Source organism: Uloborus diversus, chromosome 4 (assembly GCF_026930045.1).
Source record: "Uloborus diversus isolate 005 chromosome 4, Udiv.v.3.1, whole genome shotgun sequence".
Classification (NCBI taxonomy): domain Eukaryota; kingdom Metazoa; phylum Arthropoda; class Arachnida; order Araneae; family Uloboridae; genus Uloborus; species Uloborus diversus.
In genome coordinates, this window is record NC_072734.1 from 17,853,303 (window position 1) to 17,997,481 (window position 144,179).

The window sequence follows — 144,179 nt, forward strand, 5'->3', positions numbered from 1 at the left end:
TATTGGGAAAGAAAACAAATAGTAGCAGAACCACCATGACAAATAGCGCTCTTTTCGTCGTGCATTTTCCCCCTTTTACCTGGGCCCGGTACATGGTTGGGTGACATCACGCTAGGGGTTTCCAACTTGTGGGCCTGGACCCCCAAGCATTTCTCATGGGTTTGCAACATGGGTTCCTTACATTTAAAAATATATGACTGCATAGTTAAAAATTAAAATACATAGGACAAAATAACATTTTAGAGTAGTATCAATAGGGAGTGGTGGCGAATCCAGAACAGCTATAGGACTGCAGCACCCCGCCCCTTCCCCTTATACCAGAGTACCTGATCCCACAACATCCTCTAAGTTTAGGTTTCATTTGGTTTTCAGCGACTTCCAAGTCAACGAATTTCCACGAAAGAGTTCCGAATTCACCTCCCTTTAACATCATCTAAAATTGTCTAAAATTCCGTTTTTGGAATTTTAATTTTGAATAATTTCTGTGAGAGATTCCCTAGTTCCCAGCCTTTATCCTGAAAGATGTCCTGTAATTGCATTTTTAGGACTTAATTTTGGGACTATTCCAGAAAGAGTCCTGAACCCCATTCCATCTCCTAACTTGATTGAAAATAGCCAAGAAATGGGTTTTTAGGATTTTAAAGTCAAAAAACAATTTCAAAGGAGGGTCAACTAAGAAATTCTGGATGAAGGTTCTCTGAACATTTCTCCTTGTCATCAAAGATAATTTACTACTCTGTTATTGGGACTTAAATTTCCAAAAAAATCCTTGAGAGTACCACAATCCTCTGTCCCTCCACATCACAAAAACTTGTCTACAATTTTGTTTTTGGTTTTTCAATTCCGAAATTGTTCCGGCAGAGTCGAAGAGGCTCCGAATCCAAACCTTTTCCCTACCGTTTACAAAGAGGGCTTATAATTGCATTTTTAGGACCTCAAATTCAAAACTTTTCCGGGGAAAGGTTGCCCGAACCGAACCTCTTCTGTTTCCAAAATTTAACAAAGACGGTTCATAACTTAGCATTTTTAGTATATTAGAGAGCATCCCCGATTCTCCTCTCCCCCTCCCCCTCGTTAAAAATCGTCAAAACTTCTTTTTTAGAACTTCAATTTTGAGAAATTTCAAAAGCAGAGTCTACGAGCTTTAACCCTTCAGAACAGTCAATGAACCTCTGCTTTTCCCAAAATTACTGGTGTTCATGTAAAATGCAATTTTAGAACTATAGTTTCGAGTATTTTCCGGGTGAGGGGGGACCTTTGCGAATGTTTACACTTATGACTGTAGGTTCATATGGTTATTTCTCTTCCCTCGCTTGATGCAATTCTTAAAATTTGATTGTGAGATACTAGTGATGATAGTCCCCCCCTCCTCCAAACAAAAATCTATACCCTCTCTTATTATATATACGTTTGAAAAAAATTGAATGACTTCAATAATTTTGAAAATGTAGAGCAGGATTTCCGCTACGGTCGCATTTTTCGCAAAATGTAAAAATATTCTGTTTAATGTTGCTCTATTTAACGACTTTCTCTGCTTAAAGACCGCTTTTCATGGTCCCAGATGGTGTACTATAGTTTTAAAAGCATTCTATTTAAGGATGATTTCTACTTAAGGACGATTTTTTGTGGTCCCTTGAAAGTTGTTAAACAGAGAGCCAACTGTACTATCTCAACTAAGTAAATAACGCAATGCATTTTTGCTTTTTAGCTAAAATAAAAATATTTAATTCTGTATGTATTTCTTTAAAGATATCATAAAAGAAATTTGAATTGAAATTTTAACTGGAGATGAAGGCCTTTTGAAAGATGAGAACGTGTAACATTTCAGCATTTTGCTAAACTTTTTTCCTCAGTTTTATCTGTTATGCTATAGAACTTTTGAACTTAGCTTGAATCCTGGTGTCGAGATGTTTGTTTAACATTAGATTGGTTAGCTTTTTTTTAATATTCTACCAGATTTTTTTAAATATTTTTTAGAAAGAAAATTACGAAATATGATTTTGTTTCAACACTGTATTCTGACTCATGGTATGACGCTTAGGATTACTATGAAGCAGATGTCGCAGTATAGAAGGCGAACTTGAGATTACTGAAATATAAATAAGAGGTGAGGGCAGTCAACAGGATTTTTTTTTTTTTTTGTTTTAGTAATTGGAGGGGGGAATGCAAGTCAGTATTTTGCCCCCTTGCCTGGTTGAGCTCTTGGTGGCCGTAGTCACATCAGTTAACTTTAGTAACAGCTCCTGTGTGATAAAAATATGTAGGACACCTAAGGTGACCATTTATTTTTTTCCTTGAATTGGGACATTTGGCAGTTTCAGATATCTGCTACATGTGCAAAAAGAAAAGAAATTATGTAATTTTTTTGATGTAGATTTGCTTGAGTACATTTAGTGCTGATTTTAAATAAGAATGGAATTTTTGGTGGAATATCATACAACAAGGCTTAGCATGCAGCTCTCTTTAAATATAGTAAGCGGATGCTTTTGCATGAAATCTGAAAATGAAAAAAACTACAATTTTGAAAATTGTAAGTCAGAGAGCGGTTAAACCCCTCCCCCTAATATCACTGAACATTGCTTAAAAAGGACACTTCATTCTTTAGGACAATTTCGAAAAATTGGGGGTAGGGGTGATCAATTATGCTCTATTTTTCCAAAAAAAAAAAAAAAAAAATTCAATCGGGGCCAGCCCTTTAGTCCTATCCCTTACCTTAATGTCAACAAATATCCCCTATAATCGCATTTTTAGGACGTTCAGAGGAAGAACCCCGGACCCTCTATCAAATGGGGAAAACTTGACGGGTGCCCCCTTAAAACTATTATCTGGTTGCACCACTGAAACACGCTCACTTACCTGTCAAAGAAACAATTTTTCAAAGCCTGAGGGGGGGGGGGGAGAATAAACTCCCAGCCCTAAGGGTGCCCATGTGCAAAATTTAAAGGGGGGGGGGGGAGGCTCAAAATTTTTTCTCATGGTTTAGTAGGATATTTTCCCCATGGAAACTGATTTTAGAACAGATTAGAGATATTAAAATTTGACATTTTTAATAACTTATTCGTTAATGACTGGAAATTTTTTTTATGCATTTTTGCAAAGAAAAAAGCACTAAAAGCAAGGAAGTTCTCATTTCTAAGGGGGGGGGGGGGGTTGAGCCCCCACTTGCTCCCCTATATGGGCGCCCTTGCCCTCCCCCTCTCTACATTATGGGTCTTGGGGATGACTTTTAGGGTTTTAAACAGTAGACTATAAAGACTTAGTTGTCCCCCTAGCCCCCTGTAGCCCTTTTTAGTACTACAGCAAACATCAATTGAAAAACGCGACCTTTCACACACGTTAGTTTAGCATGGTGCTAACGATAAGGTAAGATAAATTACTCAGGTTTTTGAGTACTTAAAATTCAAATGCACAACCTACCTGCCCAGCAGTATCAACAAGCTTGAGAAAATACTCTTGGCCACCAACTTTAGTATTCTTTGTGAAAGCTGTAAAATGAAAAGATAAATGTAATAACATTCTTTCACCAACCATAAAAAATAAAATAAATAAAAAAACTTTCAAAACAAAACTTACTGTTTTCAATGGTTGGTTCATAAGAATCAACAAATCGTGCTTCCACATATTGTATAGTTAATGATGACTTTCCTAAGAAAATTTACTTATCAATCTATACTGCTTCATGATTAATGTACAAAAATATTGAAAATTGTGGTGATAAGACATAACTTTTTGAAATACAAATAGCATATTTGACAATGATCCAATATCAATGGTGGTGACTTATAAGGGGGGTTTATTGACACAACACTTAAAACTTTGAATAAGTCTTCATGCAACAATTTTAAAATCAAGTTTTTGTTCTAATACAAATGTTTCTTAATTAGCTTGTTAAGGTGAGAAATAGTATTCCATTTACTACACACTCAAAAACTAAAATTAAAACTTCAAACCAGTCTAGTTTAATAAAATATGTTGAAAACTCAGCAAATTTGCATTCATATTCAAATCATTTTATCAATTTGAAAATTGATCCTTGCTTGATAAACTAGTAAATGTTATGTTGAAAAATTGAATATGCAAAAATGAAAATAATTGTGAAGAATTTGAAACACATTTTCAAATCAGAAATTTATTTTCAATATTTTATGGAATTTCAATTATTGGGCATGGGAAATGAAAAAGTTACGTTAAAATATCAAACTAGTGTGATTTTTTTACCTTTCAGTAAAAAATAAAAAAAAAATTGTTTTTGTAAAAAAGTGCTGTTTGAACTTCAAAGGGGTAAGTTGTTTTTTTCCCCTTTTTACAACTGGAAGTTTTATAAAAAGTGGGAGGGGTCGGAAAACCGAAACTTGAACTAGAAAAGTTAAACAACTGTAACACAGGCAATTAAAGGTAATTATACATCATGAGCTAAAATAAAGTCACTTACGAACTGAATTTTCTTATTTTTTTTAATACCAAGATACATACCAGTTCATTGAAGTTATCGTTAAATACTTAATCAAACATATAACAAATTTGAAAAAGTGAGATGCGTTTTTATATAAATGAATTCCTATAGTATAACAAAAATCTTTCGCTCCTTCCTTATTCTAATTTCTAAACGATGGATTCAAAGTCGTGCTTTTATAACTTACCTACGGAGCGGTAGCCCATAATCGCTATTTTCCTCTGTTTTGGAGGCATTGTTGACTAAATTACGCAAAACACTCCCTTATGATGCACCGAACATTTCTCGTTGAAGTAAGATGATATATTCTCGGAACTATATAAGCCTGTTAAAATATTTCAAGTTAATACGCATGAAAAAACAAACAAACAAATTAAGTATGTAAACAACATGGCGTTATCGATTATTTAAATGCTGGAGCGTAGAATACACGGAGGTAAACAACTGGGAAATTGTTGATGTTTGCATTGTAGCGTTAAAGAAGTTATTGATCATAACTCCACCAAATACAATTTAATCAATCAGTGGCAGTGGTTGGAAAAACTACATTTTTTTTTTGTAGCGAACTACAACTACAACTACTTTAGCACAAATGTAGTTAACTACAACTACAACTACTTTTTTCAAAATGTAGCAACTACAAACTACTTTTGAAATGTAGTCGCTGCTTCGCTACTTTTTAAAAAATAAATAAATAAATAACATACACATACACACCGTTTGAGATTGAATGAAAAAATTAAAAAAAATTGTTCAGATTGATATATTGGCTCATTTGAACATGGAATATTGCTATAAATTATTTATTCTTTCTTTCCTTTAAACGATTCGATTGAAACGATTCGGCAATCCAAACATTTTTTACCATTTGCACGAATATTTCCTGCAAGAAAGAATTTAAACGTGGAAGGAATTCAACCTTCAAATTTTTAATCCTTTCCTGACAGTAAATAGTATTTCATTCAAGAAGTGCAACTCGGCTACTTGAAACTGAGATAAATCCAGTCGTAATTTGATTTAAATTTTACATAGACTACACATACAGATACATAAAATTGATTTAGATGGTGAAATGCATCTTTTAAAACAAAAGAGAAAAACTTAAATTTTCATTATATGAGTTAATTTTAAAGGAACTTATATTTCATAGAAATTGATTGCTTTTGAGCTTCAAGCTAGGGTTCCGGACCTGGACACCATCTCTTTTCTTACGCCCCTGATAAAATGAAATAAAAGCATTTTTCTATTTTACCAAACAACCTTAAAAACTCACAACATTTAATAATTGACTTTTAATTTGTTAATATATCAACACTCAATCAGTAAAAAAGACAAAATAAAGAAATGGGAAAAATATCCCAAATGGTACTACTAATTATCCAAAACATGACTAAAAATACTTACTTTACTTCAATGTGCAATTTTTAACAACAGTGCACTCGGGCTACAAGGCAATTCGACTAACGCGAAATGTCTATAGAGCGAGTTTTACTCGAGAAACGAATTTTGCAGCTGAAGCGAATTCCTTACCCGCTACACGAAAATTTTCAGAGCGGAAGCGCAGGGCTTATATCACATTCTTTCTTGGGTACTAAATATTAGTTCGACTGCACATGCAAATGGCATTGATACCGAAAGCTTTTTGCTTAACGGGCAAAGTTTGCATGAAACGGAAAAAAATCGTTTCTTTCTTTCTAGGCCATGCTCTATTCAAGGCGAATATTAGGAAAACGTGAAAGTTTCTATGCTAAACAAACTAATGGCGTCAAACAGATACAACATATGGCGTCAAAATTATATGTCAGAGGTCAGCTCGTACGAATCTGATTGGTGCAAGTTTTATTCGCGTAAGACTTGCACCAGTCAGATTCATTTGAAAATGCGTTTTTTTTTTTTCTTTTTTTGAAACTTTATTCAAAAGAAGTTTCCAGAAATCGCTACAAACTACTTTTTTTTGTAGCGAACTACTCGCTACTCTACTTCTTTAAAAAAGTAGTGCGCTACACTACAAACTACTAAAAAATGTAGCTACTACAGTAGCGTCGCTACTTGTAGCGCGCTACTTCCAACCACTGATCAGTGGCGTATATATATTTTTATTTTGGAGGGGGCCCATACGACCAAGATTAGCTCCCCCCCTCCACTTTTTTTTGGAATTTCAATTTTTTAGGTGAGTGGGGAGCAACAGTGCCCTAATCTTCTTATTTTGTTCGAGGTGGGGCAAGGACTTCATTCTGTCACCAGTGGCGCATCCAAAATAGTTTTAGGAGAGCACTCTCAAAAAATTCTCGCTTCTGCTGGAGGGTGGGGGTTAGAAGGGATTAGGGGGTTCTCCCCCGGAAATTTTTTGGAATAATAGTCCTAAGAACGCAGTTTTATTAGACGGTCTCTGGTGATGCCGCAGCGGAAATTTTTAGAAATTGAAATCTTAAAAAGGCTATTATTGGCTATATTTGTTAACGTTAATGTAATGATAGGAATGTGACTTTTTGAAGTTGCCCCCGATTAACTTTTTTTTTTTTTTTTTTTTAATAACAAAACCTATCACCCCTATACCCATTTTATCCAAATGGACTAAAAACGCAGTTTTGGACTAACTTCGATGATATTACGGGCAGGGCGGTTCAATGGCTCTCTCCAAAAACTATTTTGCAATTAAAGTCCTAAAAAACGAAGTTTTAAAGAGATATTCATTGATTCTATTGGAGGGATTTAAATGCTCTCCTCCTTTCGAAATTATAGTATTTTCACTTTCATATTTCATACGGGAGCTGTTGGACCCTCGTCCAAAATTTTTTCGTAATTGAAGTCTTAAAAGCGCGACTGTGGACCATATTTGGTAACGTTAGGGGTTCGACCCCCTAAAAATTTATTTTAAGGTTCTTTTCAAAAGCAATTCAGATTTTCCCCAACATAGGCAATTTTTTGAAAGGAAGAGTTCGAGAATCCTCCCCTGAAAGATAAAACGCAATTTCAGGTCATCTTTGGAGACGTTTAGAGTTAAGAGGAGCGGCTTTAGAGATCTTCCCCCTAAACTTTTCAAAATTGAAGTCTTAGTACAATTTCAGACTATTTTTGGTAGGGTGTTGGTTCGGAGACCCAATTTCAGAAATGTTTTGAAATTGATGTCTGAAAAACGCCTAAATAAATGCGTTTTTAGAACATCAATTTCCATTATTACTCCAACCGAATAACTAAAAACTTATTTTAAATTTCTTGCAAGGAACGAGAATTAAGAAAAGAAACATTTGTAACACCCTTCTTCTCAGACAGACTAGGAAAAAAAAGGGAGGAGGAGTGAAAGGAAGAGAGGGGGAACTTAATTTACTAAGCAATAAGCAGCATCTGTTAAAAAAATTTTAATTTAAAGATTTCTTTTTGAAAATAGAGATTTTTTCCCCCAACATTATTTGCTTTTCTTTTTATAAAAATAACTTCGCTTTCCCAAGGCACGTTCTTTTCTTGAGTAAGGGGTACGTATCCCCTGATCCCTTCTGAACGCCATTGCCTGGTGCCCTCAAACACGGCGGGGTTCCCAAACTTTAACGATTCGCGGCACCTTTGAAGAATTACAATGTTTTCACGGCATCCTTGTCTAGTTTTATGTACAAATTATTGTTACTATGGCCACTTCAAGCCACCCCTCGCCTCTTCCTGCAGCACCCAGCACGCAAATCTCTGATCTAAAGCACTATAATAATCATTATGACTATCATATTTATTCTTTTTTTTTGTAGCTAAAAGATAGGAAATTATTTGTGAGTAACTAAAATCAGAAATAACTACTTTTATTTAAATTTTTTCCAGATTTTAGAGAGGGCTCGGGCCCCCTTAGCCCCTCTCTTATATACATCCTTGATTTAAGTATGCACAATAATAGGGTTTATTTAAAGTTGGTGAATAATGCTCACGTACAGGTCTAGGAGTAATGGGCCCCTTTAAGGATTCAAAGGTAGACTAAAGCTATATATTTCAGAATTTGGAAGGAGCACTTTTGACGCTTCTTCCTTGAAATTTCATGAATGATGCCCTGATTTTACAATTATTTAATGGGCTGCTTGAAAACCAATACGATGTTTTACATGAAATAGTTTTTATGCACCAAAACAAATTTATTTGATGATATATGAGTATCATTTTATTGCGTTAAACCACGGCCCCGCATTTTAGGCGCAGTGTTTAAGCAAATGATACAAAATTGCAGAAAAATATATTTAAAATACAGCAGCGAAATATCAATTTCTGGGAGAGCTTGTTTTTCCGAGTTAATTTTTCCAAATTAACACCATCAAAAAGATATCGCTGTTTTTAGCACCAGGCCCTGATTACCGCACTGGCCCATGAGACCTGGGGCCCTTCTGCCAACCCCAAGGGGCCCTAATTACTTTTAAAAAGTGCACAGCATTAAAACTATGAAAAATAGAAACATTAAAAAAAGTTAAAAAATGACATCAATTGAAAAAAAAAGGTTCTTGAAGGGAAATTATTCATTCTGCCAGTAGCGAATTTACTATGTCCTTACCTTAAGAGTGTTCCCATGTCTCATTACCTTGAGAGAGGCTTTAAAGGAGGTTCATAAATGCACGTGATAAATGATTAATATAGTTCTGTGATAAACAAAGGGGGACCCCCAACTAAATCAACCACTGTATTCCGTTATTGAACCTTCATAGGGCCTCCAAATTATTGAGGGCCTAAGGCTTCACTTTTAGTTAGTAGCGGACCCTTCTTTAGTACGGGTTCTAAAAAATTGTAATAAGTGTAAAGAAAATGAGTTATCACCGATTTTCTGAAAATCAAGGAATACTATTCAAAAAGGCGTATTTCAATCCAAATGAACGGTTAATATTTCTTTTGAAAATTTGTTCAGTTAAGAACAGTGACGACCAGGGCTCGATTAAATAAAAGTGAGGCCCTAGGCCCACAATAATTTGGAGGCCCCTGAAGACACTATAGCGGAATTCAGTGGTTGATTTACAGGCTTGGAGTCCTATGGGAATGCTTTTTTGGGGAACCTTTTTGTCTATCACAGAACTATGATAATCATTTACCATGTGCATTTATGAATCCTTTTCGGGGTTCCTCATAATTGCGACATGGTAAATTCGCTACTGGCAGAATTTATAAAAGTTCTCATTTAATGAAGTTTTTTTTCAAAATTAACAGATCATTATTTTAAAAATAACTTGTATTTTTTGTATAGTTGTAATGCTATGCATAACTCTTTAAGTAATTTGGGGCCCCTTAGGGAAATGGGGCCTCAGGCACAGGATTAGTTGGCCTGTGCCATAATCAAGCCCTAGTGACGACATTACATATCGTAGTGGGTGGCACTACGCAAATAAGAGCTGTGCCACCGCCTCACAACTCATTTGAAAAAAAAAAAAAACATTAGGCAGGGGGCCGCCCACAAACTCCTTATGCACAGGCACATAGCATATTCGGTAGTAACGTCCCGGACACCTTCAGCATTCTGAGGTTTTTACCAATTGTTTTGCAGATTGATATTTGGGTTGAAGACTCTTTGGCTACTTTTCTACGGGTTCGTCAGTCTCATGTTGGGTCGTCTTTTTCAAAATATTTTTTCCACTTTGTTCTCCTCCTAGACAGGGTCTGTCAGTGCTTTTAGATCTTGATTGATGCAATGAACCCACCTTAATCTGAACTTGCCTCTGACGCGGGTTTGCATTGGTTTGAAATGAAAAGACTTTGAAATGCTATTATGGAAGAGAGGTTTATTCTGTAGACATGTTCTGCAGTTAGCTTTTATATGGTTGTTTACATTTGCTTCATTATAAAACATAGTATAGTACAGTTCCATAACTAAATCTGTGCCTGCTAATACCACTGCTGTTTACTAGACCCACAATCGTTCTCAAAATTTTTCTCCCCCCCAAGAGATTGCAAGCCTAGTCCTCATGAGACTTGTGATATGTTCTCATAGAACTATCGGTTGCACCAGTTGGTTGGTTGATTTGATGATGTCAGTGGTTAGTGCAGTGAGTGCCCATAGGATAACTTCATTACTTTTCATTAACAGGAAGCTCTATTACAGTGGTTCCCAACCTTTTTTGGCCCATCGCCCCTTTCAGAAGTTAAATTATACCTATCCCCCCCCACGTTCTTCCTTTAAAAACAAATTAGATGGCGCTCATTTTAGTGAAGATTAATGTTATTGAACGCCTAATTTTAGTTTAAAGCTCCAAAAAGTGCATGATAAACCAATAATTAGCTTTAAAACTGAATTTTTTTATTCTTAACCCCTTCCCCTCCCCTCCCCCCACCAAAAAAAGAAAAAACGTAATTTGAAGTGCTTTAATTAACCAACGTCATTTTTATACTTATCAAAATTAAGAATGCTACATTTTTCAGTAACATGCTTTTTTTTTTAAATTGAAAATTTTAACTGCTAAGATTTGTTTCTTTTTTACCTTTTTAATGGCTGCCTTGTGCTTAATGGAACTCCATTAAAGCTTTGATGTCTGGCTTTATATTAGTGAGATTTAATCTGAGGTCCTCTTTGAGGCAGATGTCCAACTTATTTCTTTGCTTAGTGAGAAGCTGCACTACAGAGCTAAAACCTCTTTCAACTAAATATGTTGAGGGGAATGAGATGAGGAGCTGTTCAACCTTTTTCCAAAGTTGTGGGTAAGTACCTATAAGCTTCACCCAGTCAAGTTCGTAACTGTATTGCTTGAAAGTAATTTTTGATTCACAATCAAATTTCAAATCCATAAACTCTGTCTGCAATGATTTTTCCAGTTCATCCATATCTTCAAAACTAAATGGGTCTAAAATCCAGTCAGAAATTTGTAAGTTGATCAAATCTGCAAACCTTGATTTATTATTCTTTTTTAACTGATCAAGTTGATCAATAAAAATTAAATTTTTTTCTTCAGGAAGTTCATCATCCACGATTAAACTTTTTTAGAGTCGGAAACAGAATAAATACTTTACGGCCGAAACATGCACAATTAAACAGAAATTCACTAAATTAAATCAAACAATAGAAACTACGTATGGAGGTTTATGCGGTGATTGCAAGATTCTGAATGACAACTGATAAGTAAATGCAAAATCCATTCCTACACACATCCATCCACTTTTCAGGCGTTAAATATATGCTGGCGCCAACGGTCAGACAGTGCTTACAAGATTTTTTTTCTTCCTCGTGAAAACGGCAAGAAAATAAAGGATATTATTTTTCGCTTTTGGGATTTTTTTTATCCGAACAGATTTGATTGAGCTGTAAATCATACATGCCTTATTTTCTGGGAACGACTTTTTTTGATTTGACGTGCCACATGCTTGGTTCTGTATTACACAACATAGGTATTCTAAAAGGTATTTCTGAATTGTGCACTGATTTGTTTTAATAAATATAGTTTTTGAAAGGTCAAGAATTTTCCATTACCAGGTATCTAAATACCGGTCGCCCCCCTATCGCCCCCGAGAAATTTATCGCCCCCTAGAAGAGTTTGATCGCCCCTTTGGGGGCGATCGCCCCCAGGTTGGGAATCACTGCTCTATTAGAACACACCTGGTCAGTCGCAAGTTACTCTATTCAAACATATCCTTGATCAAAGCCCAAGTTTTCTGTTCCATAAGCGAGCACAGGTCCAATTGTTTTATATGACATGCGTTTGATTTCCTTTATACAAATTTCGCTTGCAGAACATCTGTCCATTAGAACAACAATTAGCAGCAACAGTTCATCATTAAGTAAGAGAATAAATTAGCGTTCTTGGTGTTATCATAAGTACATTTTTTCTTTGTTGTTTTTATGTGCTTTGGTACATAAAATACAAGTAATATTCAGGGGCGAATACAGACAAATCTTTTGGAGGGGGCCCGGGATTGAATTGCCACCCCCCCCCCCCCACATACGATGTTTCATAAGAAAGTTATCATGACTTTATTTTTTAATTTTTTTAGATCCCTTCAGGCCAATGAATATACTTTTCTAAGTATATAAATATTATCCACTAATGGATGTGGACATAAAACATCTTAAATGTTTCAAGCCAATAAAAAACTAAACCCTGTATAATGTCCAAGATGCTATACAATGAGAGGTTTTAATTGGGAATATTGTCATTAGGATTATAGCACGAGGGCAAGGTTATTAAATAATCCCATACCTCATTTGAGTTTTTTTTAATTAATTTACATTTAAATATTATATGATAAAGAAAATCATAGTCAACCAATAATTAACATTTTTAATAAAAATGTTAAGTATTGGTTCCATTATAGAAGAATCAATGGACGAGTCGCAATATTACGTTCCCTTGAATTCGAAAACAACCAGCAAGTTAAATGTATTCTGTCACTCTGGCCTTTGACTCCAGTATTACTGCTTTAGCAAACAAAAATATTTTTATTCAAAATATACTGTGTGTGTGTGTTTTGTGTTCTTTTTAAATAACTATATAAAAAAATCTATCAAGGAGTCATTTAAAAATAGTAACATTAATTCATCCTTTTGGGGGGGGGGGGGGGCACAGCCCCCTAAAACCGCTATTGGTAATATTTAATGTTCAAACTGCATATAATTTCAGTTTGTATGACGTTTTTAGTATAATACAATCCTTTGTAAGCAATTTTTATTATACATTTTAAGTGTTTTTTTGGATTACCCATGATTTTCATTATTCATAGTGACTACCCGATTTGGCGGAAAGTTGGGAGGGTACTGTATGTGTACATACAGTGGCTCCCAAAAGTCTTCGTACACCTACGACTTTCAACGAAATAGGCCTCTATCCATTGGTTAGAATTAATATTTCGGAATAGGTATTTATTTATAAGATCTATGATCAATTGTTAACAAAACTACATGAAAAGTTTTTAAAAAATATTAAAACTTAATTTTTTAAAAATCAAGAACCAAAAAGTGCCGGAAATTTTATCTCACAAAAGTCTTCGTACACTTTACAAAATGTCTATATATTATTGAATAATCTAACTTTTGATTAAGTTATTAATTAGTAGAATATCATACAGTATTCATAACACCTTTTAAACGTCTGGGAATAGATTAAATTCTTTTTCTTTCTTTCTTTTTTTTTTTTTTTTTTTGCGTAATTTCTGAGTAAGTGTTCAACCACACTTCGAGTCTTTTACTGTTTCTAGCTCTATTTTCGTCTTAAAGCCCTATTTTCGTAATCTAGCCTTCAGATATCTCTAAATACGTTACATTAAGTTAAAATCTGGAGATTGAGGGGGTATGTTCTAAACTTAAGGACAATTTTTGAGGCACTAGACGCAAACGTTGAAAACCGTGTGCTTCTTATCGTTATCTTGATAAAAAACAAAGTAGTTCCCAATAACCAAATTTTTGGCTAAGAGTTCAAAATTGGTTTTTTAAAATATTTAAAGGAACAGCATGATTCATTATTTTATCAAAAAATTACAAACTACCAAGTCCTGATGCTGATATGCACCCTCACGCTAGAACACCTCCCCCGTCCTGTTAACTGATCCAAATAAGTTCTTAAGATTAAGTTCCTAATTTTTTCTTCTACTTACAGTTATACAACAATTTAACCAAAAATGTTGAATTAATGTTTATCTGTAAGTAAGACATGATTCTAAAACGATTTTAGCTTATTTATCATTGATTTTGCGACGAAAAGCGTAAGCTTTCTGTTTTACGCACGACCAAGAAAATTTCAGCGGGAAGAAGTCCCATTTATTCCAGCTAATTAGAGAACTTGGCGAACAATTTTAGGTGAAAATTAAATGTAAAATGTTACATTTAACTCTGCAGAAACTTTTACAGCACTCAAATGTGTATCTTTCATAATTTTTTTAACTTTAAATCTCCGATCACGTTTTGTCAACTTTGCCGGTTGACCTTTTCTTACCTTGTTTTCGATCCGATTCCTTTCTTTAAAGCATTTTATCAAGCACTTTACTATACAAACAAATAAATTAACTAATTTAGAGACATTTCAAACCAATTTACCACTATTGTGGGAAAAAAATTCAAATTTTGAATGGTGTTTGCTGTTTTTTACGTATACCAGCCTTTTTACAGTAATAAGCACAATATTAAGGAATAAATAAACAAAAAATTAAAGCCAAATGACTTATAAGGGTCAACACAATGCAAAAATATTAATAAAACGACATATGCTAATTTTAATCATGAATTTATTCGAAAATATATGAGTGTACGATGACTTTTGTGTCGTGTTATTTCTCTGTCTCTTCGTTTTCTGACCCATTTCGAAAAGAAGATCCGTCAATATTTTGAAAAAACCAATGGGTTGTATTTAGAATGACATAGGAATGATGTGAAAAAATATTGGACTTCATATTCGAATTCAATTTCGAGTTATTTTGGTTTTACTATAAAAATTTCAAGTGTACGAACACTTTTGGGAGCCACTGTATGAATTAGCAATCCTTTCTCCTTTACAGTAGCGTCACTAGGGTTTGGCAGGAGTGGCTCTTGCCAGGGGCACAGCAGCCAGGGTGATGGCATTTGGACTGATTAAAAAAAATATTTTGAAGAGTGTTTTTTTTTTTATTATAGAATTTGAAAAATGCTTTAAATTAAAAAAAAAAAAACTTGCAGAGAGCTACAGGGGGTATATATAATCTACTGAGAAGGAACATTGGGCAACATTGAAAACAATTCTAAAAACGAAAATAAGAAAAAAAATTACAATGCTGCATTCTATTTGTCAAAACAATTAATCAAAATGTTCCAAAAAAAAAAAAGTGTAGGAGGTCACAATGACCTCTGATGACTTCCCACGTGGGCGACCTTGGGGGGAGAGGGGCGCAATTTCTTTAGTTCGCCAGGGGCACTACACTCTATAGTTACGCTACTGCTTCTTCACAAAGAAACAGCACGTCCTTCTTGTACTGGAGGTGTTTTTGATTTTTTAAAAGTATAAATTTAACATTTCAACTAAAGACATTTCTTCAATACAAACTTTTATTCAAAATATCATTTAAAATGGAGGACTTTTGTCAAAACAGCAACTAAGTCTGCAATCAATTCATTATCACTCAAAAACAGCTATTTTTCATATGCATATATAAACTTTTTATACATTTCCACAAAGACTAACATATACACAGTGAAATATAACAAAGTAGATTATTTTTTTAGCACATAAAAAACAAAGTTTTGTGGCATTATAAAACTTTGTGTGTTTAAGACTGTCTATAAAAAGAAGTGGAAAGAAACCCAGCAGTTCTGTTGTTTTTTTAAACTAGATAATATACCACGGTAATTCATTAATTTTTCATTAAAAACTCCAAAACAGATTAATGCAAGAAAAATTGTTACTGATTTGACATCTCTTGATACTACTGTTTGACCACGGATTGTTTGTAATTTGCAATCGGCCAAGTTAAGACAATTTCATATGAATGAATCTAGCAGGGGAGAAGGAGAAATATTTATTGTCTTCATTGAGGCGAAAATGAGTGGAAACAAAATGAGTTGCTATGGAAACAATAAACATAAAATAAAATGTTTTCACTGCATTGGGAAATTTAAAAGCAAAATCGTTAGGTCAAAATTATGTTGTAAACAAAATAAATCAATTATAATCGCTTATATCAAAAATAGCGATGGGATTTTGATCTTATTTATTGTCTTCATTGAGGCGAAAATGAGTGGAAACAAAATGAGCTGCTATGGAAACAATAAACATAAAATAAAATGTTTTCACTGCATTGGGAAATTTAAAAACAAAATTGTTAGGTCAAAATAAATCAATTAATTTTTGAGTGAAATGATAGATCAAATATAGTTTTGAGTTAAAAAAAAATTATTGCAATGAATAAATTATCCCTTTTAAAAAACTGAGTCGAAGCAATTAAGAGGTGCACATCTGTCTTAGAAAAACTACTATCCCTGAAAGGTAATTGACACATTCATTTCCGCCTTTAAACCGGATATTAGCCTTTCCATATAATCGGTGGTCAGACAGTACATAGTAAGTTTATGAAGTTTTCAGTTAATTTCCTTATTCAAACAAAGAACAATAATTCAGAACTTTAAACTGGCAGTCATCTTTAAGGTCTCTTTTGTCCTGAATTTTTCATTCATCAAGGGAGGTCCAGTTCCGATCACTTTGTCTATCAAGGTTGACCACATTTTGCAAGTGAAGGTAAATGAAAATAACTCTGACCTTTACAAGGAGAGAATGTTCTTAGCCCATTAAATTTAACAATATGCTTCTAAATTTTACACATTGTAATTTTAAGCAGATAACTTCTAAGAACAACAAAATGACTGGAACAAGAATTAATTGTTTTGAAGTTATTCTAACATAAGCATTTAACTTAGAATATCATCAAAATTGTGAAGCAGAAGCTTTCATTTCAACAGCACGTAACTTTTATGTCTTTGTAGAAACTGGATGTTTGTTTACGTTGTCATTGAATCAGTGATAGAACAAAAGCATTAATATCATTTTCAAAGACCAAATCATTTCCCAATGAAGGAATTAGAACATACTGTTCTGAATATCATCATTGGTCTCTTTAACAATTTTTTTTAACAAGTGTATTTCTTAGGACTAATTTAAAAAATCTTAATTTTTTTAAAGCCAAATTTTTAACAAACAATAACAAATTTTATAAATCATGAACTGCCAGGTTTCCGGCACTTTCACATTTGTAACATCAGTTGTTAAAACACAAATCAAAGTTTTAATTCTTTGTCAGCTGGCAACTGCTGAAAATAGGAATTCACAATATCTTCTGTGACTTCGGTTAATGAAGCTGGTTTCCAAGTAGGTTTATTATCTTTATCAATGAGAACTAAAAAACAAATTAAAATGATCACAGGGTATTATTTTTAAAATGCAATGAACATAAAAGACAATCATAAGCACATATACTACACCATTGTTTCCCAACCGAGGGTTCGCAAAAATAATAATGTAATGGCGGAATTTTAACATGTTTGCTGTTTGAGATGAAGTCTTAAGATCAAGAGTTTTTAATTCATCATTTATTCATTTGTTTCTTACTCTACTCAGCCTTTGACGAAAGGTTTTAAGTAATATAAGATCACCAAAAAAGAACAAGTTGTAATAGCCCGTATTGTTCGTGCCAGATTTTCTCGTAGACATTTGTTTCAGACATCTCTTGTGTCAGAAAAATATTTTTTAAATTTTAATACCCCTTTGGACAACGTCTCCTTGTGAAAAAGGATAAATAGAGAAACAAATTGAAACTAAACTCAATTTTAGAGTAAAACTGACAGATGTTTGAGCTTTTTTGTTCCACAATTATCCCATTAAGAGTTTTTTCAAAGTTAAATGAACCTCAGCAAAGAATAATCACTGGGTTTGTTCTTTGCTGAATTTCTAGTGAATTCCATTTCCTTTTATTATTTTAGTTCGTAGAAATATTTGTGCTTTTATATTTTGCAATTATGTTTTCATTCTTGTTATATTTTTATAACTATTGCAATATTATAAAAAAAAAATCTTTCAAATTTTATTGTGTGCTATTCTTTTTCTTTCCTCCTGACTTATTGCTTACTTCACAAAGGGTTCGCTATAAACCACATAACACTGTAATGTCATTAACTAAACTTGAGATTAGCCAAGCTTTTGACCAAACAACAAAAAGAGTGAGTTGAAGACTAAGTTACAATGAGAAGGAAGGGAGCTTAAGTATACTACTTGTGGTCATCTCTTTTTTTTTTCTCGTTTGTTTGAAATCACTGAAACACTAAAGGGATGCATCAAAAGAGCATCTGATTCCCTGAAAAAGTTTCGCTTTATGAATTAAAAAAACTGTTTCAATCGAACAAGTAACTGAAAAGCAGCAAATATGCATTCTAAAGACAATGAATCTAAAGGACAGAAAAATAGATAAGATTACAAATTAAAAAAAACTTTCACACATTTAAAATTTTATTGAATAAATTAAATAAATAAAAATAAACTAGCACTAACCAGCTCGAACACCTTCATGAAAATCCGACGCTTGCATAAACTTTTGGCTCATTCTATATTCCATTTTCAAGCAATCTTGAAGCGTCATATTGGCACCACGTTTTATTTGTTGGAATGCAACTTTCAACGAAGTTGGAGACTAAAATTTCAAAAAGACAAAAAAATATTAAATTATTCTAGCACAAATTTTGATATCATTAAAAAAAATACAAATAAATTAATTATAATAAGAATTGCAGTATGATTTTCAAATATCTTATCTTACACATATACAATTGGATAATAATTTATGAATTTCAGAAACATAATTTGAGCTTCTACAAAAAATGTATCACAGTGGGAGGGAAATAGCAACCAACATAAGTTTTTTACGGGCTTCAAAACGTACTGATGGGGTCCTTCACAGAAAAAGCACAGATTTGTGTCATCTGATATTTACATCAAACAATAATGTTTTAAAAATTAATATGAATGAATTCTAACCATTATAATAAAACTGAAAAAAAAAACAAAAAAAAAACTGCATTCTTAAAACATGTCCACAGATGGTGTAGTCAAGAGTCACATCTGTGGACTCTCATTCCTCACTCCTTTCTGGCAATAAATATTTTTAAAAAATGTTAAACAACATCAATAAATAGAATTTTTGGTTTAAAATATTGGACTCAAAACAAAAAAACTTTATGATAAACTTAAATGAACTTGTTACTTACACAGTAACTTACTGCACTTTACTTTTACCACATTTGCTTTTAAGTTTTGGAATTTTTTTGTTTTGTGATCAAAAATCATGTCTGTGACACTAACAGAAATTATAAAGAAAATAAATAAAAAATTTCAAAAGTAATCTCACTCGAAAAATATTTGGACCTGGGACTTTCTCGCGATTTGTTCTCACGTCTGTTAAATTGAAAAATAAGATTTTTAACTCTTTCAGGTCTGAGTTATTTCGACCATATCTCCCTCCAAACTGGGTTTTTTTTTTGGCAATTCGCATGATTTTTTAAAAAATACTTAGAAGATGTGTATTTTAGTAATTTTTACTGTATTACATACTTTAAGATGCTTTCTTTTGTAATAGGAACTATTTGAATGACATGAAAATCAATCTTTAGTAAGAAATTTTCGATAAAAGCATGTTTGAAACTAAAAAAAAAAAGTTCTGCATAGGAAAACATCATTTTTAACCATAAAAGCTTACCCAAACTAAATTAAAAACTTATCTAAATCTTGAACAAATACTGAAAATAGGTTTAATTTGTAAATAAACATTATTTAATAAAATTTGCTTTTGTATGGCACATTTCAAAGCACAAAATCGAATTCAAACCCCTGTTCTATTACGTTTCATGTAGTTATTTCTGACTGGTTCTGCCATTTATATATATATTTTTTTGAAAGTAAAGGGTTTGTAGAGAATATCTAAAAAGGCTAGAAATGTATAGAACTCTTACTTTTATAGCTAAGAGTATTTGACCCCAAGAGAATCTCAGGCTAAGTTAACTTCACCAAAAATGGCAACCCGAGTGACACTCTGGCATAGGCCTTAAAGGGTTAAAAAAATCTCTTTCAATATTTAAACATTTCACTTAGAGTGAGACAGAGGGTGAGAATTTCACACCCACATATTTTCCTCCAATGGGAACCCTGCATACACATATGCACAAATACATTAAATTCATAAAACTAAGCAGGTGGGAAGGGGCAGTTACTCTCACCTGATTCCCCAAATGATGGGCTTGTTTTGGGAATGAGAGTCAGGGACCAGCTGGCATTCAAACAAATGCCTTTCTGCTGAGCCACAGCTCAGACTTTTATTCTTAACTAGCTGTGTCATTCGGTTTTGCACGGCCTACCTCAAAAATAAAAGTTATTTCAAGTGCAACAAAACGGCTTGAAAAAAAAAAAAAAAAAAAAAAAATTACCAACAGATTGCGGAAAAATAACCAAAATGGAAGATCTCACTTCTCAATGATTTTATTCATGGTTATTAAAACTGAGCTTGTGACAAGCGATAAATTTCCGATTGATTATTGATGTTTCTTTGCTTAACAAGTAATAAAATTTTTTAGAAAATGTCAACTTTTACTTAGATCAAGTTCGTTTCCGTGTGATGAAACAATATTTATATAGCTTTAAAAGCTAGAGATAATGCTAATCTGAAAGCTTACCTACATTTTAGCTTAAAATTAGTTAAAAACAGTTACAATTTACATTCTAATTACTTTGGAACAAGTTTGATCTGATAGAGAAAAATCAGGGGTTTCTACAGGCATTTTATTCTAATTTTTGCAAGCATTTTTTCGCTTTCATAGTAAAAAAGTGTCATTTCTGGGTCCTAAATTAAAATTTGAATGGTTCTGTACATTTTTGGCGTCCCCCCCCCCCAAGTTCCTTTTCAGGTGCCCAAGTACCTACCTTCCAAATTTGGTCGAGATCTGACATAAACTGTGGATTTGCATAGGGGAACATTATACATACATATATATTCTCTGTTTTATTTATATAGATTTCACAACATTGGAGTTTGAAAGAAATCTCACAAACAAACGGGATTGCATGAACAAGTCTGCAACACAAAATTATCGAGCAAAATTTTATGCAATAAAAACATGCAAATAACAAAAGTTAAGATATAATATGAACTATCGCTATAAAGAAAAATCACCAACCAATTTGCTTAGAACTTCGTGCTGTTTCCGAGACCATTCGGAACCTTCTTTCTGAAGAGCATTCATAATAGTTTCAACACTGTCAGCTTCAAATACAGTATTCATTTTCCCCATGACAGGTTTTAAAGCAAATTCTTTCTTGTAATCTATCTCACACTAAAAACAATAACATTGATTTCTTGAGTACTTCAATAAAATGAACATCTTTTTACAAACACACATAGCATATTTTAAGTAAAAGTACACACTTGGTTTGGTTTTAATAAAAATATGAAGGTCTAAGTGAGTTTGTTTGAAAATTTTTTGCAAATAATGTTTATTCAATTTTAAAATTATGATAATGACGACCATTTTGAACAATTTATCAACAAAATGACTGTAGTACAGTATCAATTTACCAACTATTCAAAACAATTAAGGACTGTTACCATTCTAATAACCAATCTTTGAGATAACCGATCGTTCACAGAAAAAAAAGCTATAAGAAAAATAATTTGTTCCAGACCAATTAAAGTTTTTGCAATGATACTCAACAATTTTTGTCACAGGTGATTGAAAAATTTTATGCATGAAAATTAAAAAAAATAATAAAATAAAAAATCCTTTTTTACATATTAGACAAAACTTTAAGGGCCTGGGGAGTGGACAAAATATATTTTGATTTTAAAAGATTATTTACTTTCTTTAAACATTTGATATCAATACACAACTTTCCCCGACACTTAACAATTTTCATTAAAAGAAGGGGGAAAAAGGAGAAGAATGTTATCATCTAATTCCCCAAAAAGCAGGAGCAGGAGAAATTTGTACGGCTGCAGGATACTAGAGATTAAACAATAAACAAAGAACATTGTGCCTAAAGCAGGAGGGTTGGTATGTCTGTTTTTGAACTACGTAAAAGAGAAATAAATTTATTCCTTAAATGATATAGGAAATAAATAAATTACAGAATTGAAGTAGTGAGCTAAATGTACATACTTGCTCCTGAAATTTCGATAATATTCTATCAATGTCAGCCAGAGATGGGTTCTCTAATCTCATTAAATCAAGCTCTAAATTTTTCAGCTGAAACAGAATAAATAATTTTTACAGAAGTTAGAAATTCATATTTACATAAACATATTTTTAGATTTCCATTGAAATCTCTACGCTCTAATATTAGCGATGTCTCTAAATGATACAGAATACAATAAACATAATAGTACAGCAGGGGTGAGGGTGAGTTCATGAAAAAATAACCAAAATCTCTGAAGAAAAAGCAGGACGGGGGAGTCATTTAATTTTTTTTTTAAACTTAGGTCCGTAATAGTTAAAAATACATAATTTTATGCATATGTACATTAGTTGCTTTTGACAAACATACATTTCTTAAATCAACAAATAAGCCTTAGTTCCTTCATCAAAATATTGTGTTTAATTAAACTTTTATGAGTTATAAAGTTACTTCTGAGCTCCTATTATATTAATTATCCCCCCCCCCTAAAAAATTAAGCAACAGCCTCACAACAGATGTTCTGTTTGTCATGTAATACATAAAGTTCCTAATCAATATATTATGAAGATACAATACAAAGATTTCATACAATTATTAATACATAAGTGAAATACTAAAGAATAACTAACAAGTAAAATGCATAAGCGAAATGTTACGTAAGTATTTAAAAAACTTAACATAATTGAAACAAAAATAAAATTCAGTCAGTGATTCAGCATTTAACTTCATGACATTTGACCAGGGGTAGCCCCCCACCATAAGGGCAAGGGCACACCCCCCTCAATATCGCAGAGGCCCTCCCAAATGAAACCCCCCTCAACCCCCCCCCCAGGTGGGCACCCCTGCATTTGACATTCTTAAAAAGCATGGTATCTTGTTTGTTTCAAAATTTTTAATTTAAAGAGTTTAACAATAAAGAAATATTTGTTTGTCTTTTAATAAGATAAAATAAACATCAAATGTGAGGAAAATGTAATCCCCATAGCAGATGCAGAGGTCCCAATTTTCAAAGTGAAGGTGTTAAAAGTATAAAAACGGCAACGTCGTATAAATTAATTTATTAAAGTAAAAAATTATTTTATAATACATACAATATTAAAGCTCTACAATTAAAATGTCATTCATTATTGACATAATGGAAGTAAAAATAAAATTAAACCAGAGATTCAAATTTTAATGTAACATTTTGGCTCTCGAAAAAAAAAAAAAAAAAAAAAAACCCGAATTATGCCGAAAAGGTTTAATTTACGATTTTAATGAAGAGGAATTTGATTCATTTGTCCCCTAACAAAGAGTAGTAAGCATCAAAAATGAGAAAAATTCAATTCTGAACTCAGAGACTAACAGATCACATTATTAAAAAATGGGCATCAAAAGTATAGCCAAATGGAAAAAAAAAATTATTACAATAAATTAATTTGTGCTTGCCATTTTAACAGGTCTACAGGATGAATAGATTAATTATCGACATCATCGCCAAAAATTAAGAAAAGGAAAAAAAAAAATCAGAAATCAGGAGATAAAAACACGACAAAAAACATAAGAATTCTAGTGTTTAACAAAAGCGCAAACACCACTGCATCACCCTGGGAAAAAAGAACAGATTAATTTGCAATTTCATATTGGAATATCTTAAATTTTAGAAAATTAGGTTTTTCTGAAAATATTCAAGTTCTAGTATTTTGGAAGAAGAAAATTCCCGAAATTCCATAAAATATGGATTACATTCAGTAGTAAAGATTTTAAAATATTGAAGAAGCAAAAAAAAAAAAAAAAAAAAACCCTTTCCTATGAGAAAACTTACGTTAGTTGTATCAACAAAATGAGTGGCAATTCCAGCTTTAAAAACATCACGACCTTGTAAGCGATATCCAGTGAGAGCAAGAAAGATACCCATTTTTCCAGGAAGTCTTGGAAGGAAGTAACTACCACCCACGTCAGGAAAAAAGCCTTTTGCATGCATAAAGAAAAGATCATTTTTTCAACAGCATAAAACACAAAAACAAATAGGAAAATAAAAAAATAATAAACACAACCTTTGTCTCCAAGTTTGACATTTTAACTCAGATCTTTTATGATTAAAATCCCGGTTTCTAAGCATATTTTTAGCAAACAATTCATTTGGAAGCCCACCCCCCCCACAATTGTTTATTTTATACAAAAACTATACATTGATTATGGCTGATGAGAAATCATCTGATAAAGATGACACTACATTTAGCAACACAGCTCATCATCTTTTATACATATAATAAAATAAGATGTTTGTTGGTAGTGTGTGTGTGGCGCGCTTCCCGGGAAAACGGTAAGGCCTAGAAAGATGAAATTGGGTATACAGGTGCAATTTTTGCCAAAGATGTGCAAATCGGGCTTTGATTTTTGATATTTTAATTAGAAAAAAGTTATTTAATGTTATATGTGTTTTTTTCCACTTTTTACCTCACAGACAAACATTTTTTGTACTACAGCGTAGGAAATTTAATTTTAAATATGATGAACAAAAGAAAAATCGTAGATAGAGCAAGTTTTGGATTTTTTATGAATTTTTGAAAAAACCTTTATCTTGCATTTTTTCCTGGGTTTAGTTTTTTTTTGAAACTCATCCTGCAAAATGTACAAAAGCCTCTTTTCTAAAATTTAAAAATGTGATAGTGAGAACAATTGACTCTTTTTAGAAAAAGTTAAAAAAAAAAAAACAATAGTTTTTTCTTTTTTACAATTTTTTAAATGCAGAACTCCCCGCCCATTTTTGCATGCCCGCAGAGGGGTTGAAAAAAATTCTTTCTTTCTGCTGTGACGTCACAACCTGGATTTCGATTCGGTATAGAAGAATCGAATCTCCATCGCTACACTTTTTATTATTTCTTTTTACAATTGCTTACTGCTATATTTTTAACGGTAGCGCTTGCATTTCCTTATACTTTTTTTCACTTAGGGGTTTCATTTCTTTCTTTTTTTCGATCCCTTCTCCTCTCCTGCCGGAAATTGTGCTTAATTATTTTACGTTACATATTTGCGCCCATTTAATTCAATAAAAACAGTGAGATTTTTTTTTTCAGAAACGCTACTTTTTGCACACTACAGGGAACAAAAGATAGAACTTTTTTTTAATTTTGTGGTTTTTAATTAAATAAATAAAATGCAAGGTGCATTTGAGTGATCTTTTTTTTTTTGTTGAGAATAGGCGGTTAGGTAAAATAAATATCGTATAGGTAGATAGAAGCCGCCGAAGGCGGCAATCTTAGCGTGAAACGGTGTATGGTACAAAACACAACTGGAGATAGATACAGAATATATATATGTATATATTTGAATTAAGTTTGATATAGATAGATATAGATTGATAAAAAACGTCGCACAATTTATTTAAACAGCCGCCTAAGGCGGCAATCTTGGGGTAAGAAGGTGAATGGCAAGTAAGCCAAACACCCACCATAGGCAGTTGTTTGCATAAAAAGGCGAATGGCAGAAAAAGGCGAACTAGCTGTTTGCCGCAGACAGGTAGTAAGAAATAAAACAAAAGCATTTAAATGTTTCAGAAATGTTAAACTTAACCATAAAAGATAATCCTAACTGCAGTTTTGCATCAAATAGAGTGCAGGTGCCTCCATCTTGTGAGAAAACTGGGAGTACAGGCAATTGGCATCCACCGATAGTGGTACTACATGAAAGAGTGGATGTAATGCCAGGGAATAGCACTAGGTCTGCAAAAGGCAATGCCTCTACCACAGCTCCATTAGAAAAAAATTAATTAAAGATAATTTGGGATTTTTATTTAAGTGTGGGAGCAAAATTATCTCAAAGATTTAGTTACAATAGCAGTTGTTACTAAATTCGCACATACTCATATAAAATGTAAAAATTAATAAAATATAATTAAAGAATAAATTTATACCAATAGCTGCTTCTGGCATAGCACACACGGTTCTTTCAGTGCATACTCTATATGCACCATGTACTGAAATTCCAATGCCCTGTGAAAATCGTTAAGAAAAAAATCTTAAATTAATTCAAACAACATATTCAGTATAATACAAATTTGTAATATAAACAAAAGATGTAAAATTGAATGATTGGAGAGTCCTGTTGAATACTAACAGCAAAAGAGATAAGACTTCATTAATAATATTGTCGCCTCAGAACCAGGGCTGTGGAGTTGAAGTCGGACTGATTTTGGGGTCAAGGAGTCGGAGTCATTTGAAAACATACCGAGTCCGACTCCGGGTTTTTTTAACTTTCACTGACTCTCCTTGCAATTTTTAAAAACTGACTACCAATTTATTTGATTACGTGTACAAAGGCCTACTTATAAGAAAATAACTCATTGTGGTAACCAGGTGGTTTGATTGTTTATCGAACTTTTTGTAACAGCTACCTACGCCACAGTCTCCTAGTTTGATTATTTTCTAACTTTCTTTAACTGATATCAACTGTCAGCAAACAGTTTTTTCGCCTAACATTTTCTAAGTAATCACTTTCATATAAAAATAATTATATATCTTTTACCTCAATCTCAGCTATAAAATAGTAAAAGGAATGTATCACTTGAGCAAGTCGGGAAACTTCTGACGGTGCTTGGTAAATTCAAATAAGTGTTGGCACGAAAGAAAACGCGGATCCAAAATATTCAATAAAACATAAATGTTTTGTAAATCTAAAGACTTTATCTAAGAAAGCTTGGTTATCACTAAAAATAAAATCAGTATATGATTTATTGGTTATAACACTCAATAATTGCAGTTAATCCTAAAATCTTCATATTAAGGTTAATTTAAAGCTGCCAATTAAATTAAAATTAAGCCAATAAATGTAGGTATAGTAAAAGCTATTCATACAAAGCTGTATACCGCCACATCTTGTGTAAAATTTGCTCCAGACGTACATGTACCCGACCTTTTCCTGCAATACAGTGCAATGTTTTCGTTGAAATTTTTAAGATGAAATCTAAGATTTATAATTGGGGAAATGTTTCAGAATTAATATATTTCAGTTTTTATAGAAACTGAAATTAAATTGAGCTGTCACCCACCAGATGGGAGTCACCTGGGAGGGGGTAGGGGAACACCTTCTCGAAAGAAAAGTTTTTAACAAAGCAAAAAAAGTTTTTTTCTCTCTCAAGTTACAGTTTGAAAAATTAAAAGCACAGGATTTCATTAACATTGATTTGTTAAACATTAAAGGGAAGCAAATTAATCCTTTTCAATTTTTCAAAAATGGGATTTCTAAGTGATCTCACTTTAGAAATTGCAACTATTGGATATTTTGATTTTCAAATTCGACTTCTAACAATGTATGCATATATAAATAAGGGTATTTATATAATCCCCTCCTCCTCCCATTAAAAAAAAAACTAAATTAAAATGTGCATTGCACAATTATGACAAAGTATCCTCATCCCCCCAAAAAGGAAAATGAATTTAATTAAAATATGCATTACAGTTTGAAAAAAAAAAACAAAAAAAAAACATGCATGTGATTTGGGGGGAAAAATGAATAAATTAAAGTCACCCTCTCATTTAAAAAAAAAAAAAAAAAAAAAAAAACGCAATTAATATATGCAATACATAATATTACAAACAAAGTATGCCCCCCCCCTCCAAAAGGAAAATTAATTTAATCCAAATATATTTTAGTTAGAACAAATAAAAAATTCTCCCCCCCCCCTAGAAAAAAAAAGGATTTCATTAAAACATTCTATGGCAAGAAAAGAAAGCAAAAAAGAAATCCCACCCTGCCCTCTCCCTCATGTGAAAAAAAAGGAATTTAAATCAAATACTGGAGCAAAAAGTTCCCTTTCCATACAAAGAAAGAAAATTTAATTATAATATGCACTTAGAAAAAAATCTATAGCTCCCCCAGAAAGAAAAGATTTTCATTCATATAAGCACCCCTATCTGAATAACAATTGGTCAACAGAAAATACCACACAGATTATCAAGTACTCCATCTGTTGCTGCAACCTACGACACCATAAAAAAGCCATTTTTTATGGGCTTAAATTATTTTTCAAACAGAGGTGAAAAAAATCTCGAAAATAAGTCTGCACAAGTCTTTCAAACAAACAAATACAAACACGTGCGTTGGAAACCACTGTTCTTTGATCAACACAAGGTTGCTTAAAAATTGCTCCACGTGGGGAGAAGTTCTCATTAGAACCGGTTTTTATCCATGCCATATCTCCTGATTTCCGATGTTACAGACTACCACGGTCATCAATGATCGCTCGATTTGGAACTCGCCAAAGTTTTTTTGTTGTAAAATAATGTCCCTATAATTTTATTTTTCTCAGAAAATTAGGTCTTTTCCTTAATTTGTAGTTGAGTTACTTTTTACCGCGAAACAGCTACCCTTAGGTATTGTTCTGCAGAATGGTTTTATTGCTGACATTTTTTTTTTCTTTTCACTTTTTTCCCCCCTTAATGCAAAATCTTTCTGCACAAACTCACTCTCATTCTGCGGCAATGTAGTCGTGTCGGAAGCTTTCTGCCACGGGGCTTTCAAGTTGTTCACTCATTCTTCAGGTTATATTCATTCATGTTTCATAATGGAAATATGACTATAACAAAATACTCATTGGGTTCCTTCCACTTTGTCACAAGGCATGACTATTTGTGTCACATAACAACTTAAAAGGCATGGAAATTATCGGATTCAGATTTTGCAAAGATTTTTATTCTTATAAGCCTTAAAATGCACTCCACACAATAAGACAAGAAGAATTAAAAGTTATGAAAAAAAAATTAATTTACTTACCCCTCCCATTGTTATTCCATCAATAAGTGCAACATATGGAATTTGTAATGTGCCTAATGATAGGGAAAAAGAATAAATAAGTATTATATTTACAAAGAAGTGAAAGTTAGATCAAACATTTATAATGGGGTTGTTTCCTACAGTCAAAAGTAGTTAAAAAAAAAAAAAACATGGATCCAGGAAATACTTTCATTTTCCCAACAGTTATTTTTTAATTAATTTTTTAAATGTCCGATTTTTCAAACAAGGCGTGGTCTTGATAACGTTACAAATGATGCACTTTGCCGCATTTTTCTACTACGTTTCCACATTATGATAATCAAGAAGTGAATTAAAATTGTGCTCAATGCTCGCTATCAACCATATCGTTGCCAATACACGTGAGTAAAGATGCAAATTAAATATTTTGTTCTGTGAATGGCAACACTGAATGGCATTTCATCATTTGTGATGTCATCGGCAGAAGTATAAACAATAATAGCATACCGATTTAAGTAATTTTTTAAAAATATTAAACTTAAACAAATTATTTAAAAAATGGTCAGATCCTATGATTTTAAGCATGCTCTTTCAGAAAAAAAATACTTTTAAATTTTTGGAAAAGACCCCATTCTTTCATGAGGAATGTCTTGCTGAATTTATTTTCAGATGCCAGCATTTCCCTAAACTCAGGTGATATTTAATTTTGAAACAAATTTCCCACCAAGTTCATTTTGGCTTTAACTTACTTCATGTCCACATATCAATCTTTTTTGTTGCATTTTTACTTTCTTCTATATCTAATATATAGAAGAAAGTATTGGATTCGTGCAAATTTTCGAATTTCGACGGATTCGAACGTTTTGAGGTGTGCCGAGTCCATTTCGACTATTTTTGGAAAATGTCTGTCTGTCTGTGTGTGTGTATGTATGTGTGTATGTGTGTGTGTGACCAGTTTTTTGTGGCCGCTCTACAGCAAAAACTACCGCATGAAATCGAACGAAATTTGGTACACATATGTGCCCCTATGTGAACTTGTGCCCATTGGTTTTTGGCGCGAATTCCTCCAAGGGGGGTGGAGCAATGGGACGTTTTTTTGAGTTACGCGTGCTTGCTATTCCTCAGGAAGTAATTGGCGGAATCAAACAAAATTTGGTCCATATGTTGCCATTAACAGGAACAGGTGCTGATTCAATTTTGGTGTCAATAACTCAAACGGGGGGTTGAGCTATAGAACGTTTTTTGTCGTCAATTGTGACTGCTGTATCTCAAGAAATAATGAACAGAATGAAAGAAAAATTTATCTTCAAGTAGTCCTTAGTGGGTATAAGAGCTGATTTTATTTTGGTGTCAACAGCTAAAAAGGGGGTAGCGCAATTGCCCGTTCTTTTTTTCCATTGTGAGTGACCTATCTCAAGAAGTAATGCTACGTTCTGGTTGAAATTTGGAATATATGTGAATCCATATGTAAACAGGCTTTGGTTCAATTTTGACGCCAATCGCTCCAAGAGGTGTTTTTTTTTTTTTTTTTTTTGCGAATAAAAATAGCTTTATTAATGCAACAATAACAATAAGAAAGATAAATCGTAATAGATTGTCATCTGCGTATTTCTCGTGATTTTAATTGTATGGAAATGATCGGAAATATTATCTCAATGATTTAAAATTTTTAATTGTTGCCATCTTATGTTTGTTAACAAATAAAATATTTGTAATTAATTCAAGCAAGGCTTTTAAAATAACTTTCAATTTTCGCTCTTTGTTTTGCTTTTGCAATAATTCATACATTGGAATGGTCGTCAAGTTTTTGCATGTGTAATTTTGTTTTTTTTTTGGGGATATTGCTTCCTCATCAAGCATGGTGAGGGATCAGAAAAAAAAATATATAGAAGAAAGTTTCGTGATGGCCACAACATACTAGTTCTATGTATTACCTATATCTCAAATGTCATCAAAAGATGGTGTAGGCAAACTGTTGTCAACTGTTTTGATTTGAAATGGAATGACTCCAGTTTAATGTGGGGGAATTCCCTGCACAAATGAGTCTGCCTGTGGTTGCTTCATTCATGGTAAATAACATTTCTAAAGGTATTAGAGATAATGAACACTTTTAAACAAAAGCCTGCTTGAGCAATCTTAAGAAAAAGTTCATACAATTAAAAAGTGAGGCGAGGATGATTCAACTTATGATAATAAGATACATAGAATAACAGAAGGAACTGAAAGCTGAAACTGATCAAAGAAAGTTCAAAAATTCCTCCTCACCCTGTGGAATTTTATTTTTTGGCACCACATCAAGACCATTTTGACTCCGGGTCATCAGTAGAGTTGGTTTTAAGAAAATGCAAAACAAGAACTTAATAAGCTTAATATCAAGATGCATATACAAACTTTGTATATTCTCCTATATTTTTTTGACTGAGAGAGAAAGCAATACTAAAGTGGTTCCTTATTAAAACAGATTTTCTTCCATTCTCCAGTTTTTCAGTTGGTTATCTTTTGTTCTCTTGTTAATAATATTTTTATTGAAGAAAAAACTACTACTAATATATACCTTTTTTTCTTTAATTTAAAAATTATATTTTTTGTAAGTGATCACAATGTTTTAAAACTCCATATTAGAGAAAAAAAGCCAAAATATTCAAAAATTCTGTAGTTTTTTTTAAATTTTATTATAAGAAGAATTTACTTTGACAGAAAGTAAATAAAAAATGAATTCAAAATAAATGATTGAAAGCAAAATTTAACAAACCTATTAAATTATTCAATTGAAATTCTTCACGAAAGAAATCTTCCCCCAAACTTCGGATTTCCTTCTCTATGTGCTTGAACAAGTGCTGCCAACAGGAGACAGAACATGTTAACCTACGATACAGAGGAAAACACACAAGCTGAAATAGACACTGCGCTGCATTAGGCTTATACAAATAATACCATTTGGCAAAATTATAATATTCTAATAATTTTATACCAGTTAAAGCATTATTGTTAAAATGAGACACATTTTCTGCAAACAGTAAGTAATATGATTCAATTTTCAAAAAACTACTATCAGGTTTTATAAAATTAGCCTTTTTTACAGCAAGCATAGTAATTTAAAAGCTAAATTAGTGTAGTACAAAAGGTCAATTTACTTTTTAGGAGCGTTCTTTGTCCCCCCCCCCCCCCCCCCCCAAGAGTTAAAAATATTAACCTTTTTTTAAAGCTAGAAATCTTCACGGAAATAATTTAGTTTGACTCTTCGACAAATTATAAGAAAGTAATGTGCTACTTAAAACAAAATCTGTTAATATATGTGCTCTACATTTTTTTTTTATTTCATAAAACATTAAACAAAAATATAATTTACATAAAAGACCATAAAATCCTGGCTTTTTACTACACATTTTTTTATAAATTTCAGTGAAAATTACAATTTATATTGACCTTAAGAAATAATTTAAAAAACAATAAAACAAAAAAGACACTATTATACAAAGATAATTAAAAAAAATAATAATAAACTTTCTGTTACAATAGAGAAGTGTAGCTGAGCAAAGATTCAGGGAACTTTCTCACTTTTTAAAAATATTTTACACTAGTGTCTTCTGACTCATATTTTTAACAGAAGCACCCTTCACCTCCACACACTTTTTGATTTCATTAACTTACGCTTTTATCGGAAAATGCCCCTGAACTTTTTATTTTGCCATGGACTATATAACTGGTTCTATGTAACCCTTCTCCCCAAATTGATTTTTTAGATTAAATTTCTCGAATATATTACTTTTCAAAAATAAATTATTATATAAAGAGAAAAGAAAACATTAAGAAGGGGGAGGACATTAATCAAGTATTTTTTAAAAACTTTAAGTCTCAAAATATGTAGTTTGCTTATAACAGTCCAGAAGATACGGTAAAACAAACAAGTTCGAAGTTAACCCCATATGAAAATTTTTGAATTCCTTTCCCAGATAATTTCCGTCTAGATCGAGTAAATATGAATTACCTATTAGAATTTCACTGCATTAAAAAAAATATGGGCTAAATTTCAATTTCCTTTTTTCATTGAAAATTTGTCAAAATGAACACTGACAAAGAAACGGGGGGGGGGGGGGGGGGGGGACGACGACTTTAAATGTCCCTTATAAATTATTTGACCTTTACAGAAATTTTGCAATCTATATTACACCAAGAAAATGGCAATACCTCTCACATCACCTCCAGCACAAAATGCACGATCACCGGAACCTTTAACTATCACCATTTTTATTGCAGGATCTGAATCCCATGCCTAAGAAAGAGAGTGGGACAATGATCATTTAAATTTGTCTAGGGGGCTAAAGTAGATAGTAGATATTACAAAGTTAATTTAACGTAAAGTTTGAAAACTAGTTAATGAATCAGAACATTTTTCTATGTAAAGTAGATATTCAGGAAAGCCACTTAATCTAAGAATATTAATAATTCTGATAGTTTCATCTAAGGTTGGAAAAAAAACTCCAAATAACCTGTTTCTCTTTTTGGTTGAAATAAGGTTTTCTTTTTTTAAAACCAGTTTTTTTTAGGGTTTAAACACTTCTTGTAAGAAGAAATCCATAAATACATACAAATGAACCTTGACGTAAGTAAATAATCAAAGAAATAATTTACCCTGAGAGTTGATGATTAATTATAAATAATATGGAATAACAGCTTGTAATTTAATTTTCTCATAACTATGGCTTTCTAATAAGATAAATAAATACCTTTGTGCTGAATAGTAAAGTCAGAACAGACAACGTAAGTAGAAGCAACAAATTTGTAAATACTTACGTTGTCTGTTCTGACTTTACTATGGCTTTCTAGTTTAAATAAATGAATGAAATAAAGTTAAAACCATGCATTCATAAGCATAGAAAGTATTCTACAGTATCTACAAATGAGTCCAGGATGGCAACAGAAACAATCAAAAAAAGTTCTCTGACTTTTTCCTGATTAGGGGTGCACTCAAAAGGACAAAAAAACTTTTCTGGGTTAGAAAGTACAGTTTAAGTATTTCTGAAATTTTCAAAATTTATAAAATGACACCAGAAACAAAGAAAAGTGTGGCTCAAGTCATGAAGAGAATTTCTTATCATTATCTAGCTTTCAATCATAACTTTGAGTGTAGAAACAAGCTATTTGTAGAAACATATTTTTTGAAAGTGTGGTTTGAAATGACTAAAACTGCACTTTTCTTCGTTTGTCGTGTCATTTTCTTGGAATTTTTGAAAACTACAGGAATACTTAAATGGGGTTGTTTCCTTCAGTCAAAAGTACTACTTTTAGTCACAAAAATTGATACATTAAGCAAAAAAAAAAAAAAAAACATGGACCCAGAAAATACTTTCATATTTCCAACAGTTATTTTTTAAAATGTCCAATTTTTCAAACAAGGCGTGGTCTTTATGACGTCACAAATGATATCCTCTGACCCATCTTTCACCGCATTTCCACGTTATGATAATCAAGAAGCGAATTAAAATTGCTCACTATGCTTGCTATCAACCATATCATTGCCAATACACGTGAGTAAAAATTCGAATTAAATATTTTGCACTGTGAATGGCATTTCATCATTTGTGATGTCATCGGCAGATGCATAAACAATGAAAGCGCACGAATTAAAGTAATTGTTTAAAAATATTAAACTTAAACAAATTATTTAAAAAATGGTCAGATCCTATGTTTTTAAGCATACTCTTTCAGAAAAAATACTTTTAAAATTTTAGAAACGACCCCATTGTCTTTCTGACCCAGAAAAGTTAATTTTGTCCTTTTGAGTGCATTATGAAAAGTGCTAAGTATTTTTCAAAAAATTCTGTTATTTTATTCTTTTTAGTGTAAATGTATTTCAGAAATAGAACAATGGGAACTGATGTGATATACCCCACCCTTGGCGACTTTTTCCTGTTGGCGCCAAGAAAACGATGTATGACGACATATGTCATACATCGTTCTTAGCGATGCTTTTTTAGCGCCAACAGGAAAAAATCAGATAAAAAAACATGATCAAAGCACTTCAGAACACAATATATATAAAAACAACATAAAAGCACAACAAAAAACATCACGAATATATGCTTCAAAAATGTACAGGGCCGGGGTTTTTTGTAAACATATTAAAATACAATGAAATAAATTATTGTATTAATTACAAGTCGAAATTAATGCATTAATTTTTTTTTCATCATTTCTCCGGGATAAGAGCCCTTGGTCTCATAGTACTTTCGTAATGAGACCTTGGCTCGCCGGCCCTGCCTCGGTCTCATTACGAAAGTACTATGAGACCTCTGGCTCGCCAGTTATCCCTCCGACTGTTAATATACATTACAGTCGGAGTATGGTCACAGTTATGTATATTTATGTATATTATGCATATTCATGTGTATGTACACCCAAGGGTGGCTCCTTCCGTTCAGTGTAGAATAATGACACAGTTTTAAGTGTGAAATATGCACCATTATTGTGCAGATTTATTAATAAAATTCAGCATTTTTAAGAGTACAGCCGAAAGAACTTTCAATTGTTAACATAAAATTCAGTACCTAAAGGAGGCACGTTAATGTCTAAATAATTCGTGGCATCAATAAGAATTAACTTTTAGAACAAAATAACCGTACTATTTCTGTAAAATTAATTTACATACAGTAAAAATAAAGTTAAAAACTACAAGAACCCCTCAAGGATTTGTAAAAACAAAGAATTTTGGAAGTGAGAGGTTTTTTTTTGAATTCTAAAATAAAGAACTTACCTTTTTATATGGTATAAATATTCACACTCAGTCTAAAACAATACATCATATGACAATGGCACGTTACAGATACACACCACGTTGGAGTTAACTTTTAATTAACCTTCAAGTTTGAAGAAACTGGCATTTTCTAATGTTTTCACTTCAAAACACAACTACTGAATTTAAACTAACACAAAATAAGCATTCCTGTAAGGTATATTGCACGAAACAACACCACGTATCTCTCCTGCGTGAAACCCAAACAACCCAAGTAAACAAGTTTGAACAGATCTGTAAGAGGTTGCTAAACACAGGTTAGTTTGGCCAGGGATGCCATGCATAAAAAATTATCGCCTCATTGGCGAGAAAAATATTTTAATTTTGTGCAAAAAAATCGAATGTCGCCAAATGGGGGGATATATCACATCTGTACCGATTAATGTTACCATCAACAAACTTTACCTTATTTTTTCGTATAAATGTTTCCTACTAAAAGAAACAAAACTTATATACATGTCTAAAACTTGAAGTAGTTGACCCTAAAAATTAATCCTTGTTCCTCTCTAGGATTTATTTGTTTGCTCATTTAATTAAAATCATTTAAATATTAAAGTTTTCCCAAACTAATTTATGTTTCAAAACATACAAGTTACTTGTGATAAAGATCCTAATATGTCTCTTTAATTAGCCCCATTATCGATTATAGGCATAGCTGAGGCCAAGAGCAATGATAGGGAATACATTTCAAACTTGCTCCAGAGAAGCCATTATTCAAAACTTTCATTATGATTCCCGTTAATATTACTGTTGTAATGCACCAAATATTTCTAACAATAGGTTTTAATCATTTAATGGGGAATTTACATGAAATTTACTGTTTTTCATCTGAACCGAAAAAATAATTTTATTTTAGAATTTTAAGTTTTCAGCCTTTATTTGAACGTTTAAGATTAAGCAAATCATTTAGTGAAATCCCGAAGTCTCTAAGTGGTCTAGTTGCTGAGATATAAGCAAAAGCAGGCCTCAGATTGTTTTTTGACAATCAGGCCAAGTGATAGAACCGAAATGTATTTTGAAGGGGAAGAGAATTGCCAGTGAATGATAATTGTGATGCATGAGAAATCGTCAGAACACTGTGGGTGCAGTATTGCAAAGATATTTTGGCTCTGTAGTTTTAGTGAAATAAATGTCTTTTTTTGAAGAAAAGGAAATACAGGGTGGCGACAAGAACTGGAAAAAAAAGTTCCCTGACTTTTTCCTGATTAAGTTCACAAAAATTTCCCTGATTTATGTTACCAATGATAATGGTTTCCTTTTTTTGCCCTACCTGAAAAGCATTGCATATTAAATAAAATGCAGTGTTTAGAATGGTTTAAGCAGTTAATTAAAAATATATTTTGAAAAGATGCATCTTTTTTTTTTTGGTAAAAATAGTATATTAAATTATCGACCGAGAAATATTGTAGGAAATCTAAAACAAATACTTTATTTCCAGGAACCAGTTAACATAAGAATTCTAAGAAATGTTTAAAATCACTCTTAAAGACATATCTAATTCTGATAAAACTAAAAAATTTAAATGGAAATAATCTTGAACTGAATTTTCAAGCAATGAAATTGTTGCTGCAAGAATAACAAGTGATAGTTAATGTATAGACGTAATGTAGTTTTACTTACGTAAATAATACTGCCGTGTGCAGGTAAACGGCAGTATCTGCAGATATTAGTTTTCCAGATATTTCACGAAATGTGTGGTGGATTCAGTACTAACAATAGTAAAATGTTGGAATTAGACTTTTTTCGCGCCCCTTTTCCAGCGGAACCCAAAAAAGCCAGTATGTACAATAAAGATAATGTATAATAGATGGCAAAAATGCAAAAAAAAAAAAAAAAAAAGTGCAGTTACTGCCCTTTACTTGCACACAGCAGAATAGACATATTTATGTGAAATAAATTGAAATCTTTCAATAACCAGTCATATTGAGTTTTTCTCTTCCCAAGAACTCAGGTTTTAGTGAATGAATACAGCATTTTGTTTATTAAAAAATGATAAAAAATATTTACTTATGTACACAACTCAATTTCAAATGATTTCATTAGTTATCGAAAAAAAATCTTAGATTACTTTAGTAACAAACAATATTTAAATTAAAAAAACAATTATTAATTTCAAAATGTATATATATATATGGTTTTAAAATTAAAAAGTTTTAAAGTCTGAAAAAAAAACATCGTGTAAACTGAAGTGACAGCAAATAACCATGCAAACCGTGGCAAAAAAAAAAAAAAAAGATTTTAAGTCAAAATTCAATTTTAACAATTAAATTAAAAACTCCAAGTGATTTTAAGATGTTTCCAGCATTAATTTAAAAAACAAAGATTTTTTTTCTTGAAATTGTGATAACAGTATGCTAATTACTTCAAGAGTAAAGGCAAGACAGCAAAGTCATTAATGACAGCTTCCTCTTTGCCTGTAGGGTTGTTTATTTTTTGTAGCTTGGAAAGAAAATTCAAGCAAGGTAAAATAAACAACTTTACAGATGCAATCTTAGGAAGCTAATCCTAAGATTGAATACTTTGACCTTGAGGAAAAAAGATGCACTAATATGCGGCACTGTATAATCGCACCTCATTAATTTTACTTTTTTAAAACAAATAATTGGCGGAAAATTCGTAGGGAATTGTATTTTATTTTGCAAGGAAAAAAATTTTTTTTTCTTCATTTAATCAATTTTGAAATTGAATTTTTGCTATTTTTTCAAAATTCCCTGAGTGATAAAGTTCCCTGACTTTTCCCTGATCTGTCACCACCCTGAAATATTATTGATTCTGGCGCCGTGCATTGATTAATGCAATCTTGACAAAGTAATTCATCATTTGAATTATAGTTCGTATTCAACACCCAGTATAATAAAAATTGCTTTAAAAAGTGTCAAACTAAAATAAGAAAGAAAAAGATACAGAACCTTCAGTTGCGGATAAATTTTTCGAATCATGCTCAAATTCAAAGAATTTAGAGCTTTGGGACGATTAAGAGTTATGACGCCTTTATTTCCTGCTGTCTCCAAAATGACATCACTTTCGGTACTCATTGTTCTCTGAAAACATAAAATAAATAATTCAAATTCAAGCACAAAAACATGAAATTTATCTTGACTTAAAACTAGGTAATTCTTTTCGCAGTAGTATTACCCACCTTCGCTGTTTTCACAAGGATTTTGGACACCCGGTGAGAACTGAAACATAAGAATGAAAATTTTGTGTTTTTATTGAATGCAGGCTGGATAAAATTATTGAAATATATTTCATAGAAACCATCATACTTTGAAAATACATCACATTAGATATTATTAAAAGATATAAAATAAAAATGACGTACTTTCGGGTGCAAATGGATAATATCGTGAACATGATCTAAATGACCTTTGAATGTTGAATTTCGTAAAAACGTTCTGTGAATTTGTTTAAATTTTATCGGTAAACTTTGCAGCAAAACAAATAAATTTCAATTGAAGAAAATTTTAAGAAGCTTCAGCCCAGACTTCTTAATTCAATTTTTAATTCTCATGGCACCACGAGAGTTCTTGTTTGTTTTCATGTGGAGAAGTAAGGTGATGCCACTCAGGAAAGAGAAATGTTTATTGGATTAAGAGGGTATTTAAATTTGTCAAAAACGGTCTTGAATTTTATTTCTGTCAAGTGTCAGTCCAAATATCGGACTTCGTGAATGAAAATTTTCAGCATACACTTTTGTTCAAAGAGTTTTGCTTGAATAATTAACTCGTGACTTTTGTTGTGTGCGGATTCAAAAAGCAGTGCTACTGTTTGCAAACTGTACTGCAATCGCTTAAAATAAATTGAAAATCATGGCGAGTTTCATTGCGATTCCGCTTAAGAAAACGTCTGAAATTGACTTAGTTAAACCATTGAAAAGTGCTTTTTCTAGCTTTTGTGTTGCTGCTGACGAACCTGTTAGTTACGATGATGCCTTAAATGAATTAAATAAATTACGAATGAATTCTACATGGAGGACTTTAGACAAGCACGAAAGTTCCTTGGATGTTATGTATAGGTACTTGTCAAATGTCAACAACTTACTTTTTAAAGATATTTTTGATTAGTATTAAAGAAAAATGTACTTTTTCATTGTCCTTAAGATCCTATAAACTTTACTCTTCTGATGTTATAACTTATGAATGCAAAAATATACCTTTTAATTTTATTAATTTGTTTTATCTCTAGATATTACGATCAGCTGAATTTTTTAGACACTAAATGCCCAACTGTTGATTTTCAGGTATGGTACTGATTTTATTAAATTAATTTTGTTTTGCATTTTCAGGTCAAGCTATTTTTTTTTGAAAAACTAAAGAAAATGATGTTAATTACTTTTTTGAAACAGTCATTGTGCTGTAAGCAATCTGCTTGAAAATTCTCAACATTTTTCGTTGTTAAATGATAATTGTGTGAAGAAATCAAATCTACATGAGTTAACCTATTGTTAATGAAAATTTATGAATAGGAGAGTCTTCCATCATGAATAAAACTTCTGTTTTTTTGAAAAAACTTTTGAAGCTGCTTCTCTTATTTCAAAATTGATAAAGAGATTAGAGAGTCTTGGGGATGCTAGCCCCTCCTCCTGAAAGTTGTGCATCAGGTTTTGTGCTGTTCAAGTAAACTTTTAAGCTGGCAATTTTTAAATACTTGAGGATAAGGTCAGAGGAAGTAAGTTTGAAATGTTTAATCCACTTAATTGACTTGCTGTTTTCACCCTTGCACTATAGAGCCTCTGGTTTTATTTGTTGAAATAATTTATTGCTTATAGCGCCAACAGTTTCTGATGCTATGCCAGATAAAGTTTCATCAGGAATTATCATTAAACATTTAATTAATGTTCTAACTTTATGCAACAAACATGATATCTAATTATGTCATCTCCAAACAATATTGTTGATCATATGTTAGATTAATATTTTTCCTTGTTAAAACCATTAACTTTAACTATATTGATAAAGTTCCGTAATGTTATTAGGGGAAATACATGTTGGAAAATACATGAGTGACAGGAAGACTACAAACTTTTAAGCCTAGGACTGATGTTGAATACATTTTGTAGCACAGAAAGGGCCAACAATGATAATAGTTTTTGATGTACTAAAAGTGTAATTTATTGTTAAAGAGGGGTGTTATTGAAATTTCAGCAGGGAGTTGGCAGGACTGATGAGAGGCCATGTCAGCCTAGTCAGAAAGTAGGGGCCCGTTAGAAACCCTTGTGGAGGCCCGCCTCTGTATAGGAGTAGCATTAATGTAACAAGTTTTATGGTGGAGAGGGGGCTGGCGACCAAACTAATAAAGGGCTTGCTCGCCTTGGCTCTTGGTGGTCCCGGGGGGGGGGGGGCTTCCTTTAGGGGCACTTTCCTCTTATTTAGGTTATAGTCTTCAATAGGTCTTTGTGGATCCCTCTTTCTGAGTTGATCTTTGTAGTATTGGCTAGTAGATCCACCCCTAGATAAACTGTTGAGGATGAGCCTAATTGGTTTGTTGTGTTAAGCTAGTTTTGATGGTTTTATTTTGGTAGCTTTGTGCTCATTTTAATTTTTGTGCTATATTTTAGTTATTTTTTGTTATCTATTTTTTTTTTTTTTTTTTTGTTTTATTTGTCTAATGGAAAACTGCTTCAGTTATATTTGGAAATGCCGCATCAGAATATATTTATCAAGGCCAACGCTAAGGATTTCCGATTGTTAGAGCCAGTAAATTAGCCAAATTTTAAAAGTCTTTTGTTCAAAAAAGTAGGCGATTGTAGAACAATTTGTATTTTACTATCACCATGCATTTATGATTTCTTCTTGAAATTAACCTCTTCTTTTATTTTATTAAATTTAAGATTTGAATTACTTACAACTTTATTAATATTTTGCATTTGTTTTTAAGGTTCAGTTTAAGTGGAAAGATGCTTTTGACAAAGGAAGTTTCTTTTTGGGTTCAGCAAGTTTGAGTAAGTAGTTATTTGAAGTGTCAGAAGTATCTTTTCCATAAGTTCCATTTCTCTTCAGCCACTGAATTTTGAATTTATGTTGCAGTAGTTAGACAAATCTGATGAATTTATAGCAGAGGCGGTGATTGGGACTGAAAAGTGGGGAGGGGGGCGCAAAAAAAAAAAAAAAAAAAAGCCATAAAACTTTTAGCGGAAAAAAAGAAAAACAGAAAGAAAAGAAAAAAGAGAGAGTGAGATAAAGTAGTACAAAATTTTGCTAGGGCTAGTTTTGACTGCAGATAAGTGATAATTGATTCAAATCTAGCGACTTAACTAACTTTTTTTATGAAGATTTTGATGAATTTTGTGCACAGTAACTTTCTCTGAACAAACACTTAGACATACAATAAAAAACAATACAAAAGTGACGACCACTAACAGGCTCTGGGCCCAGCTAGGCTGGTCCTAGTCAATTTACAATCCCCAGTGAAGATCAATGACCCTCTTAAAAATATCTACTCCCTTGCTCATTACCACTTCTTCTGGTAAGCTGTTCCAAGATTCTACTACCCTGCTAAAATAATAATTTTTCCTAATATCCATGTTAGCCTGAGATTTTAATAGCTTAAAATAATGACTCCTTGTCCTGTTTTCAGTGCTAAACTGTAGCCCCATAACATCTTTCATTTTAATAAATTTAAACAACTGAATCATGTCTCCTCGGTCTCTTCTTTGCTCAAGACTGTACATTTTTAGCATTCTAAGCCTGGAATCATAGTCTAAATGAGAAAGTTCATTTATTAGCCTTGTAGCTCACCTTTGAACCCTTGTCTATATATTAATATCTTTCTTAAGATAAGAGACCAAAACTGAACAGCATCCTCCAAATGAGGTAAGATTAACATTATTTATCCCAAAGAATTTTGAGGTATCGCAAATATTTGGTAATAATTTTATTTAACAAGTATAACCTTGTTTTTAAGCAAAACTATTGATTTAATAATATCTAAACAATGAATACATGAACTAAAAGTTACTGCTTGTGCTAAATAATGCTTTGTTACTAGATATACAAAGTAAAACAAATAATTATGTTCTAAAAATTTTGACATTCTGCCTTTTTTTTAAAATAATTTCTAGTTTTGGTTTTTAAATTGGATAAAAAAATAAATATTTGCCCCAAAATAGTTAGAGGAGGGCAGTTGCTCCCCCCTCCCCCGATTGCCGCCACTGATTTATAGGTTGTCCCAAAAAATCTAATTATTGATTGAAAATTGATTTTCACTGTCTGTTTTTCATCTTATGAAAGAAAATGTTATGTGGTTGTGTGAATGTAACTAGACTAGTAAGGGGACTTACAGATTTAGATTATGATACCAGACTTAATAGGCTTAATATGTATAGCCTGGAACAAAGGAGAGTCAGGGGGACATGATTCAGTTATTTAAATTTATCAAAATGAAAGATGTTAATGGATTAAATTTTTGCACAGAAAGCAGGACGAGGGGTCATTGTTTTAAGCTATTCAAATCTCAGGCTAACCTGGAAATAAGGATAAACTACTACTTTAGTAGGGTTGTGGGCACTTGGAACAGCTTACCGGAAGAGGTGGTAATGAGCAAGGGGGTGGATAGCTTTAAGAGGGCCATCGATCTTCATTGGGGACTAATAAATTGACTAGGACCAGCATAGCTGGGCCAAGAGCCTGTTGCTGATCGTCGTATTTGTTTTCTGCAGCCACCTATAAATGCATTGCGAACTAAACCTGGAGTCCTGAATAATTAAGACCCTCAAATCAATTACTTTTTCTGTTTTGCTAATGGTGGATCCATGTAAATAATAACTGACATGCTTATTTCTATGACCGAAATGAAGCACTTGATATTTCCGAAAAGAACAAAGATATACTACTTTTTTTCTGCCCATTTTTAAATCTGATCGTAATCCTTTTGAAGCTTTTTTACTAATTGACTTTCTAGTGCATTAACTGAGGCTTTTCAAATTCTGAGACCTAGGAGAAGCATTACCATGGAGTATGGAAAGATGCAGATATATTAATTGTTTTACTTGTTTTTTATTTTTACGCTTTTTAACACAAAGGTTACTAGGTACATTATTTTCACTTTTGTTTGCAGCTCTTACAGCGTTAGCATATGAGAAGGCCTGTATCTTATTCAACATTGCAGCCATGCAAAGTCAAGTAGCTTGCAGTCACATTAGTGATACAAAGAATGATGAAGGTTTGAAATTAGCTGCCAAGTATTTTCAGGTAATGTTTTAATTTGCAAAATATTAAAAAGTATGAAAAAAATCTTTTCATATATAGTAAGGAAAAAAATGAGAAAAAAATCTTTTCATGTACAGTAAGAAATTTTACATACACAACAATTGTTAAGGTTGAGTGAACTTTAAAGATATTTACATCTGTTTGTATTGTATATCTTTTATGAAGTTCTTTAAACTGTTAGTTTAAAATTGACTTGTTTTTTCTTGCATTATGATTCCCTAAAATAAATTTATACTCTTTGGACCTCAATCATATTTTTCTTCACTCTTAATAGAAGCTGCACGAATAAATTTCTACTTTTTTGAATTTCAAGATTCTATTTGTACTTAGAACAAGTTTTATGCTAAATTTCATTAAAAAGTTAATGAATGGTCTCAGCCCTTACAAAATATAGGCAGGCATACTTGTCCTTGCATTACTAGTAAAGAGAATGTGCAATTAAAATGTAAGTGATTTTGATTAAAGGCTTTAATTGCTAAAATGTGGAACAATCTTAAAACTTTAATTTTGTAACTTTTTGAATTTTGTGCTGAGGTCACAATCAGTTCAGCATTTAGGGTTATGTTGCAAATTAAAATTTTTTTTAGATGTCTAGTGGATCTTTCCACCACTTAAAAACCGTTGTTTCCACTCCATCTATTGAAGATCCTACTCCTGACCTTCGGGCAGATACCCTTTCTGCTTTGGCTGCTCTGATGCTTGCTCAAGCCCAGGAAAGTTTTTTCTTCAAAGCTACATCAGGTTTGTTATGTTTATTGGTTTGAGAAAAACTTATTATTTGTCTTTTAAATGATAATTGATGTTTTAACTTTGAAAAGTATTCCTGTACTGAAAAATATACCAACATTATAACCTTATCCTATCATGTACACCATTTTTCTGGTTTTGTCATTATATTTTCACTAGCAATAGCTTCTTCTCAGAAAATAGACTTGAAACATTGATCTCCTGTTGATTATTGCCTCTTGAAATTGATAATTCCTGATGAATTTATGCTGTGTAAACTCTGATTCGGCAAACAGTAACATTTTACGCACTAATGTCTAAGCATACTTTTGGAGCACATTATATACCCTTGGCTCAAACAGTTGAATTTTTGGAAATATTTTACGTCATTGAAAGCATTTAGGTAAGTATTGCAGTGTTACATAAGAACGAGTTTTGAACCTCCCTCTCTATCAAACACATAAAATGTTATTGGATCCTTTTTGAAATCAAAATTTTGTTCTTAAGCTAAAACTGCTTGTAAATAAGAAAGAAGAAGTAAAATTCAAAATATTCCTTGAAATAAGTCTTTGGGTGTTTTTATAATAGAGTGCAATTCATAGCGTGTAAGATAAAATATTCTCACCCTATGTTCCTGTAACAATCAGCCAAGAAAAGTTCAAACTTTCCCATGATAGTTTAAGACTAACTTTGGGACAACTGATTCTTTATGTAGTGCATTGTTCCTCTTTTATTCTAATTCTTTTTTAACTGTCCTACATTTATACCTGAAATGTATCCTTACTTCTTCCTTCCTCCTCTACCCTGATGAAAGCGTCTTGCACTATAGTTTTGATTGTTTTGACACACTTATTTACAGTATTTACCATTGCTATTAATTTTTTTATTTTGTGTTAAAGGGAAAAAATTCTTAGGCACTAATGCTCACTCTCTTAAGCAAAGTGTTTGTTTTATCTTAAAAATTTTGCTTACTGTCTGATTTGCTTCTTATAGATAATATGAAAGACGGTATTATTGCTAAAGTTGCTTCTCGGGCTGAAGAGCTGTATTCAGATGCTTTAAAATTAATGCAGAAAGAATCTGTCCATCATCTGTGGGAGAAGGTATGCACTATATTAAAAATATTAAATTTTTTTTCCTTCCCCAACAATATTACTATATTATGAAAGTTTTAAGAAAGAAAGGTGAATGTAATTTTTGAATGCAACTAATTTCTTAATTACTATGTGTAGAGCGTTTTTGTGCTGTTTTCTTATATTCTTTGAATTAAAATTTACATTCTAATACAGGGCTTGCAAGTACTCGCATTTTATGTGTAAATTAATACTTTTTGAAAAAAAAATGAAACTTTTGTTTTGGAACCTGTGAGTCAAGCTTCGACTCCAAAATATTGGCCAGTTAAATTGTCTACCCAAACTTGTGCTAAAAAACAAAATTAAATAGTTATAAAAATGCATTGAAAGATGAAAACATGTATGGTGTAGTGATCTTAAGATTAATTAAAAACTGCATTGATCTTTTAACAAAAGCATTAAATGTTATAAGGGTGCCCAACTCCCTCAAGAGCAATGGCACTCCTCCCCAAATGCCACAAAAACCTCCTCCTTCCAATAATGAGAGCCCCCCCCCCCCCACCCCAAAAAAGTAAAAAATCTCCATGAAAACAATCTCCCCTCCCCCCAAAATATAGATATATAAATAAAAGAATTACAGCGCTGTCAGTGCCATGATCCCTCCCTTGAATATTTTAAAAATACAGCAGAGAAAGTAGGTAGATGAAGAATAAGTTATTCATATTTTAATTCTATGGTTTTCCTTTTGGTACTGTACATGAATAACTTTATTAAGGAAATTATTTTTAATTTTTTTTCCCATTTCAGGTGATATTTGTATTTGGGAAAAAAAAAAAAAAGTATATAATTTGCGTTATATTATTTTCACATTTTCCCATGTAGAACTTAATATCCAGATGTAAAATATTTTTTTTTAAGTTTTGGGAAAAGTGCTTGAGATTGTAATAAAAAGGAGTGATAACATAAATCTACTATGCATGGTATAGTAGATTCGCATAATTCTGATAACTTTGGCAGATCTACTAGAAATTATTTTGATTATTTTGTGATCAGCACTCCCTAAAACACCCCTGTTTTAGATAGTGTTTTTGACTGCTTTGGTGTTATTTTTTCTTCATTATTTATTTATGTTTTTGCATCTGAGTTTTAATTTTACAGTGAGATAATCTACAACAGGAATATTTTTCATTGAAATTTCAGGATTGGATAACTGTAGTTTCAGGAAAACAAGCTGGGTTCCAAGCTTTAGCTGAATACTATCAATCTCTAGTTTGCAAGTCAAAGAAGGATTTTGGGGAAGAAATAGCTCGTCTGCAGGTAAGAAAACTTGATTTTGGTTATATGTAGTAGGTGCACCGGTACATAGTCGAACCTAAAATTATGCCACTCTTGCTTCTAATAGTATATTTTTAACCAGATTTCACAGTGCATCAAGTAATAATCTCACATTTGTAATCAAAAATTAAATTATATCATTGAGAGGAGAGTTTGACGCAATGTGGGGAAGGGGGCTGGAGGAATGGGACAACGCTACATTTGTGCAGAAATAAAAAAGTGGAAAAATATTTTTAGTTGATCCAGTAGATGTAGCAAGAATCTAAAACTGCTACATCTACTGAACAAGCTAGAAACTTTTTTTTTTCTCATTTATTTTGACAAAACTGCAGCTCTGTCCCATTCCACCCGATTTTCCTCTACTATTATATCAGATTTTATATTTTAATATCTCATTCAACATGAAAATATTTTATGCTTATTTACATTATATTTCTCTAAGTCAAGCCCATTCAAGTAGAATATAGGTTTTGTTCATAGGCAGCTTAAACAAAGGGGGGGGGGGTCTCATTTTCAAAAGTAAAGGTGCTTTCCCCGTCTTTTTCCAAGTTAAAGATTAAAGTTTAATTGAAAAATGATTTTTAGCAGATTTATTTCACGAAAATAAAAATTGAAAATCCTAAATAAATGGATTTTTTTCATGTTATTTCTTAAAAATGGAAATTTTAATTGGCGTGGGGGGGGGGGGGGTCAAGTGTCCCAATTTCTAGGCTACATTCCACATTTTTTAGAAATCACTAAACCAGTATGGTGAAAACTCAATAACATACAGCTCAATTTTACAAAAAGGGAAAAAATAAATTTTCAAAGTTATCAATCCAAAAATTTATCCAAAATTATTTTTTAAAAGAACTATTATGATGTGGAATATACCCCTGTTTTCCCATTGCTGAAATTGCTGCAGCTATTTTTGCTCCTCATACTTTAGTTTCATTATTTAATGAAACTTTTCATATAAATCAGTGATGTGGAATATTTCATACTAATCAATTTGGCAGATTTTTTTTTCTTCAATTTCATGCAACTTTTGTCTTGTTTCACAGATTGTTTTGTTGAAAATTTAACATTAAATTTTGAATTTCGGCAATTGCTCAATCTATTTGAACGAGTGGGATAATTTTATGCATATATCAGCACTTTATTTCCAGAATATAAAATTATGGCTTTTTATTTCCATATATTCCAATATAAGGAACCATTATGTATGATAATACAAAATATTAAGGTTTTCTCTTATTTAAAAAGTAATGATTTGTATGTTTTGCTAGCGTGATTGTAAGTTCATACCCACTGCCTTTCAAATTTTACATGACTGGTAAATTTGCACAAACTCGAGGAGGTGGCTGGTTCTCCATCCCTGAATCCTAGCCAAAATGTTTTTTTTGTTAGTGTTTCTGCTAGTGTTTAGTGTATATGTTTTTTTTTGTAAATAGTTTGGAATATGTATTCATTTCAGAAGCATTTTTCTGTTGAACAGTTTTGTCATGCAATTTAAATGTTAATTTAGTTTGAAAAAGAAAGTTTTTTTTTTTTGAAAATCCTTTACTGAGCTGACTTTGGAATGTTTGTTACCTTAACTAATAATAAAGCTGAAAGTCTGAGTCTCTGGATGTCTAGATTTCTGTATGTCTGTTACACGCATAGTGCCTAGACCATTCGGCTGATTTTCATGAAATTTGGCACAGAATTACTTTGTAGCATAGGGGTGAGCACCTCAAAGCGATTTTTCAAAAATTCGATTTTTGTTCTTTTTCTATTCTAGTCTTTAAAATATTTTACCGAGCAGATTCTCATAACATGGACAAGTAAATTACCAAATTGTCATAATGTGAAACCGTAACATGGGGAAGCAAATTAACATACAAGCATGAGATTTTTCCGGCTTTAGCCGGAATTCCGGCTTTTTCTGTTGGTTTTTAAAACCTTTCCTCCTTTTCCTCCTCTTTTTTGCCTCTTTCCAGGCCTTATTTTTCTCAAAAATCGGAAAAAAAATACGATTTTTAAAAATTTTCGGTCCCCAATTTCTTATTCTTTTCATTTCCCTCCTCGAATCTTCATCCTCCGCGATATCTGCCAAAAACGTATGTTTTGGAATCATGCCAACGACGTTAAATCACGTGCTGCGCCGGAAGTTGCATGCCTCCCTTGAGATTTCCATCTTTTTGCATCCTGCAAGTATTTCAATTATTTTAAAATGTCGGGTGGTTTTTCATTATATGCTACCTCATATCTGCTTATTTTATTCATCATTTCAAAAATATTTTTATTTCTTTAATTTATTTTAGAAAAAATGCAAAAATCAATTAAAAAATCATAGCTTAGCACCCACAGTCTCGAATTTATTGAAACTTGGCATGGTTACTTTTTTTGTGTATTTATGAAAGTGTAAAAATATTTATGGTGAATCTCAAATGGTTCAGGCTTTACAGCCTATTAAAGATTTTGAGATTTCATGATTAAATGAGGCAGCTGCAAGTTGTTCTTTTGATTCCGAAATTGTATTAGTAAGTTTTTAAAAACAAATTTTGGGTTCCAATGCAAGGAAAAAGATAACCAATCGTTTATACGCATATATATTTATTTTCAATTCTTACTATAAAAAGTATGTTGTACCACATAAAGAAATTTTAGATTTTTCTCTCTGTTGTAAATTTTTACTTAACAAACAGACCTAGTTTTAAAATTTATGTTCTCACTCATTTAACACTATGAACTCAAATTTTTTAATGATAAAAATGTATTTTTCTCTAAAAAAAAAATGAAATGTTGACACTATTGTGTGATACAGCCAAGATTGATCTCGGGCTCCCCCAACAATCAATCTCCCAACTCTTTGTTCAAGGACTCATGGGTTAGAAATTGTTGCCTCTTTTTCAAACTGTAGATTTATTTAGGAATCTTACTCTTGCAAGAAATGGTACAATGCAGCAAATTGTACAAAATTATTACTTATACTTAATTAAATACGTATTACCTTTAAAACTGGTAAATTGACCATTTGTTGTTAAAATTTTGAATATCATGGTTTCCAGGTTCTGTTTTGTTGGGGTTTTGGCTATCATCCCTTTCACGAATTTGTTTTAGATATCATCCCTTTTACGAAATTTTTTTGGATTTCCTCCTTTTTGCTCTCTGACCGCTCTCATCCCTGAACATAGCAAATTGGTAAGAAATTCATTATCCATTACATATTTGTAAATATACAGGCAAACCAAATGACCTTTGAATTTTCTACTACGGGCAAAGCCATGCAATTACTGCTAGTAGAAAATAAACTCTGTTTTAAATTTCTCTGCTGAGAATGAAATTCATTTGATTTCCGAAATATACTTTTTGTGTTTGCGAAATGTCAATTGCCTGGTTATGACATCCAGAGACTGCAGTTTTGTCCTTGCTGTGGACCAATCAGTCTGGAATACAGATGGTCTTTGCATGTAATTCTGCCTTAACCCATGCTTTTGGGTGATAACTTACTGCAGACAATCTTTTGTATATTTCAGCATTTAAAATTCACTGGCATGGAAAAAAAAAGTATTCTGTAGCTGTACACTGTCGCATTAACATGCACTGTTGATTACAAAAAGAAAATGTCGTAAGAACTTGTTTTTCCCCCTATATCAAATAAAAATCTGTTGTATTTCTCATGATATGAATGTTTCCTATCATTACCCGTCATTAATTATTTTTACCTTATAAATATTTTGTTTTAAGAAAGCTTCAGACCTGATGAAAACTGCAGAATCCAAGAACATTCTGAATTTGGATTTCAAAGACTACTTGGCCAAAATCAATCATAACTATGAAGAAGCTAAGAAGGACAATGACTTCATTTATCATGCACGCATTCCAGATGCAAAATCATTGCCTCCTATAGGAAAAGCTCCTCTGGCAAAACCAATTTTTCCTTCTGAGAAATTAAATCCTAATTCTCAAGGTATTTTTTTGTTTATTTTTTGGCTTCAGATATTTACAAAAATTCAAGCTATTAGTAACCGTTTAATATACTTTCACTTAGATAAATATCATACCTGCTAACTTATCTACATTATGAATAAAATTCCATATCATTGTTATGCTTTTACGTTCTAGTCCCGATATTATACGGATTTAAATAAAAAATAATGGTCTTATGGATAAAAGGAAAAGGACATCCGACTAAATGCTTTTGTGGCATGTCTTTTTATCAATAAGCTCACTTCATGTACTGAAAAAGAAGTTGGTTTAATTTAGAAACATGTATCTGTGCCAATCTTATTGCTATTTACATATTTTATGTTTTTTTTGTGTGTATATATGTGTGTGTGTGTGTGTGTTTGACTAACAATGATTAAAATCATGGCAGGCTTTGTAAAATGCTCAATAAAACATCAGGAAGAAGTTTTACTGGAGGAAGTATATATTTTAACATATTTTAGTAAAATTTTGTAATATAGGTATAACTAAATGTTTTCCCCCTCTTTTAGATCTATTCAGTGCCTTGCTTCCAATTGCTGTTCAACAAGCAATGTCTGCTTTTGATGTCAGAAAAATAGAGATAATCAATGGAGAAAAGGGGAGGATGCTAAGTGAAACACAAATGCTAAATGGGTAATTTTTTTTTTGAATTTAAGATTATATTTAATTAATACTGATAAAATATTTTCAATTATATTTCTTTCATAATCATGCCATAGACAAAAAAGTATTTCAATTTGCAGGCAGTTAATAATAATTATAATAAATCTATAAATGAGAAACCTAAAATCCTAGTATAATAAATCTATAAATGAGAAACCTAAAATCCTAGTATAATAAATCTATAAATGAGAAACCTAAAATCCTAGTTTAAGTAAATTCAACAGCTTAGAAAAGGGAGAGAAATCATAACTTTGCCAATGATTGCAGGCCAAGGATGGATCCACAAATTTTTCAAGGAGGGGTCGGTTGAATTTTAACTTACCTCTAGCTGCGCATCTGATTTACACATGCTTGGAGTGGGTGGGAGGTGGGGGGAGCTGTCGCATCATTTTTATCTAAATTCTAAAACACCTGAATTATATAAGTCTATCCAAGGAGATCCCCGAACCTATTACTTCCCTTTTCGGTTGAAAGAAGTATTCTTAAATTGCGCTTTATAGCTTCACTTTCATAATAATTCTGGGGGAATGTTTTGAAACTCCCTATCCCTAATATCATCGAAAGTCGTCTAAAATTGCAATTTTTGGAACTTCTTCAGTTCCGAAAAATTACTGGAGGAAAGTCACTGAACTCATCCCCCCCTGATAACTCTCTCTGGGATGTCTACACTCGCATTTTTAAGACTTAAACTTTGCAAAATGCCTTAGAGAAGGCCTCCAGGCTTCTCCTAACATCACCCAAGATTGCCTGAAATTGTCATTCTGAAAAGTCTCTGGGAGGGAGATTCAAACCCCATTCCTTAACGTCATCAAAGATGGCTTGCACTTTTTAAGACCTCAATTCGGAAAAATTACTGATGTAGGGTCTCTCATCACTGGGGGAGGAGAGACGGGAGGAGCGATTGCCCCCATCGTCCCTCCTTGGTATCCGTCCTTGCTGCAGACATCGATTTTGGGGTTGTGGGGAATCACTCTTCAAAAAGATTGACAATAACAAAAGCAATGGGGCAGAAAAATAAAAAAAAGAGGACTAACCAAAGAAGTAGTGAAAAACCTATTAAAGAATCAGTAGGAACACAAATCATGTTTAACAGTGTTCTAACAGGTACACAATAAAGTAAGAATACCTCTAACTGGACAGGATGAACCAATTTGATTGGTAGGAAGACAAAGTGGATAAAGCTGAAACAGAAAGAGACTTTCACTTTCGATAACTAAATAAAAAGTATCTGAAAATCTGTAGGAAAGTGAACAAGAAATGTTCTTTGAATATAAATAATAAATACCTGTAAGAAATGGAATAATAATGACAGATAAAAAGAAATAACAATAATCACAAATAGAAGGAAAAGGTGTCAATTACATAATTTTAAGCACACAAATTCAAAATAAAACTCAGAAAAGCAGTCAACTCTTTCAAATCTTAAAATCTACAATAATCTAAAATCCACACAAGAATTGAAATGTTTGCAGTAAAATTTACAATTAAATGTTAAGTAGTAATTTGAGTTGGAAATAAAATTAAGAATTTTGAGTTTTAAAAGGTAAAATCAATTTTCATTTTAGGGTTTAAATTACTTAAATATGCGTTATATTTAAAGTCTATCATTATTATTTTTATACTATAGTTGGGGCGAATCAAACCTGGCAGCATTTGAAGGCTATGCAGATCCTAATCACAGCATTATGGCGCTACCAGGTTAGGTTTGATCCAACTACAGTTAGTTTTCACTATAGCTGTATGAGAGATTTGGATATTTCGTCTTTTTGGTATGCCCTTCATTCATCTATACTTTTTAAGGCAGAATCTAAACATGTTTGCATCAATAGGTTTGGAACTAAAAATTATATGATGATGCTAAAAAAATAAAAACATGAATTATTAGCAGAAACCTCAAGCAAGCAAGAAGTGCTTAGTAATTGCCAAAATACACAGCAAGCATGAATTAAAATACATGAAAAAACACTCGTTAGAATTGCTTCTTTAGGTATTACTAGCAGTACCCGCACAGCGATGCCCGTGCTAAAAGTTGAATGGAAGTACGTTGAATAAAAAAAAATTGACGCCTCCTCCCCCTCTGATGTGAAATGACCATTTTTCTTTTTATAAAATGCGTACACACCTTTTCAAAAAAAAAAAACTATTAAAGTTTCTGTGGAATTTAAAACTTTTTGTCAAATCATTAAGTTAGATTTGCAGTTGCTTTAAGCCTCTATTTAGCTAGTGAAGCAGTTTTTACTGCAATTTAAAATATTTGCCAAATAAACAAAAAACGACATCAAATAATATCTTTCAAATGTAAAAATAGTTCTGCAACTCTATTGTTTATTGCCAGACTTGAGAGCAACCACGCTATCATAATCCATCCGTCTAGTGAAAAAAAAAAACCATCCAGTGGACCATTTAAAAATCATCGTCAGAAAAAAGGAAAATGTCGTACATTTCACTCGGATAAAAAGAAATTGAAAGTTCCTTTTCTTTCAAAACCAATTGCCAAAGCAATGAATTACATTTACAGTTGCTTTAATACAATAATCCTAGACTGAACTGCTCAGCGCCTAACGCACCAAGCGACCTCGCTACTGGAACCCAGCCCTTTTGCAAGTGAAACGGATGTTTTTTCTTTGGCAATAATAAATGTTTGCCAAGCAAACAAAAAAGTATGAACTCACATTAACAGTAGTTTTCAAATCTTTATATATTAAGAGCTGCTTTGCCCGGTTTACCTTGAGAATAAAATTTGTGTCAAGTAACATATATTCAATAATCAGGCTTAAATAAAAGGGGAAAAAAAAACACCATGCAGAATTACCCTTTCAAACAATGATGACAGATATTAAAATACTTTTAAGAAATTAAAATTCGTAAGATGGATTTTAAAAGCGTAACCATGGAAACATTAAATAAAATAAGTTTTTGAAATTAAATGCAAAGTAAGGAAATAAACAATGGATTCAAAAAGCATAACCATGGAAACACGAAAATAAAATGGTTGACAACCTGAATTAAAATGACATTTTTCGAAATTGATTTAAAAACGCTTGTAACTTTTTTTCCTTTGAAGATGGAAGCTAAGTTTTACGACCATAGGTCGAGAGAGATCTGGAGTAAAAAATGTCGCTTTTTCCAATGGTGTCAAAAAGAAAACTGTGGGACAATTCCTTAAGTTTTTATTGAAGATTTAATGAAGGAAGTAGTGCCTAAATTTCAGCTAAGCCTAAAAAAAGTTCGAGCTAAAAACGCAAATTACTCCAGCCGTAATTAAGTTAGAGCATTGAAACAAATTGTTTAGAATGCGAAAAATTCTACCCTTTTCAATGATATATAATATTAATATGTGCAAGTAATTTTTGACTCCCATATTCGGGACTTTATGTGAAATTTGGGCCTTAATTGGAATAAAAAAAGTACTATTTATTGGATTTTCTCGAATAATAGCCTATGTCGCTCAGTAAGAAAGCACCTTTCATATAGTGAAGGAATTTTTCAAATAGGTGCGGTGGTTCCAGAGATTACCTTGAACATATAAACACACAACAATCCGCCCTCTCTCTTTATAATATTAGTATGATAGTATCTTTTTTTTCTTAAATGTTGAACAGTTTTTTTTGAAAATATTGGTAATTATTTTGCACTGATACATTGCAACATGTGTAAATAAATCAATGCCCTGTAATTGTCAAATTCTGAAATCTTCAAACAGGCCAGCCGAGAGCCACAATGGGCCTCTTGTCAGAATGATCAACCTTCACCCCATTATGCTTATAAAATTTATACTGCTTCAATTCTGAATCGGGCCCTCTCAAGGGCAGGGCCCCTAGTTTCAGATAGGGTGACATGGCCTCATCGGCCCTATCTGCAAACTGCTTGTTTCCAAGTTGTGCAGCTTCAGGAGAGTTGACTGTACACTAGGGTGGTTCAAAAATACATGTAAAAAAAAGTTTCTCCCAGATAACAAGACACCCCTCAATATTTTTAGACTTGTGGATAGTAATATACTGGAAGAATTTCAGCTTCCTATTTTAACTGAAAGAGGGTGCTCAACCCCCTCCTCCAAACTTCATAAGTATGGGGAGGGGGAATAAAAAATACATTGAACTGAAAAAACATTGCTACATATTGTAATATACACAAGTAATATGCATATAAATTGCGATAAAAAAAACACAGCTGGGAAAATTAAATGCTTCTAAATTCAAAAATTTTCTATGCTACGGCTAATGTTAAATTGGGGGGTCATTGAGCACCCTCTTAAAGTTTGAGTAAGAAGCTAAAGTTTTTACAGCATAATACTATTAGTAAGTCTAAAAAAAATAGGGGTGTCCTGGACTCTAGATGAAAAAAAAAATTTTTTTGAACCACCCTACTGTATACATTGAAATAAAAATATCTTCCTTTTTTTTTGTTAGAAAATCAGTTTTCTATTCAGTATTCTAAATTTGTATTCTTTTCTGAATCAGTTTTGTGTTTTGAACATTTTTTACCCTCAACAGATAAATATAGATGGATAGATAAAGATAGATAGATAAATAGAGCTCAAGTTTTAGGGACTTAAATATCTCTAAAAGTTAGTGGTCAATTTTTGAATTCGACGTTAAGTGTATCAAGGTTGGTGAATCATGTTGAGCATACATGAAGTTCAGCAAATTATGTAAATTTCTAGTCAAAAATAAGTATACTAAGTTCAACCTACGTCTGTGCAGCTGAAAATTTAGCGAAAAAAAAAATCAAAACACCTAAATTTAGGAAATTGAATTTATAAATCTTGCCAACACAAAGTGTTTTCTTCCATTCATTGTACTGTGCATAATGCTTTCAATGCAATTGTTTTTTCAGTTTCTTCATTTTTACGTTAAATATTTTTCACTGTTTTTTAATGTCTGTTTGTATAAAAGTATAATTTCTGTAGTTTTATGATTTGTGTGAAACATGAAATAAATGAACAATAATTTCTCTGGATAGTATTCTAGCATCATTAAATTTGCCTGCTGCATTAGAAGATACCACTGGTAATTGTTTACCTCAATCTTTGAAAGAAAAATCCATTGCTGTTCAAGAAAAAGGTGGATTGGAATACATCCAGAGACTTCTTAATGAGCTGCCTTCATTGTTGCAAAGAAATAATGAAATTTTACAAGAGGTATGCAGTTTTGGTTAAGTAATTCTTCTTTCTCATAGGAAAAAGTTGAGCTCCACTGAGATAGCTATCACATTGTTAAAAGTTACTGAATAGAGTTGCGGAAGTTCAACAAAATTAGTAGAAATTTACACAGGTTAATCAAGGCAGATCGACCACAACAAAAAGCCGTTATGTGTTTGTTGTAAGATGTATTATAATACATGTGCTTCAACAGTAATTATACAGTACACTCCCGGTTTTCCAAGGAATTAGGTGACACCGGTCCCCCCCCCCCTTGGATAACATGAAAAAGGCTTAAAATGTCCAGCAAGTAATATAGGGATTATCTTAAGGATAATTGTATAGTACGTAAAATGTTGTTACCAACAATAAAAATATATCCAGTAGTATATACATTAAAATTTTCCTTATATTTTGTGTACCAAAGCATGAAAAATCAGTGAAGAAAAACTGTACTTTCCCGGTGAGTTGATTTATTTGCTAAATTACACCTCACTCTTCAAAAAAGATATAAAGCAAAAGCAACTAATTTTAAATTCAGGACTTTTTGAAAGGGTTAGTTTTTTTTCTTGCTGCAAAAGATTATTTTCTAAATTCTTGACCAGTTTTTTGTATCTGTTTTAATTTGTTATACTGCCACTAAATTAATAATTTTAGTATATCTGCATATTTTCAGGTTATTGATAATTTTTATATTGTTAATTATTTGTTTAAACTGAAAATTTAACTTGCTCTAGTGTGAACGAATGTTGCGTGACGAAGAAGAGTCAGATAATGAATTGCGATCAAAATTTGGAAGCCAGTGGATGCGAACACCATCTGCAAAGCTAAATGAGCCTTTGAAAACAAACCTTCAGAAATACTCTCAAATCATCACCACTGCTATGTCTGCTGATGGTATTGTGAAGGAAAAATATAATAAGCATAAAGACAAGATGGTTTTGCTCTGCCTTCCTGAGGTAAGATTCTTTGTTTCTGAAAACATTGTACATATTTGTTTTGTAAAGAATTGTTATGCAAAATTCCAATCTTTATAAAATCAGAATGTCTAATTTGTTTGTTTGTTTGGATGTATCATAAACGTTAATAGTTTCAACCAAACTTTAGCACTAAAATCAATTTTTATCTAGAAGAAAATGTTGGCAAATTTACAGTAAGAATTAGCTTATTTATTTTGGTTTTGAGTGTTTTTATTCGTAGCATAAATAATAAAATATGCCATTTTTGAGAAAAAGCTGTGTGCTGCTCGTGTTTGTTTAAAAGGTTCGAAAAAAAGAAAAAAAAATCAAACACAATTTTATTAAACTGGAATAAATGTTTAGTTCCAAATGTGCTTAAATAGCTCCCTTGTATTTCTACACCGCAAATGGAAAAACAAATGAGTTATGTCTTTGTGTTACTTGTTTTTTAAATTATGTCAGAAAGAAAGAACTCACATGGTTCTTCTATAAGCAATAAACATATAATTTAAATTTGAACTTTATTATGTATTATGCTTCTGGGCACAATGTAATTTTTGGCCTTGGGTGTTTCAGTTATTCTGTTTTATTTCTCATGCTTTGTGCTGTAATTAGATTGAAAAAAAAATAGTTTTTCTGCATGCATGTGTTTTTCCTCTTGTATCTTGAATGTACTGTAGAGAGTATTATACTGCTATGGGAAGATCAAGCACAGTCTCTGCAAATTTTTAATCTTTTTTTCATCTATTGTTCTTCAACCATATTGTACAAGCTTGTTTATTTGGTTTCTGCTGAAAATAAAGAACAAAAAAAAAAAAAAAAAAAGTCAAACTGCAACATTTTCCTATTGTTAGTATAGACTCCAAAATGCGTTTCTTCGAAATTATCTTAAAAACTCATTTGTGCAGATGATGCGTGTTACCTTCCCATGGCAGTTCAGCTGTTTGCATACTTGAGGGAAAAAAATCTTTTATTTTATTAAACCTTTTACTGAAAGTTAGGGATCTTAACCAAAAAGCTTGAAAACTATATAAATGCAAGTTTTATGACTTTCTAATTCCAGGATCAACTTCTATCCACCATACCAACTGGCAACCCTGTAGCATCATGTCCATCTGTGGATCAGCTGAAGAGTTTGATGCGTGAAGTGGATGGTGTTAAATCCGAGCGTGAACATTTGATGGGGGAACTTGAAAGTGCTGCTACTGATATGAGTGCGTTTGCTCTGCAAATGTTATATTTTTATCTTGAATGTGTCTAACTGGTTAAAATGAATGCTGGTTTGCATGCCTTTTTAATAGTGTGGTTAGTGTATTGTGTGATAAAAGGAGAATGCACATTAGTTTTTTTTTTTCCAAAATGAAACTTAATTTGGGTAACATGCATTGATTGAGGATTAAAAGCTTTCAATATCAGTTATAGAAATTCATTTCTAATGTGTTAGTATTATTGCAGATTTTATATGATTTAAAGGTTTTAAAAATTTTATTAAAAAAATCATATAATGTATGCAAAACTGTATATTAAAAAAAATGTTTTTTTTTTTTTTTTTTTTTTTTTTTAAGTACACATTTTCAAATTAATAATATTGCAATTTTACTGAAAGATAGAAAAAGGGGGGGGGGGGGGTGGATAATTCAGAGATCTTTCAATTCTTTGCTGTTGAGTACCCTGTGTATTGGTTTGAGTTATTCAAATGTAAAGTTCAGTAATTTCTTCAACTATTTTTAACTGATAATTATTATACTTGAACTTTAATTTGATTGATTGTTCAGTGGGTCAAAATTGTACTCCATTTATGTTGGTGTGCAGTGAGTGCATTCTGCTTTTTTCAAAATGATGTTTTTTTGTCAGGTGTATACATGTGCTATTTTTATCTCAGTGCATTATAAAACTATTCAGCTTTTAACCTTGTTGGTTGAAATAATAAAAATAATCAATACCAAATTAGTTTGTATGTAAGGTCTTCATTGCTTTTATATAGAGTGTCAATTTTTCACCAATTCTGTCTTATGCCAAATATTGTTTGTTATTTTGTTTTGAACTTTTTGAGTTAATATTTTTAATGTGTTGAAACTCGGTTTGTTTTAGAAGCTAAATTCTTATCCGCATTGTCAACCGAAGGAGGTGTAAATGAAGCAGCACTCTCTATCGAAAGTTTAGGAGAGATATATGGACCCATTCAAAAGCGCATTAGGGACAACATTTCTAGACAAGAACAATTAGTTCAAAAAATTCAGGTATTTTTATATTATTTTTCCATTCTGTTCAACAGCATGCAAGTACAACATTTAAAAATTCTTCTGATTTTTTTAAAAATTATAAATTAAGTATAAATGAAAGCAACTGTTATAAATGAGATAGTAACGCAATATTTCTCATAGTTTTGAACAACAAAAATGAATTATAACTGTGTTTCTCAACCAATTGTACAGGTATACCATGGGGTACTTGGTAAATTACGAAAAAGTAAACAAAACTAGTTGGTAGAACAAGAAGTTCCGTCTAGAACTAAACAACCCTACTTTCCCGTATACCCATACTACTTTCTAGTACCTGATCAATATATTCTCAAACGTAGCTAAAATTGCAAATTGTTTCAAGCATATTTTTTTAGTATTTTAAGCTGATTTCTAGGAATAAAATATTCCTCACTCATCTAAAAAATTAGACACGTTAATGTAGGTTGAGAATCATTTTAACAACCATGGAAAAAAAAAGACTAAATAAAAATAAATAAGTAAAAAATAAGTAAGTAAATAAATATAAATAAATGAAGTTAAAAAAAAATTTGATTTTTTTTTTTTTTGTTTTGCTTTGTTAAATTTAATTTTATGAAGTAAAATTAGTATCTTATCACTATTAGCTGAATATTTCTATTGTTGAATTTCCTGAGAACAAATATACATTAAACTATTGCATTTTTTAAATTTTCCTTATAGGTTGCAAATAACGAATTTTCAAAAGAGAAGGGAACAGATGGTTCAGCTGGCAGGCGAGATACAATCCTAAGTGAATTGGCTGCTGCACACGATGCATATATGGAATTATTAGGCAACTTAGAGGAAGGATCAAAAGTAGGCACTTTTCTAAAAATGTAGTTCTTGTGACCATTTTTCAAAACCAATAAAAATATTTTTTTTATAAGACCAAATTGGTACAAGGAAAAAAATCATAGTTTCTACTACAGGAAAATCTGTAAAATTGACCACCTTTGTAAGTTATTTTCTTTTGCACCTAATTAGTCCTATACCATGTATATCAACCATTATAACGTGTGTAAGTTGAATACTAAAGTGCTGCACCTCAAGGGATCAACTTACACAGGTTTCCTTGTATAAAGGTTCAAACTAGATTTCAATGAAAGAACGTTTATAAAAGATTCATTCATGAGTTAGCATGTTCTGAATTGAAAAAGTTTTTTTTTTTGGTGCCCAAAACATTTTTATGTTTTTATGCAACATCTTGCTATTTTAAGTTTTGTAATGTTTTTATAAATTTATTCATTCATTAGTTCTAGAGCAGGGCTTCCCGAACTTCATAGCCAACGGACCCATTTCGTAGCCCAATATTTAGTTTAATATCCTTAAAAAAGCTCTTGGGAGGCGTACCTAGATGATGTTACACCTGTTTTGGTCTCCTTATCTTATGAAAGATATTAATGTATTGGAAAGGGTTCAAAGGCGGGCTACAAGGCTAATAAATGGACTTTCTCATTTAGACTATGATTCCAGGCTTAGAAGGCTAAAAATGTACAGTCTTGAGCAAAGAAGAGACCGAGGGGACATGATTCAGTTGCTTAAATTTATTAAAATGAAAGATGTTATGGGGCTGAAGTTTAGCACTGAAAACAGGACAAGGGGTCATTGTTTTAAGCTATTAAAATCTCAAGCTAACATGGATATTAGGAAAAATTATTATTATAGCAGGGTAGTGGAACCTTGGAACAGCTTACCGGAAGAGGTGGTAATGAGCAAAGGAGTAGACAGTTTTAAGAGGGCCATTGATCTTCACTGGGGATTGTAAATTGACTAGGACCAGTCTAGCTGGGCCCAGAGCCTGTTGCTGGTCGTCACTTTTGTATTTGTATCTGTTCCACATGATTGACCCTTTCTCCCCTTCACTGTGTCACAAAGTGACATACTTCACTTTACCAACTCTCCTCGTTACTTGTCATGCTGCTTTTCTTAAGCATTTTGTCACAATAAGATGTGTGATGTCCCTTTTGTTGTTACCCCCTCCTTTCATTTGTCACAAACTAAAACAATTTGCCAAACCCCTCTCCCCTTAAAGCATGACATCATTTGTGGTTACTAGGCCTGACTTTATTCACAAATTTTGAAGTTCAAAAATGAAATTGATTAGACAGAAATCAATTGGTAACAAAACAATGAAAATTAAAAATTAAACATTGAAGTAATAGGGAGAGTGAGGTTGGTTTAGCTGGCAATAAAAACCAATTTTACTGTATTAGGTTTAACTTTTGACTGCTGGAGTCAAATACTAGGTTCAGAATCTAGACAGCTTCGGTATTTAGTTTTGCAAGAGTAAGCTGTGCGTTTTTTTTTTGTAAGCACGTTTTGAACTTGAACACTTGTGCCCTTTTTTAGAACACTTTGAAGCACTTTTTGAAACAGCTTTCAAAACATTTCCAAGAACACTTTTCTTAACACTCATTTTTTGAACACAGACATTTCGCTTCTTTTAAAACACTTTGTAACACGGTTTTGGATCATTTTTTACAGCATCTATGGAGCACTTCTTAGATTATACCAGCAGATTTTGTTGTTAATTTTACAGCCGGGTGCAATTGACATCGAAGGGCAACTGTCAATTGCCGCCTGCAATGCAGTCTTTAATAAAGAAAGGCAATCCTTTTTCCCTTCATTTTTGACACCAACCGACAGCAGTTCATTGCAACCAAATTTCTGGTAGTATCATATTGAGAGATTCTATTGATTGATATTGAAAGAAAGATGTTGAAATAATATTTGTACGAAAGAAAGCAGCGAGTCACATTCGGAATAATTTTAGAGCACATGTCAGTACTTTCTTTTTAACGGAGCAAATTCGGAACACATATTAGCGCACATTCAGGCAACTGGAAAACTTTCTCTGAATCAAAGTGTTCTAAGCGTGTTTTCAATGTGATTAGGGAATTTACAGTGTGGTATCTATATGATAGCATGATCTTTCTTACAGCACTATCTTTTGAGATGTTAGGAAGTAGTGTTCAAAGTACAACTTCATACTTAGAAGGTGAAAATTCTCGTTTACAAATATAAGAGCAGTATTTGAATAGCATTTAACATGTTTAAAAAAAATTTCTCAAAGTTTTTGGCTGACCACCTGCTAAGGCTCGGCGGACCCCCAAGGGGTTCGCGGACCACAGTTTGGGAAACTCTGTTCTAGAGATATCAACAAAATAAGTTAATAAAAAGTAGCTACAGGTAGTTATCAAAATGGAAACACCTGTAAATAAAAGGGGCATTTTTGAATGCACTTCGAAAGCAATAAAGAATAAAACCAGATTCTGTTTTTTTTTAATAAATAGTAATGTTTATATTCTGGTAGTATATGGTGGTTTTAACGGAAATTCTGGAAGTCTTGGATTTTTTTCAAGCTCATGAAATGTTGGACCTCTCAAATTTTTAAAGAGGTCAAACTGTTGGGGCGCGTCTAGTTGGACCAAGTGTAGCTGAAACAACGTAACTTTTTGGCATTTATAGAGGTACAGTATCTAAGGTCATGACAGCATATGCACAGCACGGTAAGACAAGCTCAGCAAACCAAAAAAGTGGGCGGAAAGAGAAGCTCAATGAAAGAGGTCAACTAATATTGAAGCAGACTGTTAAGTCCAAAAAGCAAACAACAGCAGCAAAAGTGACCACAGAACTCAATCACCATCCGAATTCACCAGTGTGAGTGATTACAGGTAGAAGGGCACCTTTATAAACAGAACATTTACGGCAGAATAGTGATTCCCAAAATTTTTTCCAAGTGTTTCCATTATTTGGATAACTACCTGTATGTCTTTCTCCGAATATGTTAGTTTAGTATTAGAATAATGAAATGTTGTGTATTATAGTAAACTGTAAGGAAAAGCAACTTGACGTCTAATTAAAAAATTTTCTATAACTCCTAGTCTCCCTTTATGTAAATATTTTAGCAAACATTTTACTGCTTATAATCATTTAAGTGTGGGTTTATATTGTCCTTTTATTATTAAATATTTTTGTGATGAAATATTTTGAAATGTTGTATAAGTTTTTTGTCTATTTATATTAGTTTTTCTTCCTGATACTGTATTGCATCTCTTTTGCAGTTTTATAATAATTTGACGGAAGTGTTGGTGAACTTTCAAAATAAGATTAGCGACTTTTGTTTTGCTCGACGAACTGAGAAAGAGGAGCTATGTCGGGATATGCAGAAAGATATTGTAACTATAGCAAGTCAACCGTCTCCTCTAGCGCCTCCAGCTAATCATAGTAAGATGTGTTTCTATCAGTAAAATATTAAACTGAATACAGTAGAATACCTTTATAATGCCGACCTATATAATGCAATTCTCTATAAACCGCACAACTTTTCAGAAGTAAACAATAGGTTTAAAGTTTAAACAGTCCATCTGTTTCTTTTTGCAAAACATAAAAATTGTTAGGCAAATTAAATTTTGAAACTGTTTTTCATCTTTCCATTTTATTTCAAAGCTTTTAAATGAAAATCATTATTCACAGTAAACAGAAAATACCAGATGGCTCTCGAAAATGCAGCTGTTATGCAAACCATGAAGCAGAAGTGCAGGATAATTCACTTTCTTTTGATTGTGAAACATATTTATTTGTGAATGACTAATAGTAACATTTGTGCTTTAATACTCATTGCTAATAAAAACTCATTCTAAAGTGCTAATATATAGATATATTCTGAATATTAGTTTCAAAATTTGTGAAATGATCTATATAGCGCAAAAACCTGTATAACGCAAAAGCTGTGGTCCCAAGGTATGTGTTATAACGGTCTTCTACTGTATTAAACATTAGTTAATGGAAGCAATTTCTCTGTAGTTGCCATTGACTGTAATGATTTTTTAACTCACACTATCACTGCTGCAAGAAAATTGGGTATATTGCCTCTAGTAATTCATTCTCAGAGAAGACGACATGACACATAGTCCATTACATCCATACAAATTTAAGAGTACAACAAAAATGTCATAATCTGCAAAAATTGTTTAAGTTAAAGTTTAGTGGTCATCAATCGATCATGAATGATTCTATTATCACTCTATCACAGCTGTCAAGCAATCAGTTAATTGAGCATGTTTTGAGTCGATCGCGACAACAGTTTGGACCATGTTTTTTGTCAGAGAAAAAATGTATATGTTCTAGGAAAGAAAATTGGCTCAACTTAGTAATCAAAAGTTAGTTGAATATTTTAAAAAAAAACCTTATATAATCGCTGGAAGTACCGCATCTGTTAATTTTTAAGGAAAACATTATTTTTGCCTTTTGTTCTTGAAAAATATCCACAAAAGTTACTGTAGATTCACAGGTGAAACTTGGTGCAAATGTTTTACAAAATCTTGAAGTAAGAAACCATTGATTTGAGCGGGAGTTTCCCAGTGGCAGAATGAGGGGGGAGGATCTCCCTCCCTCACAAAGACGATCTTAGTGTTCAACAAACTCGGAAAGTGGATTGGCAGCTAATTTCAGTTGCATATCACTGCTCTTTTAGATTACTAAATAATAAATTTTGAACATTCAATAATGTACCAACAGCCCAGATCCAGAGACTGCAGTTTTGTCCTTGGTATGGATTCATCAGTCTTTGCACTCTCAACTTTAATGAGATGACATCTTCCTCCAGCTCGGTTAGTCACTATTCCAGACTCCATAACAACAACAAAACCGGAGTCTCTGGATGTGACAACCAGAATCTTGGTACATAATGTGTAGTTCTACCTTCTTACTACTTAATAAATATTGTGTTTCTTTCCTCTCAGGCAACCAGAAACCGGCAAGACCACCGCCTCCGAAAACCAATGAACCCAGCACTGCCCCACCGGCCCAGAACTGGGGTTATCCACCTGCTGCTCCGGATGCAGCGGCTCATCAGCAGCCACAGCAGCCCTGCCCTTACCCCCCTTATCCGGCATATCCTTACCCTGCAGCATACCCGCCTGCGCCCATGTACAACACCTATGGGCAGGTTGTGCTACCACCCTTTCCACCAGGCAAGTATCCATTGTCATTCATAGTGCTGTAATTTTCCTATTTTTTTTAATAACTCCTAAAGTTCCTAATATTTTTATAAATTTTTCCTAAATATCCTAAAATTTCAAAATGTTACCTTGCATTTTTGAAAAAAAAAAGCTGCGCACTGAAATCATTTTAAGTTTTTTCTAATCGTCTTGTTCACTTAATGATTACATCTTGCGAAAATTCCTATTCAGTATTATGTGTTCCAGAAATAACTTGTTATGAACAGTATATGGTATGATGCAAGTTAAGTGGATTTGTCATCACAATCTGTGGGTGTAAAATGGTGAAAGCTATGCTTTAATATTTGCGACAAACATGCAACAGAAGATCACCTGTAAATAGGTACATTTTGTAGTAAGAGGCTTATGACAGTCTGATATTTGTTGTGACATAACTATTTGCAATAACTAGGAATAACCGTGTATAGGGATTTGGGATTTTTGTGTGCAGTAGAACTCTGATATTACAAGGTCTGTTTCATACGTTATTTTACTTCCGATGTCATTCTCTGCTGTTGGATCATGAAAATTGCTGTACTGCTAATATTCAAGTATTTCAGATTTTACGCTACCCTTCCGCTTAATACGTTTTTTATAAAACAGCCCTAACTCATATTTGCTCTTCAAGAGACAGTTTTTTTCTGGGTCTTTTTCCAAGACAAATTTGCTTCTTGGCTTCGTGAAGATATTCTGGCATTCTTTCTAGTCTTATTGTCAAAGCATAAAAACTCTAAAACAATTTTTATTTACGAATGCAGAGGAAAAAGCAAATTCATAAAAATTGCTAGTATAGAACGTTATGAATGACATTGTGTATATAAAAACAAGTAAACATTACAGATTTGACCTACCAGTCCCTTGGCAAGCGCTAATTGTTAAACAAGATGCTAGTCTTAACCACTCTTCATTTTACATATTTGCACTTGGTGTGTTTTTATTACTAGTCCTACGGAATATGTGAAATCGTTGTTCTACTGTATAACTTTTTCTCCTGATTTAAATATAATTTAGGAAGCTTTCTCCTTTTTACACAGCTCCTGGTTATCAAGGACAACAACCAACTCAGCCACAAGGTTATCCATATCCTCCTGCTACCGGTTATCCATATCCACAACAACAGTACCCTCAGCAACAGTATCGCCCATGGCAGCAATGAAACTACTACTACGAAATAAAACCACCCCACAAATACCGAACTTGTAATCTACAAAAGCACAACAATATGCTTTATTTATGTATGACATGAATTTGATTTTGCTCATGAAATTGTAGAAAAATAAATATGTATATTGACGCTTAAATTTTTTCAAATAATCAACTTTATACTTGTTTGTGAATAAAGGAATTTATGTAAATTTTATTAATGTTGATGCTTCAAAAAATTTAGATGTAAAAATATTTCTAAAATAAAACAAATGTTTTTAAATTATAAAATTAGATCAAAGCTGTTACTGAACACCTTAATTACAAATAAAATGCCAGAACACAAGTGTTTGTTGAAAACATGATTCACATTATTCAATAATAATTTACAATGCATTACATGATAAATTTCTCCTTCACCCCTTGTTTTTTCTGTTACCACTGCCTCTAGGATTATCTGAAAAATAATTTATTATATTAGTTTAATTAGATGCCTTAAAGAACTTTTTTTAAAAAAATATTAGAAGTGTTTTTTTTTTTTTTTGTTAAACCAACTCTGTTAGACTACGAATTTTTATAGCTGTTATTTACTGTGGATGTACATCAGAGTTGAGGAAAGTTGTATTTAGTGGTAGGTTTTTTTTTATTAAATGGTTTTCAGTTCACAATCAGAGGCATATACAGTCGACGCTCATTATAAAGACCGTCCCATTATAAAGAACCAGTGGTAGAAGTCCCAACTTTGTTCCTATAAACTCTATGTTAATTTGCTTTTTGTTATAACGACCGTTCTGTATTGTCTAATCCAATACATCGACCGAATCAGCGGACGCTATTTCTTGTGTTTTTTTCAATAAAACAAATTAGTAGCTTAAAATGACATTATTGTTTACGGACATCTGCCTGAAGTTTTCAATGTCAAATCCAACTTGAAGAGAGGTTGGGGGGGGGGGGGGGGGGGGAGATTACCATTCACCACAGCTAGCACAGAAAAATTAATGGGAGGAAATTTCCAGATTCCTAAGAAAAGGGAGTTGACAGATGTATTGGTAGTTTGGTGTTTGAATCTAGTGGTTTTAAAGATTTGAGGTTCTCGAGGGACTTTTAAATGTTTCTTTGGAAAGCAAGAGAAACACAATTTATCACCTATATCTGAAACAGAAAATAATGTTTTGTAAAAATCACGTCTGCTAAAAAGGCAGACCTCTGTTTCTGGTTTTATCTTCAGAAATTGTTGTAGTAGTAGTAGCAGATTTGAAAGTGTGTAACATTTTCCTCCCTATATTTTCTACTTTAAAACTTGTTTAATATTCTGTCATAATATTTCGCACACGACTTTTCTAAAAATTCCTATGATAAAAAAAATTTGAGCATTTACTTGGGCATTCATGGTGAAGGTGTACATTTTTTAAATTTATACCTCTTATAACGACCACTCGTTATAAAGACCTTTTTCTCTGGGACAGAGATGGTTGTTATATCCAGCGTCGACTGTATATTCCAATTAATTTTAAGAACCAAACTTTTGGATTGGAAAAATTCGTTTTGAAAACTTTAATGCCAAATGCCATCTAGATGATGAAATATGAGTAAAAGAGCTTGGTTTTACAATTCGAGCGTATATGAACTGCTCATAGTCAAAATGTTAGCAAGTCCAAACTGATATAGCAATATTTATTGCTCATCGAATGATTTTACTTTGTTGTGGCTTGGCGTTGGCTCCTTTTAATCACTTTGTGATTGGTAGATAATAGTCACACAACATCAATGAAAAAACATCTATGTTCAAAATTAAAACATCGATGGTATTGATACATTGACCGAAAAACATCGCAGCTACCAATAAAAGTTAAATTGAAAATTTGAATGAAGATTTAGCAGCCTATCTGGGGGGGGGGGATGACACCCAAAGTAGAATTGCAACTTTTTGAAAAATATGAAGCTAAAATGCATTTTTAAGACTACAAATTAAAAAACTTCCCCCTGGGGGAAAACCCCCGCCCCCCCCTCTTTCCACCTCTCATCATGAGTGAATACTTTTCTCCGCACACACCCCACCACTTAGCTGTAAGCCTTAGGTTTTCATGAGTGAATACTGTACTCAGAATTAGGTTCATATTGTCAATACTTAGACCTGGTAGTAACTCTTTCAAACACTAAAAAACTGAACCACATTATCTTTCCATGTGTGAGCGTTTATAATAATCGAGGGGATATCAATTTCATACACCCCGTTATTTGTTTGACCTCTCTAGAGCCTGCTCATATGCCTCCAGAGCAAGTTATATATTAAAAAAAAAAGCGTTTCTAGTTTTTATTTGACTTTGTACATTAGTCCACACTTATTTAGTTATAACACAAATGTAGTTGTTTCTGAAAATTGTATGAATTTCATGTTTACATAGAATATTAAAACTTTTCTCTTTTTGCGTTTGTAGGAGGGGGGGGGGGGTGACACTATAAATTACCACCCCGTATGTCACCTACCTTAGGTATGCCACTGGATTTATCCAGTATACAGCTTTCTACAGCTACTATACCTGTGGCAGATCCAGAGACTTGAATTAGGGGGGGGGGGATTCTATTAGTTTTCATACATGATCAAACCTTTTATGGAGGGAGTGAAGTATTTCATTTATGAAACCAAGACCCCCAAGTCACGTGACAGGGTTTAAAGCAAATCATTGGAAGAAATCGGGGTTTCTTTTGCTTGTTTCACGCAAAACGTGCCAACAATTCGTCGTTGTTGAGTCACGTGACTTGGGGTCTTTGGGTCAGCTTTTGCTAAGCCAATGATTTGACTAGCTTCTTCCATTTCAATTCCTGCTTCAAGGATCAAACCTGTTGGATGCATAGAAGCTATTTCATTGTGAATTTTAATTGAAATTTAAATAAAAGAGGGAGATAATTTTCACCATCTCCTGCGTTTTTGAAACATTTTTTTTCCAACCTATAATGGAATGAAAAAAAAATATTCCGAGGTACTGTCGAACCCGACTTACGCGAGGAATGCGTTCCAAGACTCCTCGCGTAAGTCGAAATTTCCCGTTGTGGAAAAGTGTTATGAATATGATTTTTTTATTAACATACCGAATCATTTTAGACATTTAAACACCTTTTAAACTGTTTTTGACAATTTTTTAACTGCATATTACCGTTTCTAACGTAAAGAGCTGAATTTTTACCATATGTTGGAAAAAGTTCCATTATTCACATAAAATACTGTTACGATGCACAAAATCAATGATTAATGGGAAAGAGAGACCAGGGGTACCCATCCCCCCAAGCTCAATGGCGCAAAATTCCCCCCAAAAAGTTTCCCAACTCTCTTGCTTTTAAATTAGGTTAAACTTAACACAACACTATTTAGAGTCACCAATTTTCAGTTAAATTTACATCATTTAATGAATCCATCAGAAAAATACAACAAAATAAAGTTGCTTAAGATAAAAAAAAAGTTACTCCAGAATCGAAAACGAACTGCTTACATTTACGGCAGCAATTAAGTACAAGCAATAGATTTTATGATAAATTTACGATCTTGTGAATAATCGCTGCTAATTCAGGGTGTGGCGAAAGGTATGCCCTCATTTTGGAGAGCAATATATAAAATACTATTAAATATAGAGGAGTGGAATTTTTTTTCTACCTTTGGTATTTCAAACTTTTTTTTACATTAACGTTTAAAAACAATACCTGCAAGATAGCGGTCTCCAGTAGCAATGCACTGATGTATTGTCCGTTTTTCACAAGAAGGCACTTGACTCCTCCCTCGTCACGTGTTATCCAATGATTCTATTTGCTGTTTTCGGCAGAAGGTATATTTTGATCATAGCATTTTGTTGTGAAAGCAGGTGTTTTCAAAATGTAGGGATAAAATGACAATAGACAAGTGAAGCAAGTGATGTAAAAGGCACTAAGACTTTTTTGTACATTAAAATGCACGCCCAAGTTAAGGCTGTCTGGTTTTCCTTGTATCAAAACACAGCCAGAAGCTTCCAAAATTGGCTATATCAGTGCATTGCTACTGGAGGCCGCCGTCTTAGATATCAGTTTTAAACGTTAATATGAAAAACTGTTTGAAGGACCAAAGGTAATAAAAAAAATTCCAGTCCTCTACATTTAATAGTATTTTATTTATTGCTCTCCAAAATGAGAGCATACCTTTCGCCACACCCTATACTAAATTAAGTTTAATTCGTTTACTCGGAACTTCAAATTTGAATGTTAAGCTACCAGATTTAATCTATTTACTGCATGTGCCGGCAAAATTTGTAATTTATAAATAAATCCCAGTTAACATAATAATAATACCTACTAAATTTTTCAGGGCCGTTGCGAGATAAAAAAAAACTAAGAGGGAAGAGTGTGGGTGTTAGCAAGCACCTCATCATACCTTTTTTCTTCAAAATATTTTAAAATACGCAAAGAGAGAGATAATTCAGCTTTTGATTTGCGTGGGAATCATGACTCAATCTGAGCAATACGACCACTATCGTAAGTAGAATATTGCTTTAGAAATAAGGGTTCCTGGAGTTTCTCCTCAGGAATTTTCTTGAATTTTTAGTTTAAGACAATCTATGGTAATGTTAGGGAGGAGAGGAGCTTGGTGGCCCTCCAGTGGAAATTTTTTTGAAATTGAAACTCTAAAAACATAATTGCAGATTGCTTTGATTATGTCAGGAAAAGGGTGGCTCAGTGGCTCTTCTCTTGATCTTTTTCAAAATTGTAGTTTTAAAAATACAGTTTTAAACAAACGTTAGTAATGCTGGAGAGAGTAAAGGTTTTCGTGTCCCTCCAGCGGCAATTTTTCGGAATTGAAACTCCGATAACGCAGTTTTAGACAAGGTTTGGTAACGTTAGAGGGGGGGGGGGGGAGAATTCGAGGATTCTCCCCTGAAATTTTTTTGAAATTATATATACTATATTTGGTAATGTTCGGCACAGGAAAAGCTTGGTGACCTTTCCACTGCAATGGGGTGGTTTCCTTCAGTCAAAAGTACTACTTTTAGTCATTAAAATAGATAGAATGAGCAAAAAAAATTACATGGAGCCCAGAAAATACTTTCATTTTCCCAACAGTTTTTTTTTAAATTAATTTTTTAAAATGTCCGATTTTTCAAACAAGGCGTGGTCTTTATGACGTCACAAATGATGCAATTTGGCGCATCTTTCTACAACGTTTCCATGTTATGATAATCAAGCAGCGAATTAAAATTTCCTCTACGCTTGCTATCAACCATATCGTTGCCAATACACGTGAGTTTGAAAAAAAAAGAACAATTTGACAGCTGAGAGTTTAGGGTTAGTGAAAATGAAGTGTTATGCTACCATACAGCCAGTGAAACAATTCAATTACTGCATAAGGCATTTCCTGGTCGCTTACTCTCTCGTTTTGTTGATCAGAATTGACACCTTAGAATGTGTGATTTAACATCATTAGATTTCTTCTTATGGAGTTATTTAAAGTCAAAGATGTATGTCAACAAGCCCACAACCATCTGTTCATTACCCTATTGCGATATCGAGTGCCAATAGCAACAACTGCTTGACCAGCCTCAACTTTCATTATTTTTGAAATAATTGTTCAATAATGAAAATGCGTTATTGCGTAATGCATAACGCTCCATTTTTAATAACCCTAAACTATCAGCTGTCAAATTGTACTTTTTTCAGGGTTGCCAACAATTTAATGCAAAAATGCGACAAATTCATTTCTTGCGTTAATTTTGGGACATCCTTTATAAAATTTGCGAAATTACCAAGAGCTTCATTTTTGCAAAATAAGTACTTTTACAGTATTTAAAGCATTTAAAATATTTCAAATTGGAGTGAAAAAGATGGGTGTAAAATATGTTCAAGAGCAAATCTCACCTTCTTTCCAGTCATCCCAGTTTCTAGCTTTTTGTAGCGCTTCTGGATCATCTTTTTCCAGAAGTTCTTCCTTGTGAATTTCTTCTACCTCTTTTTCATCAGCTTCTCCCTTTAGGGCTCGATCTTGTAAAGAGGCGCTGTAACCAGATAAAGAAAAGTTAATCCTATTTGAAAAGTTTGGTTTAATTTAACAGGAAGTTATTTATGCATTGCTACTACTGGTATGATTGTTCTAGAATCCCCATACCCACTTATAAGATTACTTTGAGAAAAAATTGTTAACAATAACAATAATCTTCTTTTTTTCTTTTCCAAGGAACAGTTCACTTTCATAGGATTTCTTTAAGTGGGTGAGCTCAGGACATGGCATTTTTTTCTCAATTCTAAAAGCAGCACAACTCCTCCCCTTTTCCTGCATTTCTTAAAGAAAAGGGTGAATTGGACATATAGACGTGAATTTAGACTGATGCCTTCAAAACATATGTGATTAGAAAGCAAGCCCCCCGCCCCATTCAATAGTATTAGATGAACATTTCCAAATGCAATTAAAACACAGTCTTAACAACAGCTAAACCATCAAACAAACTAGCAGAAGACAGTTGCCATAAATAAAACTTAAAAATTATCTCTAGCTCTTGTTTAAGTAGCACATATCTGTACATGGGAGATAAAGGGAGTATGTTTATTACCTTTTTTTAAAGTGAAAACTTAATTGTATAATGTAATTTTAAAACTGCTACTGTAAAATGCCCAGAGTCCAATGATTATACTAAACAAATTTTCTCTTAAAACCCGTTAAATAAAAAACCAGTATTAAAAAAAAAAAAAACATATTTCCTTGAAAGTTATGTTTTTGTGACTATGTCCTTTACTTCCCAGAAAGATATTATATATCAGTTGTTATGTATAATTTTACATTACGTATTGTAGTGAGTTTAATTAAATAAAATTCTAATAACATATAATTTTTTTAAATACTGTTTCAGAGGTGCCCCAAACTTACATTTTTGGGAGGAAAGAGTTCTCAAATTGCCGATTAGAACTCCAAATTTTGCCAGATAATAAAATACAGGTATTTGCATACTCATACCAAATGAAACGGGACACATGGGCATTTTAAAAATTGCAACATTGCCACCATGTCTCGAAATTTGCTGAATTCTCAGACAAAATTTTCCAAATAAGGAAATTTTTGGGCGGTTACGGTGACCACCCATTAGGGCGCCCTTGAATTGTTTATGTAAATTTTTAAGTACCTTTTAGGTCACTACATTAATTCTAGATTTTATTATTTAAAAATGTTTACACAATCTGCACTTTTTATTCTATACTTTCAGAATTCTTACCTAGTGGCAGACTTTTGGTCTTCAACATACTTTTCAAATCTTTGTCGATAAAAATCGTCAATAGTCATTACAGGAAGGCTAGGGTAACCCATGCCAAATACCCTCTTTTGAATTTCGTCTTTTGTAATTATAAAAGGTTTTAAAGGCTGAAATAAAAAAATAAAAAAAAGTTTGATTTAAAACCAATGAAATATTTACATGGACGTCACTTAAAACCATAATAAGATTATTAGAAGTAGGAGAAAGTAACAACAATAATTTTTATTGAAATAAAATTCATCAATTCGCAGTAGATGGGGAAAATATTGACTTTTGAAATACCATAAAAACGTTATGGTAGAGTTACAAACAAATGGAAAATGTTTAATATTTTAGAAAAAGTCCCACAAAAAATGCACACAAAAATACTCGCAAATTATATTCTTCAAACATCCTAGTGAACTTCAGATGACTCAAATGAACCTGACCCATTTATTTTGAAGATTGAAATATGGTACCATTTAAAGAAGGTTATTTTGCTTAAAGCTGCAATGGAGTATGAAAATCATTTTTTTTTTAACTTTGAAAATTTAGTTCTGAAATTTTTATGAGTTATAGACCTTTATGAGGGGAAATGATATGTAAAATTTTGTTGAAAAATGCTGAATAAACTTTAAAATGCAGAGGAAATTGTATTTTTTATTCGTAAATATTTGAACCACAAAAATCACTCCATGAGCAAATTTTTTTCTTTAAATCTTACTTTTCTCCATTTTTCTAGATGTATACTTCATATTTAAAGAAAACTTGGGGAGCAAAATTTCATCAACCACAATATTTGTTCAAAAGGTGTTAAAGATTTTTCTGAAAAAAGTCGATAAAATTAGGATTTGAACCTGATTTAAAAAAAATAAATGATGGTATTGAAAATTTGCTCCCTATTTTTTTAAATTTGAATTTCGTTATCAATTTGAAAAAAACTCAAAGTATTTAAACAAATCCTGATCTGCAGGGAGCATTTGAAAGATACACATGAATTGAAATTTTACGATTACGAGACATTTGCATTTATCTTTTGATTTTTTGCATCATCAACTTTTCTGGTAAGCAGGTTATTATACTCGTATAAATTGAGTCAAGTTAAATTCTTAAAGGATTTAATAATTTATTATTTTTATGAATGACATCAATGAAAATATTTCTGGAAGCATAAATTGTTTTGCTGATGATGTAAAAGTTATGGGGATTGTCGAAAATGAAGAACAAGTAAAACAGCTTCAAGAGGATTTAGATCATATTACTAAAAGGGCAGATAAATGGTGTATGGCAGTTAATGTAGGGAAATGTCAACAGCGTATTACTGGGCCGTAGACACTGGTCGAGAATCTGAACCAAGATAAATCTTGGGATATTAATTTCCGTTTTTTGCGAAAATTTACTTATTAGATATAGCGTCACTCAGAAACCCTCTCATTGCCAATAAGGAACTTTAGGATTAAGATTTTTCATATTTCATAGTCCTTTCCCTTTTAACTGAAGATGAAATCTAATGAATCGGAAACTTCTTTAATGAAAATTATCAAAAGAAACTAGTATTAACTTCAAGTTCGAAGTTAAAACTGCTCTACTTTTGCTGAACTGGCATGACTAACTACTGAACTGAGGCACTTGAGGGACGAAAACCTACCTAATTGGAAAATACATTGAAAGTGGCGAACAATTTGAGACTAAAACTGTCCAGTTTCAATCCAAATATCAATTCCCTCGTATAGGAAAAACAACGCCAAAAATCCCATGGAGCTTTAATTTTGACGACTTATTTTTGAGTTTCCTTACAGTTATGCCAGCTAAGTGAATGCAATAAAGTTATTTTTTCCTTAAAAAATATTTTGAAAATTGTTCTTGTTCAGTATATTTATATCCGACAACATTCAGTATATTTATATCTGCAACATAAGGGGAGAAGTGGATTAACATCTCCAGAACTCTTGCTTTTAACGCACTTTCAGTCCTAATACTATACATTATTTACACTTAAGGACTGTTATGAACAGGTGCCTCCTCCCCCCCCCCCAGAAGGTACATTTTGGCTGCGCAAGTAATGTATAGTAGTTAGTGGGCCTCAATCGTGTTTTCTACAAAACTGGTGAGATGCACAATAAAAAAGGTTGGGAACCGCTGGTTTACAGGGTTCAGTCATTAATCAGGCAGAAAATGTTATGGATCTGGGTATCCTAATAAATCAGGACTTCAAGTTTAGTCAACAGTGCAGTATTGCAAGTAACAAAGCCAACAGAATACTTGGGTTTATCAATAGATCTGTTTCAAACAAATCTAAGAAGGTTTTTCTGCCTTTATATAGGAGTTTAGTAAGAGTACGCTGTTCAGTTTTGGTCGCCTTATCTCAAGAAAGATATTTCTGTATTGGAAAGGGTTCAAAGAAGGGTAACTAGATTAGTAAGAGGACTCTCAGATTTAGATTATGATACCAGACTTAATAGGCTTTATATGTATAGCCTGGAGCAAAGGAGAGTCAGAGGGGACATGATTCAGTTATTTAAATTTATCAAAATAAAAGATGTTAATAGATTAAATTTTTGCACGGAAAGCAGGATGAGGGGTCATTGTTTTAAGCTATTTAAATCTCAGGCTAACTTGGAAATCAGGAAAAACAACTACTTTAGTAGGGTGGTGGGCACTTGGAACAGCTTACTGGAAGAGGCGGTAATGAGCTGGGGGGGGGGGGGGGGTAGCTTTAAGAGTGCCATTGACCTTCATTGGGGACTGGTAAATTGACTAGGACCAGCCTTGCTGGGCCCAAAGTCTGTTACTGGTTGTCACATTTGTATTTGAAATGGATTGACAAAAAAATTTCTTTGCATTACATTTTTGAAGCATTAAAAAATGATTACCAAAGCTCCGCTATTAAAATGCTTATGTTCTGCTTTTGCATAGATTGAAAAGGAAACCACAATTTTTGATTCATAAAAAGAAATCCACAAATTCAAAAATCAAGTCTGAAATTTTGTAGAATTTTTTCTGGAAAAGCCAGGGAATTGAATTTTGGAAAGTGAGCGAGAACCCTGAATTAAGTGACTATTTTGATCTTACCTTAGTTTCTGGCTTTTTTTTCTTTTCTACTAAGTTTTCTGTACATTTTGATGATACCCTATGAACTATACTTTCTAAAATTGGTTTTTCTCCTAAAACGGTAATACCAATACATTAAAAAAATGCACAGTTATTTTAAAATGCAAGTTTGATCAGCTAAGTAGAATAATTACTTTTAGTATTATCAAGCTCTTCTATCACAGTAACTATCCATCGTTCCAAGAGCACCAAATAATATTCTCTCTGGAAAAGATTATTATGTAAAGTTTTATTAGCCATTTTAGTAGAAGTAATGCCTAAAAAAAGTACTTTTTCAATCAGAAAAAAAAAAAAAAAATGTCCTTTAAAAATTTTCAGGTATGTATCAAAACCTTTTTGCTGCCCCATAAAAAAAATAAATACATTATTCAAAATACAATACAGCTATTATTTCATCGATAACATTATCTATTATAGTGTCAAGTAAATAATATGAACAATAATGGGCAAAGTTATCGATTCCTGCCGGCCATTAAAAACATTTTTAAAATATGTCACAGCAATACATTACAATGTATTTAGGAGAATAACCAACAAATAAACAACATTGTTTATCAAACTTTTCTTTGAATGATAAAATTCAAAAAAGCGGCTACTTTTGAAATGGTTACCGTGTGCCTCTGCAACTTAAAAAAAATCCTCAGTTTTTCCTTTTAACGGATGAGAAGTCATTTTAAACATTAAGAAAAAATTAATTGACAACCATCATGGAGAAATGTAAAAATAGCCATGCGTCACATAGTACTACCACTATAAACTAACAAATACGTATTACTGTAAGTATACATCAGTGGCGTGTACAGGAATTTTGCAAGGGGAGGATTCAGTATTGATAACCTCATTCTCATATCATACCCCAATACGTCGTCAAACACATCGTTGATTTTATCGATTCCCGAGAACAAAAAACAGTAAAAAATAAGCTATTAAATAAATAACTAGATTTATTCAATGAAATATGCTTAAATAAATATCCAGAAAGCAAAATAATTTACATTTTTACCTTTTTCATAATTAAAAAATGTATTCACAGAATCTCATTTTAATAAGTAGTTGCAAAACTAAAAACATGACTTTTACATTGTTTTTAGTTATAATTGCCATTCTGCTTCTTATAGGCCATTTGTTATATTAAAAGTGCACAGTATTTTTTAAAAATCTTTTAACATGAGGATTTTATTTTTTTCACTTATTAGAACTGAAATTATTGTTACCTTAGGTTGAAATCATGCCACGTTGAAAATACATAGAATCGCAATCAATCAGGAAAAAGAGCAAGACCTATAGGAGGGGTTCGGACCCCTCCCTTGTGTGCGCCAGTGGTATACATACAATTAGCTACCTATTATCTAGTTTTATGTACTGTTTTTGTAAAATACTAAGGGGCTTAGCCCCCTGTTTGCTGACACTAACCAACCTCTGAAGATTGCTTCTCAATCTTATTTGATTTTTAAAGATTTAAATCGTCTATCAGAACGAATCACATTATAAAACGTGTTACAAGTTCCGTTTTGAAAATCCACCTCTCCCTCCGGTAAAAAATGGAATATAAGTAAAGAGCTCATAATTAGAGCATAATCCCGCTCCCACTCGAAGAATTTGATAGAGATATGCATAACCGAGATATTAGAAAAAAAAAAAAAAACACTTTGAAGAGCACCCCTTTCCTGCGTTCTAAACAAACCAACTTGCACAGCTGTAGGTGCTAAGGCATTCCTGAGCATTGCAAAACAGCAGCTCTGTACATTTGAAAAGTCACTTTCAAACTCGTGGTTTATAGTAATATATTTTGCTATTTAGCTCCGGGCTTGAATTGAGTTCAGCCTAGGACTTTTCACTAAAATGGAAATCATAATATCTATTGTTCTAATTAATAGAGAAAACTGGAACAAGCTTTATTCAGTAAATTACTGCCCATTAACCAGGGCTGAAGCAGAAATACATGAAATACATCGCCAGCTCAGTCATTTCCAGCCGAGGACTGCAGTTTCATGCTTATTAGCATTCAACCGAGATATTGATAATATGAGTGCTAATAAGCACAAAACTGCAGTCCTCGGCTGGAAATGACTGAGCTGGCGATGTATTTCATGTAGAACAAGCTTTATTTGATGCAGAAAAAAAATCTCTTTTGAATGGCACAGAATGTTAAGGGGTGTGGAATATTTTCGATAGACAATTTATATGAAATTTCAGCTTCAAAAAAGAGTAACAAAAAAAAAAAAAAAAAAAACCCAGATGCAAACCTCCAGGGCTTGAAGTAATTTTTAACAAAATTTCAAGGCTGTGGTGCTATGGGGTCTCCTAAACACAGGCTCAAAGACAGAATTTTAGTTTATTTGACATTATTCTTTTTAATACATAGGGAAAAAGTTGTTTACATTGAACATTTGGAAACTTAGATAATAAATAGTAAAGCCTTACTATGTATTCTTCAGCATCTTTTCTTTCTAAAGCAGGCTTTAGTTCCTTTTCTCTGGCTTGTAATTTCTTCTTTTCTTTATAAAGCTCAATTTTTCTCTGCCGTGTTGCTGCCAAATCTGAAACAGTTGGTACAATTGGAGTCTTTGTTCGATTCGATTCTGCATCATCTAACAGTTCTTCCTGACATTTATCAAGAAATGAGATTCTGCATATTTCATAGTTTTTGCAACGATGAAGGAAATCATGGAAATATGTCTGTGTAAAGAATGATAAAGCTTAAGCAGCAAATAATGAAACACTTATCAAAGATAAAATTAAAAAATCCCACAAAATTTCACAACCAAGAAAATTGTTGATTCATCCATATAACTAAATCTGATAAATATTCAAAATAATTTAACAGAAACTTGACAAAGCATCTGCACTTCAATAGGAATAGAAAATGTCTAGATGATAAAGATAATATAAAATCAACATTGATATGAGGTTTCTTTACAGTAAGAAGATAGGATAATTTCCATTACTTCGACACTGTAACAAACTGAGTGTATTAATGTAATTATGACTTTTAAGTTTAGTAAAAGCTGCAATAGCTAGTTGAACTTCAAATTATTGTACTGTTAATTTTTACTCGTAGATGAAGTTCTTGAAAAGAATGGGTAAGCTCCTTCTTGATTTTGTGAGAGCACTACGGAAAATAAATTTCTGTATGTATGCCACGCACATGCGTTTGTCCGATAAAAGCTGTTTCACAAATGCACACAATGTTCAACAACATGTTCTTTGGCACATTGTATGCATCCTGGATCAAAATATTTCTTAGTCATGCTGTCAGTCTACTATATTAAAATCAGAGTGTATCAATGTATGTAACTTAAACTTCTTGAGAATGCCAGAGAATTGGCGATCAAACTAGGTCTTTGTATAGATTTGTAATTTTTCAGTCATCATCTCCTGCTCGACAGTAGTTGGTTGGTTGAGGTGGCCACCACGAAGGCGGTTAGTGTTCACAATATCCGTCACCATCTGAACTTTCTAACGTCAGTCTGTATGCATAATTTCATTAATCTTTTCAATGTTTTCATAAGTTTTTGATGTTACAGATCTACTAGAACGTTTATCATCTTCAACAACTGCCTGACCTCCCAAAAATCGGTTGTACTATTAAAAAAATTTGACAACATGACATATAGTTTGCCCTAAGATAACCCTTTAAAATAATTAAAATATTCAGTTGGAGTTGTTTTTAACCCATTAATACCTAGCGTCCCTTTTTAGGGACGGTCCAAAAATTGTGTCTCAATTTCCCAAAAGTAAACATTTCAACTCAATAATTGTGTTCATTTATTACTTTAGTATTGTTTCATTTCGTTACTAGCAGACGGCAGCACATAATCGTTATAAAGTGTGTTCTGTAACAATTTTGTTATGATCTTCATGAAGAATTTCATTGTTCACAATGTCAAGAACAAAGAAGTAAGTTTTCAAAATTTTTAACAAGTAAATCAATTTGTATTTGATACATATGTTACTTTGATCAATATTTCAGTTTACCTTTTCTTGCATTTTTGTAGATTTTAAAAATTTTATGGATTTTATAGCAATTTAAGAGCGTCCCTAAAAAGGGACGCTAGGCAGTAAAGGCTGCATTGTTGAATCGTTGCTAGTTTCTTGCTTGGAATTCAAAATTGGCCTCAAAAAAAGTTATTAAATGTTTTTAGACTAAAAAATAGGCAATATGTTTTATTTTTAAAAATTAAAAAGACTAATTAATAATAAAACTACCTTTTTTAAAGATATTTCAGTAACAATTTTTTCTGCAATTTCGAAAAATACTTAGGTAAATTTGAAAAGCCACCTTTTTCAAAAATTAACTTCTTTGAAACCTGAGTTATTTTTTGACATTAATAATCTTCAGTAACTCATTGAGATTTTCTCATTGTTTTGTCTGACTTCGAAGAAGCCTTAGCACTTCTGGAACAGCTCTCTGATGATAAAGAATTCAAGGAGGCTGATATATGCATTTGTCCACCTTCACAAGTTAGTGAAATTACTGACGAATACAGTGGGCCGGATGATTCAGTTGATGTTAATCAATTATCAGGTCAACAGTTGAAATCTTCTGCTACAATGACCATTAGAAAAGTTAATCAGGGTAAGGTAGTATGTGTTGGAGATAGTCAGTCAAGTGACAGTGATGATGTTGAGCAGCATCTTCCAAGCAAACGCAGAAAAATAAAGAAAAAAAATACAGAAAGAAATTGGGTTAAGAAAGATATATCCATCAATAAGAAAAAAAAATAATGTATGGAATGTGGAAACACCAAGCTTTTTGAATGTTGAATGGACACCAGTGTCAATATTTGAAGAGTTTTTTACAGATGAAATACTGGATGAATTTGTTTTTCAGAGCACCCTCTATGCTCGACAAAAAAACAATACATACTCTTCTATAACGCGAGAGGAGCTGCGTTTATTCTTGGCTATCCTATTAACAAGTGGATATGCATGCTTGCCCCAGCGGAGACTCTACTGGAGTCCATCAACTGATGTCAACGACATAGCAATTAGTTCTGCAATGAGTAGAAATCGATTTGAGCAAATTATGCAGTATTTACATTTTGCTGACACCAAACTCAACAAAAATGACAAAGTCGGAAAGTTTTTTTTTTTTTTCAAGTATTAAATCGTCGGCAAAAAATATTTGTCGTTGAAAAAGCATGTACCCTCTGATGCCTAGCGTCCCTTTTTAGGGACAATTTTTCTGTTATTAATAAAACATTTATTTTTTGCATTAGATTTTTTAAATTATTTTTCCTGTCTATTAAACACTATTTGCAACCCGTAAACAAAAAATCTTTGAAAAAAAAATGTCAGGCATTAATGGGTTAATTTTTAAGTTTATCATGATCGCAACACTTCGACACATCAATGTCTTACTTAAGGGGCACACCAGTTTAAGAGGCTGAAGTTTTAGTGTTTTTCATGAATTTTTTTTAACAGGAAAGAAATAACCAGAATTTGTTTAAACTTTGATATTTCATTCATCTTTTGAAGTATACCTTGTAGTTTTTTCAAGTCATTTCCACCAGAAATAGTGAAGTTAGAAGCTGCTGTTCATGGGCGGTCACCATCAGAGCTTGTTGCTGGTGGGCATTACCGAAGCAACAATTTTTATTTGTAACCATTACAACTGTTCTTTCTTGTAAACATATTTCCTAAGAATATGAACCTTATTGCGATCAAAAAGTGAAAGTTGCATGTGTTTGAGGTGATCCATTACAATATCATGTTATCCTACCATTTTTTTTTTTCACATTTCTCGCATTTAAAATTTTCTTTTTCATTAATAATATCATCCAAGAGTTAGGTTTCATATAGAGTATAATTGAAAAACAAATGTTCACACAAATTTTCAGAATGATTGGTCAATAACTCTTTGAATTAGAATGCCCACCATTTGAAAGAAAAAAAAAATGTTTCATGAAGAACGCATATGAAAAAAACTGCTGTGAACGTTTTTGAATCTCTACAGTCACTTAAGTTCTCATAACATTGGAACCAATCAGGGTTTTCCACTGAAATTTTGGCAACAAATTCTTGAAAAGTTTTACTAAAATTTTAAGACATAAAAAAGTGTATTTTTTGACCTGTCTGAATTGGTTTCCCCCCTTAAACAAGGATAAAAAGCAAACTTAGATATATGTTGGGATAGAATAACATGCCAAATGCACTAGAAGCACCAAGATCATTTCATTTCCACTACTCTATATATAGCCAAATGACTAGGGCATGTAGCGTCCAGTTATTTAATTGGTACCTCCTAATTTGGTGTAATAAAAATTTTTACAAGATGTAAAACAAAAAAAGTGAAAATAAAGGATAAAAAATACATACTGTTACAAATTCTGTAAATAGTAATTATTGCAGGAACGTAACCTGTAAATAGTTTCCCGTAATGAATATACAACCCCTTTTTCATTCGGCTAAAGTACACGACCCCTATTTTCTTTCTTTTCATTGATAACGGTCTACTACTTTACAGAAGCGTGTGGAATATTTGAGAAATTTCTTTTCGGTGTATTTAAGCCGTTAGCGATGGATAAACAGTTAGTTTCGATTGATATTTCGAACTGAGAAGATTTTTGCTCTGTTTATAGCGAGGCATTTCGCTGTGTTGTTTTCGTATTTGGAAGTAAATACGTGTGTAAACGTTGAGTTTACGGTGTTGTGTGATAATTGCTTAATTGCTGATGAATAATTTGGCAGTTGTTGAAGATCTTTCCTGTACATAGTGTAAATAAATTTCCTGTGTTTTTATCAAGAACTGTGTCTTCATTTCAAGAAAGTGGAAGTCGCACCGAATCCCTTACAATTTGGCGCCCAATGTGGGGCTTCTTCTGGACTTTCTTGGAGTAAGTGTGACTTTGGACATTTTTTCATAAAGACTTTGAATTTATAGACTTTGTTTTTATGGTGATTACTCGCGCAATGGATGAACAATTAAAACAACTTCTTGACGCAATCACCTCTGTGAAAAGTGATTTGACTGCAAGTTCTACTGCAAATCAAGAACAATTAAAAAATGAATTAACGACTAACCAAGAACTGTTAAATAGTGATTTAACTGCTAAAATTACTACAAGTCACGATGAAATGAAAAGTGACCTAACGTCGATGAAAACCATGATGGAGAATCAACTAACCGCCATGGGAGATCAAGTCGATGCTCTGGAAGAAAAATTTGATACTGTGGAAGAGCGCATCGCCAATATGGAAAATAAGTTGGAAGAAGAAGACAAGAAATTGACTTTATTTAAGGAAGAAATAATTAAGGACGTGGAAAGGAGATTGCCGACCGCGAAAAACAGCTCTGTACAGTTTTGCGCTCCCACATCTGTTGCTCGACCGTCCATTAAACTGGCCACATTTGATGGGAAAAGTTCGTGGCAGGTGTACAAGACCCAATTTATGATAGTGGCGGAAGCGAACGGATGGGACTCTGCTACCAAGGCCTGCCATCTTGCAGCATCCCTGAGAGGTGACGCAGCGGACATTCTCCAGACCCTTCCGGACAGCCAGCGCCTGGATTTCGCCGCCCTCACAGCTACGTTGGAGCTTCGCTTCGGTGAGAAGTGCCAGAAAGATTTCAGCCGACTCCAGTTGAAGTCCCGTTTCCAGAAAACTGGGGAAACCCTGCAAGAGCTTGCGGCGGACATCGAGAGACTGTCTCATCTTGCTTTTTACGACTGCCCTGCGGATGTTCGAGACAACCTGGCACTCAACTACTACATCGACGGGGTTCGAGATCCGGAAATCCAGAAAGCTCTACGGATGGCGGATGTCAAAGACCTGAATTCTGCTGTTGTGTATGCGATGAGATACGAGGTCGCCCAAGAAGCAACCCGTGTGGATCGCCATCTAATCCGGACTCAGGAAGCTGATGAGTCTGATTCCAGATCGTCCCACCTCGCTGAACTTGAGAGACAACTCGGTGATTTGACAAGACATTTGAGCAGCATAACAGCCCAAAAGAAACAAGAGCAGAAGTGCTGGAAATGCGGTAGTGAAGGACACCTGCGAAGGAGTTGTCCGGCTCGCCAAGCTACGCGAGGGAAGGAAATCACCACCACTAAAGCTCTGCAGATTTCCTCTTCTAGTAGTGGCAGTGATGGACGCACATGTAACATTTACGCACATGTAAATGGGAACCCCTGCAGACTGATTGTTGACACTGGAGCCAATGTGACAATCATTAGGACAGATGTGGCTCGTGAATTTGGATTGAAACTGCTGTGGACATCGCCACGCGTAAGTCTCCAGACTGTGACAGGTGACAAAATTGAGATTGACGGTAAAGTGGACTTGGAAATAGTGTTTGGGAATGCCACCTACCATCATACGGCATTCGTCGCTAATATCACGGACCCCTTCATTCTCGGATTGGACTTTTTGAAGAAATATGACTTCACTCTCGACTTCAAGACTAATGAGCTGCACTCGATGAGAGAAGACATAGCCGTTTTCCCTGCAGAAAGTGATGTAAAATCCGCTCATCAAATAATAGCTCAAACAGATTTATCGATTCCCTCAAGGTCAGAATCATTAATACCTGGCTCCCTTGAAGAAAGCAATAGTTTTCGATTTGGACTCATTGAATACCCTAACCTAAGCAATAACCTAAAAGGAGTGCTGGTAGCATCTACGCTTGTAGACCTTTCTAAGGATGTAATTCCTGTGAGAGTCGCCAACATGAGTGAATGGCCAAGGAATATCCGGAAAGGTGAAGTGTTAGCAACTTGTACTCCAGTAGACTGCATCATTAGAAGAATCAATTCCCCCGAGACTGTGTCTTCTGAGTCCTTGACATCGAAGTTAATTGGGAGTGCACCATTAACGAAAGACCAAAGAACTGCTGCGGAACAATTGGTGGATGACTTCAAGCATCTGTTTTCATCTACATCGGAGGATGTTGGCCGTACGAATTTAACGCAGCATAGGATTTACACTGGAGAACACCCCTCTATTAAACAGCATCCAAGACGACTACCGTTCGCCAAGAAGGAAGAGGTTGAGACCCTCCTGAAAGAGATGAAGGAGAATGATGTAATCGAACCGTCATCCAGTCCCTGGGCTTCTCCCATCGTCTTAGTCCGAAAGAAAGATGGCTCCACCAGATTTTGTGTCGATTACCAACGGCTGAATGAAATCACCAAGAAAGACAGTTACCCTCTTCCACGGATAGACGACACCTTGGACACTCTTTCCGGACACAAGTGGTTTTCGACCCTGGACTTGAAGAGCGGCTACTGGCAGGTTGAAATACACCCTGACGACCGAGAGAAGACAGCGTTTACAACTGGACAAGGCTTGTGGCAGTTTAAAGTGATGCCTTTCGGCCTCTGCAATGCACCAGCTACGTTCGAGCGTCTTATGGAGACAGTGTTAAGAGGACTCTCTTACGAATCCTGTCTGGTCTACTTAGACGATATCATCATCGTGGGACGCAGCTTTGAAGAACATCTGGCAAATCTTAGGAAGGTGCTGCAAAGGCTTAAGGAAGCCAATCTGAAGTTAAGTCCGTCCAAATGTAATTTGTTCCGCCGGGAAGTGAACTATCTTGGTCACATCATCTCTTCTGAGGGTGTGCAAACCGATCCAGAGAAGGTATCTGCGGTCAAGAGTTGGAGTCGTCCCGAAAACATCCATCAGCTGTGAAGTTTCCTGGGGCTCTGCACGTACTATAGGAAGTTTGTGAAGGGTTTTTCCAACATTGCACGACCTTTGCATAAGCTGACGGAGATCAAGCAAAAGTTTGAATGATCCAAAGAATGCGAAGATGCATTTCTACGACTGAAGGAGGCTTTAACATCAACGCCTATCCTCAGCCTGAAAAACCCTTCATCCTGGACACTGATGCGAGCAATGGGGGCATCGGAGCTGTTTTATCCCAAGAAATTGACGGAAATGAACATGTCATCGCTTACTGGAGCAAATGCTTATCAAAGTCGGAGCGAAATTACTGCGTCACCAGAAAGGAGTTACTGGCCATAGTGAAAGCTGTAGAACACTTCCATCATTACCTCTACGGCCGAAAATTTCTGCTTCGGACAGATCATGCCTCATTAACTTGGCTTTTGAACTTCAAAAATCCGGAAGGCCAGATAGCCAGATGGATACAGCGGCTCCAGGAATATGACATGGAGATCAAGCATCGAAAAGGGTTATCTCACGGTAATGCTGACGCTTTATCAAGGAGACCCTGTCCTGAGAACTGCCACTATTGTTCCCGAATCGAGAAACAGTATGGAACGACTAGCCCTACCGCCTATCAGGTGACAGTGACTCCAATATCATCAGAACCTGATCCATGGAGTGACGACCAAGTTCGAAAAGATCAACTTGAAGACCCCGACATAAAACCAATTTTGGAGTTCATGGAAAGTGACAGTCGGCGACCTAGCTGGCAGGACGTTTCCATCTTTAGTCCTGTAACAAAAAGATACTGGGCTCTATGGAACTCGCTCCATTTACGGAATGGCGTGCTACACCGAAAATGGGAATCTGACGACGGCAAAACATCTAGGTGGCAGTTACTACTTCCCCGATCAAGGATTTCAGATGTTCTGAAAGAAATACATAGTAGTGCTACTGGAGGACATTTTGGTGTCTTGAAAACCCTCAATAAAGTTCGGGAGCGCTTCTTCTGGAGCAAGGCGAAGGATGACGTGGAGAAGTGGTGCCATTCTTGTGACGCCTGTGCTGCTCGTAAAGGACCGAAGAAGAGAAGCAGAGGGAAGTTACATCTGTACAACGTTGGAGCTCCTTTCGAACGAATTGGGATCGACATCCTGGGTCCTCTACCAAGAACTGCTGATGGGAACAAATACATTCTTGTTTCCATCGACTACTTCACCAAATGGCCGGAAGCATATCCCATTCCAGATCAAGAGGCTACCACCGCAGCAGAGATTCTAGTCCAACATTGGATCTCGAGATACGGAACACCTTTGCAGATTCATTCCGATCAAGGGAGGAATTTCATCTCTGCTGTGTTTAAGGGCCTATGTCAAATTCTCGGAATTGAGAAAACTAGGACAACACCACTACACCCACAATCGGACGGCATGGTGGAGAGATTTAACCGCACAATCCTGAACAATCTCTCGCTTATGGTATCCAGAAATCAACAGGATTGGGACAAGAAGCTACCTTTGTTCCTGCTGGCCTACCGAAGTGCTGTCCACGAGACTACCGGATTTGCCCCATCTCAGATGCTCTTCGGACGAGAGCTTCGGCTACCTTGTGATCTCGTCTTCGGTCGTCCTCCGGATGCGCCTTCATCGCCTGAGGAGTACATCCAGGATCTCCAGGCCCGGTTGGAAGACGTTCATAACTTCGCATGAGAGCGAATCAACATTGCGGCGGAGAAGATGAAGACCAGATACGACACAAGGTCTACTGGACATGAATTCAACGAAGGCGACAAGGTTTGGTTATGGAATCCCATCCGACGGAAAGGTCTTTCACCCAAATTGCAGTCGCATTGGGATGGACCCTACAAAGTCGTTAACCGACTGAATGACGTCGTAGTGAGGATCCAAAAATCACCTAATGCAAAACCTAGGGTTGTACATTATGATCGGTTAGCCCCATACTATGGCCATAGTTCATGAGTATTATGTAAACAACCATGGTTGATAACATAAAAGTTGTAGATAATTTTTTTGCTTTTAATGTTTAGTAATATTTCTTGTTATTATTGTGTTTCCTATGTATCTGTTAGTTATTAATTAATGTGAATATTTGTAAACTTTTGATAGAAGTTCGACACCCTTTCTGGGGATTGTACTGCCCGGGACGTGCAGTCCTTAGGAAGGGGGCAATGTTACAAATTCTGTAAATAGTAATTATTGTAGGAACGTAACCTGTAAATAGTTTCCCGTAATGAATATACAACCCCTTTTTCATTCGGCTAAAGTATACGACCCCTATTTTCTTTCTTTTCATTGATAACGGTCTACTACTTTACAGAAGCGTGTGGAATATTTGAGAAATTTCTTTTCGGTGTATTTAAGCCGTTAGCAATGGATAAACAGTTAGTTTCGATTGATATTTCGAACTGAGAAGATTTTTGCTCTGTTTATAGCGAGGCATTTCGCTGTGTTGTTTTCGTATTTGGAAGTAAATACGTGTGTAAACGTTGAGTTTACGGTGTTGTGTGATAATTGCTTAATTGCTGATGAATAATTTGGCAGTTGTTGAAGATCTTTCCTGTACATAGTGTAAATAAATTTCCTGTGTTTTTATCAAGAACTGTGTCTTCATTTCAAGAAAGTGGAAGTCGCACCGAATCCGTTACAATACCAATACTTAGATTAAAATAGTTACCTCAGCTATTTTAATGTTCTCCAAATTTTTTGCCATTTCTTTATTTTGTATTTTTAATTTTAGTGAGCCTAATAAAGCAGGAAGCAGAAGATACCTGGAAAATAATAATGACAATAACAATTACTGTTATGTATTCAAGTTAAACCTTCACAATATTTTTTTATATTAATGATATAATATGCACATTTCTAAATATTTACATAAAAATGAATAAAAAGTGGTCTTTTTTGATTTTATATGCATTGCACACATAGAATTCAATCAACAATCGTTTATTTTTAACATTTAAAGGCTACTTGTTGGATTGTTTGTACCACAGCCTTTTTTATTCATGACCGCGAAAAGTCGATGCAGACCCTCTGTTTGGTCAACAAGCTCCCTTCTCCCCATAAAACTTATTTTACTCTGATACCCCCCCCCCCCCAATAAAACCAGGCCCCTGGTTTCCGACTAGGGCGACATGGAATTTCATTGGCCCTGGTTTTATTGTGCTTGCCTTTAATATTGGATATACCGATGCTCATATATGACACAAAGAAATGCTGACAACTTCACACATGATGAGTTCTGTAAAAACAGTGCATGCCCATCACCATGCAAGGTAACATTGCAATTGACTTTTGAAATGCTCACTATCACTTTGAAGGGATAGTAAGACCACAGAGTAGAAAGAAGGAGACCCCAAAGCAGAATACTACTAAATTTGCGAGGTACGTCGCAGAACAGAAGCCTGAGCTGCAGAACAATTCTGTTCAAATGTGAGAGGAAAACTCAGACAAATTTTCTGCAGAAATTCTACAGATATCAGTGAAATTTCTGCAGAAACTGCAGATTTTCTGCAAATATCTTCCAACTCAGCATAAAATTCCGCAGAGCTCTTAAAATTAGAAGAAAATCAAAAATTCTCGAAAATAAGATAATTCAGCGGAGAGCTCGCGAAAAGTGTTGAATTCAAAAAGTCATCTGCCGGAACTTTAGATTTACTTTGAACTCAAAGAAATCTGCAGAATTTCTGCTAAGTTCTATCTTGAGTTGGACGATATTTGTGGAAAATCAGCAGTTTCTGGAGATTTTCGGCAGAAATTTCACGTTCTAAATCTGAAATGATTCTGATTTTTCTAGCCTTTTTGTGTTTCCCCTTCTGCCTTCTCCTTATTTTTCCCAATCGACCTTCATCCATTGCAATTTCCTCCATAAGCGTATGTTTTGGATACATGTCAACATTGAAACACGTCCATCGCCGAAAATTGCGTGTCTTATTTGAGATTTCAATCCTTTTGCACTCTGAAAATATTTTAATTGTTTAGAAAGTTTTGAAGCATTTTATTATTTGCTACCTTAACTCGACTCATTTTATTTATTATTTTTGTAATTTACTTATTTATTAACATTATTTTAATTTCTCCTTCATGTCATGTAAAATTAACCAAAAAGAAACGTGATTTGACGCCTAGGTTCGGATTTTTATAAAATTTTGTATCTTTGCTCTTTCTATGCATTTTAAAAATAATATAAAATATTTTTGTAGACTCAACTGGTTTAGGTTCCACATAAATGTATAGCTACAGTAAAGAATTAAACACTGAAAAATAAAAAAATAAAAAAAACACCCTCCTGTATGAAACGATTTTGATTTAGGGCTCCCGATTTGTGGAAAAGGTCACCTTGGTTGCTTGTGTATACAATGCTTGAAGTACTTGCAGAACAATTTTGGTTAAATGATTTTACTTTGCAGAACATCGTCAAGTATTTTGCTTTAGGGGAAGGAGACAAATGTCCTACAGGTTTGGTAGTGTAAAAGTGGCAACGATTTTCCACCGGCATCAACAGCTTTGCAGCAAAAAGGCTCTCTTTTTGCTGCAGCTTGTACTATTTTGTATGATATTTTTTAAAGACATAAAAATGTAAAAATTACATGTATTGTAGTGAAAAACATCATTAGTCCCTTCAGGTAAAAAAAAATCTTAGATTCAAATTAAACTTCCAAAGATATTTCGGTTATAACTCGTTTTAATTTTCTAAAAACTTATTTTTTTAAAAAAATTTTGTAAGCTTTTTCGAGATAGTTGCGGGATTTTCTGTTGAAACTAAGCAAGATTTCGATGATCACAATTTGTTCTTATTGTAAATGTATTTTTAAATAAATAAGGTTTCTCGATTTTTTTTCTATTTGGTTGTCGAAAAAAATGCAATAATAATAAAAAGAATGATAACAATTAGATCTAAACAGTGAGTAAATGTATGAATAAAATTATTATAACCAATATCAGTTTAAAGTTAAGCAAATTGAACATTAATATTTATTTTTATCTGTTAAAAGTTGTGAAAGCAAAAAATTATTTTGCTTTAATTAGTTCTCAAAATATGTCACAAAATTTACAATTAATTTTAAAAAAAGTATTTACATAATTAATTCTACTACATTCTCAATCTATCAATTATTTACAAGAATAGAAAAATTTCGACTTGTAATAATAATAATAAAAAAAAAAGCACAGCACAATATTAATAGCAGACAAATTCTGCAAGTTGGTAAACTGAAGAATAAAATGAATTTTTACATCAAAGTCAACTTCCAGTAGATAAGGGCCATACATTGTCCACTATATTAGCCCCTTATTACAACCAATATCCAGTAGTTTTTTTTTTTTTTTTTTGCTTTAATAGCTGCCTTTAAAAAAAATAAGAAACTTAACATCATTTACATTGATTTGCTGCGATTGTTCGAAGCCGTTCGATGGCAGCACCCTCTGAAAAAAGTGAAAAAAGGTTGCCACTTCTAAATAGGAAAGATTTCTCTCCTCCCTTCTTCCTCCGTGAGTAAGACATTGAATAAACACAAACATGGCCGCTAAGAACAAAGGCAGGCACCTAGTTAGTTTGGCCGTCCCATAAAACTTCTAAAATTTATATCGTACTCCAATTCCAAGCTATTCCCTTCAAGGACCAGGCCCCTAGTTTCCGACTTATCATCTCCTTGGTCCTCAGCATAATAAATGAATCAAAATTTTTTACAGCGTATCAAACTCATCACTTTAATTTTCAGTAAAAAAGCAATGTATATGAGCAAATATATGTTCAGAAGTATACATTAAATTTAAATATATAACATGATATCACACATTCATTGGCACAAATACAGATTAAACAAGTTAAATATATTTTTTTTTTTTTTTAAAGGAGGGAAAAAAAAAGAGAAGCATACTTTAAACTTGATGTCTGTATTTCTTCTATGGTTTCATTAGAGCTGAACAGATTTAACTCGTTGACCATAAGAGTACATTTTTCTAGTGACTTGATGCAAGTAGCAACTGCATCCTGTAAGAAAAAAAAAACAAAAACAAAAAAATAGGTGATATGAACATAAACAGCAGTGAAACAATTGTGTGCAAAGAAAGTGTCAACATCAGAAAAAATTGGAAGAGCGAAAAAATTTGGAACAAATGAAGTAAATGAAAGTTTCGTGGAACATTAATATTGAAACTTTTTTGAAAAGTTAAGCAACTAAAAAATTTTGTGCAGAATAGCTGATGTTGACACAGAATTAACAATTCATATATAAGTAACTCAGTAATATTTCTCAACCAAGAGCTAAAACTTCACAATCCATCTAATCAAGTCTTCTTTAGGAATACAGATGAAAATCATGAAGAAATAATAATGTATTCAAATGCACGATAATCGTACAATAAGAGTCTAGAGCAGTGGTTCCCAACCTTTTTTGGCCCATCGCCCCTTTCGGAAGTTAAATTATACCTATCGCCCCCCACGTTCTTCCCTTAAAAACACAAATTAGATGGCGCTGATTTTAGTGAAGATTAATGTTATTGAATGCCTAATTTTAGCTTAAAGCTCCAAAAAGTGCATGATAAACCAATAATTAGCTTTAAAACTGAATTTTTTTATTCTTAACCCCTTTTCCTCCCCCCCCCCCACCAAAAAAAGAAAAAAAGTTAATTTGAAGTGCTTTAATTAACCAACGTCATTTATATATTTAGCAAAAATAAGAATACTACATTTTTCAGTAACATGCTTTTTTTTTTAAATTGAAAATTTTAACTGCTAATATTTGTTCTTTTTTACCTTTTTAATGGCTGCCTTGTTGCTTGATGGAACTCCGTTAAAGCTTTGATGTCTGGCTTTATATTAGTGAGATTTAATCTGAGGTTCCCTTTGAGGCAGATATCCAACTTATTTCTTTGCTTAGTGAGAAGCTGCACTACAGAGCTAAAACCTCTTTCAACTAAATATGTTGAGGGGAATGAGATGAGGAGTTGTTCAACCTTTTCCCAAAGTTTTGGGTAAGTACCCATAAGCTTCACCCAGGCAAGTTCGTAACCGTATTGCTTGAAAGTAATTTTTGATTCACAATCAAATTTCAAATCCATAAACTCTGTCTGCAAAGATTTTTCCAGTTCATCCACATCTTCAAAACTAAATGGGTATAAAATCCAGTACGAAATTTGTAAGTTGATCAAATCTGCAAACCTTGATTCATTATTCTTTTTTAACTGATCAAGGTGATCAATAAAAATTAAATTTTTTTCTTCAGGAAGTTCATCATTCACGATTAAACTTTTTTAGAGTCGGAAACAGGATAAATTCTTTACGGCCGAAACAAGCACAATTAAACAGAAATTCACTAAATTAAATCAAACAATAGAAACTGCGTATGAAGGTTTATGCGGTGATTGCAAGATTCTGAATGACAGCTGATAAGTAAATGCAAAAATCCATTCCTACACACATCCATCCACTTTTCAGGCATTAAATATATGCTGGCGTCAACGGTCAGACAGTGCTTACAAGATTTTTTTTCTTCCTCGTGAAAACAGCAATAAAATAAAAGATATTATTTTTTGCTTTTGGGATTTTTTTTATCCGAACAGATTTGATTGAGCTGTAAATCATACATGCCTTATTTTCTGGGAACGACTTTTTTTGATTTGACGTGCCATATGCTTGGTTCGGTATTACACAACATAGGTATTCTGAAAGGTATTTATGAATTGTGCACCAATTTGTTTTAATAAAGAGTTTTTGAAAGGTCAAGAATTTTCCATTACCAGGTATCCAAATACCGGTCGCCCCCCAGAAATTTGTCACCCCCTAGAAGAGTTCGATCGCCCCCCCCCCCCAGGTTGGGAATCACTGGTCTAGAGTCTCATTACGAAAAGATTTCAATAATTGGGATTCTGGCAATCTTTCTTCATTAGCGTTAATTCTTGGCTCCAGTTCCTACGCGAGAGGTATTTTTCATTGCAAATCCAAACAAAGAGAACCGAAACAACTATTCACATAGGGTTGCTATAAATCAGCAGGGTTACCAAAACAAAATTATTTACGTCAAAAATGAGACGACCGCGCCAGATTCCCAATTATCGAAATATCCTCTTCGTCACGATGGGCAACTACCAGGTGCAGCAATTTCCTTTAGTTGTTTTTTCTCCGCTAAAACACAATATAAAAACTTGAAGGAAGATGGGTAAGGACAGCACTTTCAAAGTTTTGCCCCCCCCCCCCGCAAGGAAAAATCATAGATCTGACACGGGTCTTCATTTTTTACTTACTGTATAAATGTATCCTGTAATAAATACAATAATTTGTAAAGGATAGATCTTCAATGTATCTAACAAAAACAAACATTTTTAAGAACTTGATGATATAAAAAAGTATTAACAGTATTTTACATCGAATCAAGAGTAATTAAGCTACTTTAAATGTTCAAGTTACCTGAAATTCCGAATCTCCAGTGGGCAAATCGCAACTTTCAACTAAATCGCATAACTTCAAACATGAATCAAAATATTTACCTAACGTATTATCACTAGTTTCACTCTCTGATTCGTGGTGTTTCAGAAAATTAACAACACACTTTAAGTCGGTATTTGTCATAATGAATTTTCAGTATTAAACAAGAAGGTAAATACACACAATCATAGAAAAACACAAATCACAAATGTAAATAAAATTGCTGTGAAGGAAATGTCAGTTCGTCTGTGTCTACGAAGCCGACTGACTGTACAACATAACGCATGCGCATTGAACTGTAATTATTTCACTTTGCATCAATCACTTCAGAAAAATCTTATCTGTGATTTCTTTTGTTATCTCTATCACCTTTAAAAATAATTCATACATATGTTTTTAAAATGCCAACATATCTGAAATTGCTAAAACTTTTTTTTTCCAGCTGCACTTCACTACTGAAATCAAAACTGTAACTTCTGCTTGTAATCTTGAAGAAGAGCGGTGCTCTTTAAATTTAGTTTTGGTTCACATTGTTGATAAACATGTGATGTAAGTTTTTCCTTTTTCATTAAGTTTTAACTTTTTAAAATCAAGGTATTTGTATTTATGTAAACATTTGGTCAAAAATTCAAAAACGTGAAACAAAAGTTTGCTTTGAACGATTTTAATACACATGCAAACGTTTTGTAATTTTTCACAAACACAGTTTTTACCCTAGTTAGCATGTATTTTTGGCACAGTTAAAATGGATTAATTTTGGATTCATTTTGACACAAATTAAGAATGTGAAGAATAATTATGCATAACTGAACCCTGATAGTGAGTAAGTTAAAAAGAATATTTAATTTGGAAGCAAGTAAAAATGGGAGCAATTATTCAGCAGCTGGGTATTTAGACATCCCATAAAACCTAATTAATCCCAACATATACTGTGTTCCCAAGTGTTTGGCGAAACTTATCTATTCAGTTTATAAAGCAAGTATTAAATTAAAGTTTTTTTTATACTTTACTGAATGGAGGGGAAGGAGAGGAATTTTCTCGGTTTTTCGCAGTTATTTTCTTTTTTGTTACGCAGTTTCATTTGCTCTAAATCTTACGATCTTAATCTTACATTGGAAATTTTACCGCTGATACTGCAATTTATAAGTTTCCAGGTCAGGTCGTCAATCCAGACACTATCATAATGCTGATTTATGTCAAGCTTGAGCAGAAAATAAATTGTTTATTTCTTGGAACAGTTTGTATATCCTCAGAGAACTTAATGAGAGTAGTATTGCAATCATGGAAAGGTAGGAAGCCAAGATGATTTTTGTGGAAGATTTTATTTTCAATTGACCAGTTGATGAGGCGACGGAGAATAAGCCGTTCTAAAAGCTTGGCTATTGTGGAACTTAAAGAGATAGGTCTATAGGATGAAATGTTATCAGCTGGTTTATTGGGTTTTTTGATAGGGATCATAATAGAAGTTTTCCAGCCATCCGGAATATTATTGTTGTTCCAAATTCCATTAATTAAGTTAAGGAGATTGTTTAGGATATTATCAGGCAGGTTAGAGAAGATTAGCGAAAACTGTTTTGAGCATATTTGTTAAACACTGTTAAGAGTCGTAATCATTGCCTGCTGGAACATGGAAGATTGAAGTTCTAGAACATTATTAAAACACCCCTCCATCCTTGTCAGGGCCCCAGTGAGGAATTCCTGCATTTTAGTTTAGAGAATGTCAGTAGAAGGGAAGACACTCTTTTCCACTCTGACTGTTTGAGCAAGAGTGTTCTTTCGCTGGGTTCTGAATCGGCGTCTAGCCTCAGGAGATAAGCAGTTCACACACTTGAATCTCAAAAAATCAGCTTCTTCAATATAAGCAGGACAGGACTTGTCAAAAGCCAAATGGTTTCCCTGGCAGCGAGGGCATTTCATGTTGTTGCTCTCGCACGAATCACTGTTATGGTTTTAGGCACATTGGCTGCACACAGATTCAGATTTGCAGTTTTTAGTGGTGTGGTTAAATTTGGCAATTTTGACAGGAGCGTGAATGGTCCATAAAAAGCTCAACATTATGCCTTGCGTACCAGATTTTGACGTATTGTGGAATATTGGTTCCATAAAATGATAATTAAAACGGATTCATTTTGATTCCTAATGCCATCTTTAATGTAGGAGAATTTGCTTAGCCCTTTGCTGTAGATACCTTGCTCATAAAGTTCCATGGCTATTTCATCTAGTTTAGTGTCTATTGGGATACTTTCAGTAGGAACCGGGTTGTTGTTCCTTCATTTAGAAAAGTAGTTTCTATGCCAATGTTAAGAATATCTTTTATTCCTAAAAGCTCTTCGGCACCAGCGGCATTGTGTGTTTTGATAATAATGTGGTTTAATCGCATGTAGTCAACTGATTCAATCAGCTTGTGATTTGAAATAGTGTCTTCAAATTCTTTTTTACATTTTTTAGGTTTATTGCGGGGAAGATCTGTACCCGAGTTAGAATTGGCTTGCAATTTAACGCAAAAAATGTTAACCACCGTTACCAGAAATGGCGTCAATGACCGCAATCTTGTCAGAAATTGTCTGGAAATAATTATTAACTTCCAAACCTGCCATGTTACACTTGTGAGAAAGATGGGGATAAATATCATTCGAGTAACCAGAGAAATGTAAAGACCTTACCTGAAGGTCTTGAAAAAAGCCACTTGTGTCAAAATGCACATTGAAAACGTTAAGTTTGAACATGTGCAAGACCAACAACAGAAAACCCATACAAACGAAAACCCTTCAAGGGAAAAAAAATGAATTACCCTATAATAGCATCTGCATACCAAGAACAGCATGAAAAAGCCATAAATAACTCAACAAAAAAGGATAACAGACATTGGCAAAATAAGCTCCTGCTCTGGGAGTCAACCCTCTCTGAGATTCTAAAACATAAAAGAACTCTCCTTCGAATCCACATGTATAACAAAGAGCAAGGAGGACCATTAAGGTTACAGTCATCCACCACCTCCAAGTAGATCTAAGTAGAAACTCCACTTCTTGTAACACCAAAATACATGTCGATTTTTTTTTGTTGTTGTTGCTGTTTTGATCTATAAATTTTGCTTTTTTCCTGACAAGTAGTGATGTAAAATACCTAGGTATTTATTTTTAGGGGTAAATACCCAGGGTATATACCCGGGTAAATACCCAAACCGGGTATTTACCCGGGTATTTATTTCAAAAATTTATATTCAACTAAAATACTTTTCTGTCTGTATTCCACTATGTATATATATAACCAACCATACACAAAACAATAAATTTTTGTCCAAAAATTGTATTTTGATTACATATTTAAAGAATTATTGTGTGAAACAACTAGGTAATCTAATATGATATTCACATTAAATGTGTTGGATATGCCTAATCAATGTGTCCCCATCTTTCTTTTTTTTTTCACTTTTCAAAGCAAAATTTAAAGTTTTACCAGTATATATACAAAAAGAGTGACAAACTAATGCCTCCTAAATACTAAATGTCTATCGCGTTTTCCCTCTTAACACAGAGCAAAATGATCCCAGTAAGTATAATTTCGGTCTTCTGGCTACTGCCAACTAACGAAGGTCGAAAGCATTAGAATTAAAAGCGGAGAAAACAATTGGTTAACTTCTAAATTTAAATTTTAAAATTAACCAATTAACAAGTTGAATTGTTTGGATCTGTCATCATATGAGCATCATCCATGTATTGCCATCAGGTAGCGTTGTTTGCGTACCGGCGGAGGATCACTTTTAAAGCAAATGTGATTGGCATTTAGTATTTAGGAGGCTTTGGACAAACTGATCACAAATCAAAGCCAAAACTAACTAGTAGCATGATATTATGAAAAATCAAAGATGATAAAATGTGCTAATGCCATCTATGTGACAAAATCCCTTTGCTTTACCCCATAAAAAAAAATTAAATTATCCTGCCATCCTATTTAAGTTTTAGAATAGTTCATTCTAAATTCTGACAGATTTTTTGATAAGATTTCATTACGCCTTTAATTAAAAAAAATATAATATACAAATTTTTATATTTTTAATCTTTCATTTTACAGTTTATGTTTCAAAAAGAAAATCATCCCTTTTGATACCACCTAATTTTTTTTTTGGCAAAATGCGCAATTACTAGGAGATTAACCCTGAGGGGAAGTACCCAAAAAATATTTACCTTCCCACCCTACATCACTAATTGCGTGTATTAAAAATAGTTCAAATAAATTTTCATCATGAAGTACTGGAGAGCAAATGCAAATAAGCAAAGCAACAGAACACAATATTTTGATTTTTTTTTTTTTGCTGATTAATGTGAAAACTGTTTCTATATTTGCCATGTTATCACTTAAACAGCAATAAAATAAATAAATAATTAACATCATAGTCTTAATAACTTCTCAGTAAATTCTTCCAAGCATCCCTCATGCTTCCTTTTTTTTTTTTTTTTTCATTTTGGATGTGACTAACCTAGATTGTGATTTTGAAATCCTGAAGTTCATCATTGAATTGCTTATACTTGTCCAATTATGACATTGAAAAGAAAGATTCTTTGATTCACGATATGTTTCTTTCAAAATTTCATCAAAACTTCCAATAAAAAATATTATAAGCTGTATAATACATATGTATGTATCAGTTTTACCAATTATTTCATATTTAGATTTTTTTTTTAAATTCTGACTCACTTTTTGCATTTTTTTTGTAAAATACCCAGTTTTTGGGTATTTACCCAGGCCTTGGGTAAATACCCGGGTAAATACCCAAAAAATATTTACCTACCCACTGGGTATTTACCCGATCCACATCACTACTGACAAGTGACTATGTGATAAACTTAGTAAATCATTCGTCTATAACTAAGAACACATGTGCAAGTCTTTCATGTTTTGGGAGAAATGAATGAAGGTTCGTTCTCTCTTCGCATCTACATTGTTACACCAGATTGGATTTACATACTACTAATTAACATTAGTGTGAAAAAATTAGGGATTAAAACAGCAGCTACCCTGGACCGATGTCTTTACATCGGAGCAGTATCAATGCATCAGTTTAGAGAAAAGTCCTAAACCGGTTTAACCAGGGCCGATCCTAGCAGGTGTGCAGTGTGGGTGGTCAAAAGCAAGGGGTGGCCGCAGGCCGCATCATAGTTCTTTTAATCCAGCAAAATTCCTCAAAAATTTCTCACAGTATAACTTATAAGTGGAATAAATGAGCTGAATTTTAAATGTTCAATTATCAAAAATAACTGCTGATTTTCCAACAGCGTAGCATGTTGAGAAAAATGGAATGTTAGAGTTCATTGTGTTGATCCATTATCCATTAATATCAACTCTTTACACACATGCTTCATTTGGTTGCAAAATTTGTGACAGAACAGGTAATCAGGCATGGATATTGGGGAAGGGCAATAACAGAAATCCCCCCCTCACGAAACATAAAAGGGTGCTTTCTAACAGCCACTAATGCTTACCCCCAGCCCCTCCCCCACAAGCTTTTATTAACCCTGAACAATGAAGACATATTTTATATAAAAAAACTGTACTGATAAAATACTTTCGCAAATATTTCGAACAAATTCTGTGCATAACATACACTCCCAGCTCAGTCATTCCAGCTGAGGACTGCAGTTTCGTGCTTATTAGCACTCATCAGCCCGGCTTAAGAAGTGACTGAGCTGGAGGTAGAAAACCTAAGGAAGACGAGCACCAAACAAACTGGTAGCTAATATAGAATTAGCACTGACCGGACGAGTGACCGAAGCAATGGTTCAGTTCAACTCGAAGATTGAAGGCAAGGCAGTGGTATTTTTAGTAAGTTACCGCCATTCCATCTGTGAACTGAGCTGGCAGTGGGGCTATAGGGCGTCCGAAGCAATGGTGACCGAACCATTGCTTCGGTCACTCATCTGGTCAGTGCTAATTCTATATTAGCTACTAGTTTGTTTGGCTTCCTTAAGAGATTTTCCACCTCCAGCTCAGTCACTTCCTAAGCCGGGCTAATGAGTGCTAATAAGCACAAAACTGCAGTCCTCGGCTGGAATGACTGAGCTGGCGGTGTATTTCATGTATTTCTGCCGTAGCCCTGACTGTAGAGTGGTAACTTACTGAAAAAACAAATTCTGCGGTCAACAGTCATGGTTCATGGATGCGTGAAGACTAGAGAGACAATGGAAAATTGCAACACCCCTGAGAGTCAAACATATATAATCAACAAACTAAAATTTTTAATTTTTCCCCTTTACAGCAATTTTTTCTAATTAAAATCACGATTGAACTGCCCAGTTTCAGATCAGGTAGGAGGACAGGGCACTTGCCCGTGGATAACAAATTTAAGTGTGGCTCTAAAAGGAAGATCCAAAAGGATGTCTTGATCTCCTTGATGAGACTAAAGAAAGCTTCAAACTGTGTTTTTAGGACTTTAATTTCGAAAAATGTCACTGGTTGAACCTCCGATCTTAAAGATCCAATTAAGTCTCTTATTCACCCTTTCTACTTTAATTTAATCAAACATAGCTTAAAAATGATGGCTCCAAAATCCAAAATGTCGTTTCTGGTGGCAACCCTTTGTAACATCATCAAAAATTGCTCAATGGCATTTTTCGAATTTTTTTGAAATTTTTGCAGTAGAGGGCCCTGAAATCCATTATCTAACATTACTACCAAAGGTAGTCTGAATTAGTGTCTCTAGAGAAGCCACCCTCTCTCACTTAACGTATTCAGAAACAAACTAAAATTGCGTTTTTCAATCATTCCTTTGGAAGAACTTTCAGGGAAATACCCCGGATCCTTCTTTTCTCCAAAGTAATCTACATAGCTCAAAATTTCGTTTTTAGACGGTTCTGTGGAGCCACCAAACCCTTCCTGACTAAACTAGCCTGAAATTGACTTGAGTTTCAAAAAACAGTTTGTGAGGGCACACTGAACCCCCACCTCTTCTTTGTCCCATCGTTATCAAACAATGCCTAAAATGCGGTTTTGGGACTTCAATTTCTAAAAAATTCTGGATGGTTTATGTAAATTTTCATGGTGCTAGGGCATCTGGCATCCCCCATCCATCTGTGAGGTGAGGTGGAGAAAAGTCTTTAGTTGTATTTTTCAGATATTAATAGCGAAAAATATTCAGAAAGATCTGCTGAAGCTTCGCAGTTTCCTTAATGTCACCAACGATAGTTTAAAATTCCGCTTTTAGAAATACCCGCTTTGGAGCTCCAAAACCCTTCCTTCACAAAAATAGCCTAAAATTGATTTTAGTTCTGAAAAATATTTCAGTTTGAAATATTTTCCCATTTCCCTTATCGTGTCCAAATATAGCCAAAAAAGTGTTTTTGAAACAATAATGCCGATAAATTATTGGAGGAAAGATGCCAGAACCCCTACCGTCAACAAAGACAGCCTAAATTTGAGTTTTAAACTTCAATTTCAAAAACTTTCGCTAGGAGACAACCTAATCTCCCTCTCTCCAGCAACGCCAACAAATATAACCAAAAATTGCGTGTTTAAAACTTTTGTTTCAGAAAATTTTCGGGAAGAGCGCTGATCCTTCCTAAGCTAAGGTCCCAAAAAATAGCTGCAAATTGATATCAATTTTAAAAGAATGTTAGGAAAGAACTCTAACATTACTTTCCCTTCAAGTCTTGAAAAATTTCCAGAAATTGCGATTTTTGACGTCAATATTGATAATTTCTCCATGGACCTTGAATGTTCCCAACTCTTTTGTCCTTGCAACCAAACACAACCAAAGATTAACTACAGCTATTTTTCAATTTCAAATGTTTTCTGGGGCCGCCCCCCCCCCCCCCAACTGTTTCTCCCTCTTCCGTTCTTCCTCTGATATCACCAGAGACAGACTATAAAATGCGTTTTTTATGACTAGTTAATTTTGGTATCTATTACTTTCTTTAAAGATATAATTCGTACCTAAGAAAGAGTTACTATAAAACTTTTCTCTTCCATTTTACATAAATTCATTCTTCTTCTGTTTTTTTTTTTTTTTTTTTTAAAATTAGAACTTGGTACAGAAATTTGTAGAAAGATTTATATGGACATTAAGTATTATTCAAAACATGCAAATTGCTCTGTAGGAGTGGCACATTAGGTTTTTGCACGCGGGTGACCAGCACCCTAGGATCGGCCCTGGGTTTAATGAAGTAGGATGAACACCAGTCTTTGGCCATGCATCGCCCAGCCCTACTGTATAACAGCAGATACCAGGGCTACTAGTACCATCTCTTGCAGGGGCGGCATTTCAGCATTTCATTTGGGGGGTCGAGATTCTTAAATATGTACTACCACAGTGCGGTACCAAGCACACATTAGCTAACAGGAAGTGGTCATAAAATCGGTTTAATACGAATAAAAATTAGTGTTTAGAAATAATTAAAATTTTGATTCACTTTCTAATAAGTTATACAAAACATCTCGATACTAAAGTTTTTATACCTTTTGGAAAAGTTTTAATGCATGGTTTTTGGAATTCGGAAGAGCAGGGAATTGTGTTACTAATCTAACAGTGCCCAGTGTCGTGCTATTTTGCCAGTAAATAATAAAAACTTAAATATAAAAGATGGTAGAAAAGCTCATGCCCTTTAGCATGTATGACTTCATTTGAATATTTTGCTCTTGTGCTTCGAAAATAATTCTCTAACCTCCTGAGACATAAAAAATCTTTCTCTACTAGCTGAGATAATTGAACTAACATTGAAGTAAAATTGAAGTGATGTTTGAAAACACTTTTTATATCTTGCTCTTCAAAATCACCCAGGGCAACTTCAAAAATTGTGATTTGCTTAATTTTTCATCAGTGAATAATCTAGTCTCGTCGGCGCTCTCAGCTTCAATGAGATGTCATCTGCCTCCAGCTCTGTTATTCACTATTCAAGACTGATGAGTCCATAACAAGGACGAAACTGCAGTCTCTGGATATAATAACCAGTCTGTCGCTATATTGCTTGTAATTTTTCATGCCTCGTGCTAAAAATTTTACTCATAACTGAAACATTTTATTTTTCGTTTCAAAAATCCAATCCAGATAATATAGAGCCAACCATACAGAAAAATAATTATCATTAAATCTTGTGTTAATTTCATTGGAAACTAAATCTATTACTTCATACAAAATTTAAAAAATCAATATTTGACTTCACATCATCATGTGGATTTTTGTCTTTTTACTTCCTTTTACAAAAAAGGAAGTATTGTATTCGCGAAAAAATTTTCACTCAAAAATCGCCCTTAATTTCCATTTTGCTCACCCCCAAATGAATGTTGAGTTTTTTTTCGATTCGACCACATGCGGAAAAGTGCCTAAGAATGTATAGACACGCGAAATATCCATTTTGACCATCACCGAGGTAATTACAACGACTTTTCTCGTGACGTCTGTATGTATGTGTGTATGTGCGTATGTGTGTATGTGCCTCGCATAACTCAAAAATGGTATGTCCTAGAAAGTTGAAATTTGGTACATAGACTCGTAGTGGGGTCTAGTTGTGCACCTGCCCTTTTGGTTGCTTTCGGATGTTCCTAAGGGGGTCTTTTGCACCTTTTTGGGGGGAAATCATTGTTAATATCAATGCAAACTTAAGTGGTGTTACAATTTGGCGGACGCTTGGCGATATATCGCCAGTCTTTTGGTCGCCAAGTTTTGTCGCCAACTTGGCGGAAAATTTGGCAATTTTTTTTTATCTGGTTTTAATTTGGCCATCGTTTTTAATATTTAGAGATTAAACTATTGAATCACATTAAAATTGCCAATAATGGGAAAATGACATTAAAATGGAGTAAAAGGAAGTCATGTGAGGCACACATCAGCTCGTTTTTTTTAAGTTTCACGCTTGATTGAAACACACATCTATGTAAAACCTATTTCCTGTTTCAATTGTAAAATGAACTATGGTAGTGTGGTGCACAGATCAGTTGTAGATTGAACTGTGGCTTGAATAGTTCGAAAATTAAGGGTAACGGATTGAAGATGTTTTAATAGAGTCAAGTATTTTCAAAAACTTTCCTCAGTACAAAAAAATTGAATAAAAATTCAAATGAAGTCAAACATGCTAAAAGGATGAGCTTTTTCATCATTGAAAGAATCGTTTTGTAATAATTCTTCCAGTCATCAAATCACTGCTTTGAAGTCATAGAGAAATATTTTTATGGTTTTAACTCTTGAAGACCATTTTGTGTCACTCCGAGCTTGCATAATTACACGCATAACAGGTAATTGTTGATATGTTTTTTTTTAATTCAATAATCACATGCATTTTTAAGAAGTTTTTTTGAAACCATATAATTCATTAAGCAGCTGAAACGTGTTTCTAGCAGAAGAAAGTGGTGGACACTCATTAAATAAATATACATTAAAAAATGAGCGTAAAGTGAATGTAAAATATCAAGAAATTTTCTTGTGAAAACCATGCAGCCACACCACTTTGCACGAGCCTCTCATATTGGACATACCATTGTTACACTGGGCACACAAGTATGAAATATTTAGCCTATATGAGAAAATGTCTTCTTTAGTTAATAAAATTAACCATGGTTTTCTATCAGTTTTCTATGTTCTGAAAAGGCCGGAAAATACTTCAAGAATTCCTAAGTCATTATCCAAATAACGAAAAACACTTTTTATAGTCTGGGAATGTGTCGAGTTTCATCAAATAGTTACTGAGAACCAGCGAGATTTCTTTTAATGAACACTGATTTCCGACTTACATAAATTAAATTCCCCATTTTCTATCATTCTGCGCAAAAAATTTGGGGGTGCGACCGCCCCTTCTTGACCCCCCTATTTGCCGCCCCTGATCTCTTACCTCAAGACGGAGGAGAGGGTCACCTATCATTTGTATTGGTTATCTCCAAATTTTTAATTTTGGCACTTGTTGTTATAAGTAATGGTGAAAATAAATTTGCACATTTCCAACTCTTATTATATAACATTAGTATTATAACAGTCTAAACCATATACAGTAAAACCTATTAATAACGCTACTGTTGGGACCTGAAAATAGTATTGTTATAGGCAGGTTATCGTTATAGATAGTTTTGACATATATAATACAAACTAGAGACGTACCAAGTAGCACTTTGGCCGAGTGCTCGGTACTCGGCCTTTCACTACTCGACCGAGTTACCGAGCACCAATTATGTTTTAAGAAGAACCACCGACACACATGTGATACATTTTGAACTTATTGGAATAGTAGTACAGACCCCCTTGTCTATATAATAGTTTTTAAAACTAAATTCCTGCTGAAATTTAACTACACATTATCTAAAAATTTTTGTTTATGTCAAATATTTTACAAAAACATTATTTTTAAAATAAAAAATAAATAAATAAAAGGTATGATTAATCAAGTTGGAATTAAAGCGAATTATATCAATCTATTATAGTTCTAGTCCGCCAAACATCAATTTTTTTTTAAAGCAACTAAAACAAATGTGCAGGAACACTGCAGACACGTGTTTCAGCGTTACAAGGAACGTCTTTTTCAGTGCATAAAATATGAGCTAAAGAATGTAAAGACATTTGACAAAAAAATCTGACTTTTGTCGGATGCCTTTAAATCCATGAGCTCACATTTTGTGCATTGAAAAAGGAATTCCTTGTAATGCCATAACACATGTCTGCAGTGTTCCTGCACTGTGCTTTTAACGTTGTTTTATTTCCTTTTATTTTCTAAGCAAAGGTATTTTTATGTTTCTTATAACTAATTTTTGTTTGTAGCAAAAATTCATTTTTAATATAAAAATTCCATATTTTCTATACTTACCTTTTTTGCACAATTTTTAATAAATAAGTTTTATTAACTTTGGGGACATTAAAATAAAGATTTATGCCTTTGAAGCATTACAAACTTCATTATTCTCAAATTTTAAATTTGACTTGTAAATTTGAATTGTAAATGATATTAGAATATTATATATGATTGCACTTATGTATAAATTTTAATATCTGTCTTCGACAATATTCAATTTTTTGCGATACTCGAAATTGACAGTGTATCTGATAAAAATTTGGCCGAGTACCGAGTACTCAGTATGTCTCTAATACAAACATCCCCCCCCCCCCTACATATCCAGGTAGTCTTTTATTTAGATAACAAAACTTGAGCCAAGTAATTCGAAATTTGAGTGATACATAATAATTTAAGCGCTTATAATTAATAAAATAACAATTGAAAACTTGTATGCATGCTGGCAAATTAACATTTGTTACTATCAACATTAGGAACATTTTTACTCAATTAAAGTTTGATCATTTTTAATATATTGTACCTTTAATTTAACAAAGAAATTCCAAATCTTTCTCTGCATCAACTTGTTCTAATTCTTTATCAACTAGATACTAGTAGTTTAGCTTTCTCCTGATTGTCCTGAATTTTCTTAGCATTTTGTTTGTACATTTTGTTATCTCCTATTCAATAGGATGTAGTTTTTAAGATAGAAAAAAGCAGTTGATAGTTAAAGACACTAGTTTTTGTTTTTTGAAAAAAAAAAAAAAAATTGCATAAAATGATTGTTATAGACAGATGCATCAAGTCAAGGGCACACCCATATAATGAAGTCAAGGGCACCCATATGCAAAATTTTAAGGGGGGGGCTCAGATATTTCCCCCATGGTTTAGCAGGATATTTTCCCCATAGAAACCGATTTCAGTACAGATTACAGTTATTAAAATTTGACATCTTTAATTCATTAATTGCTGGAGAAGAAATGTTTCACATTTTTGCAAAGAAAAAGTACTAAAAGAAAGGAAGTTCTAATTTCAAAGGGGTGGCTTCAGCCCCCCCTAATATGAGCACCCTTGAATGTAGTTCTTAATTATTCTAATTATTTCTAAATTATTGCTATAGAGAGGTTGAAAATACATTAAGCAAATGAGAATTTGGCTTGGACCAAAGTAATACAAATACAAAAGTGATGACCAGCAACAGGCTCTGGGCCCAGCTAGACTGGTCCTAGTCAATTTACAATCCCCAGTGAAGATCAGTGGCCCTCTTAAAACTATCTACTCCCTTGCTCATTACCACCTCTTCCGGTAAGCTGTTCCAAGGTTCCACTACCCTGCTATAATAATAATTTTTCCTAACATCCATGTTAGCCTGAGATTTAAATAGCTTAAAACAATGACCCCTTGTCCTGTTTTCAGTGCTAAACTTCAGCCCCGTAACTTCTTTCATTTTAATAAATTTAAACAACTGAATCATGTCCCCTTGGTCTCTTCTTTGCTCAAGACTGTACATTTTTAGCCTTCTAAGCCTGGAATCATAGTCTAAGTGAGAAAGTCCATTTATTAGCCTAATAAATGGACTTAAAATATTGTTACAGACAGGTCTATCGTTATGAACATAACACTCCAGGGTCCCCCGTATCTACCAGTATGTGTGGTTTAAACGGTTGGATAAGGCCCTGGAGACAGCTGTGTTAAACGTTGAGTTGATACATTGTATATGCCATACATAATGCCTGCAATACGTGAAATCATATTCCGACAGACAGGAATGGCGTTATACACAGGTTTCAGTGTGAGTTGTTTGTGTCAATACAAATACAAACACAAAAGTGACAACCAGCAACAGGCTCTGGGCCCAGCTAGACTGGTCCTAGTCAATTTACAATCCCCAGAGAAGATCAATGGCTCTCTTAAAACTATCTACTCCCTTGCTCATTACCACCTCTTCTGGTAAACTGTTCCAACGTTCCACTACCCTGCTAAAATAATAATTTTTCCTAACATCCATGTTAGCCTGAGATTTAAATAGCTTAAAACAAAGACCCCTTGTCCTGTTTTCAGTGCTAAACTTCAGCCCCGTAACATCTTTCATTTTAATAAATTTAAACAACTGAATCATGTCCCCTCGGTCTCTTCTTTGCTCAAGACTGTACATTTTTAGCCTTCTAAGCCTGGAATCATAATCTAAGTGAGAAAGTCAATTTATTAGCCTTGTAGCTCGACTTTGAACCCTTTCCTATACGTTAATGTCTTTCTTAAGATAAGGAGACAAAAACTGAACAGCATGCTCCAAATGAGGTATTACCAAATTTCTATATAAGTTAGGTAAGACCTCATTTGGAGAAATATAAACCAATAATTTAACGAATAATTACAATTATCTGTGTCAGTCCATGAAGTAAAGTTTGTTAGCTTCATAACTTCTGCTTGAATGCTTAGATTAACCCTCAAAGTTCATTGTTGTATGATGCATGTTTGTAATTTCAGAAGTTAATTATGTATAACATAAAAATTTTGTTTTTTAGTCGCTTGAAATGGATGAAGATGAAGCCGTGGGAAGAACTGAATATGAAGTTGTCGAAAATATTATTGGCGTTCTTCAAAGTCATAAAAACCTTTCTGTGAACTTAGCAACATTGAAATATATTGTAAGTACTTCTGCTCCAAATACTAGTTTTTTCATGAAATCAAAGTTGAATGAAGAATGGGTAACGCTCATCAAGAAATTTCCGGAAATTTTTACCCTAAGAAATGATGTTGTGTCTTTCTCTAAATATTTTATTAATTCAAATCCTTTTTTAAAAAAATGTCTTACAAGCTCAAAATCTCCAAGGAGTTCTATTTCCCCTCAAGGAGAAAAACGGAATGACGAATTAGAAGCATGTGCAACTATTTTCTTTCAAGAAATTTTAAACAAAGTTGGGAAGATGCATTACGAAAAGCTTTTTGAGTTGTTATGTACAAGAAGTGAGAAACTTCTAAGCAGTTATTTCTTAGAGTATTCTTTGACTGAAATGTATACGTTTTTTAAATCTAGGGAAAACATTTTCACTATTTCACAAAGTTGCATATCTCTAGCAAGTCGTTCCATTTTCCAGAATCTCAAAAAACAGTCCAATGATTTCAAAATCATACATCACAAGTTGCAGAGTGGTGTAATTTTATTACTGAATCACTTTTCCCCCCTTCATTATACTGAGAGCATGCAGTGCCTTTCATACGTATTCGATGATATCAAGGGCTACTTGAGTAATTTCTCTTCGCTGGAACATCGTGCACTGTTTGCAAACTTTCCTCATCTAGCCATGGACGAGTGTGGGTTCCTTTCTGTAAAAAGTTTAGACATGAAGGAACTTTCTATATTTTCTGATTTTGCCACAGTTGAAAGTAAAGTTGTTTTGCTATTAGTTACTTTACTGGCATTCAATGGTGAAATACATTTCCAAAAATTGATTAAAGTGATAAAAGGATTTGATCCCGACTTTTTTCATGGTATATCTGTTTCACAGCAGTTTTCCTTCTTCAGAAATCATGATTTTTTCTGCATTTATGATGATGGTTATGTAAGTTTACTCCCTGACTTTGTGTTTCAGTCATTCTCTTCTACTTCAAGAAATTCTCCCAATGGTGCACTTACAGCCTGGGATGGCAATGTCACAAAAACTTCTGTGATGCAATCTTTGAAGCAAAAAGGGACAGTTGCAATGAATTCTAAGGGCATGATAACGAAAACCATAGTCAATGATAAAACTGAGAAGCAACTATCTTGGTCATCATCTGCTTTGAGTAATGGTCACAATAGTGCAGTTTTAACCTCAAATTGCATTGTCAATAAAATTTCACATGCTTCTATAACAGAATCTTTAACACAAAAAGTGACAGTTACAGTGAATTCTAAGGACATGATAATGGAAACCATAATCAATGAACAAACCGAGGGGCATTTATCTCGGTCATCTTCTCCTGCTTTGAGTAATGATCACAATAGTGCAGTTACAACATCAGGCTGCAGTTTGTCTGAAATGTCAAACACCTCTCTGCCAAAAGCTTTAAAACAAGATGGGCTAGTTAATATGAACTCTAAGGACATTATAGCTAACAAAATCTTATTCAGTGAAAAAACTAAGAAGCAATTATCTGATTTATTGAAGCAAAATTCCATGTTTAATGCTCATAGTCATCCAGTTTCGAATTACCGTCAAAGTAAGACGTGTGCCACAGCAAAGAGCGTATCCGTAAAGCAACGCCAAAATATTGCACCTACGAGTCAAAGCGAGGAAATTTCAATTTGCCAGTTAGGAAATTGTGCAGAAAAAGAAAAGGCAAGTAAAACTGTCAAAGCTAAAAGAAAACGTCGTCATAGTTCGGCTAAGAAACTATCACGTTTAGAGAAAGAAATTGTCTCAAATTGCGTACTCCAATCGAGTGCTACAAGGTCAATGAACTTGTGCCCTGCTGATCGTGACAAATCTCAAAGCTTGAACTCTCCACACCCGATCGATGTGGATGCTGTGATAAAAAAACTTGTGGATTCAGAATCTGTAAATACAGATAATTCTCCTCTAAATCCTTTTGCTACCAAAGTTATAGATAGTGTGTTATATTTATCTAAATATTTTACACTAACAGATCATATTTTTGTTATGAAATCATTGTTACAAGTTCTGGATGATGTCAGAGATCATTTTTTTCAGTTAGATATAATTGTTCAACATAATGTTATAAAATCATGTAAAAGATTTATAGATGAAGACTTAATATCCTATGCTGGCAGTACTAATGTTAGTTGTATAACTTACAGAGAACAGTACTTATTATTCATATCTTATGTTTTGTCGAAATATACAAGACTTCATGTTTCTGAAATTTTTCACATGATTGAATATAGTCACACAACTTTTCCAGTCCATCTATTTACTGATGCCCATAAACTGAAATATTTTCAATGTTTAAAGAAATATTTTTTTGTTGATAATGAAGGTTATGTAGAGTTGAATATTTTTCCTGAGGTATTTGCACTGAGTGCTGAACTTTATTGCCTGATTGCGCCTGACTTGCTCAAAAAAAATAAAAAACTACAAAATTGATCCCGCCGTTCAAGCTGAAATACAGTCAGAGATACAGCAATTAAAATCTAATGAGGTGCTCGGACATCTACAGGAGAGTGCAATTAGTAACACTGTTGATATTTGTTTCATAGTTCTTACCATTTCTAAAAAGATGTACTTCAAGTCTTTGTATTGTTGCTTATCTCACTATGGAATTCCAGAAACTCGAGAATATTTCAAAACTCTTTATGTTACAGAAGGTTGCAATGTTTTTCAAAACATTCCCACGTTGTTTGATGTGAAGTGCAATTATGTCAGGGTGAAAGAAAATGTATTGATTCCTTATATACTTCTGCGTGAGACATATTTGTCGGAAATCATGCAGCAGATTCATTTTTTCCACACTGGGTACAAGAACAAGCATCTGACTTTCGATATGCCTTATGTTTCTTCTGATTTGGCCTCATTTATTGAGCATTTGTCAAATAAAGATTATTTGTTTTCATTTTTAGCAAACAACTTGAATTCCCCAAAAAAGAAAGCAAATGTAATGCATTCAAATGAAGGGGAAAAAACTCAAGTTGAGGAAAGTATAAGGAATAATTGTCTTGTGGATGGTCTGTTTCAATTTGCTGAGAGTGCTGAAAATTGTGGAAAAAACATTGCAAGTGGTAGAGATTCTAAAGCAGAGGTAGGAAAGGTACATCCTAATGTGCAACATGCTATATCTTCCATGGCATCTGAAAAAATTCTTACTTGTTCTGAAGTGGAAGCGAAATTGCGCTCAGAAGCAGAAAAAAACATCACGGTAGCAAAACAAAATATAGTGAAAAATATTGTTCTTAGGCCCCCTCCAGTGTCGTTTTTAGGAAATTATTCGCATGTCAAAGAGAAAGTTGAAGCTTTGTGCTCGGTTGCAAAATGGAACATGGGAGAAGGAGCAAAAGCAGAAGAAAATGACGCAAGTGATCAGCATGAGAATAGTAGTTTGCCGGCGGCAACGAAGCATGGTGAAATTCAGGAAGTAAAAACTGAAGTGTCATCAAAATTACCTCTTAATGTGTCAAATAATCTTAATCTCACTACCTGCTCAAATCTGAAAAAGCAACCAGAAAATGAAGTAATCAACATTGATGATGAGAAACTTGATCACAATTTAACAGCATCCAAATGTAATTCTAGCTCATTGAATGAGTTCTCAGCTTTTTGTGCCGAAGAACTATTGCCCGATGAAGTAATGAGTGGTGAAAGATCATATGAAGAATATTGTTCTGCCCTGGTAGATTCAGTTTTGGGTGAGACCAGCTATATCGAAAAGGAGGACAATTTTGGTGGTGCAAAGCCAAAGAAGGGCAAGAACAATAGTTTGAATGTTTCGCCTGAAGCATATGCCTCGGCCTCAACAGTTTCTGGGTTAAATACAGAAAATTATTGTACTACGATGAAGAGATTAAAGTATTTTGGTGCCAGTGACAGTGATTCTGGTTATGAACTTAGAAATACTATAGAAGAAAGAGCCGTTAATTTTTTTATTGTTGTTTTAGGAAGTTATGATGTTGGAGTTCCTAGTAGCTTTGCGAGAAAACACCTTTCTTTAGCTTCATGTGAAGTGAAGCGATATATGAAAGAACTTTACGCTGACGATATTTTGCCATTTTTTTGGAAACATAAACAGATATTTTATGTTTCACCTCATTCACAGCTTATATATTTGATAAAATCATACAATGCTTCTCCCTAAAAATATAAAAGAATCGGAAGTCATGCCATGTATTTTTCCCCATAGGTCTTTCATGACGATATTTTATGATTCTAGTTACAATTCTTCTGAGGTAATTTGTTTGCATCCATTGAATAGAGCTGATAAGAATAAAAAAATAGATTCATTAAACATTTCTGTCTACAATTTAGGTTTAAAAATCTTGATCAATGAAGACTTTAAGAACAGAGATTAGTATAGGGCACAATTTTTAATAGAAGTGGCTAGTATGTTTTTTGATTAACAGGAATCTTTTTTATTTAGTGTATACTTATGAGAAAAATAAGAACCTTCTAATTTTCTCTTTCCTCAACAAGTGATAATGTTCGTTTATTTGATGTTTAATGATTTAATGTTTTCTGCATTTGTTAAGTTCACATGTTCCAGTAATTCCACTGTTTGCTCATTTGATTTCTCTATTAGCATGTAACTAGCTATTAATTTTACAGATTTGGAAATATTTTGTGTGTTTTTCATTTTAGGTAACCAGGGAAAGAAAAATAACTAAATATTATATGCAATTACTTATCTCAATCTTATTTGAATAATGAAAGTGATTGTATGCATTGGCATACATGTTAAACAGTGTATAATACAATGATCATTGTAGTATTGCTTTATAAGGTCATTCTGCATCTTTGTGGCTATTTTTTATATGCAGGCTTATGCTATAATATATTCTAAATACTTACGTTTTCATTAAATAAATTAATTTTCAAAAAAGAGGATAAAGACATGTATATATAATGTCAATAATATTAACAGAAATAATCAAATAATAGGATATTTAATTGTTTTGGCACATGGGACAGATTGTTTTAGTATTCCATTTTTTTTACCTAAATTATTTATGCTTTGTTGACATTACAGTCTCTTTATTAAAAACTTTGGTATTTTTATGTTTACTTTCCCAACTCTACTGCTAGTTGAATTGAAGTGGTAATAAAACTACTGTTAAGTTCGAATTTTGAGTTAAACTCAAATAAGTTGAGAGCTTCAATTACTTTAAAAGTTCTACATTAATTAATTATGGGTTAGAATGAATGTAAAAAAATCAATAATATGATTTTTTTTTTTGCAAACTATGGTTTTGAACTTTTTTAAAAAATCCTTTAGCAATTGCAAATTAGTTATGTTTTGTACTTTTTAAGGTGCCCAAAATTTGTGCTCTTGTAAGTTTACGAATATGTTTTTTTCAAAAAAGGAGTATGTGTCCATAGCTAGAAAAAAATAGGGCCAAGAATGGATGAAATGCCTTTCTTACTTTTGTATTTATTATCTAAGTTACGAAAAGGTTTCCTTGTAAAAAATATTTCATTGTATATGAAAATGTCCCAAATTTTCAGATTTTATATTTTTTTTTCCTTAATTCAGTGTTGCAATAAGCTTTTTCTTTATTTTGTGGTGTCGTCAGACTGACTTAAAATTTGTTTTTTTGTTACTAGTCATGGCCTGCCTCATATTATGTTCGATCAATTTGTGATAGCATTTCTTGCCATTTTTAATTAGACAGTGTTTGACTGCAGAATAATTCAATCATTTACAAAATGTTTCTTTTTGCTAAACATTAAAAGTAATTTTCATAAATAGTTTTAGATTTCTATGTTTGAAATTAACAAAATGTTTAAAAAGAAGTTCCTATTTTGTTATTTTAGAAAATAATTACTCATTTTTGAAGTATATACATTTTTGTATTCATATTCACAACCTTGCTGTTTCTTATAGAATATTATCAATTTTTCCCTAACTGTCTGAACAGTTTACCAAATATTATTTGCTTACATAGACTTGTAAAAGTCGATTTTTGTTGAATGTTCAGAAGTATTTTTGTTTTTATGACTAAGTTATGTATTTTAAAGAGTGAAATTAACTAAACATATATGAAAATATTCTTGCTTTTTAGATATTTATGGATGAAAAATGTATAAAGTTTTAAATTCATATTTGCAAAATTGCTGTTTTTGGTAGTTTAACCTTATGGATTTTACCAATAGAGCATCTGATTGCAGAGTGACTAAATTATTTACATTATAATTCATAATTTGTTTATAATGCTAGCAATTTTTTATGACTCATATATTTGCTTATTGTTTCATGTTGAGAAAGTTTATTTATATTTTACTTTTTGATTACATTTTGGAGTTTTATGTTTAAAATGATCAAAAGTTAATTAAAATATTTAACTGTATTTTAGACATATGAAAAAGTAATCCGTTGTTGAATGTGTTTTCATTTGTACTTTGTTTAAATTTCATGCAATGGTTCTGCATTAACTATTGAATAAAAATATTAAATTAATTGGAAAGTATTGCAATATTGCAGTCATTATGATATTGGTATTTGATAGCTTATTCCTTTTTTATATATTTTTTGTATTGATGCATTTGTGCAATTATAATTACTGTTTGTTAAAAAAGAAAAAAAGTAATTTTTTGGTGAGATGCCATTGTTAAGATTGTAATCAATGCCTTGTCACTGAATGTTTGGTATCTGTAAGCAATTGCAGTGCTGTTGTCTATATTGTGTATAACTCTGTAGTTTTTATTGAACTTTCATTACTTTTGCATATCAGATTCTTTATGGCAGCAATATTAATGTGTACAAATATGCTTTTGTAACGCTCATGTTAAAATCTCAGATTAAAATAATATACTTAGATTGAATTCTGCTAAAGACTAGGTTAGTCACACAATGTCCCTAAGAAACAAAAGCAAAGGTAAAATTTGCTCCAACGCATCCCATTTGGTCCATAGACTTGAATGATAAATTAAAATTAAATTTATTTTATTGCAACTTAATTAAGGTGAAGTCTTGGGCTGCTTGTAATTGCTTAAACCGTTGAACATGAGACAGTGCGTTACAATTTCTCAAGTAACACACTTATCATTTTTATTGTTTTTTTTTCAAACTGGTTTGAAGCCTGCTATTAGAAAAGTGATAAAATTTGATACAAAATTTGTATAGAAAACTCTTCAATCTTTATGATGCTTTAAGTTTTGCTTGTAAGTATGCTTTCTGTTTAAAGTGAAGTATCAAAAAGGATTTTTTCTTTTTCTTTTTTTTACTTAGTACGGAATCTATATTTTATCCTACATTCTTTATTTTAATTTGAATGTACATGACTTGATTTTAAGTGTTTTTGATTAAAAAAAATTGACTTGAGAATTATGCATGTGACCCTGTTTCTACATTTTAGTGTATTTTAAATCTTTTGTAAAATCTGGGGTAAAGGGCGATTAATGCCAAACTGATGGACCTACAACTGAGCTTTTGACTATATTTTTCCACTGGATAAATCTATTCAACATTTTGTGATAAGGAGGGTTTTTGGAATTTATATTTTTTAGTCGGGCACTGTGGCATTCAGTTCAGATGCCGCAATACACTGATTGTTTGTAAATAAACTTTCAGAAACTTACTAGTCTTCCTTCACGTCATTATAAAATTTTTCACATTTTAAGCTGTTGCAAGTTATTGTAACAGTAAGTTGAAGTCTTCCAAATACTTCTGCCATGTTTGTAAATAAAAATGTTAAAAACTTGCTAGTCTTCCTTCAAGTCATAATAAAATTTTTCACATTTTTAATCTGTTACATTTTATTGTAACAGTTGTAAGTTGAGGTCTTCCAAATACTTCTGCCATGTTTGTAAATAAAAATTACAGAAATTTACTAGTCTTTTTTAAATTCTTAATGAAAGTTTTTACATTTTAAGTTGTTGCAAATTATTGTTACAATTGTAAGTTAAAGTCTTCCAAATACTTCGACCATGCATTGTGATATCTTTATCTAAACCTCAAATGTAGTACTATTGGTGTGAACATTTGTAATGAACTTTCAATGTTAAAATTTGTGTTTAAAAAAAGAAGAAGATTTTTGTAAGGTTTAACTTAAATTGTAACAAACTAGTATCAGATAAGGACCTATCCAAAATTTTACAGGGTGCCCCATCATAAAAGAGACTTTGTATTGGGAAAAAGAAATTATTTTTGCTAATGGTATTGGATTTTCCTGGAGACTTCTGGATTTTGACCATTTTTGCTTGTTTGTGTTGAAAAATTTCTTCATAATTTTAGGAAAAATCCCTATTCAAAGGGACTTCTAAGGGAAAAAATCACATAAAATATTTTCTATTTTTTCCCTCTTCCTGAAATCTCTCACTGACAAATTATTTCTTTGGTCTGAGAAATTTCTGTGAATCTTCAAAATTTATTAATTAGAAATCTAGCTGCATGAGCCCTCAGTTATTAAAATGCCATAAGAAACATCTGCATAATATCTGCACAGTTTTATGCTGTTGTGGTTTTGCATGTTCAGGGGAACTTCATTAATATGCAAATCATCCAATTTGTTCATCCGTGGTTGTCAGAGGAACTCCATAGGAAATAGGAAAATTCCCCTCAATCAAATTAACTGTTCTTCTAGTTTGCATCCATTGAGAAAAATAATTTATGTTGCAAATTTCATGTGATACAAATACAAATGTGAAGACCAGCAACAGGCTCTGGGCCCAGCTAGACAGGTCCTAGTCATCAGTCCCCAATGAAGATGAATGGCCCTCTTAAAGCTTTTAATTACAGCCTCTTCCGATAAGTTGATCCATGTGCCTACAACCCTACTAAAGTAGTAGTTTTCCTTATTTCCAGGTTAGCCTGAAATTTGAATAGCTTAAAACAATAACCCCTCGTCCTGCTTTCCGCTCAAAAATATAACCCATCAACATCTTTAATTTTGATAAATTTAAACAAGTGAATCATCTCCCCTCAGACTCTCCTTTGTTCCATGCTATACATATTAAGACTTTTATGTCTGGCATCATAATCTAAATGATCTGAAAGTCCCCTCACTAACCTTGTAGCCCTTCTTTGAACCCTTTCCAATAAAGAAATATCTTTCTTGAGATAAGATTGTACAGTAGACTCCTGATTATCCGCGAGCGGTTTATCCGCGGGGCGGATTATCTGCGAATCAATCAACAATCACGAACATGTATTTTCGCAGTAAAAAACAAATACCAGTGGCTGTTTTTTTTTTGAAAAATTGTAAATTTACACTCAGTTGTTTTTGCTTGATTGATTGATTTGATTTAATTTTATTATTATTATTATTATTATTATTTTTGTGTGTTCTTCATCGTACATACACTTGTTTGTTATTGATGTTAAGTTCGGTTGTGCAAAAATACAAAACATTTGTACTTAACTCTATATATATTTTCACTGTTTGCAGAAAGTGTTATGCATCAATACAGTTAAGAATTTGAGATAGGACAATTTTTACCTGAATTGTCCCCCATTTTAGTCTTTTTGCGGTTATCCGCGATTTTTATTATCCGCGGCGCTTGTGCCCCCCAATTCCGCGGATAATCGGGAGTTTACTGTAAATGCCTTTATTCCACAAGCAATTTTTATTTATTTTTTGAAAGCTTGTAATAAATCAAAAATTTTACAATTCATTACCATCCTTGTTTTTAAAAAATATCCGTTAAATCAGCTGTTAATATTTCTGTAATATTTTAAAGGTGTTTAGTAGAACATTGAAGCCCGATTGCCCAGTGGTGGAGCATTGCGCTTCCACGGCGCTGACCCTGGTTCGATTCCTGGGTTGTATATGGTCGACTCGGCCGTCCGCCCCTTCAGTAGATCAATAAAATGAGTACCAAGCATAGGCGGATTTACGGGGGTGCCAGGGGGTGCGCCGCACCCCCAAAATTTTTGGTTGGGTTTTGAAAAAAAATTAGTTTAGTATATTTCACTGAGAAACGCAGTTGGGGGAAAAAATTCATAGCTGCTATACTAGTAAATTTACTTAAATCCAGTGTATCACCACACGTCCCAAGTGAAAGAAAAACATAACTGTGCTCATATTAAGAATTAAAGTAAATTTGTCCATTTGAAGGAAAAAAAAAACCTAATAAATAATTTCATGCAAATAAAGAAACTTCTCAAAGAATTTATTGTGCCGTGTTATTGTGTAGAATAATTGCATGTTCTGTAATTGGGTATTTATTCGTATATCAATACAAATTCTTCTATTTTAAAACAACAATGGCTAATAAAGACCCAAAGAAAAAAAAAAAAAAAAAAAAAAAAAAAAAACATGGCTATTGCAAGAAACTTGATCAATAAAATCTACACCGAAATCAACCGAAAACCAAAAATTTTAAGGTAAAATATCAAAATTTTTTGAAAGAGGACTACCGGACAATTTACTGCAGTTGTGCATCCAGAGGGGAGGGGGCACAAAACTGGTGACCCTCCCCACAAAATGCTGAGTAGAAGTTTTTACAAAAATATTCTGTATTATTGAAGAGAAGAAAAGATCTCATTTTTGGAAAACGCAGTTATTTTACGGAAAAAAAGAATGTTGGGAAAAAATCTTAATTTCTCTTTCAAAAAGAAATATTGACATATAAATTTTTCAACAGCTTTAGATTATTGGCGGCGAATTGTGTGCCTTCTCGCACAATCCTCTTTCTTTCATATCTACCCCTCCTTTTTTTTTTTTTCTATTTCGTTTTCATTTTATCTATTGGTCCTGAAAATGTTTCTTCTCCAAATCTTGGGCTTCACTTTCGTAAAATTTCCAAGGAAGATCTTCTAATCACCTAAATACATCGAAAATCGTTTAAAATTTCGTTTTTGGAGCTTCAGTTTTGAAAAACTGCAGTGTCCCTAACGTTACCAAATATGGTCTTACACTCATGTGTTTAGGACTTTAATTTTGGAAAATATTTGAACAAGGGCCTCTGACCCCCCCCCCTTTCTCTATTATCATCAAAGAATGTTAATATTTTGGTTTTGAAAACTACTATTTCGAAACATTTAAGTGGGAGAATCCTTTTTTTAATAATATGGATTATTGCAGAAGAACTTCATTTTTAGGACTTCAATTTCGAAAATTTTCCCGGGGAGAGGTCCAGAACACCCGGTCCGGTAACAGCATCAAAAATTGTCCTCCGTAGTATTTTTGGAACTTCAATCATGAAAAGTTAAAGAGGTAGCGTGGGGGAGGGGGTTACGTATTTCTATCTGCTTTTCAAAAAATCGATTGGAGGCAGTCTATGAGTCTCATTCATAACCCAAACTATAAATATGGACTATAACCACATTTATAAGACTAAAATTTCTAAAAATAGCCTTGGAGCCACACGTACCTTTCTTGCCTCTAAAATATCACCAAGAACTGTAAAACTGCGTTTTCAAAACTACTATTTCAAATTTTTTCTGGGGCGTGAATCCCATTCCAAACCAGTAGCTAGATTCACCCATTGCTTCTAATATCGACTTTCGTTTAAGACTTTTTCTGCAGTTTGAAATGTTAAGAATTGCCCATCCCCTAATCTTACTAAATATGGTTTACATCACGTTTTTTATACTTAAAAGTGTGTCCCGCCCTAAAATTATTTTCTGATTTCGCCACTGCCTTGTTATTCCGGAAATAGCCCCCCCTCCTCAGATCCCTGTTATTGTTGCACCCCCAAATATTTCGGCTTAAATCCGCCTATGGTACCAAGCTTGCTTGGGAACTAAACCCTGGGGATTCCGCATTCGGTTGACCACCTAACCAGAACATCTGCCTCTCATCCCAGATCTCTTGGTCAGGAAAACTGAGATGGACATAGTAGACCTTGGCTCTTATGGACTGTTGTGCCACTGGATTTGGTTTAGTGTAGGACATTGATAAAATTTCTTCTATTTTTTCCCAATACAATAAGCTCTTGATGATCTATGGAATTATGTGGCACATGTATCATAGACAGCGAAAATCATGGATAACACGCAAAAAAGACTAAAATTGCTTGGCAAATTAGATAAAATTGCTCTTGCCCAAAAACTTGACTGTATTGGGACGTAAAATGTGCACTTAATCTGTGTACAATACAGTAAAAAATATTTGGATGTACTATAGAATGTAAAAACAATGAGGAAAAAGTGTGCTTGTGATGAAATGAGAACTTTGAATTTATGATTTTTGAAAAAAAAAGTCTTTTGATTCTTGACTTTACTTTTTTAGCATCTTTCTGTTTACTGTGTATCTCTATCACAAAAGCAACAATGTTAAATAGTTAATAAATCTGTAGACGACTGAAATATCAAATAGTTTTATAAAAACCGTACTGTGTATTTGTGTGCTACCTTAAATATTTTAATTCCGTATATGTTAGCCAAGCTCAATCTGTGATATTTGAAATATAGGATATTCAAGTTACTACATGCTAAGAGATTATATAATGTATAATACAGTTTTGTTTTTACAAACTTTGTTAAATATGATTGACGAAAGTGCCTATTATTCTGGAAATTAAGTTTGCATGTATTGTTTCCTGTTTTTTAGTGTGTGTGTTCTAAATTATCTTAGTGTTTCATTACTTTATGGCTAACTAAGTACTTACCTATGTACTACTAAGTCATACAGTAATAAAATACAAAGTGCAACTAAACGTGAATAGTAAATTCTCTGCATAGTGAAATTAGTATATTTTAATTTGTATGTTTATGTGTATAAACATAAACATACAAATTAAAATAACAAACAAATACAAATATAGTATATATATTTGTATTTGTTTGTCGTGAAGTATAGGCTGACTATATTTCTGTAAACAATGTATGTTGTGTGGCATTATGTATGATACAATAACTAATTGGCTTATGTGTCGTAAATGTTTAAGGGACAGTCTGAAATTTAATTTCTGAATAAGAATAGTTTAAATTTTTTTAAAGCTGAAACAGTTCGTTATGATAATATTTTCTTTCACTTTTTATTGATCATTTATATAACTGGAATTTCATAAACAACTTTTCTAATTCGTCTTTGGGTGTTGAGAATAGAGCATAAAACTGTAATCTGCATCAGCGTTTCTCAATGCAGACCAATAAAAATTTGAAAAATTTTACCCACCAGTGAAGCTCTCTCTCCTTTTACTGGGACTGTAATTTACGTATTAAATTACAGTCCCATGCAGTCTTATGTGGTTAAGGCTGCTGTCTTTCCCCCAAACAACTCAGGCTCAACCCTCGACAGTGGAGGAACTTCAGGTAAAACGGTAACGAGTTGTAAATATATATTATATATTTTTAATGTCTTTTTATTTTTATTAAAAATGTGGTCTTCAATTTAAAAACCTCATATATCGCACATTTTTTTTCTTCTTCCTTTTTGATGTTTTTATAGCTGGCCGACTGCTTAAATCAGTCTTCAAAATGACCAAAAATTTTGAACTTTCGTGTGTAGTGTTTGATATTTAAATTTTATTTATGGTTTTTTGTGCTGTGAAAAATTGTTATGAGAGTTTGATATATAATTTTTGTATGGATAATAAAGATTTATTTTCATGTTTTATTTTTAGTTCTCCTTACTAATGAGCAATTCTAATCATTAAAAAAAAAACTAATTTTTTGACCTCACCATTTCCGATTTTAACGACATTTGGTGTGAGGGACACATATGACAAGATAAGTAATCCTGCCAATTTTTGAAATTCTACTTTAAAAATTTACAGGGCTGTTTAAAAACTGGAAAAGTGCAAAAAAAAAAACAAAAAGTTGTAGCATGTAAATGGCTGTAAATTCTCTCCTAAATACAGTAGAATAAAAATTCAAAAACCACCGTAAAACTAAAGAGTAGAGCTTTCTATTGATATAAAGCATGACTTTCTCACGACATATTTAAGTTTCAAGGTCGTTCAACGTGACTTTTGACCTTGAATGTCTCAAATCAGGCCCATGTAGAATTTCTTCAAAAAAAAAAAAAAAAAAAATTATTGCTCTAACACTATTCTTCCACAACACTAAAACTTAAGCTGGGATCGCAATGGTAAGGAACTGCAAAAAGATCAGGAATGTTCACACGTTTTACATTGTGGAATTTCACATGTCATGTGAGTCACCTTCTTGATCTCACCATTTCCGATTTTAATGAAATTTGGTGTAAAGGACGTATATGACAAGATAGGTAATCCTGCCAATTTTTAGAATTCTACTTTAAAAATTTTACGAAATACAGGGCTGTTAAAAAACTGAAAAGGTGCAAAAAAACCCCTGAAAAGTTGTAACATGCAAATGGCTGTAACTTCTTTCCTAATTATAGCAGAATAAAAATTCAAAAACCATTGTAAAGCTAAAAAACAGAGCTTTCTATTGATACAAACATGGCTTTCTCACGACAGGTTTAAGTTTCAATGTTTATTCACCGTTACTTTTATCCTTGAATATCTTAAAATGCGCCCCCTTAGAATTTCTTTAGAAATAAATATATTATAGCACTAACACTCAACTTCTAAAACTTAGGCTTGGGCCGCAATGTCAAGGTACCTCGAAAAAATCTTGAATATTGACACTTTTATTAATGTTCGGACAGAATTTCTAACATTGGTTGTTAGACAAAAAACTGCCGTTATACAAGCTTTGTCATAATCTAAAACTTGCAGTTTTTTTTTTTTTTTTTCAAGATTTGTTCTTAATTACAGATAAAAATTATGGTTATCAAAAAAAAGTTCTGTCATGTTCTAGAATTTGACATTTATTCTATAATTTTAAAATATTTAACAAACCTGCTGATTTGTAAAATAGGTATACTTTATGAAGAATACGACCAAAAAAAATTAAAACAATAATATTAGGACAGAAATAATATAGTTTACCTACATCTAATCTAGTTTACCCGGCCTACGTTTTGGTATAGTTGAAAAATAGTATTGGAGCTATAAAATATACACTGCAAATAATCAAACACTTTTTGAACACTTTTTTCACACGAACACTTGTCTCCTTTTTTAGAACACTTATTTTGAAACATTTATTAGAACCGTTGTAAGATCACTTTTTAAAACATTTTTTGAACACGTACACTTGTCCCCTTTTTTAGAACACTTTTTGGAGTCAGTTTCCAAAACACTTCTAGAAACACAGTTCGGAACATATATTTAGTTCAGCATTCTTTTTAGCGCACTTTTTAAGCACTTATAGGATCGCGTTAAAGACACGATTTTGAACAGTTCATTGAACATTTTGAGGCACACATACAGGTACAGTTTCTAGAATGCGTTTTAGAACAATTTCTTATCACTAATATCATCCGAGGATACCTACCGCACAAATATAAAAGTAGCTTTTAGAAATTATAAATATGCACTAAATTCGTGTTCATTTTGAGACTGCAGGCTGATGATGGTTTAGGCTTTGGATGAATTTAATTATTAGTCAGCATAGCTACTATGAAAATTTAAAATACAATGATATTTCCAAGATAATTGACTATCTTACAGCAGAATTGCACACGAACAATGTTTACCAATAAAAAGATTGCCGGAAAATGTAATGCACAATATTACTTAGTACAGAAACTGCATATATTTAAAATATTAATTTCCATATTTTAGTTTTCAAAGTTAATCCATACTGTAAAAAGTAATCAAAAATGTACAAATAAAGGCTCACATAACTTCAGTTTGTTGCTTCATAAATTTCATTTTCAAAAATTTTAATTTCTCAAGATCAAAATAAATTTGCCTTCATTGTTTGAATTCGTGCTACTTTGCTGTTCAGTGATCTATTGCTTGGTATCTGATCAATGACCTTAAACATTAGTTGTGTTCTTTTAAAAATGTAAGTGCAGTGGAATTCTTTAATGACTAATTATTTCTTTGAATATTAACTAAAACGATGAGTGCTGGATCTGGGGGCGAAGGGGGGAGTGCCCCGTGGGGGGGGGGGGTTGTCTCACGGGGGGATCCTTGCCCAGTGAGACAATTTTTGGGAGACAACAAATTTGTTCTATTTCCGTGGGGGGGGGGGGGGGGGGGAGAGTTCGTTGAAACTCAATATAAAACTTGAAGGAGAATGAGTAGGAGCATCAGTTTCAAGATTTGCCTTAGCTCGGAAAAATCGTATATCCGGCACTAACAATTATCAATTAATTATTTTTAGTTTTAGTTCCTTGTATAAGGAAGAAAAGTGTTCGCGAAAAACAAAATAAATAAAAAATTACTTAGTCGTCAGTGGCTGGCATACACTGTCAGTTTAGTAGCCCTTTTTTTACAATTAGTAGCCACTTTATTCAAAACATTTATTTATTTCTTGAATGAGGAAAAAATGTACTACATTAAAACATGAGCTGTGGAAAAGGTATTACCGTATGAGATCTAACTGAAATTCCATTCATTTGCCTTTTTTCTATCCCCTCCCCCCTTCCGCCAAAGGTGAGTACAAACCTTTTGTATAAGCTTCCAGGTTTGTGCTTGTTTTTAAGGGGTGCGGTTTGGATCCTGAAATTAATAATGGCTTTTATTATTGATTGAAAGGTAACATGTAATACTAAGGTTGGGATTGTTATTACATTGCTAACTAATTGCTTCAAAATAGAAATGATTTGTGTATGAAAATTCATTGGTGCAAAAATTGTGTGGCCGTTTCGGTTCTTAAGACGTGACTGGCTGAGTACTCTTTTTAGCTTCTATCGTATGGCATTTAATCTCCAGATGGCAACTAAATGCCACACATTAAGGTCTAACTCAATCAGGCAGTTAATATCAAGTTCATTAACTAATGCAGCTAAATTTAAAATACGCATGGGATTTATATTTCAAACTTACGCACATAACACTGAAATGAGTTTATCAAACTTATCTAGTCATTAAACACAATACGTTTAAAATGAATTTATTTAACTTTATAGATACACATTAAACTAGTATGTTGTGCCCATCACGAAACTTTCTTCTATATTTTTCTTTTTTTTTTTTCTGATCCCTCCCCATGCTTGACGAGGAAGCAATATTCCCAACAAAAACAAAATGACACATGCAAAAACTTGACCCAATGTCTGAATTATTGCAAAAGCAAAGCAAAGAGCGAAAATTGAAAGTTATTTTAAAAGCCTTGCTTGAATGAATTACAAATATTTTATTTGTTAACAAACATAAGATGGCAACAGTTAAAAATTTTAAATCATTGAGATAATATTTCCATATTTCCTATCATTTCCATACAATTAAAATCACGAGAAATACGCAGACGACAATCTATTACGATTTATCTTTCTTATTGTTGCATTAATAAAAATATTTTTATTCGCAAAAAAAAAAAAAAAAAAAAAAATCAACACCTCTTGGAGCGATCGGCGTCAAAATAGAACCAAAGCCTGTTTACATATGGATTCACATATATTCCAAATTTCAACCAGAACGTAGCATTACTTCTTGAGATAGGGCACTCAAAATGGAAAAAAAGAACGGGTGATTGCGCTACCCCCTTTTTAGCTGTTGACACAAAAATAAAATCAGTTCTTATACCCACTAAGGGCTACTTGCCGATAAATTTTTCTTTCATTCCGTTCATTATTTCTTGAGATACAGCAGTCACAATTGACGACAAAAAACGTTCTATAGCTCAACCCCCGTTTGAGTTATTGACACCAAAATTGAATCAGCACCTGTTCCTGTTAATACCAACATATGGACCAAATTTTGTTTGATTCCGCCAGTAACTTCCTGAGGAATAGCAAGCACGCGTAACTCGAAAAACGTCCCATTGCTCCACCCCCCTTGGAGGAATTCGCGCCAAAAACTAATGGGCACAAGTTCACATAGGGGCACATATGTGTACTAAATTTCGTTCGATTTCATGCGGTAGTTTTTGTTGTAGAGCGGCCACAAAAAACTGGTCACACACAGACGTGACACACATACATACACACACACACACACACACATACACACACACACACACACACACAGAGACAGACAGACATTTTCCAAAAATGGTCGAAATGGACTCAGCACACCTCAAAACGTTCGAATCCGTCAAAATTCGAAATTCGAAAATTTGCACGAATCCAATACTTTCTTCTATATATTAGATATAGAAGAAAGTAATTACATAACAATGCTTGAAACTATCATTCTTCTACAACCGGGTAAACCATTACCTAAAAAAAAAACTAGTATGTTGTGGCCATCACGAAACTTTCTTCTATATTTTTCTTTTTTTTCTGATCCCTCCCCATGCTTGACGAGGAAGCAATATTCCCAACAAAAACAAAATTACACATGCAAAAACTTGACGATCATCCCAATGTCTGAATTATTACAAAAGCAAACCAAAGAGCGAAAATTAAAAGTTATTTTAAAAGCCTTGCTTGAATTAATTACAAATATTTTATTTGTTAACAAACATAAGATGGCAACAGTTAAAAATTTTAAATCATTGAGATAATATTTCTGATCATTTCCATACAATTACTAGTATGTTGTGGCCATCACGAAACTTTCTTCTATATTTTTTTTTTCTTTTTTTTTTTTTTTTTCTGATCCCTCCCCATGCTTGACGAGGAAGCAATATTCCCAACAAAAACAAAATTACACATGCAAAAACTTGACGACCATCCCAATGTCTGAATTATTGCAAAAGCAAAGCAAAGAGCGAAAATTGAAAGTTATTTTAAAAGCCTTGCTTGAATTAATTACAAATATTTTATTTGTTAACAAACATAAGATGGCAACAGTTAAAAATTTTAAATCATTGAGATAATATTTCCGATCATTTCCATTCAATTAAAGTCACGAGAAATACGCAGACGACAATCTATTACGATTTATCTTTCTTATTGTTGCATTAATAAAAATATTTTTATTCGCAAAAAAAAAAAAAAAAAAAAAAAAATCAACACCTCTTGGAGTGATCGGCGTCAAAATAGAACCAAAGCCTGTTTACATATGGATTCACATATATTCCAAATTTCAACCAGAACGTAGCACTTGACGTTAAATCCCGGTTATCACAAATTTGCCATTTCAACTGCGCTTGCGCGCGGACTTAGCTGATTTCAAAAATCTTACTAAAATGAATTACAAACGTTTTAAATTTGGCAATAAGCATGATATGGATACAGATAAAAATCAGAAATCGCAAAGTTTTCTCTGATTTAGTTTTTAGGCCTCGGTAAAGATTGAATTTTGCGTCTTAATTATTAATGGATTTGGTGTCTGATTTTTCTGTCCCTTTTCAGGACTAAATTTTTAACCTCAGAAGAGCGTACTAGAACTGCAGCATCACTTCTACAAAGCTGACACACAAAGCTGAACCCTCAACCTAAATAAAAATGTATAATACTAAGTTGTTTACGCCTAACGTAAAATATCCGCAAAAGACGGATTTCTGTACTAATATTCCAATCATTTTTGAAGTTCACAACGTGTTTTACATTGATGTTAAATAAATATTTCCGAATCAATAAATATTGAAGTGTCACTTTTCTCTTAAGATTATCAGTTATTCATATCCGTAGTTTCATATAATGTATCACGTAATCGCTGTGAAAATATTCTAATCGCATTCATTAATTTGGTGGGACTCTCGCTCAGCCAAAATATAAACAAGCAACACGAAATCTTAAAACAGAAAGCCGAAAAAGCTAAGTCCGCGCGCAAGCGCAGTTGAAATGGCAAATTTGTGATAACCGGGATTTAACGTCTAGTGAACGTAGCACTACTTCTTGAGATAGGGCACTCAAAATGGAAAAAAAGAACGGGTGATTGCGCTACCCCCCTTTTTAGCTGTTGATACAAAAATAAAATCAGTTCTTATACCCACTAAGGGCTACTTGCCGATAAATTTTTCTTTCATTCCGTTCATTATTTCTTGAGATACAGCAGTCACAATTGACGACAAAAAACGTTCTATAGCTCAACCCCCGTTTGAGTTATTGACACCAAAATTGAATCAGCACCTGTTCCTGTTAATACCAACATATGGACCAAATTTTGTTTGATTCCGCCAGTAACTTCCTGAGGAATAGCAAGCACGCGTAACTCGAAAAACGTCCCATTGCTCCACCCCCCTTGGAGGAATTCGCGCCAAAAACTAATGGGCACAAGTTCACATAGGGGCACATATGTGTACTAAATTTCGTTCGATTTCATGCGGTAGTTTTTGTTGTAGAGCGGCCACAAAAAACTGGTCACACAGAGACGTGACACACATACATACACACATACATACATACACACACACACACAGACAGACAGACATTTTCCAAAAATGGTCGAAATGGACTCAGCACACCTCAAAACGTTCGAATCCGTCAAAATTCGAAATTCGAAAATTTGCACGAATCCAATACTTTCTTCTATATATTAGATATAGAAGAAAGTAATAAGAAAAAGCCTTTTTTTTTTTACAAACATACGTTTAATTACGAGAACACAAGCAATACGTTATACATTTATTTGTAGGCTGTAGGGGATTGTGGGGCAAAGTGAAATGGTTTAATAATTACTTTTACTGCCAACAATCTCGTAATATTTTAACTATATAGCAGCACATGTACTCTATTCCAGTCAGGAAAAAAATACATCTGAAGCTTAAAATTAATGATAATAATGGCAATTTTCAAAAAAGGACATTCATTTTGTAATATTTTGATGTAAGTCAAAAATTATATTTGTAAGAATAAAATGATAAAATTATTGTTACTAACATTTTAAATATTAATTGAGACCTTCTAATATTTAATGCGGTATTTTTACTTTTTTCAGTTAATTTTAAGCTTACTTGTATTTCTAATATTGGCAAGGTGAATGGAACAAAGTGAAATAGTTTATTTCGTTTACTCACTCAATTACACTGTTCGGCAAAAAAAAAAAAAAAAAAACCTTCAAAATGTTTCTGACATTTCGTCGGCTGATTCTTATGTTAAATGACCCCCTGAATCCGAATATGACCTCCGTTTTCTCCCTATACGTACCAATTTCTTTTAAAGGCCCCCCAAGTTTTTTTCAATTTTCCTTAGTTTTAGAGTTTTTTTTTGGAGGTGAAAGGAGCTTTAAATTATAACTGCTAACATATTTTTGGTGGGCAAGAGAGGTTCAAAGTTCAAGATCATGGACACCCATCGCAAAAAAGGGGGGACTTGGGGTGTATACCCCCCCCCCCCCCAATATTAGAAAAATCACGAAAAACGATCTTTTTATTCTGTTTTTTTAAAAAAGATGTTTGTAAAAAACATTTCGGTGTAGAATGAGAGCATAAGACTCTCTTTTATAACTCCTATGTCCAAAAAAATTTTCGCGATGTAAAAAAAATTAAAAAAAAAAAAAAACTGTCTCATGAATGTCGCACGTTGCATACGAGTTGAATCGCAGGTCTTCATTCAAATAGATATTCTTCTGGCTGATTCTTATATAAAATGACTTCTTGTTTCCAAATACGACCATCTTTCCCCCATCACACCCCCTGTTTAGAACCTTCCCCTCACCTGATTCAGAGCCAATTATTGTTTTAAATTTTGAGGGGAAAATGAGCATTACAATAACCGTAAACATTATTCTGAATGACTAGAGATGTGCAAACTTCTAAATCTTGTGCATATATAGCAAAAAAAAACTTTCCCCCCCCCCGAATAAAAAAGGGGGGGGAGTTGTACAAAAATCGGTACATGGAGGAGGATAACGGAGATCATTTTTGGATTTAGGGGGTAAATTTGCAGAAGAATCAGGCGGATTAGCCTCAGAAGCATTTGAGAGAAATTTTTGCTGCACAGTGTGTTTGGAGGGGTGCCCCCCCCCCTGTTTTCCTTTTTGCTACATATGCATAAGATTTTGAGCTTTGCACATATCTAATCATTTAGAATTATGTTTACAGTTATTGTAATGCTCTTTTTCCCCTTCAAATAAAAAAGTGGTGGGGGAGAGGGGGGGGGGTAGGTTCTAAAAAGGGGGCGTGATAGGGAGAAAGATGGTCGTATTTGGAAACAAGGGGTCATAGGAATCATTTTACATAGAAATCAGCCAAAGGAATGCCTTTTTGAATGAAGACCTGCGATTCAACTCGTATGCAACGTGCGACATTCACATGATATTTTTTTTTACGTCTCGAAAATTTTTTAGGACATAGGAGTCATAGAAGCTTAGTCTTATACTCTCATTCTGCTCAGAAATTTTTCTTACAAACATCTTTTTTAAAAAATCAGAATAAAAAGATCGTTTTTCGTGATTTTTCTTTTATTTTGAGAGGTTATAATCCCCCCCGCCCCCAAGTTCCCCTTTTTGCGATCGGTTTCCATGAGCTTGAAATTTGAACCTCTCTTGCCCACCAAAACAATGTTAGCAGTTAATATAAAGCTCCTTTCACCTCCAAAAAAAAAAAAATTAATTGCTCTAAAACTAAAGAAAATTGAAAAAAACTTGGGTCCTTAAAAAAAAATTGGTACGTATAGGGGAGGGGGAGATGGAAGTCATATTCAAATTCAGGGGGTCATTCTACATAAGAATCAGCCGACAAAATGTCAGAAGCATTTTGAAGGTTTTTTTTTTTTTTTTTTTTTGCCGCGCAGTGGTATTTACAAAATCACTTACGGATTCATTTATTAATTTATTTACATTTCTTCATTCATTAATTCACTTATTTATTCATGCCTTCACCCATTTTCTTATTCATTCACTATTTTATACGGTCATTTATTTTTCTTCATGTATTAAGTATTTTATATATTTAAGTATTCGTTCATTGTTTCATTATCTTTTTATTATTCATTCTACCCTTCTTTTAATCATTCATTTAAACAAATACATTTTTTATGAGTGAATAGAACATTTTTCATTCAGAAAAATATTTTATTTTTCACTCTTTCTACCAAAAAATAAAGGGAAAAATTTCCACTTTTTTTTTTTTTTTTTTAATGTTCTTTCTTTGTAAAGTGTATTTTTCAAAAAATAATTCCAAATTGTTCATTTAAAAAAAAATTTAGCCAGCTTAGCAATTTCACTTTAACCCACATTCCCCCACTATTTTTTCTATAATAATAATTTTTCCGAAAAAGCCCCTATATACCTGTCTTCCTCCTTTTCTCTTTACATCATCAAAGATAGCTAAAATGTTTTAGACGCATCAGTTTTTACAATTTTCCGGATACCAACCCCCCCCCCCCCCAACCAGAGTTTCCTTCATCTAACATCACTAAAGATAGCTTTGAACTATACTTTAAAAAAAAAAAAAAACAATTTCAAAATATTGTGGTTAATAATATTCCTCATCCCTTATTCCTCAAGTTACCTTACAAAAATGTTTCTAACACTTTAGCTTCAAAATATTTTCCGCTGAAATGAACCCCGGAACATAAAACCCCAAGTTCCTTAAAAATGCCCTAAATGTACAGTTTTAAAACTGCATTCTTACATTTTTTCCTAGAGGTATCCTTCCCCCCTCTCCATACTTTTCCCCATCTTTACATAATCAAAGACAGCTTAAACATATTTTAGACTAGATAAATCTCCGAGGGAGATCTCCCTACGCCCTTTCCAGAACTGTAAAAATGGCTTAAACTTGCGTTACTGATATTGAATTCGGTATTTTTCTCAGAAAAAGGTCTGATATTTCCTGTTTCCTCAGTCTGTGGTCACCCTTAATCTATCTCTCAGTGTGATAGAACATATAACAACTAAATTACAATTGAAATAGTTACACTGCAACAGACATCACGTTTAGTTATACAACAATTTTTACTAAGTCTTTCATGGAACTTTTCATGGTTAAAAAAAAAAAAATGTTTTTGTGTTTACGTTACCAAGTTGTACGTAACACAAAAGGTTATACACCAGGTTTACGTACCTGTTTACAAAGAACTAAAGGTTTTTTTTTCAAAGAAATAAAGGGTGACATTTTTTATTCACATGTTTTTTATCACACGGCAAATTAAAAAGTGGGATTAAATAAAAAAAACTATTAAGCATTTTTTTTTCTGAACTAGCGGTTTTAACTATTTTTGTGTCATGACCCCATTTTTAAGAACACGAGACCCGATACATGTATTGTACGTACTCAAAACACACATTTATATAAGACACCCTGTTTGCTCTAATTGCTTTAATGATTTCAAAAATTTGACTCTGATACTTAATAAGATTTTTAGCTAATGTTTTAACTCAGATTATTCATTCGAACAATACTTTTGCTTGGCATTTCTGCAAAACATTGATCATGAAACTCAAATTTCATGATTTTTTTAACTGCAACAGATAATAAAATTAATTATCCATAAATAAGATGCTAAATGGTACGCAATATTTTATCCTTAAAATTTGAGATAAAATTGATTGATATGAAACATTAGACAATATATTTTGTCAAACATCATTACTTAGAAGAATCTTGATCTCTGGACCTAGGTTCGAATCTCATTCATACTATTGTGGTAGATTTTGATCATATTCAAGTGTAACCTAATCTAAGCCGCAGAACCTCCAGCAATTCATTCTTTTTCGGTTTGTTAAACCAAAAAGTTGTGCACAAGATGATCGATCTTATGGGATGTTTACGAGCAAAAATACCAACGTATCAAAAAATTGCTAACCAGAAAAATAAAATCACCTGAACTATTTGTAAAAACAAAAAGTAGATGACAGAACTTATAAAAAGCATTTAGATGAAAGAGATGCTTTTTTTTAAAGATTGAAATTGAACAGTGTAAGAAATGCCCTTCGACCTTCATTAGAAATGTTTTTGGGTCATAACCCGTAGTTTAGGAGCCCTTGTTTAAACCTCTAATTCCGATACTCTTAAAAAATTCTAAATCGAAAGATAAGGACAGGAGCCCTAAATCAATCGTCAAGTTTCTAAATTAGAATCGTAACACGTTAGTCTTAACGTAACCACACAGTTTTAAAACACAGGATTTCATTTTATTTCAAAACTTAAGCGGTATGGTAAATTATTAGTTTATTTAAAACAAAAGTATGAAGCTCAGTAAATGTACAAATACAAAAATTATCTGTAAAGAACATAAAAAAGGAAAGTGGCGTACCTTTTGAGCATTCAAAAATATCACGAAAATGATTGCAGCCGATCCAGATTGTTTACAAACATGGCGTAGCTAAGAAAGCAGTGATTTCACAAGCATTCTCAAATCTGCGTGCTATGTGTTCTCAAGTGTATTCCCAAACTTCGGCTGAATCGAGATTCCCAGCAAAACACATTCAGTTCACTTTTGGAACGTTTTCTTTAAAACGGAACGGATTAGTAAAACATTTCAGCTTCATTTCTTTGTATACAACACATTCGAAATACATTTTAGAACATATTCAGGCAACTGGAACACTTAAAGAGTTTCAAATGTGTACCGATTATTTGCAGTGTACTCTTTTCTATAAAGTCTAAGGGGGCTTGTTTTGAGATATTTAAGGTCAAAAGTCACTGAATGATCTTGAAACTTAAACCTGTGGTGAGAAAGTCATGTTTTACATCTAAAGAAAGCTCTATTCTTTAGCTTTGCAATGGTTTTTGAATTTTTACCCGACTACGGCAAAGCCAACAGAAAGGGTTATGATTTTAGCAGTCTATGTATGTTTGTATTTACGGTTGTTCCACCGTAGCGCCTCAACTATTCATCCGATTTTGATAAATAAGGTGTCATTCGTTTCGCAATCGCGACCGGGGTAACATAGGCAACATTTTTTCCAACTTCAGCAATGTGAAAAATCGATTTTACCTAATCAATCCTGATTTTAGCCAATTTCATTCCTTTCTCTTTCTAGCACGGGTTTTAAATAAATGTATCAAAAACTATAACCATAATACAGAACTGGTATGTTGTGGCCATCACGAAACTTTCTTCTATATTTTTCCTTTTTCTGATCCCTCCCCATGCTTGACGAAGAAGCAATATTCCTAACAAAAACAAAATTACACATGCAAAAACTTGACGACCATCCCAATGTCTGAATTATTGCAAAAGCAAAGCAAAGAGCGAAAATTGAAAGTTATTTTAAAAGCCTTGCTTGAATTAATTACAAATATTTTATTTGTTAACAAACATAAGATGGCAACAGTTAAAATTTCAAATCATTGAGATAATATTTCCGATCATTTCCATACAATTAAAATCACGAGAAATACGCAGACGACAGTCTATTACGATTTATCTTTCTTATTGTTGCATTAGTAAAACTATTTTTATTCGCAAAAAAATAAATAAATAAATAAATAAATAAATAAAAAAAATCAACACCGCTTGGAGCGATTGGAGTCAAAATTGAACCAAAGCCTGTTTACGTATGGATTCACATATATTCCAAATTTCAACCTGAACGTAGCATTACTTCTTGAGATAGGGCACTCACAGTGGAAAAAAAGAACGGGCGATTGCGCTACCTCCTTTTTAGCTGTTGACACCAAAATAAAATCAGCTCTTATACCTACTAAGGGCCTAATTTGTCTAAAAAATTTTGTTTGATTCCGTTCGTTATTTCTTGAGATACAGCAGTCACAATTGACGACAAAAAACGTTCTATAACTCAACCCCCGTTTGAGATATTGACACCAAAATTGAATCAGCACCTGCTCCTGTTAAGGACAACATGTGTACCAAATTTTGTTTGATTCCGCCAGTTACTTCCTGAGGAATAGCAAGCACGCGTAACTCAAAAAACGTCCCATTGCTCCACCCCCCTTGGAGGAATTCGCGCCAAAAACCAATGAGCACAAGTTCACATAGGAGCACATATGTTTACCAAATTTCGTTCAATTTCATGCGGTAGTTTTTGCTGTAGAGCGGCCACAAAAAACTGGTCACACACAGACGTGACACACATACACACACACACATACACACACACACACACACACACACACAGACAGACAGACATTTTCCAAAAATAGTCGAAATGGACTCAGCACACCTCAAAACGTTCGAATCCGTCAAAATTCGAAATTCGAAAATTTGCACGAATCCAATACTTTCTTCTATATATTAGATATAGAAGAAAGTAAAACACACCAGAAGGTAATCAACAATTTAGGTGTTGATTATTATTCTAGTCTTATGTCAGAGCAATATTTTATATAATCTACGCTTTCTACCAGTTTTAGATAGTAAAGTTATAATTTAATTAACCATTCTCGTATATCAGTTTAAGATACTTGCTTGATTCGTCTATAATGCTATTGTATCACTTGCATTTTCTTGTTGCGGCAAAGGTTGAAATTCTACCACAAAGCCAGGAAGGCCCCCAACGCATAATGAATGAGGCATAATGAATGACATAGTTTAAAAAATCATTCCAATAAATTAATGAAAAAAAATTATTTCGTGAAAATTGTCATTTTCGTAGAATTGTCCTTCACTGAAATTAGTGGCACAGTGAAAATTCGTTTTTACATACATAAAATACGCTTTATTATAAAATATGGGATTCTTTTTGGTAGGAATATATGTGTAGTTTCAGCTGATTCAAATGGAGTGAGTATTTTGATGACAAGATTTTTTTCTTCGGTAATAATTTGCCTTTGTTGTAACTGTAACAGATGTTTCAATAAAATACCTTTTTATCAGGAGTGGTACGGATTTTCCTTCTGTTCTTTAAGTACTTAGTATTTCAACAAAATTATTTATTCTTTGGGTTGGGAGATTTTCACTTGATTCTGATTCAGCAATCAGGATTGCTCATAATGGTCACATAGCCCAATGTCTTACGTTTGTCAAAACCTACTCTCCTTGCAAACGGTAGATAGCGAGTAATGTGATCATTATTATAATTTTGCATGTACAAATACAGTGTTTATTTTTATTGATTACTTTTTGTTCTGCTTATAAATATTTTGAGACGATAAATCTAAGTTTAGTGATATTTCTATTTCTTTGCTTCTTTTATTGGCAGTATCTTTCGGATTGGAAAGTTTAAAACTATTATCATATTTTTTAACTTTAAACGCTTTTCTACGGCGATTTTAAATGATTCTAAGCGTATATAAATCAGATGCTATTTTATTTGAAAGAGAGAATTTTGACGGACAGATGTAATCTTTATATCAAGATTTTTTTAAAAAAATTACTTTATGGACTATGTTTGGAGCTTAGACAAAATTATGTGTGTACATTTTAAGTAACGAAACAGAATCTTTCTTTTTATTTTGGATTGTAAAGGGAAATTTACACTTGCTCTAAGAGTTTTTTTATTTAATTTTATAGCAGGAGCAGAGCCGTGCGGGTACTGCTGGTATTAAAATAAAATGAAAGGTTAATAAATTAAAATCCAACTACGACAAAAAAAAAAAAAAAAAAAAAAAAAAAAACTAAAAGGTAAGAAACAAGATAGGTGCTGTTTGATATCATCGTCCTATTGAGTAAAACCCGTAATTTGATAGTTTAGATATCCTTATTTATTTAATTCTATTCAAATCCTCTGTCACTCTTTCACATTAATAACATTGTAATTCCATTCAAATGCCGTTGTCGTGCGTTGATTAAATAAAAAAAAACAAAAAAAAACTGTAGTTGAGAACGCACGACATTTGAATTGAATTATAGTGTTATTAATGGGAAAGTGACAGAGGATTTCAATAGAACTAAATAAATAGGAATATCTAAACTATCAAATTACTGGTTTTACTCAATAGGACGATGATATTAAATAGCACCTATTTTGTTTCTTACCTTTTAGTGTTTTTTGCCGTAGTCGGGTCTCAGTTTATTAACCTTTCATTTTTATTCTACTATAATTAGGATAGAAGTTACAGTCATTTGCATGTCAAAACTTTCCGTTTTTCGCACTTTTTAAGTTTTTTAACAGTTTTGTATTTTGTAATACTTTTGAAGCAGAATTCTAAAAATTGGTGGGATTTCTTATCTTGTCATATGCGTCCTTCACACCAAATTTTATTAAAATCAGAAATGGTGAGATCAAGATAGTGACTGACCTGACATTAGGAATTCCACAATGTAAAACATTTGAAAATTCCTGACTTTTTTTTTGGCAGTCACTTGCCATTGCGATCCCAACCGAAGTTTTGGTGTCGTGGAAGAATAGTGTTGCAGCAACCTTCAGTGGTTTTCCACCTCCAGCTCAGGCACTTGCTATTCCGGGCTGATGAGTGCTAATGAGCACGAAACTGCAGTCTTGGATGTAATGACTGAGCTGGAGGTGTGTTTCATGTATTTCTGCCTTAGCCCGGCTGTAGGGTGGTAACTTACTGAAAATGCCAGAAACTGTTTAGTTATTAATAATATAATATTCTGATTTATTTGAAAGTTGGTAAGCGATGAAAAACTTAGATTACATCATTTTTAGTCTTTAATTGAAACGTTTATTTTAAAAAACCAGACAATTTTTTTTTTTTTTTTTGTGGAAAAAAAAAAACTCTCTGCATTTTATTTAAGTTTTGATTAGTTTTCTGCTTAAAGTTGACCTCATTTGGATACTTTACCGACAACTTTTTTTTCTTTCTTCTTACCTGCTGCTCAAAAATAATAATTGAAACTTTTGCATTTGACTGGTTTTTGCAATAAACAAGTCTATTTTCTAAGCTTGGCTCTCAATTTTTGTAGGATTTCTAAACAAAAATGAGAATGCTAGTTAAGAACACACTTGTTTATTCAGTACTCACTGATAACATTATTACATAAGATATTATTCGTTCTATCTTTTTTAGTGGAGAGAGAGAGAGAGAGAGAGAGAGAGAGAGAGAGAGAGAGTTCCTCGTCTTCATAAACCATTTTGACTATGCTCTCAGTACATTTATTGCTCAGCCATTACAAAATGTTGGTATAGAAATCTTTGTACCAAACCACATACTGTTTAAGATAGTTTAAATTTGGAATTTTCTTTACATTGATAGTTACCTGTGACGATAATAATGACAAAATAAAAGAAATAAATTAGTTACATCATTTATTATATCCCGTTAATTCAGCGCGGGTTCAGCTCTTAAAAAAAAAAAAAAAAAAAAAGAAAAGAAAAGAAAAGAAAAAGAAAATGAACGAACGCCGTAAAAGTTGTTTCCTTGCTTGAGTAGTATCAATGCAAAGAAAACAACCTACCCTCGTGAGTTCCGTGGCCCTTAAGTTCCGCGAGTCAAAATAAATTCAAATCCACGTAGACAGCTTAAGTTGCAATAAAATCAAGCAATATAACAAAAATTTGCATGAAAATTCTTTAAAATTCTCTAGCTTTGAAGTTAATGAAGACAACAGTGTCATTACTTTATTATTATTACCATGTTTTTATTAACATGGTTTTGTTGTTGTCTGTTCGGGTTGAATCTTGCAACTCTGTTTTCACCTACTTCCTGTGATCAGTCTTTTGAAATTTTGTAACTTCAGACTCGATGACAATGCAATATTCTAAAATCAAATGAATTACTTAACCGTTAGTTATTAGTTTACTTCAATTTTAATCAACATTTTCGCCTAAATCCTCTAATATGAGGCCGAAAAAATGCTCGCAAAAGTTAAAATAAAATATCCATAGAAACCCGTGATTTTCTGCATCAGGTAAAAAACTTTCCACCAATCCAAGGTAATTTAAACCTGAATTATAATTGTTTTTAATTTATTTCATGCAAAAAGGTAGGTGAGCCTTCAATTGAGAATTCATTATTGTTCAGGGTCATTGTTGAACAATGTTTTATTAAAATTTGCATAAAATGTTTAAAAAATATAAGGTAAATGCACCAGTAGTGGCCACTGCTTCAGTAGTGGTTACTTTAAGGTTTATATTTTAAAAATAAGGATTTTTTAGGGGTCCCAGTGGATTTAAACTTGCAGGAGGTAGAGCTCAGGCTATACTGTAGTGGGCAGTTCAAGGAGGGGTAGGTAGAGCATCATGGAAAATTGTTATTGACTATTTAATACGGTCGCCTGGATTGTCAATGTTTTTTCAGCTGTCTTCTAACGCTTCTCCGTAACCAGGTATATAAACATTGTTTTGTATTATGAATAGAACAATGCTCAAAAGTAATATTTTTAGAGCTGTAACCATGTTATGAAATGTGAAAGATCATGTTTGGAACGTTTTCAACTCGAAATAGTTGCTTTTTTGGCTGGCAGTTTACCTGGCCACTACTGGTACCAAAAAAGTTGGGAAATTCAAAAGTGGCCACCGAGTGGCCACTACTGAATCAGGAAGGTTCTTCATAAAGCAACTCAATTTTCCTTTTAATATGTTGTAATCTCTTTACATAAAAACCTGCCTCATTTCTGACATAATATTATTGTGTGATCTAGTAGTGGCCACCCGGTGGCCACTTCTAAACAGCAATATGGCCACTACTGACTTATGTACATTATATAATGACCACTGATGGATCAAATTTGAGGTTTGAAAAAAAAATTGAACAAATTGACATTCTGGCATTTTCAAAAAATGGGACGATTAAGGAAGAGAAGGGCTATAATATGCTCATTGAATTTCAAATATGGTAATTGATAGTGTAGGCCAACAGTTTAAAAAAGTCACAAAAATATGCTTCACTGTGGTGCCTGCTAGTGCGTTTACCTGTTCTATGGACAGGCCCGGATTACTCAACAGGCCATCCCCTAGGCCCATACGCCCTGGCTTAGGGGCGCATATCCCGGGGGGGGGGGGCGGAATTATTAAATAGCTTGTTTTTCAAAAAAAAAAAAAAAAAAAAAAAACAGGAATTTGACGCGCTAGTACAAAAAGAGGAGAAACATTCTACTAGAACAGAGAGAGAGAGAGAGAGAGATTGCAATCTGCTTGCTGAGCAGGTAAAAAAATGAAGGGGGAAGGGCATAATGCTTGATCGAAACTATCCCTTTTCCAAGCAAAGCAGATAATTTTTAATTTCTTAGATTTAAGCAAGCATTTCTTGAAAATAGATATTTTTTTAAAGGTAAAACACTTATTAGAAGTAAGTCACACACAGTAAAATTCGAAAAAGCTATGATGTATAAAATTCCCAGTTATAATACTTGTTTATGAAACAATTTTTTCCTTTGGTAGTCTAAATCATGTCAGTAAGTATGTGTTTTGCAATTTATAATCTATTGATTCATATTTATTTATGACTGCGAATAATCAGGGACACTCAAAATTCAAATTTTTGGGAAGGGGGAAATTTTCAGTTTACCGGATAAAACTTTAAAGCTTACCGAATAAAAAATAGGAGCATGGTACTACTAGTAGTTTTCTAAATTATCTGTGACTAGCAATAATTTAGTAGTTACTAAAATTATGTTTACAATAAATAGCATAAATAATCAGAAAAAACTAAAATTTTAAATTACTTAAAAAATAATTTACCAGATAATACCAGATAGTTACCGCCAAAGTTTTATGATAGGTTACAAATGTTGTAAAATTTCTGAATTTGTGAAATATGTACCATTTACGGACTTTTTAAAAATTTTACCTTCGAAAATTGATCGATTTCTATGCTTTATAGACGCACAAAACGTCCGTAATTAATTCTTCAGACCAATTTTATTTTCTAAAATCTTCATTAACCTAAGACATAGCTGAGAATTAATGATAATTTTTATGAGTCTCTTGAATCAACACGGATGACTTAAAATTTTTGCATCGAATGCAGTCGGCAAAATTAGAAGTCTAAAAGTCCTCAACTACACAATAAGACATATAAGGAGAGTTAAAAACAATGCTAAATACATAATTATAAATGTCCAAAAGGTAAAATCACAAGGAAAAGAAAATTGAGCGAGTATTAAAGAAGCGGATGCAATCGGATTTAGAAATGTGTAAAAAATTGGGATTAACACGTAATAGCGTAAAAAATGGCCAGGATGCATAAGTTTGGGCTAATGTGTAGAATTCGATAAATATGCATGTTCTTGAATTCAAAATCCATGACCAATTGTCAATTTCCAAGATTTTTGAGCACTTTTTGCCGAAAATCATGACTTTCCATGACCATTTTTGATCAGCCGAAATCCATGTCTTTCTAGGTGCATGGACAACCTGCCTTTAGTAGTATTGAAAACTTATGCTACCAATTTCCTATATCCATTCATATACCTTGGTAAGGTGTAGGAAACAAATTGTCCCAGAATTATATTGAATTGTGTATTTACTATTTTCTTATGAACTAGTGGTACCCGCACGGCTTTGCCCATAGTAGAAAAATTAAAAGGCTTTTTGGTTCGCCTATGCATTTACAAATAATGTATGGTGACTTTCTCGCCAATTGGCTTGCCCATGTTACGGTTCCACGTTATAATAACTTGGTAATTTACTCGTCCATCTTATAATTTTGTTCGGGAAAATGTTCTTAAAACTGGAATAGAAAATGAACAAAATCGAATTTTCGAAAAATCGTTTCGAGGTGCACACCCCCATGCTAGAAACTAACTTTGTGCCAAATTTCATGGAAATCGGCCGAACGGTCTAGGTGCTATGCGCGTCACAGACATCCAGACAGACAGAGATCCAGATATACAGACACACAGACTTTCAGCTTTTTTATTGGTAAAGATGATTTCATAGTGATAATAATTATTCAGTTCATACTTACCAAAGTTCATACGTAGAATACTTATATAAGTACATTCATTTTTTTTTACTTTTATTTTTTACATTAGCGTACAAAAAATACAAATACAAATTTTCTACTAAAAACTTTTTATTTTATCCTAAGTACGTATGTACTTTGAAGAAAGAAATAAAAATGTGATTATTATATTGGTACTTAATGTAACTATCATATTGAATCAATTTTATCCATTAGTTATTTGAATTTAAAGTGAGTAATGTGAATTCTAAGGAAAGGATGTCAGATGGCCACTACTGACTCATGCATGTGGCCACTACTGAAAATCTCAGATTTTGGAGTGGCCACTATTGGATCAAATTTGAAGTTTGGGAAAAAATGGATAAAAAATTTAAAAAAATTGAAATTCTGGCATTTTTAGAAAATGGGACGATTTAGGAATAGTTGGGCTATAATACGTTCATTGAGCTAAAAAATTGGAATTAATATTGTAGACCCACAGTTTAAAAAAGACATAAAATATGCTTAACTGTGGCCACTACTAGTGCGTTACCTTACATAATCATAGTAATTTGAAAACTGCAATAATTACCAAGGGGACATTTCAAAATTGTGCCGAACTTTCAATGTAAATTAAGTGTTAGTTGAACTGCAACATTTTAGTAAATATGTGTTTTTATTCTAGAATAATTCCAAAATATCTACTTATTCTTGTACTTTTGGTAGTCCAGGAAGAGTGAAGGAAAACCATATATAAATGGATTTGTCGAGTCAACATTTTCACTCCTGATAACAAAAAAGCTCCCAGAATCGCCTACTGAAAAGTAGTATACCTCAGAAAAAGGGAGTAATATATATATATATATATATATATATATATATATATATATATATTGATATTTACTAACATCTAACAATCAATTTTAGTAATTCT

The 144,179-nt window shown here is 33.1% G+C and overlaps 4 protein-coding genes across 4 annotated transcripts in view; 1 reads left to right on the forward strand and 3 right to left on the reverse strand.

The window, feature by feature from the left end:
* Window positions 1-4,848, reverse strand: part of LOC129220229 (GTP-binding protein Rheb homolog) — a 20,729-nt gene extending 15,881 nt beyond the window's left edge. Inside the window, exons 1-3 of the mRNA XM_054854594.1 lie at window positions 4,641-4,848; window positions 3,574-3,645; window positions 3,418-3,485 (exon numbers count right to left, since the gene is read on the reverse strand). Coding sequence (XP_054710569.1) covers window positions 3,418-3,485; window positions 3,574-3,645; window positions 4,641-4,689 — 189 coding nt within the window. The 5' untranslated portion in view covers window positions 4,690-4,848. The remainder of the gene's footprint in view (window positions 1-3,417; window positions 3,486-3,573; window positions 3,646-4,640) is intronic.
* An 11,659-nt stretch (window positions 4,849-16,507) lies between these two features.
* LOC129219750 (3-hydroxyisobutyryl-CoA hydrolase, mitochondrial-like) lies at window positions 16,508-39,118 on the reverse strand. Its single transcript, XM_054854044.1, is given in 13 exon segments — window positions 16,508-17,245; window positions 18,394-18,532; window positions 21,066-21,221; window positions 22,044-22,130; window positions 23,864-24,009; window positions 25,955-26,033; window positions 28,813-28,865; window positions 31,544-31,595; window positions 31,597-31,628; window positions 32,980-33,064; window positions 38,494-38,625; window positions 38,724-38,763; window positions 38,907-39,118. Coding segments are annotated over 13 exon segments (1,152 nt in total). The 5' UTR covers window positions 38,939-39,118; the 3' UTR covers window positions 16,508-17,126.
* A 233-nt stretch (window positions 39,119-39,351) lies between these two features.
* Window positions 39,352-67,338, forward strand: LOC129219749 (programmed cell death 6-interacting protein-like). The gene is made up of 17 exons (XM_054854042.1): window positions 39,352-39,599; window positions 39,770-39,824; window positions 41,462-41,525; window positions 43,640-43,773; window positions 44,379-44,532; window positions 45,511-45,620; window positions 46,791-46,907; window positions 50,637-50,859; window positions 51,389-51,512; window positions 56,505-56,682; window positions 57,420-57,641; window positions 58,705-58,855; window positions 59,733-59,881; window positions 60,584-60,718; window positions 63,967-64,129; window positions 65,647-65,877; window positions 66,939-67,338. Exons 1-17 carry the CDS (start codon window positions 39,394-39,396, stop codon window positions 67,058-67,060), a joined length of 2,538 nt encoding a protein of 845 aa, XP_054710017.1. The 5' UTR covers window positions 39,352-39,393; the 3' UTR covers window positions 67,061-67,338.
* A 63-nt stretch (window positions 67,339-67,401) lies between these two features.
* Window positions 67,402-95,710, reverse strand: LOC129221147 (immunoglobulin-binding protein 1-like). The gene is made up of 9 exons (XM_054855592.1): window positions 95,445-95,710; window positions 92,917-93,029; window positions 89,712-89,805; window positions 79,821-80,075; window positions 77,531-77,600; window positions 77,358-77,449; window positions 74,268-74,413; window positions 72,922-73,058; window positions 67,402-67,504 (listed from the first exon to the last, which is right to left on the reverse strand). The coding sequence occupies exons 1-9, from the start codon at window positions 95,604-95,606 to the stop codon at window positions 67,464-67,466; spliced, it is 1,110 nt and encodes a 369-aa protein (XP_054711567.1). The 5' UTR covers window positions 95,607-95,710; the 3' UTR covers window positions 67,402-67,463.
* Window positions 95,711-144,179: the final 48,469 nt, after the last annotated feature.

What these genes read in the sequence shown, in the direction of transcription:
- LOC129219749 (XM_054854042.1), top strand. Translation starts at nt 39,394, where the DNA reads ATGGCGAGTTTCATTGCGATTCCGCTTAAGAAAACGTCTGAAATTGAC. An exon ending in TAGCTGCCAAGTATTTTCAG is followed by an intron (nt 43,774 to 44,378) that starts GTAATGTTTTAA and finishes AATTTTTTTTAG; the next exon opens with ATGTCTAGTGGATCTTTCCA. An exon ending in ATTAAATCCTAATTCTCAAG is followed by an intron (nt 50,860 to 51,388) that starts GTATTTTTTTGT and finishes CCCCTCTTTTAG; the next exon opens with ATCTATTCAGTGCCTTGCTT.
- LOC129221147 (XM_054855592.1), bottom strand. Translation starts at nt 95,606, where the DNA reads ATGACAAATACCGACTTAAAGTGTGTTGTTAATTTTCTGAAACACCAC. An exon ending in CTGGAGATTCGGAATTTCAG is followed by an intron (nt 93,030 to 95,444) that starts GTAACTTGAACA and finishes TTTTTCTTACAG; the next exon opens with GATGCAGTTGCTACTTGCAT. An exon ending in CTGGGATGACTGGAAAGAAG is followed by an intron (nt 67,505 to 72,921) that starts GTGAGATTTGCT and finishes ATTATTTTTCAG; the next exon opens with ATAATCCTAGAGGCAGTGGT.